Source organism: Daucus carota, chromosome 2, assembly GCF_001625215.2.
Source record: "Daucus carota subsp. sativus chromosome 2, DH1 v3.0, whole genome shotgun sequence".
NCBI classification, from domain to species: Eukaryota; Viridiplantae; Streptophyta; class Magnoliopsida; order Apiales; family Apiaceae; genus Daucus; species Daucus carota.
This window is the reverse complement of record NC_030382.2, coordinates 42118508-42253997: the sequence shown is the minus strand read 5'-3', so window position 1 is coordinate 42253997 and position 135490 is coordinate 42118508. Positions and strand designations below refer to the sequence as shown.

At 33.8% G+C, this 135490-nt stretch overlaps 16 protein-coding genes across 24 annotated transcripts; 7 read left to right on the top strand and 9 right to left on the bottom strand.

Annotated features, from left to right (window-relative positions):
* The first annotated feature begins 7903 nt into the window (after nt 1-7903).
* LOC108209737 (serine/threonine-protein kinase BLUS1) lies at nt 7904-18058 on the top strand. Of its 4 annotated transcripts, none has more exons than XM_017380811.2 (23): nt 7904-8094; nt 8195-8371; nt 9666-9920; nt 10019-10143; nt 10829-10873; nt 12067-12148; nt 12266-12334; nt 12510-12680; nt 12773-12838; nt 13383-13451; nt 13549-13620; nt 13720-13778; nt 14418-14681; nt 14928-15064; nt 15214-15302; nt 15426-15485; nt 15896-15997; nt 16106-16157; nt 16460-16515; nt 17216-17280; nt 17395-17446; nt 17544-17651; nt 17760-18058. In XM_017380811.2, exons 2-22 carry the CDS (start codon nt 8207-8209, stop codon nt 17601-17603), a joined length of 2115 nt encoding a protein of 704 aa, XP_017236300.1. In that variant the 5' UTR covers nt 7904-8094; nt 8195-8206; the 3' UTR covers nt 17604-17651; nt 17760-18058. The 4 variants fall into 4 exon arrangements, with proteins under 4 accessions (XP_017236300.1, XP_017236301.1, XP_017236303.1 ...); XM_017380812.2 differs by having other exon boundaries at nt 7934-8090; XM_017380813.2 differs by having other exon boundaries at nt 7960-8098.
* An 11797-nt stretch (nt 18059-29855) lies between these two features.
* LOC108206413 (uncharacterized) lies at nt 29856-32705 on the top strand. Its single transcript, XM_017376713.2, has 6 exons — nt 29856-30229; nt 30526-30744; nt 31177-31256; nt 31937-32012; nt 32124-32225; nt 32326-32705. The coding sequence occupies exons 1-6, from the start codon at nt 30101-30103 to the stop codon at nt 32464-32466; spliced, it is 747 nt and encodes a 248-aa protein (XP_017232202.1). The 5' UTR covers nt 29856-30100; the 3' UTR covers nt 32467-32705.
* Nucleotides 32706-33841: 1136 nt separating this feature from the next.
* Nucleotides 33842-38005, bottom strand: LOC108205997 (uncharacterized). The gene is made up of 7 exons (XM_017376149.2): nt 37586-38005; nt 37330-37476; nt 36962-37060; nt 36121-36312; nt 35873-35992; nt 34950-35021; nt 33842-34291 (listed from the first exon to the last, which is right to left on the bottom strand). The coding sequence occupies exons 1-7, from the start codon at nt 37883-37885 to the stop codon at nt 34067-34069; spliced, it is 1155 nt and encodes a 384-aa protein (XP_017231638.1). The 5' UTR covers nt 37886-38005; the 3' UTR covers nt 33842-34066.
* A 1776-nt stretch (nt 38006-39781) lies between these two features.
* On the top strand, nt 39782-42783 carry LOC108206422 (uncharacterized). Its single transcript, XM_017376724.2, has 3 exons — nt 39782-40235; nt 42103-42457; nt 42576-42783. The coding sequence occupies exons 1-3, from the start codon at nt 39831-39833 to the stop codon at nt 42758-42760; spliced, it is 945 nt and encodes a 314-aa protein (XP_017232213.1). The 5' UTR covers nt 39782-39830; the 3' UTR covers nt 42761-42783.
* A 671-nt stretch (nt 42784-43454) lies between these two features.
* LOC108206686 (ASI1-immunoprecipitated protein 1) lies at nt 43455-45340 on the bottom strand. Of its 2 annotated transcripts, none has more exons than XM_017377066.2 (3): nt 45271-45340; nt 43938-44399; nt 43455-43860 (listed from the first exon to the last, which is right to left on the bottom strand). In XM_017377066.2, exons 2-3 carry the CDS (start codon nt 44388-44390, stop codon nt 43708-43710), a joined length of 606 nt encoding a protein of 201 aa, XP_017232555.1. In that variant the 5' UTR covers nt 44391-44399; nt 45271-45340; the 3' UTR covers nt 43455-43707. The 2 variants fall into 2 exon arrangements, with proteins under 2 accessions (XP_017232555.1, XP_017232557.1); XM_017377068.2 differs by lacking the exon at nt 45271-45340 and adding an exon at nt 45025-45187.
* A 1600-nt stretch (nt 45341-46940) lies between these two features.
* LOC108209425 (early nodulin-like protein 8) lies at nt 46941-47863 on the top strand. Its single transcript, XM_017380325.2, has 2 exons — nt 46941-47250; nt 47339-47863. Exons 1-2 carry the CDS (start codon nt 47055-47057, stop codon nt 47698-47700), a joined length of 558 nt encoding a protein of 185 aa, XP_017235814.1. The 5' UTR covers nt 46941-47054; the 3' UTR covers nt 47701-47863.
* Nucleotides 47864-47948: 85 nt separating this feature from the next.
* LOC108209424 (N6-adenosine-methyltransferase MT-A70-like) lies at nt 47949-55874 on the bottom strand. The gene is made up of 7 exons (XM_017380324.2): nt 54587-55874; nt 53519-53617; nt 52931-53014; nt 52500-52843; nt 50489-50705; nt 49522-49601; nt 47949-48642 (listed from the first exon to the last, which is right to left on the bottom strand). Exons 1-7 carry the CDS (start codon nt 55745-55747, stop codon nt 48363-48365), a joined length of 2265 nt encoding a protein of 754 aa, XP_017235813.1. The 5' UTR covers nt 55748-55874; the 3' UTR covers nt 47949-48362.
* Nucleotides 55875-58669: 2795 nt separating this feature from the next.
* Nucleotides 58670-61747, top strand: LOC108208470 (MA3 DOMAIN-CONTAINING TRANSLATION REGULATORY FACTOR 2). The gene is made up of 4 exons (XM_017378998.2): nt 58670-58796; nt 58972-59251; nt 59520-59611; nt 59721-61747. Exons 2-4 carry the CDS (start codon nt 59002-59004, stop codon nt 61539-61541), a joined length of 2163 nt encoding a protein of 720 aa, XP_017234487.1. The 5' UTR covers nt 58670-58796; nt 58972-59001; the 3' UTR covers nt 61542-61747.
* Nucleotides 61748-62716: 969 nt separating this feature from the next.
* Nucleotides 62717-64858, bottom strand: LOC108207593 (uncharacterized). Its single transcript, XM_017378029.1, has one exon. The coding sequence runs from the start codon at nt 64856-64858 to the stop codon at nt 62717-62719; it is 2142 nt and encodes a 713-aa protein (XP_017233518.1).
* Nucleotides 64859-72135: 7277 nt separating this feature from the next.
* On the bottom strand, nt 72136-76762 carry LOC108209940 (oligopeptide transporter 7-like). 2 transcript variants are annotated; one of them, XM_017381158.2, is made up of 7 exons: nt 76449-76762; nt 75857-76338; nt 75627-75724; nt 73658-74227; nt 73321-73576; nt 72998-73180; nt 72136-72912 (listed from the first exon to the last, which is right to left on the bottom strand). In XM_017381158.2, exons 1-7 carry the CDS (start codon nt 76489-76491, stop codon nt 72295-72297), a joined length of 2250 nt encoding a protein of 749 aa, XP_017236647.1. In that variant the 5' UTR covers nt 76492-76762; the 3' UTR covers nt 72136-72294. The 2 variants fall into 2 exon arrangements, with proteins under 2 accessions (XP_017236647.1, XP_063943692.1); XM_064087622.1 differs by lacking the exon at nt 76449-76762 and having other exon boundaries at nt 75627-75702; nt 75857-75989.
* Nucleotides 76763-78173: 1411 nt separating this feature from the next.
* On the bottom strand, nt 78174-84117 carry LOC108205807 (oligopeptide transporter 7-like). Its single transcript, XM_017375888.2, has 7 exons — nt 83929-84117; nt 83366-83850; nt 83009-83106; nt 79714-80283; nt 79373-79628; nt 79040-79222; nt 78174-78934 (listed from the first exon to the last, which is right to left on the bottom strand). The coding sequence occupies exons 1-7, from the start codon at nt 83972-83974 to the stop codon at nt 78320-78322; spliced, it is 2253 nt and encodes a 750-aa protein (XP_017231377.1). The 5' UTR covers nt 83975-84117; the 3' UTR covers nt 78174-78319.
* A 1669-nt stretch (nt 84118-85786) lies between these two features.
* Nucleotides 85787-94888, bottom strand: LOC108209849 (plant UBX domain-containing protein 10). Its single transcript, XM_017381000.2, has 4 exons — nt 93933-94888; nt 87681-87851; nt 86569-86772; nt 85787-86241 (listed from the first exon to the last, which is right to left on the bottom strand). Exons 1-4 carry the CDS (start codon nt 94776-94778, stop codon nt 86011-86013), a joined length of 1452 nt encoding a protein of 483 aa, XP_017236489.1. The 5' UTR covers nt 94779-94888; the 3' UTR covers nt 85787-86010.
* Nucleotides 94889-96235: 1347 nt separating this feature from the next.
* On the bottom strand, nt 96236-98450 carry LOC108208485 (aluminum-activated malate transporter 10). Its single transcript, XM_017379020.2, has 5 exons — nt 97920-98450; nt 97693-97833; nt 97336-97608; nt 97107-97225; nt 96236-97013 (listed from the first exon to the last, which is right to left on the bottom strand). The coding sequence occupies exons 1-5, from the start codon at nt 98269-98271 to the stop codon at nt 96450-96452; spliced, it is 1449 nt and encodes a 482-aa protein (XP_017234509.1). The 5' UTR covers nt 98272-98450; the 3' UTR covers nt 96236-96449.
* A 2710-nt stretch (nt 98451-101160) lies between these two features.
* Nucleotides 101161-106481, bottom strand: LOC108206108 (transcription factor bHLH157). Its single transcript, XM_017376298.2, has 10 exons — nt 105870-106481; nt 105403-105492; nt 105236-105320; nt 104983-105024; nt 104763-104822; nt 103039-104475; nt 102491-102592; nt 102233-102370; nt 101981-102112; nt 101161-101838 (listed from the first exon to the last, which is right to left on the bottom strand). The coding sequence occupies exons 1-10, from the start codon at nt 105977-105979 to the stop codon at nt 101662-101664; spliced, it is 2373 nt and encodes a 790-aa protein (XP_017231787.1). The 5' UTR covers nt 105980-106481; the 3' UTR covers nt 101161-101661.
* Nucleotides 106482-113386: 6905 nt separating this feature from the next.
* On the top strand, nt 113387-122719 carry LOC108205992 (TMV resistance protein N). Of its 4 annotated transcripts, none has more exons than XM_017376140.2 (10): nt 113387-113636; nt 114459-114825; nt 114956-116054; nt 116241-116522; nt 116609-117697; nt 118321-119040; nt 119286-119573; nt 119664-120599; nt 121070-121552; nt 122456-122718. In XM_017376140.2, exons 1-9 carry the CDS (start codon nt 113558-113560, stop codon nt 121508-121510), a joined length of 5301 nt encoding a protein of 1766 aa, XP_017231629.1. In that variant the 5' UTR covers nt 113387-113557; the 3' UTR covers nt 121511-121552; nt 122456-122718. The 4 variants fall into 4 exon arrangements, with proteins under 4 accessions (XP_017231629.1, XP_063943687.1, XP_063943688.1 ...); XM_064087617.1 differs by having other exon boundaries at nt 113612-113636; nt 113733-114825; nt 122456-122719; XM_064087618.1 differs by having other exon boundaries at nt 113612-113636; nt 113733-114825; nt 116241-116360.
* A 2719-nt stretch (nt 122720-125438) lies between these two features.
* Nucleotides 125439-134338, top strand: LOC108208803 (disease resistance protein RLM3-like). Its single transcript, XM_064087620.1, has 3 exons — nt 125439-126163; nt 132620-132801; nt 133852-134338. The coding sequence occupies exons 1-3, from the start codon at nt 125697-125699 to the stop codon at nt 134166-134168; spliced, it is 966 nt and encodes a 321-aa protein (XP_063943690.1). The 5' UTR covers nt 125439-125696; the 3' UTR covers nt 134169-134338.
* The last annotated feature ends 1152 nt before the right edge of the window (nt 134339-135490 follow it).

Sequence of the window (135490 nt, the reverse complement as noted above, 5' to 3'; positions counted from 1 at the left end):
CCAATCAAATATATTAATTATTAAGCAACAGCCAATATGTTGTGTTGGTTATTAAATTATTTTAGGCGTTTATTCTTACAGCTGGTTTGGAGATAATTTCGGACAGTCTATGAGTTTGCTCCCAGCTTGCGTGACCATGAATAATTTATGAAAGTTAAAAATACTGCAACAATAGAGCTCGGAAGATATGAGATTAAGGCGTGGTACTTCTCCCCTTTCACACCAGAATACAATGACTCTTTGAAACTGTACTTATGTAAATTTCTCCCCTTTCACACCAGAATACAATGACTCTTTGAAACTGTACTTATGTAAATTTCTCCCCTTTCACACCAGAATACAATGACACTATAGTCTATGGCTTTGGCCTGGCACACCCCACCAAATCAACTTCTTAGATTTTACAATGCCCAGTTTAAAATTATTATCTTACTTTTTTACTGTTGCTCGCAAATACATACACCGGGAAATGTGCTTTAAAAGTACTGGTTTAATATAGATCTTTAATATGTAGGTCAGTTTATACCATTATACATTTTATGTAAACAAAAGATGAGTGAGTATCCATGGAGAGCCTTTATAATTTAAATTTACCGAATGATTTATTTTAATTCATTTGAAAGTATAATTATAATCTGTATATCCTTCTTATTCTTTTTTTCTCGGGAGGAAGCCATACAGCTGTATCAAACAAGCCTAGAGAATGTTATGCTATGTTCGAAGATGTATATCAGAAAAACCTCAACAAGCACTGAATACTTTCTGAGGATACAGGTTGCCTACAACCTATGTTGTGAACAAATATGCTCCAGTGACACAGGCCGTCCATTGTGTAAATAAGCATAAAAAAACTGACTTAGAAATTAGGACTTGTAAAACGTCTCAGACACTGCCCTGGCCCGAAAGTAAACAGAGTCCACAAATTACTGAATGATACTATAATTAATGTTTGAAGGGAGCTCTGAAACTAATCAGTGTCATATAATTTGCTGATTTGTCTAAGAGTAAATTATGAGTCTTCATAAGAAAAGCGGTCACCTCCATTAACATGAATCATTTTATAATGATTTACATCAATTGTTGAGTTCTATAACCACATGGGAGAACTGAAATCTTTAACATTTCTATGACGAAAGAAGCTAAATTTTTCAGACTGAAAATATACTATTTGGTATCTTCATAGTTGTTGACTCTTGATTTAATATAAGTTAGGGATCATATGGATTGAGCTGGTTCATACAGACAGACACAGTATTCAAAACAAGTAGATGCAGAAAAATAACAATCCTATAATTAGCATATAAACTTTAATCAGATTTCTCTGCATATTGAAAGAACTCATCATAAAGTTGAATTGCCTTTAGTCAGTATGCAGTTATGTTGTCTATCTGTAATTTTCCCATGAAGGAAGATACATTTGCAATTTTGGATGAATCGGATAACTGAAAAAATGGAATCAGTGCTTCTATCATTCCTTATGCTCCATATTAATTTGTTTGAATGCATTATTCTGCTAACTCATCTGTGTCCGTGACAATCTCATGCCATTTGATCCCTGCTGTCTGAATTACCAACAGTTTAACACGACCATTATTTATGCATGATAGGAACAATGGCTGTATGTGTGTGCGATGTTTATGTATATTTGCGAGTGAGAAAGGTATTTATTTATACTAGGTGATGCCTTTCTAAATACCGAACTTCTCCTGCAAGCTGACTAGATATTTCAGAATGCTTTTACATTATCAGAGGAGTTATACTGAAAAATCGTATCCAATGGCATTGTTATATTGTGTTCTAAAGCAATTAGCAACTATATAGTGCAGATGCATTGTGCGAGTGTCAACAGTTCCTCCTTAAAATCACACTAGCCCCTGACATAACTCTCTAGAACAGAACATACTTCGGGAAGTTTTGACAAATACACAACCAGCTTGTAACTTAACGTATCTTAGGACTATGCTCTATTTTGATGTCATCCTTAACATTGATTGACCAGAATTATGATCTGCTTTAGAAAAATAGTTTAGTTTCCAGCTTGATGTTATTTACATAATGCAATTGATCTAAATTTCAGGACAATTGGAGTTATGGTCAATGAGCAGGCGTTCAAATGGCTTAGAGAAGAGGCCGATGCAACTCTGCATGGTGCCCAAACCGATAACACCAATTTGATTAGCCATGTCATCAATCAAAATCCATCCCAAACTGTACATGCTTTTTCCAAAGCATACGACTTTATGGATGTAGATGATATCATACTGCAACTTCGACAAATAAAGGTAATAAGTTGGATTTTTACATTCTCTTTGTTTAATAAAAATAGGAGGTCGGGATTAGTTCTAGGAGGAACTGGTAAATACTCCATTCATCCCATAGATTACATATATGAGCCTTCTGTATAAAAATTACCCCAAACCAGTTGGTCCTCTCCTTTTTTAATACGTAATTATCAACAATATTCCAAAATTAGCCTTTCATATATGTCATTTTCAATGTACTCTTCCCATAAAATATGGGTAGATGTGGAAAAATTATACAAATTTAAAACTTTTTAATGTATAAAATTTATAAAATACTATCTAAATTGGGATGAAGAGAGTATTGATCTCCAGCAGGCAAGTCCATATTACTTGATATTATACAGGTGGAGCTCCTTAGAACAAAGCAATAGGAAAAATGTCATCACCTCCATTGGAGCATGGTGGTTCATTCCATCATGTGAAGCTTCTAGACCTGACTTGCAAAATTTCTTAGATTGGGAATACGGCTCGAGGATTGTGGATTGTTTAGGCAGTTTAAAATGACCGGTATTATATAGATCATAGAGTTTATTACCACATGCATCTTATGCATTTAACACTTGTCACCAGCTAAATCAGGGGACTGACATCACATATGAAATCAGAAGATCATGTGTTAAAACAGATAGAGCCAAGTTAGTATAGATTGTTCTTGTTTGGAATTTGCTTGAAATTTTGAATGATTTATTGCTTATCACGGGCTATGATCACTACTTGTATATGGTATAGGGAATTTGAGATCATCTCCTAGAAGATCTAATTGGTATTATTTGTTAAATTTTTCAATAAATACGCGGATGTGTATTCATTTAATTATGTATTGAAAGAGTGCTCATATTATTATGTCCTTTTATTTTCCTTCACTCTTGACAGCTTCAAATGAAAGTGATGGCTATTTGTGCTGAAATCGCTTATATAATTGTTCTATGTATGTTGTGCCCTGCAGCTAAACACAACCAACAAAGAAGCTATTACATTCACGAGACCGAGGAAATACTAAATGCATGAATGATTAATTTTTCTTCTTTGCTGCATAATGAACAAAGGATCTCGGAAAAAAAAGGCCTTTAATACTACTATTGCAGGCCTCTTCACTATTAAAAAACAAAATTATTGCATCCAGGTCGTTGCCCGTGCCTCGCACGGGCTTTAAAGCTAGTTACAGTGGCGGAGCCAGACAAAATATTCAAGGGGGACACTTTTAATTTTTCGATTATTCTCAAAATATGTTACTTAATTAGTTTTACAAATCCGAACAGCAACTACTACAAACTGGAACAAACAGACCTGGCTAAACATCCTAGCCTTCAAATCTTATTTAAAAACCAACCTACTACCACAACTGATTTAAACATACAAATCCTAGAGAAGCATGACCATGCTGAAACTACTGCTAGAACTGAAATAGACTGAAGTTGAGATGATTTCATGAAGAGATTTAGTAATTTATCCGAGACACAAATGACAAAACATACGAAAACATACGAGTATTACTAATATGTGGGGCCCACAAAAGGAAACCTGTGGGGGCACGTGTCCCCCCAGGCCCCAGTGTGGCACCGCCACTGGCTAGTTACATATGATCAGCCAACTCAACTATGCGCTTGACTACATGTTCTCCGGCAAACCTGGCTAAACACTCCTCCCCCGCTTTCCACTGGCATCTCAGCGGCTTTCTCGATCACTCATTACCCTCGTATCATTCTGGCCATAATTAGATTTGTGAGGTGAAAGGACAGAGGGGGGAGAAAGGGATTAAGTGTATAAATAATTTTGAGTTGCTTTTAATTAAGTTAGATTTTTAATTTGTTGTTTTAGTTGTATTTTAGGTTTCAATGTTTGATCGATATTCATTTTTCTGCCTTCTAACTAGTTGCAGCTTATTATACAAATAAATATAATTTTTAAAAGAATTTTTTTTAAGTTGTATTTGTAATTACATATATGATTAATACTAGGTACAATTATATATACAAAATGTAGCATATGATTTACATTATCTGTTAAAAGCCTTATAGGTAAAGTTATACATGTGATCTCTTCTTGTGATCTCTTTATATAATATATTTTATATGTATTTACTTGCTACACGATTTTGGTTATATTGCTTATTCTTGACGCAACCAAATTTGAATAAATTCAATATATTTATATTTATTAATATATGTATGCGATTTAAACTTATTTTGTTTACTAATTGATTTCTTATTAAAAAGTCACAAAAACCTTTAAAGGATGAAATAAAATGGGAAATAACGTAATTTCAATATATTTTTTTATCTATTTAATTTCCAAGTAAGATGTCACAACTAAAATTTATAATTTCAACATTTGAAAAGTAAATAACTAAAATTTATATTGACATTCACCTTTCATTATCAAAGATAATATTTTTAAGTTTATTATTAGATATCCATTCAAAGATGAAAAACATATTATTTACAAATAATTAATAAAAATAAAATTATCAATATAATATTTGTTTTTTTAAAATTTTCTTATAAAATGTCAGTAACTTAATTTTAAACATATAAACTCCTATATTTCTCAATTATTGAACTTAAACTTAATTAATAATTTGATCACATAATTAATTAAACATAATAAATTTGTCATTTCACATAAATATTTATATAATTTAATTACTATATTAGTTATAATGAACAACATTCTCAGAGCAAAAATTTAATTATATATACCGATAACAATACTTTTGACTCCTTACGACTCCGTAAACAATTGCAGCATAGTGGCATTTCTACCTAAAGTTTAAGTAAGAATGTGTATAAATTATTAAATAAGTTGATATCTTGATCGACTCTAATTTTTTTTTATTATAATTTATGTCTTGGTGAATAAGTGTTTTTTAGTATATGGTTAAAAAGTTTAAAATTTAAAAGTCTTACTTATATTAATTTTACTTTTTATACGTTTGACTAATTTTAATAATTTACTAATTATTGTAAAATCGGTTTCTAATCATAGTGAGTTATATATTAATATATGTATATACTTGTTTATGTTTATTTTATGTAATATATATTTTTAATTAATATAAAGTTATAAACCTAATTTTATATATTTAATAGACGTAAAATTTTAGTTCATCTTTATATTATAATATTTTCGGTGTTTGTCTTCGGATGAGACTTCCGAATTTCAATTTAAATTTTGTTATATAAAAAAGATTAAGGTAATATATTAAAATAAATTAGATAATTTAGTATGTGATTTGCTCTAGTAATTATATAATTAAAATATAATGATATATATATAGACACACACATATATATATATAACAACTATATTAGAATTAGTATTGCCATGTATTTATTTTTATATAAAAATTAAGCGAATATGGAACATCTTAGTCCTATTTTTGACAATAAATATATAATGTTTATTCAGTTATAATTAAGTTAGATTAATTAATTATCAAATATAAGCAATTTACAAATCATATCTTATTAACTTAACTATAATTCCTTATTATAATTAACATTTATAAGTTATAATTAAGAATTATCTTCGGACGAAAAGTAATTGTATGTTTACGTTACATTCTTTAGTGATTCAAGTTTTTATATGTAACACCTATTGATCGAAGTTTAAAGTCCTTAGTTTTATTTTATATATTTAGTATTTTATTTATAAATTTTTGTATTTTAAAATTTTATTTATATATATATATATTATTATTTAGCGTTATGTTATCATCTGAATGACTGAATCTTAAAGTGTTTTTTTTTACGTGATACAAGTCGTCATACCTTAAGTTTATTTTTCCTATATATATATATTCTTTGTTTGATCTTTATCTGTCTAAAGTTTAAAGATCTTCGTTTTAATCTTTATCCGCCTAAAATTTAAAGTCTTCATGTTTAGATAAACAAGTCATATTCTTACGTTATTTTCTTTATATATGTAATTCTTTTGTCTGTTTTGATTTTTAAGTCAAAATATTAAACGTCATGGTTGTTCTTATCTTCAGTCATATCTATCACCGAAATTATTTTTTTTTTTAATATTAGTATTTTAAATTCATACTTATCTTTAGAATGAAAATTTTACTGTACAACAATCTTCTCTCCCTAAAAAAACCTCCGTGTATTATAGAGGTATTAATTAAGACGTTAATTTCAATTATAGAAGATAGAAATACAAATTCACCTTGAAATACCTTTTAAATTAAAATGTAAAGAAATTACGAATAGCTTTTTATAGGGTCACAATTCATGTGTTAATATTAAAAATGTTTCTCTTAAATATAATATTGACTATCAGTTTATGTTTATAATCTAGCAACCTGTTAATATATAAAGTAATATAAATTCATTGTATGTTCTCTTTGAAGTACCTTCATTAGTTGAGTTTAAAGTTTAAACCAGTACTGAATCTAAATAACCCGGCTTATACATCAAAATTCATAATTATATGACCTGATATCACATTATCAATTAAATTAAACTAATTTCTAAATACAAAATTAAGATTACCTTTCAGTAAAAGTAAACAATAACAACAGAATTAGACTAACCGGCCATATCAAAATGCAAAAAGATGCCAGTGTCACTCTCCCTATCCTTATCAAAGAGTAGAAGTAATTTGCATTCTCGAGTATCTAACAAATATAGATCAGATTATGTAATACATAAAAAAGGCCCCACTAAATTAAAACGGTATAACATCTAACTTTTTTTCAAGAATAATCATAGATATCAAAGGAGTTTAATGCATATAAGTATCTTAAATTCTTAATTAGTACTACTCCCTCCGTCTCAATTTATAGGTCCATTTTGGAATAAACACATATATTAAGAAAAAAGTTGGTTAGAAGGAATCTTATCTCATGTATCATTAATTAGTGCATTGATAAGTGAGAATATTGTTGAGTTTCAAAAAAATCACAATAAATATAGGGATTTAGTGCATTGAGAAATGATAATAATGTTGAGTTTCATAAAAATCACAATTAATATGTAGATAAATTTGTATTGAAAGAAGTGAGGGACAAGTATTTTGGTACAATTTTTTTTTCCAAAGTGGACCTATAAATTGAGACGGAGGGAGTGGTATTTTTTTTGTCAGAATCTTAATTAGCTGTATTATATACTAATAACAGTGTTACAGAAATCGGGAATCGGACCTAATCGGTTGAGCTACCGGTTCAAGGATTAATCGGAAATCGGGGATTAATCGGAAGGATTAATCGGAGTTAAAATCGGGTTTATTTTAATATTAAAATATTATTTAATATTTAGTTATTATTATATTAGCTATTTAATAACTAATATATTTACTATATTCATAAACTATATAATTATTCATATTTAAAGTAATATAGTATTTTAATTTTAATAATTTATCACATATACTTCGATTATGAAATATATATAAGGATTAATCGGATTTCAAAAATCGGATCGGTGGCCGACCTTGTAGGGGATTAATCGGGGATTTATCGGTTAAATCGGGGATTTTTAGAACACTGACTAATAACCGTCTGATAGTATAATGAGAAAAAGGTAGAAATAGAAAGGTAGAAAAAAGAAGGGGCCCAATCGTCCCATATAGTGCGGCGCCCACGTGGCAAGGGGGTTAAGGCAGTTCTGTACCTCGTGTCTACTCCTAAGATAGATACATATAAGGTCCGCATAGAAAAAATCGCATACCTCCTTCTGTATCTATATTCAATCTATACATACAACAACATAAACACAAACTCAAACACATCGGTCGGAGCTCCAACTCAATCTCAAGTCCAACCTAGTCTTTCAACTCACTCCTGTCTGTAGGTTCACGCACATATACATATACATATTCATATACATATACATACATGGTTTTGTAAGTATAATTGTTGTGAAATGATTGTAAGAATTGTGTTGCAGGTGTGAGTAACGATGGGAGGAGACAAGAGAAGCTATTCTGCGACGCCGAATGATTATAAGCTGTTAGAAGAGATTGGATATGGAGCGAGTGCTACTGTTTATAGAGCGATCTATGTGCCTACTAATGAAACTATTGCTGTCAAGTGTTTGGATCTCGATCGCTGCAATAGCAATTTGGTTTGTGTCCCCTTCATTTCTCCTCGGTCTTGTGGTTTTGATTGATTTGACTTTGGATGTGCTTTCTTGGTTTTTCATGTTGTGTTTGTTTTCATGTTTGGTTTTCCGGAATGGTTTCATGTGTTTCGATTTGATTTGCTGCAGAAATTGGATGGTTTTAGGGTGTTTTTGGCTTCTATGATGCCATTTGGTTTTAACTTGTGAAATTGGATGACTTGATTAGTTGCTTCGGTTTAGTTGCTTCATGTTTGGTTTTCCGGAATGTTTTCATGTGTTTCGATTTGATTTGCTGCAGAAATTGGATGATTTTGGGGTGTTATTGGTTTCTATGATGCCATTTGGTTTTAACATTTGCTGCAGAAATTGGATGGTTTTGGGGTGTTATTGGTTTCTATGATGCCATTTGGTTTTAACTTGTGAAATTGGATGACTTGATTAGTTGCTTCGGTTTAGTTTTTGGGCTAGTTGTTGCAGATATGTGATTTGGTTGTTTTTGGAATTTTGGAGGAATAGTAATTGCAAAGCAATATGTGTGTATACTTGATTAGTTTATTTTGGTGGTTGTATCATTGTGTAATTTGATTTTAGTTTTAGATTTAGTTGTTGCGGGTATGTGCTTATGGAGTGTTTTAATCTTGCTTCAATTGTTTTGTAGTTGTATTTGATTAGTTTTGGGTGTAATGGGATTTTGTGTTGGTGTGGAGATAAATGAACTCGGTATATGGTTGGTTTTCGAAAAGTTTTTTTACTCTTAATTGTATCTTGTTTAGAGACTTCGTCACTGTAGGGTTTGTTGTTACTGAGAAATATACATATCAGTTTTTATCGTGTCATTTCTCTCTTTTAGTTGTTGCTGTTAACTGATGTACATAATGTTTTTATGTATTTGAATTGGTGTGTGGTTGTATTTGGATTTGTTAGTGAGCTTTTGTATCTGTATAGAGACAAATTAAGTGCCAAAATTGGATAGATTTAGGAAAGTTTTGTAACTTCTAAATGCTTTCTGTTTAGAGGGTTTGTTGCCGTAGGGTTTTGATCCGGTTACAAATGAATATATGTGGCTTCTATTGTGTAAAAAAATGGAGCGTATTGTTTCATAGAAAGTTAGCGGGCATTGATAATTGTTTAAAGTTTTGTTCTTTAAATTTCCTATGTGCTTTTGCAATTTTAACGGTCAAGTTTACTACTTCTATCTTATCTGAGTGTACCCTATTGTGTGCTCACCCTAATGTATTTATTGTTCACTAAATTTTTTGCCGTTTGCGTTGAAATTTGCGATTATTTTCTGTTGCAGGATGACATTCGCAGAGAAGCTCAAACAATGAGTCTGATAAATCATCCCAATGTTATAACGGCACACTGTTCATTTGTTGTCGACCGCAATCTTTGGGTAGTGATGCCTTTTATGGATGAAGGTTCCTGCCTTCATCTCATGAAGATAGCATACCCAGATGGATTTGAAGAGTCTGCCATTGCTTCTTTCTTGAAAGAAACTCTCAAGGCCTTGGTCTACTTACATCACCATGGGCATATCCATCGTGACGTCAAGGTTGTCGACTCTGACATTTGTTGCTATGACGAGAGAGTTTTTAATTTTCAGTTATCCTAATTTTCTTTTTGATATTTCATTTACACTATCTGTTGCAGGCTGGTAATATACTTCTAGATAGTCATGGGAAGGTGAAGCTTGCTGACTTTGGTGTTTCTGCTTGTATGTTTGACCAAGGCGACAGACAGAGGTCAAGAAATACATTTGTGGGAACTCCATGCTGGTAAAATTTTTTAATGGATAACTACGCTTTCCGATCCTTTCTCCTTTTGTTGCATTATAGTTCTGATTTCAAAGAGAAAACCATGATCTTGTGTAATTGAAAATTTTAAATAGGTAGTTCAAGTCAATGTCAAGGGTTTATAACAGTTGACAGTTAAATATTATAATAAACACTGGATAGATTGTGAAGAAATTCAATATTTGACTAATGTTCTTCTCTTTCATAAAGCTATAAAAACGAAGACATTTTTTTAATCATGAGCAAAATGAAGCTTTTGATGCAATTACACGTGTTATTACACGTGTTAGGTTATTCTCAGAAATTTACTCTTCTTGCGTCAGTTTAGGCAAAAAAGCTGGAAGCTGACAGTATAAATATTTAATACACTATCAACGATATGCATGGATGGGAAGAAAAAAGTTTCTATACATAAATTAAGATAACTTGAAAATGGGAAGAAAAATTTTCAAGTACATATTTCTAATTAAATTGTTTTCTCAAGAACGAAGAACTCGCCCGAACAATGTTTTTTCTTTAGAAAGTGTCTAATACTTATATACGTCTTGTGGTTTAAATTGAATTTCTTGAGCAAGAGCATATGTTTGAAGCAAAGTGGAACTCCCACTAAGCATCAAGCATCTGAACATACGGTAGATTAATCCAATTATGTTTTTTTGTTTAACAGGATGGCTCCAGAGGTTTTACAGCCTGGAAGCGGCTATGATTTCAAGTGAGTGTTTATTCACAACCGTTTTTTTAACATGTACATTAACTTTATATGTTTGTCAACATTTTTTTTTCAACACTTTACCATTTCTTTTCCATGATAGTGGGTGGCCTTAATAGCAGTATTTATATGGTCATATGGAAGTGAGAAGTACAGTGTAACAAGGAATAGTTAAAATCACATCTGTAATTTACTCATGATTGTGATTCCAGTGTTATTATCTCTTAAATTTGATTTCCCAAGGTATCACAGAATGGTTTATAAAGTCTCTTTTTGACGCAGTTTTGTCAGTTATACTTTTGGAGCTCTAGAACAGTATTCCAACAAGTGACAAGTGATAGGAATCTATGATTTTTTGTGTGCATGTCACAGTAGCTTTTGCTAAGTTTCATGGTGTAAACGGGTTCTATGGAATGTGCATGGGATGCAAGCAACATTTATAATGAGCTGCTGGTAGTTTTTGAAATTTGTACATGCAAACACAGAAGCGCACATATCTATATGTTTGTAAAGATTCGAATGAGGAGAAAGCATTATGATTACGTATCTATATTTATTTATATTTTGCTGCCAATAAAGTTAATTTTAAAGTGATGCTACAATCCGTGCAATTGCTTTATTAAATGAACAATTAATATTTACTTTCTGGTCTACTTTCGAAGAAGTATATAAACTTAAGTTTTGTTTTTTTCCTGCAAACACATATACGCTACCTGGTATCTTATGGTGCATGTCTTAGCTGTTCTCTATCACTTCTAAGACACGCTGCCTTTAGATTCAACCTTTCAGGTTTTACATAATTAGTAATGTGGAGTAGTTTCACAATTTTGTAAGTATAATTAAATTTAAGATCAATTCCTTTCTAATCATATTATAGCTCACATTATATGTTTCTCTCTCGCACGTGCACAGACTGTCAGGGAGAGACAATAATAGAATTGGAACTTCTAATGCTGATATTTTAAATATAAAGCTAGGAAGTTAATTGGTTATCTATATGCATAAATTTTAATTTATTCATATGAATATTCTTAAGCATTTGTCCTATATGGTATTTTTGTATGAATATCGCTTCTTCCTTGAAAACTCTGCATTAATGACAAGACATTATTATATTTGTATGAAGTTTGCTCTTTTCCCGAGTAATGGGATCCTAGAGATAATTCTCATTTGGTTTTTTTCCTTGTGTTTGATAGAGCTGATATTTGGTCTTTTGGAATTACTGCTTTGGAATTGGCACATGGTCATGCTCCTTTTTCAAAATATCCTCCGATGAAGGTACAGTGTATATGACTATGTTGACAGAATGAAGACAACGAAGCATCTGTAAAAGCCTGAAGGCAATCACTCAGTCTCCTGATTGAAAACTTTGTACTCTCTTCTGCTCATCTGCAGGTTCTCCTAATGACCATTCAAAATGCACCACCTGGGCTGGACTATGACCGTGATAAACGATTTTCTAAGGTGCTCTGTTTGTTTTGGCTATTGGTTTATGCTACATTAATATATTTTATGTCTCAATCTGTGCAGGAGTAAACATTAAAAAAAAAATATCGACTCATTGACGAAACCGTGCTTTTCTTTATTGTTATGTTTCATTTAATAGATTGATAATTACAAATATTCCAGTTGTCAACAGTCTTTCAAAGAAATGGTTGCAATGTGCTTGGTGAAAGATCAAACAAAAAGGCCAACTGCTGAGAAGCTGCTGAAACATTCTTTTTTCAAGCATGCGAAACCTCCTGAGATTTCTATAAGGAAACTTTTTGCTGATTTACCACCTCTATGGAATCGTGTGAAATCCCTTCAGGCATGCTGTCATATTTATGTAGCAAAAATTATTATTTTTTAGTTAGTTCTTATGAAAAATAAAAATATAACCAATCTATACTCATTCTGCAGCAAAAAGATGCTGCACAATTGGCTCTTAAAAAAATGCCTTCAGCAGAGCAAGAAGCAATTTCACAGGTAGAGCCATAGAGGCATTACGGGATAGGTTAAACAACAGCTTTCTTGTGTGATTGCCATACTTTATTTGCTTATATTCAAAGGGATGTTACAATTTCTGACAAACTTGTCCAGTTGTTTTCTTGTTGGGTAACTGCAAAATTTAGCTATATCGCTTGAGGACTACATGAAATGTATTATTGTTTGAATGCATAATGACTGTTGACCGAGCCTATAGTTAGCATTGTTCAGATGGTTAATCCTGTATGCATGTAATTACTTGGTTCTTTTTTTTTTTGCCAACTCGTACTTGGTTCTTTTGTTAAGCATATATTAAATTGATAAATATTAGTGATTGCTCTTTAATATACTTAGTCAGGTTACTTTGGCCCTGAATATTTGTCGTATAACAACATTTGACCAGAAACGAGCAAAACTGAGTGTTTATGATTCAAATAAATTTTGATTTGAGTTTGTCATTCATCTTTTGCTTCTCTCCATATGGTTTATTTATTTCCTTTCTCCTGACTGCTGTTTGTAGTAATATTTCACCAATTCTTTTCAGAGTGAGTACCAACGAGGTGTTAGTGCATGGAACTTTGATATTGAGGACTTGAAAGTGCAAGCATCACTGGTATCTACAATGCTACACTTTAATTTTTTTATTTTTTTTTTCTGTAAACAACTCTTCATCATGACTAACAATGTCCAACGCTGCAACTTATTGGTAGGTGCAAGATGACGACGAAACTCTAGAGAATAGGTTAGGAGATGAAAACATGAACTCTTATATGCATAGGAAGGTTGGTTTTTTTCCTTCTAAATATGGACAGTAGCGATATGATATATACGCATGTAATTCAAGTTTAGGTACTAATACTAAAACTGCTCTCTGTTCGCAGGATGCAGGTCCCAGTTCTAGTTTACAGAAGTCGATTTCCATTGGTGATTTTATCTGCAGGTACATATTCTGGCAAACCACAATTTCTTATTTACAGTCTCCTAAAGTCAATGTGAAAGCATTATTCTACAGTCAGTAAAATGTTGCTAATGACAGGTTGATAGAACTCGATCTGTTACCATCCCGACTAAAACCCTCTTTGGGAGGGTTTCTCCTTCTCTGATATTTCAAACTATTAAATGTTATTTTCACTTATATATGAATAAATGATAATTTGTACTACTGCTAAATGTGTATATCAGGAACTGTAGACTTTATTCTTCATTCTCTGACCTTATGTGTGTGTATGATTTTGAGATCACTTGGTATATTTTGAATCAATAAGATACACTCTTGTTTAATGTAAATAATGTTTTTTCATCCTTAAGGACCTTATATATAATATAATTAATATACTGATAAGCTTTACTATCCATAAGTGGAGTCTTACTCTTTATGGGTAATCTTTTTTGAATGTAGGAGAAACTAACTGAACTATCTGATTCGGAAATAGTTTATTCCCCTATAATCGTTGCTTTCTGTTAAGCATGGTGTCTGGTGTCCACCATTGGTAGTTATGTTTGTGATTGTGCCTATGTTTATTGTGCTTTGCCGTGTTGGATTAATTTATTCATAATTGTTACCCTCTATTTTTACCAGGGAACAAGAATCTGGGAATGAGGTGCCTATGACTGCAAGCTTGAACAAGACAGGAAAAAATCTTGAAAGTGAGGCCTTGATGCCTGCCAATGCAAGGATGACTGATATTATAAAAGACAGTTCAAAACCAGATTTACAACCTTCTGCATCAGAAATTAACGCTGCACAAGCAAAGACTAAAGCTTTAAGTGGGACAAATCGCCAAACCCATAGTGGACCTCTTGTGGCTGGTGCCATATCTGAACGCATGCGCATCTTAGAAAGGTTTTCTAGTACTTAAAGATTTAATGTCCTTTCTATTTTATGTTATATATATATATGCATACAACAGTTATATGACCATGCATATTTTCTCATGTTTATGACCTTGTTAAACATATTTTATTCCAGTAGGTGAATCTTGTTTTACATACAAGCAATGTCTCTGTGGTTCTAAATTGCCTCTTTTCATTTGTTTTCTTTTTAGTGCTATATTTGTGTTGTTTTAGTCTTATGGTTTGATCAATTTAGGTCTGAGACTGAAAACCAACTACCAGCTGAGAAAGCCTACCGTGAAGTACGGAGAGCACCCAGCTTTAGTGGTCCCTTGATGCTACCAAATCGAGCTTCAGCGAACAGTCTGTCAGCTCCGATAAAACCCTCAGCAGGTTATACTATTTCTTACCTGCATTCATATCACTAGTATGACATCCGTTATGACTAAATTATTATTTGCCAATTTAATAATAAGGTAAGCCACTGGGTAGGTTTTCATCTTATAATTACTTGTATTAAGGTTGTAAACTTTTTACAACAGGATACAGAGATGATGACAAGTCAAAGACAAATTTCGTGCAAATAAGGGGGCGGTTCTCAGTAACATCAGAAAATGTAGATCTTGTGAAGGTAAAGTCAGTTCCTTAAAATATTCTATTTAAATGAATGACTGAAACCATTCATCGCAGCAGTGCAGTGAAGTAAGTTCGTATGTAATTTGTGCACTTTAATATATATTATGCTATCTTCTAGGGTTCCCCAATAAAGAAGTCTGCTAGCGTTGGAGATTGGATGTTCGATTCTAAGCAAATGGTTTGTCTGCTGAACTTTTGAAATTTTAAGAAAATTAAATCTTGGATTACAGATTAAAAGTCTTTGCTTGGGAAGTCTAATAATTACAGGAGGGAAGCATATAACATGCATATCTTTCCCTGTAAATATAAGAGACCAAAAAGTTACATTTTACCTTTTCTGCTATAACTTAAATGTCAAAAGAATTAGTGAAAGAATTCCATTCCCTCCTTTTTCTCCAAATGGCATTATAAGAAATGTAAAAAAAAGTGTCAATCTTCCATCCTTTTGCCTTATCTCGTTCCTTTAAAATTCACAATCAATAGAAGATAGTATGTTATGAGATGCTAATGTATTCATGTATGTTACTTGTATGACATTTGTATTCATTTTTTGTCTTGTGTTTTCATATACTTTTATCATGTGCTCAGCCTGTTGGTCAATCACCTAAGGAGACTAGCAACAAAAATCTTCCTGCATCACTTCTCATGCCACACCTTCAAAACCTCTCTCAGCAGACATCAATTCAACAGGTAAAGTGGGACTTGCATGACTGTGATTGACTAACTGAAATTGTTATTGTCTGATGTTTGGCATGCAGACTTTGATATGGGACTGATGAACTTGTGTTGTAATGTCAGGATCTTATTATGAATTTGTTGAATAGCTTGCAAATGGCTGAGGCTGTAGACGGTGAGCAAATTTTTAAGATATCATTTACTTTATGCATTTGTAATACAGGATATCATTTCAGCTTTGTGTTTACCATATCTCTAAATTTTGGTATGCTATTAGTCAGATTCAAAAGTGCAAAAATGTCCTTTTGGAAATTGTATCATTAGTTAACATAGATAATACATTTGTGTTTTTGCTCATACTACATTAAAAGAATGGGACTCTTCTTTTAGAAGAGAGAGGGTTAATCTAACATGTCGGTTGAATATGATCATGTTTTTATGCGAACATGAAAGCTTAGCACTGTGATTTTGTTTCAGGTTCTCCAAATGGAAAGTTACCCCCTCTACCTCGTACTTCAGAAAATAATGGATCGGTATGTGTGTATATCCAACCTTTACGTTGATTGCTTTACTGTTGCTCTGTCCTCCTTTCTGTAGACCACTTATAGTCTCAGTAGTCAAGGATTTTGTACTTCATTCTCATAATCAATTGGATTTGTTACATGCAGACTATGTAAGGTTTGAACACTTGTTTCAATGTAAATTTGTTGGGAGTTCAATCACTTCTTCATGATTATGTTGAGTTTAAAGAAAATATAATTAACAATGAAAGAGAGTTCAGAATATCTAGAGAAGGTATAGGAGGTATAGGTTTTGAAGTGGAAGGCACTGTTTCATGGTAGTACCTTTTTATGTTAATCTGTCTAGTTTTAGTTATTCTTTTGTTCCAACTTCTGGCAAGGCCAACAGATCATGCTTTTAATAAGGCTCATCTTATTTGGGTGAATGAACAAAGTTATGGGTTAAAATTAAATTTGATAGCCGCACTAGGAAGGTTCTTTTGTTTGTAAAATAAGTAGTTGGTATAATTAAAATAAAGTGCTCCCTCTTTCAAATATTTTGTCTTGTAAAATAATAGATGTTTCCTTGATATTATAAAGGAATGTGTTACTTATTGACCCAACAGGCCTGAGCCTGTGGTAATTATTCTGTATACATGTCAATTATTACTTATGATTTAACTAATAGAACTAGTATTTCATTATTGCCTTTATTACTCTATGTGCTTCGCAGATTGAATCAGCAGCTTCTGAAAGGGAGCGTTTACTGCTATTCAAGATTTCAGAACTTCAAACTAGGTAGGCAGCAGAAGTTCTTGATGTATTGTTAGTAAATACACACACACACACACACACACACACACTAATACCTAGTGGTAAAGTTTAATCTCGTGGCTGGTATCTTTCTTACAGGATGGTAAGCTTAACTAACGAGTTGACTGCAGAAAAACTTAAATATATACAGGTAATTTGTACGTTGATTTTATTTCTAGGGAAGACAATAACTTTAGAAAAATTTCAGATGCGGTTTGATTACTTGCATCTTTTCTTGTGTTTTTCAGTTGCAACAGCAACTATATGCTACAAATGGTCGGGAAGAAGATAGGCAAAGAGATATGTAACTAGATGGTTCTCATAGAAGTGTATAGTGAACCATCTTGTATCTTCGGGTAAATTTCATGCTCGGAATATTTCAAATTGTTTACTAGTCCTTTGGCCACACACCAGTATCCTTTTCATTGTTTATTAAGTCGTGCTTTTTTGCTGTGAAATTACAGAAGTAGAGGTGGTGATAGGTCATACATCTGGAGTCTGGGTTTTGTCCAAGTCATCGAATAACTTCAAAGATTCCAGCCCTGAAGTGCACATAAGCAAAATAATCAGCTCGCGAGTTCAAATACATATTTTAAAAAAAAAGACTTTCCCCTAGGCAAGATGGTACTTTTGGTAATCTCATGATTCAGTGAGAGTGTAGAAAAGGGAGCCTTGGTTTGGATCGGATTGATCCTCTTCTATATGTACTTATCTTTGTATTATCGTAAATTTAAAAAATTAATAATACCCGAATTTTGTAGTAGTTGATTAGCATAACGTGGTTGGCCGGTTTTCTGGGTATTATTACCTATGTGAATAATCTACAAGTTTTTGTGGCAGCCGAGCAAAATCATAATGTAAAACAGAGGTGTTGGTATGTGACTCTGACTTGTTATCGATACAGGTCCTTGGCTGTAGCCTGTAGATGCGTGCATAGAAGCCATCTATGCATCTGTTCAAAATGTTTAACATGGGCTGCTTGTGCAGGAATCGTGTGTTCAAATTTCTCGCTTTAAATATGAGCAGAACCTGTGCTCTATATGTGGCAACATAAAAACTAGGGGTACCCAAACCGCATAAACTGTCCGCACCGCACCAAACCGCACCACAAAACGCGGTTTTTAATTTTCGTGGTGCGGTTGCGGTTTGAATTTTTCACAAACCGCGTGGTGCAGGTTGCGGTTTGACATATTAGCAGTGCGGTTCAAACCGCACCGCACCGCGATATTATATATATATATATATATATATATATATATATATATATATATATATATATAGGGTCCTACTCCAGTACAAACTCTTTATGGTACAAACATACAAACCAATGATTATGACAATAATATTTAGTGATTAGCAGTGCTTAGTGTCACTAAACTCTACCAATCCCATCTCCACTAACCCCACTTCCGCCTCCACCTCCTTGAGCTCCGCTTCCATCGTCATCTCCATCATCACCGCCTCCACCTCCATGCTGCTTCTCCGTAACCACCATCTCCATGTCCACTTATATGTTCTATCACCACCAAATTCATTCCATCGTCCCCTCCACCTCCATCACCGTCACCTCCAGCCTCACCTCCGTCGCTTGAAACCACATCTCCCATCCCATTGTCACTGTCACCAGGCTCTGTTCAGTACTCGCTGTTTCACTAATTTCTAAAGTGATAATCACTAATTGATACAATGCAAATCACTAATTGGCACAACGAAAATCACTAAAATATATATCAGAAAATCCTGAATTCTGTAGCAACTTTGTTCTCTGACGGAACTGAAGGGAATAGCACAGCCTCTGCCACTACCATTGCACCACCACCATTAACACCTCATCACCAACATCACCACTATCAAGACGTAGCATCATCAAACACCAAAAGCACCATAGCTTCATCACTAAATTATATCTATATGTGTCTATCTATCTCGATGGGAACAAAATCCAGTTGTAACAAGCTATATTGATTTACAGCGTGACAAGCTGAGAGAAATACGGAGGTGAGAGAGACGAGAAGAGAGAGAGAGAGAGAGAGAGAGAGAGTAGATCTGAGTAAAAAATGAGAGAATGAACTACCGTGTATGCACTGAGTTATGTTATTTTTATATATGGTTTGTAGTTTGTATTTTAAAATTGGTTTGTATTTGAGCACTCCCCTATATATATATATATATATATATATATATATATATATATATAGACAAAAGTTATTTGGAGTACACTAATTAGTTGGAGTATTGGAGTACACAAGATCTACCATCCATTCTATTTTAATCTAAGGGCTAGCATTTGTTTGACAGTTTTTTAATTTTAATATTCAATAAAATCATGTAATTCATTTATACGTATAGAATCATAATTAATATGCAGTTACACAACTACATGATTATAGGATTTCAGTTACTGATTAACTGCCACGATCCATGCATGTGCTTGATTTGTTCTGCACTCAATCTTCTGGACAGATTTTGAGCCGCCGATTTCTTTAATATTTTATCTTCTTCATTCGTGACAAACATTGACGGACAGATCTTTTTAGTGTTTCGGTTACATTGAAAAAGTTTCACAAGATATTGCTACATCAAATAATTGTATGCGGGACTTGTTCAAGGTTACTGATGTGTTTGTTTTTTGTTCTGCACAGACGACGTATCTTAAACAATGCAGCATGGCTTTTGTGTTTATCTCAAAGTTGTTGCATAAGATCTAAAACCGATATTAGCATCTTCTACTTCATTTTTTTCTGAAATAAAATGAAATCGTTACAGTTGCTGGTATACTGCAGGGTCATGTTATTGCTCAGCACTTCGATTTTTTGAATCGATTTATATTTTTCTTCTCAATTTTTCATACTTGTATCGATAAAACCAAACTAGAAACTAAACATGCCAGTGAGATGAAAAGCAAGAAGATGCATTCAAAAATGGGGTAAACAAAACAACAAAACTCCGCAACATAATCAATGTTAAAAAGCCAATACTCAATATGAAGTGACAACTCCTAGACAAATATTTTATTTATCTACAACACGTATTTGATAAATTCTTATTCGTATATGTTTCACTGATTGCAGAAAACTTAGGCTTCCAAAATATTGGCTTTGCCTAAGCACCTATGTCGATGACGCTGCGCTTTCCCCCTTATCATGTAGTCGAATGCTTTGTTGATATCCGACAAGTTCACTTTATGTGTGCTGAATTTCTCCACCACCATCTCCTGTATTATGAAAATATGGCATTCTTTTTAGTATAGTAGAAATCAGATTCACAACTTATGGATCAAGTGAATTTTGAATGAGAAAGAACATTGACAACCAACAAGCATCATATATAATCTGCAGGACTGCAGCAGTCAAATAATGCATATTGTACCTTGTTCATATATTTCTCCACTACACCCAGAATGTCATTGCGAGGCTTGTAGTTGCCGAAGAAAGTTCCCTTAAAAGTCATCTCGTTTAATAAGTTGATGGGGTTGGTCTTGAATGATCAACTTTATACCGCAATTATGCAGAACACACAAAACAACCTAATCTTTTCAATAATCATATTACCTCTGTTATATTATACGCCCCTGAACCTACACTTGGTTTGTCATGTTTATTAAGCGCCGCAATCCTCCATCTACCACTTGTGACCTGCAAGTTATATTTTGACAACACATCGAAAGACCATCCAGAACAACGTCCTCCACCGTTCAACATAATAGCTTGGTTGTGTACATATTAAGAGAAAGTAAATGACAATGCGTACTGCAATATAAATGACCTCTATTCCCAAATGTTTGCCACTAGACCCAGAGCCTCTAGAATTTCTCTCAGGTTGCTGTGCAGTTTTTTTTACCGGAGCTGTTGAAATGCTCTCGAGGAGTCTCAAATTCATCATCCTCTTCGAGAGAATCGCTCATCAGCATACTATCTGCGTCCATCATTTCCCTACGTATGTCCAATCTAGGCTTTGGTGTTGACCCCTCACCTGGATAATCGACAATCACTTTTCTTCTAACTTTTTTCTTAAGCAATGTACCACATACCAAAATCAAGATCATTATCACTGAATCTTCACATTCAATTACAAACCAAGTAAAAAGAAATGCAGGACATAATCACATACTACGATTACAACACGCTACAAAGCAAACACCGCATACCCAAATTTCAACAAAAAGTTCTGCATCGTCCTAATACAATACGCATACACTAATTAGAAATGGTAATTCTAAAAGACACAAAATTAGTGTATATCTTGCAAAGTCAAGTGCAGATCAAACACAGATTTCAATTGTTTACGAAGCCCCAAAAAATACTTCATTCTGCAGCTTCGTAACAAAAAGAATATATGCAGGACAAACATTGACCAATTAGCAAGTCTCATTTTCAAAGACCAAAATCAGTAAACATCCTTGCAATATCAAGTGTAGAACAAACACAAAGTTTCATTGTTTACGAAGCACAAAAAAATAATCCCGCCCTTATGAAACAAAAAATAACAATTGCAGGATAAGAATTCCCCAATTAGCATAAGACATTTTTAAAGACCCAAAAACAGTTGAATCATAGCAATGTCATGTGCAAAACAAACAAAGAGTTTCATTGTTTATGAAGCACAAAAAAAATTTCAAAGAGCCATAACGAAAACTAAAGAACCCATCGATCACAACCATAGGAAAACTCAAATTCCGTCAACCCACTGCTCAACTATACAACATACAGTTCAATTGAAGCACATAGTAACAAATTATTCGCCATATCGAGCTCATCGTCGCATTCGATTGCAGTTTCAAAATGTCAATTGAGATTCAAAAGTTCTGCACCGCTGGTTGTGCAAAGCAAAATTCCGGCATCTTTGTAACGACAATGGAGATTGCTTGAACGGAGGATGCGGGATATGTTATTCAACGATGTATGCGCACGAGACTTCTCACTATACGTGCACGGATTTGCAGTTTAAACATATTTAAAAAAAAGCTCAACTGTATTTTGGTTTAATGAATCTCAGCCGCAGGATATGATTACAATCCAACGGTAGTGCTTAGGGACTCCAATCCTTCAATTTAAAGAGTATCCCATAGATCTCAACTCTATATATATATATATATTAGTGATAATCAAATAAAATTATATTATATACATATATATTATTTATTATGTTATATATATTTGTTAAATCTCTTCAAATAATAGTTAAATATTATTCTATAAATCTCGCATTACTATAACACCAAATTTTTATGAAATGATTATATTATTATAATGTGTCTTTTTGTAGTTAGTACTCATATTTATTATCATATTTACACTTTTGTTTGTGTTTTTTCAGTAGTTTTTGTAGTTTTAAAATGATAAATATCATATAAATTCATTACAAGGAAAGATTTTAATTATTGTATATTTAAATTTTATTTTGAACTTCAACTAAAAATATTTATTATTAAGCATACAAACCGCACAAACCGCACCGCACCACACCGCATTTTTGTGGTGCGGTTTACGCGGTTTTTATGCTAACGTGGTGCGGTTGCGGTTTGAGTTTTCAACCAAACCGCATGCGCGGTTTGGTTCGCGGTTTTAGCGAAAAACCGCACCGCCCTCACCGCGATCACCCCTAATAAAAACCAATGATGGAAATATTGCACCACCCTACACACCGCCAAGCCGCCCACCACCCCCGCCCCCTCCCCCTCCCCCTCCCTTCGGGTTTTGGCCGTCACTGAGACATTTCTCAAAAAAAGATTTTCAAATACCACTGTCGGAAAAGATGGTCACGACTCACCATTTTACAATTCAAAACGCTAGATCGTGTAGTGTTTATCTTTTTTCCCTTAATACGGGATGATTTAGCGTTTTGAGACCTTGAATGCTATTTTATGTAGTGTTTTACTCTTAAAACGTCAAATCGTTTTATGTGTTACAGTGATTTTTAGATCCAAGTGTAATATAATTTAGCATTTTTTTTGGTAAAAATCATAACATTACATTATCCGGTGTTAATAAATGATATTTTGGGCACTTTATCCTAACTATATTATTTTCGACATTACTTGTAAAAATTGTGGCATATGGGGCACTCTCTGGTGCAAGACTGTACACATGCAGACATAAACTAGTGTGCACATAATCACATATAGACATAAACTGAAGTATATCGAGGAAAGATCACAGGTAAACTCGACAGAAATGAGAATCATGAAAATAGTAGACATGTAAAAAGTAGACATGAACTGAAGTACACCAAGAAATGCGTCCTTATCAGCGGTGTGAAAGATTGAAATGTAGATGGAAAGATCACGTCTAAACTACGTGCCATTGAAGCCTGCAAACAATAGCAATAGCAATGCACGTGAAAAGATCATGGATAAACTAACTTGACACTGAGAAGTGAGAATCATGAAAACAATAGACATGAACTGAAGTATACCAAGGAATACATCCTCACCAGGGGTGTGAAAGATTGAAATGTTGATGGAAAGATCACGATACTGAGAAGCCTGTAAACAATAACAATAGCAATGTAAGTGGAAGGATCATGGATAAACTTTACCGCGAGAAATGAGACTGATGAGAACTACAGTTATGAATCCTGGTCTGGCAGAAGAAGTCATGCCTACATCATTTCAAATATAAGATCAACTATAGCATATCTCACTTGTTTCATTAATTTTATAGGACATGATGTGATTAATGATGAATAATACCCTTCATTCGGGAGACGAACACGGTATATTCATGCTTCGACAAAGGAAAGTATAATAACTGGTCACTGATAGCATCTTTGGCCCAGTAAAATTCTAAAAATCATTCTTATATAACCAGATTAATTGTTAAAACATATCGATATATCTAAATTTTTATGTCTATTTTAATATGTTATCTCTCAAACAGAGTTAATGATCAAATATTATAAATCATAATCAATTAGTTGAGAAGCCGCGCGTTGCGGCGGCATATAAAAACTAGTTGAGAAGCCGCGCGCTGCGGCGGTCGATAAAAATTATATTAATGATTCAATATTAATATTTGTAGAATAAAATAATTTTATGACTATCTATAAAAAGTATATTAATGTTTCAAAGTTAATATTTGTAGGATAAAATAAATTTATATCATAAAAATCTTGATGTAGTGCCAATACTAATATATAAAATTGCAAAATTAGACTATAATTTATGGTGAAAAAATGAAAATAAATTTATACACGTAATTAACAATTTAAAACATGACGAATCTTAATTTTATTTGTTTTTTTAAAGTAATCATGTTCTTATATTGTCACCTTCCTCCAATTTTTTTGGATTGATTGTGCACAAAAACATCTAACTTAAATATAACTACCTTCTTAAAAGTTGCTTGAACGGAGCAAACAGATAATGCATGAATAATTTTTTCATATATACAAAGTAAATAATATAAAAAATTAACAACAACAAACATGTCCGATGAACAAAACAAATATTATAAAAGAATAACCAACAAACATACATCACTAATAGTTAATTTATTGACATCAACCATCAATATCATGTCAAGACTATATTCTTTTCCCATGTTTGGATTTGTCGACTCCAATATAACGGTTTATAACGACATTTGCTTGCAATAACCTTTACTGTATAAACAACCTTCACTTATCGTTGCAGAAGAACGACACCTCCGAGTTAGAAATCGAGCAAGAGAAAGGTATTTCTAAGTTTTGATATTTTTCATCCAAAAATTTCAGAAAAATAGAACGGAGTGAGAAGCGTAACCTGCACGCCCCTCGCTTCTACTTTAAAAATCGAGTAAGAGAAATATCAGGTAGGTTTGTGGTATTGAGAGAGGAGGTTGCGTTTAGATGATCCAAAACCCTACGATGTATACGGGTATTTATAGATGCAGAGAGACTTGTTTGCTACTCTTTCCCATAATTAAATAATCTGAACAAAATCAGATTAAAATTTTCAAGCTACTATATTCCATAAATAATTTGTCTTTTCCATAATTAAATAATCTGAAACAAAATCAGATTAAAACTTTCAAGCTACTATATTCCATAAATAATCTGAAACAAAATCATATTCTGAAACTTGCTTCTAATATACCCGAAACTAAAAAAGGTAGTTCTAATAACAAAATCAGATTAAAACTTTCAAGCTAATATATTCCATAAATAATCTGAAACAAAATCAGATTCTGAAATTTGCTTCTAATATACCTGAAACTAAAAAAGGTAGTTCTAATTTTTGATATTTTTCATCCAAAAATTTCAGAAAATTAGAAAAATAGAACGAAGCGATATGAGAGGCGCCACCTACACGATTTTTCATCCAAAAATTTCAGAAAATTAGAAAAATAGAACGAAGCGATATGAGAGGCGCCACCTACACGCCCCTCGCTTCTCCTTTATATAAGTATATAGTGAAAAAAGCCGCGCTTCGCGGCGGCGTTATAAATTTTGTATATATTTTAATACGAACTATTATTATAATTGGTAAAAAATTATTTTGAGTCATCTTCCTATCAAACATATCACTTATAAAAAAAATATTATAATTAGTATAAAAATTTGTTTAAGTGGTCATCCTCTTAAACACAATACTAATAATAAAATTAGTTTGAACCGCCCTCACGTCAAAGACAATATTAATCCATAATTATTATTTTTATGATAAAATTTAATATTATAATTTAGATCAAAATTAGTTTGATCCGTTCTCTTATCAAACACAATACTAATAACAAAATATTATAATTTAGATATTAGTTTGAGTCGCCTTAGTGTCAAACACAATACTACTAATAAAAATTATTCTAATTATGATAAAATTAAAGATTATAATTGGATAAAAATTATTTTGAACCGTGGTCCCGTTTTAACCAAAAAATATATAATAAAATAGATAAAAAATTATTTTAGTCACTTTCCCATCAAACATAATACTAATAGAATATTTATCATTATTTAGATAATAATTAGTTTGGGCCGCCCTCCCCTCAAATACAATACTAATCAAGAATCATTAATTATGATAAAATCATAATTATAATTGGAAAAATATATCTAATTTCATAGATTTTAGATATTATATTTTTCTTTAAGATTCATGTTTCTTAATTGTTTAGAATTATCTCTCTTTTCTTTTAAGAGTCCTATTTCATAACTACTTAGAATTTCATAGATTTTAGCTATTATATTTTTGTTAAAATTCCTATTTCTTAACTACTTAGAATTATATCTCTTTTACGATTACTATTTTTTAGCTACTTTACCTATTTTCTCTTAAAATATTAGAAAATTTAAACGGAAAGTTTCTAAAGACTCCACATAACCTCTCCCGCGTATCCTCTCAAGAATCAATTACATCATGATAAAATTATAATTATAATTGGATAAATATATTCAATTTCATAGATTTTATTTATTAATTGTTTAGCTATTATATTTTTGTTAAAATTCCTATTTCTTAACTACTTAAAATTATATCTCTTTTATGATTAGTATTTTCAAACTAATTTATCAATTTTCTCTAATGAAAGATTTCTAGAGGTCCCACCTAACTGCCCTGCATCCTCGGAGTGGAATCTTGAAAACTACTGTGTAGCCTGTTCTCACAAACTATTAATGGGAGTTCTAGATGAAGGTAAGAAGATGATATGCCACCAAATTCCATGTTTTGCTTCTCTCCACAATCATGTAGTTCAAGAATGAGATACGGGAGTTTTAAATTTATATAAATCAGATAGGCCGAATGTAAAATCTTTTTCTAACTAAATATGAAGAGATATTCTGGTAATTCTAAATTATCTTTTTCTAACTAAATATGAAAAGATATTCAGGTAATTCTAAATTATTTTAAAAAAATTTAGAGAACTCATTCTTAAAATAAAATCATGGAATAATTAAGATTTTGCAGCAGGATTCTAAATTTTAATAATTTCCATATTAATATGTAATTAAAAATTAAAATTTTATTACCTTTATGATTTCTAAATAAAGAAAAAGAATTGTATTACTTTTAGAATCTTTTTTTAGATTCTAGAATATTACTTTTAGAATCCAATAAGAAAAGAATTGTGTTATCTTTAGAATTCTTAAACTTGATTTTTTGAAATTAGAAGACTGTTATCATTAGAATTCTTAAACTTGGTTTTTTTGAATTATAATTATATTTAATTAGAAGACTGTTATCTTTAGAATTCTTAAACTTGATTTTTTTGAATTATAATTATATTTTACATCCGAAATTTAAGAAAAATCAGAAGACTGAATCGAACAATTCTAGAGACGCCCGCATCCTCCTTTATATATATATATAGCGAAAAAAGCCGCGCTTCGCGGCGGCGTTATGAATTTTTTTTAAATTTAGACAAAAAAATTGTTTTAGCTACTTTCCCGTCAAACATAATACTAATAAAAAAATATTATTATTTAAGTAAAAATTAATTTGGGCCGCCCTCCCCTTAAACACAATACTAATAAATAATCTTTTTTTATAAATTTTGATACGAAATAATATTATAATTCCATAAAAGTTATTTTCAGTCGTGTTCCCGTTAAACATATCTTCAATATATCTTATCGAAAATAAGAATTGTATATATTACTTTACATATCTTAAATATAAATTGTATTTTATCTATTATTATTAGTTTGAATAAATATAATCCTATTTCTTTTAGGATTACTAAATAAGCAAAAAATTGTATCATCTTTAGAATTCAATAAAAATACTATTGTATCATCTTTAGAATTTAATAAGAAATACCAAATAAGAAAAGAACTGTATCATCTTTAGAATTAAATAAGAAAAGAATTGTATTACTTTTAGAATTCTTGGACTTGATTTTTTAAATTATAATTATATTTTATCTCCGAAATTCAAGAAAATTTAGAAGAGTGAATCCAACAATCCTAGAGACGCTCGCATCCTCCTTTATATATATATATTGATTATATTGATGATTTAATGTTATTATTTGTAGAATAAAATAATTTTGTGGCTGTTTATAAAAAATATATTAATGTTTCAAAATTAATATTTGTAGGATAAAATAAATTTATATTATAAAATTTTTGATATAATACCAATAATAATATATAATATTGCAAAATTGGAGTATAATTCATGGTGAAAAAATGAAATACATGTATAATTTTTTCCAGTATACAAATTAATCATATAAAAATTAACAACAACAAACATGTCCGATGAACAAAACAAATATTATAAAAGAATAACCAACAAACATACATCACTTGCTTCAAAAAAAAAAAAACAAACATACATCACTAATAGTTAATTTATTGATATCAACCATCAATATCATGTCAAGACTATATATTTTTTTTCCCGTGTTTGGATTTGTCGACTCCATTATAGCGGTCTATAACTATCTTTGCTTGCAACAACCTTTAATTTTTTAATACTATATAAACAGCATTCACTTATCATTGCAGAAAAACAGCACGTCCGAGTTAGAAATTGAGCAAGAGAACTATCACCAGAGAGAGGTACGGTTGTGGTATTGAGAGAGAGGATGTTGTGTTTTGATGATCCAAAACCCTACAATCTATAGAGATATTTATGGGTGCAAAGAGACTTGTTTGCTACTCTTTCCCATAATTAAATAATCTGAAACAAAATCAGATTAAAACTTTCAAACTGCTATATTCCATAAATAATTTGAAACAAAATCAGATTTTGAAACTTGCTTCTAATATACCCCAAACTAAAAAAGTTAAAACTAATTTTTGATATTTTTCATCCAAAAATTCCAGTAAAATAGAACGGAGCGATGTGAGAGGCGCCACCTACACGCCCCTCGCTTCTTTAAAAATCGAGTAAGAGAACTATCACCAAAGAGCGATTGGTTTGTGGTATTGAGAGAGAGGAGGTTGATGATGCAAAACCCTACAATCTATAGGGGTGTTTATAGGTGCAGAGAGAATTGTATGCTACTCTTTCCCATAACTAAATAATCTGAAACAAAATGAAATTAAAACTTTTAAGCTATTACATTCCATAAATAATTTGTCTTTCCCATAAATAAATAATCTAAATAATTTGAAACAAAATCAGATTAAAACTTTCAAGCTACTATATTCCATAAATAATTTGAAACAAAATCAGATTCTGAAACTTGCTTCTAATATACCCGAAATTAAAAAAGGTAGTTCTAATTTTTAATATTTTTCATCCAAATATTCCAGAAAAATAGAAAAATAGAACGGAGCGATGTGAGAGCCACCTACACGCCCCTCGCTTCTCCTTTATATAAGTATATTGATGATTGATGATTGATTTTGTGCATAGAATTTAAGACTGTAAATTTGTTATTAGAAAATAAACAAATTTATTAAATAAAGAACAATGCTACTTATCTCAATTTTTTTTTAAAAATAATTGAACAAACAAATAACTAATGTTAATTGAATGATTTTGTGCATACCAGAAATCTCATTAACGTAATTGAAATCAATCAAATATTCAGAAAAAATTAAAATCAATCAAATATTCAAAAAAATTTGAAAACAATATTAAATACCTACCATTTTCCTTAAATAAAATATGTCAATCTTGAGGGGCCAAAGTGTATTTCACTTCTTGCCAACTTTTCTTGCACAAACAACTCTTTGGTTGTTTGATCTAAGTTTGGAAGTTAACATTTTTAAAGAACAAAGAGAAAGGGCCACAATCAAATTTATTGCACGAATCCCAACACGGCTCTGTTTATCATCGTACACAGTACTGTACATAGTAAACTAGGCTGTGTTGGTGTATATAGACCAACAACCAACATAAGAAATATAGATACACATATACATACAAATAATGTCTATGAATTTGGTCATCAATGGATTTCAACCATCTTCTTGTTGTTTCTTCAAGCCTTCTCTTCAATGGACTCCAAGAACTCATCACCAGCTTTTATTCTCCAAGCCCCCAAAATTGAATCTACAGGTTCATTATTTTTTGTTTTTGCATTTTTAGTGCTTAAAGTAAAAAAGATCCCAACTTTATTGATCTGTGAGTTTGTATTTTTACTGTATGGTCTTTATATTATTGTATTGTTAAGTATGATTGACTGATTATGACTTAAAAGTAGGAGAAGATCCTGACTTTATGATGTGTGTGTGTTTTGGTGTTGTATGAATTCTTTTTAATTGACTGATTATGACTTATAAGAAAAGATCCTGACTTTATGATATTTGTGTCATTGTGTGTGTTTGTTTTGGTGTTGTATGATTGGGTTATAGGTAATGAGGAGAAAAGGGTGGCGTTGCAAGGCAGTGTTATCTCAAGATGCCCCTTTTGCAGTTGCCATTGGTGCTTGCATCCTCAGTTCTTTAGTTTTTCAGACATCACCAACTAAAGAAGATGATGATCAAGATTCTGATGGAGCTGTAATTGACGCTGATGATACAAGGTTTGCTGTCATGGGGATCATTAGTTTTATCCCTTACTTCAATTGGCTGGTCAGTTGCTTTTCTTTCTCTAATGTGTGTGTGACAGTGTGTGTGATGCAAACTCATTTGGCCTAGAAAGTATGGGTTTTAGTACTATGACGGTGATTCGTAAGAGTTATAGTTTGACACATGTAATCTGTAGAATTGTGACGGTGATCATTTGTCCTACTATGGCTGGTAGTATGTAGATGGTTCATTGATTTTACAGGCTAATATGCTTTGTTGTATCATATGACCGTCCTTGTGTGTTTAAATCAATAAATGCATGTTACTCCCCCATTTTCAAATTCTATTTTATCTTGTATACTATGTGTTTGATATTTTTTTATTTATTTAATATTACCTATCTACTATAGCAATTACTAGTTGACTACTTTTTGGAGTAGTGATGATTGTATTTACAACTAATTGAGGTATGTTTTCATGGCTGTGTTTATGTAGAGTTGGGTTTTTGCATGGACTGATACTGCTAAGAGGCGTTATGCTGTCTATGCCCTAGTTTACTTAGCACCTTACTTCAGGTATGCTACTTATTCTGCTGCACAACTTTTTTATAATGTGAGGCTTAGCTCAATATATGTCAAACGTGAGGCTTTTATTTTGATCCTATCCCTTCGTAGTTCAAAATACTAGAAGAGTCTAGATATCAGCCCAGTGATGAACGTATGAATATCTATTGTAATTACACAAAATAAAACTGGGAGAAACATAGTTCTTTTAGATAGTGGCAGACCTATAGATTAGTTATTGTAACCATCTAATCCATCCTTCAGTTTTGAGATTCTATCTGCACGAAATGGAGCTAAATATACTTGGATGGAGCATAAAGTTGTTTTATTGGGAAAATATGTATAATGATGCATGTAAATTAAGTAGTGTAAGAATGATTTTTATTAAGACTAATCAGAGTTCCTTACTAGATTTTAAGTATTGAAAGTGAAAGGACTATTAGTCGTTGATTAGGATTGTAACATTGTTAGTGAAAACTATTAATAGTTTTCCTAAGAAAATAAGTTTGACATAAATCATCTCTGCTATTAACAATGTTAGATTGGCTCATTGGCATCATGTTGGTTTTAGTGGGCTGGGAATATATCAGCCAATTGTTGACAGCATTTGTTGCTTATGTGTTAATTTGGCTATAGCATTCAATTAATATAATTATTATTTTATGAAGGTAAATATCTATTTTGGGTTATAGGTCAAACATGTCACTATTACCTGAAGATAGCTGGTTGCCTATTGCCAGCATTATTTCCTGCATAATTCACGTTCAGGTAGGAATTCCTCGTGTTTTTCTGATAAACTTATAAAGCAGTGTTCTCTATAGGCTATTTTTTTCTTGGTATCCTTGAAGCAATTCTGTATATTTTTCCTCCCATCAAAAGCTGGAAGCAAGCATAGCAAATGGTGATCTTCAGAGTTTCCGATTATTTAGTGAGGGTGCCAAGGATTTACTAGGAATGAAAGATGACACAATCTCTAGTGAGGTACTGTGACCTCATACACATGACAATATTAGCAAATTGTGCGCTATAGGACTTTTAAGTTAGGTAAAATCGGTACTTACATCTCCAACTGTGTGATCAGGAGAGAAGAAAAGATTCCCAAAACCTACCTTCTGCCCAGGAACAATCTCGGAAGGTAGACGGATGGAGAGTTAATGCAAAGTCTTCTGAAGATTTTGAAAAATCGAGTCAGAGTGAACTTGATGATGAAGAGGTCCACTAGAAGGTTTCTTTGATTATGAATATGTTGGACATTATTCTTACAGAAGTTCAAGCAATGGAAGAATCAGCATTTTGTCTATGTGCAATAGTTTATCATAAATTTGCTTGTTCAAAATGTTTGGGGTTACAGAGGAAAATACACTAGGTTCGAGAAAGCTGATATACATATTTATCTGTGTATTAGGAGAAAAATAGTTTAGCTCCATTGATAGTCTAACTAAAGGGGCTTATTTTAAGATAGATTTATGAGCTAAATTTGCATCTCATGGTTATTCTTGGTGCTCCCAATTATCATAATGTTATATTTGCTTATTCTGCATTTTAGACCAGCTCTGCATTTGGCTTATACTGTTTAAATTAAATGATTTTGTGTAATAGCCTTTTTGGAAACTTGAATTTCATTTAAAATTCTGGATTTAGTTAAATGACATGTTTAAATATATAAAAAACAGTTGAATTTGGATACATATAAAATCCATATAGAAATGAGAATTTGAAATGACAATTCAAATCATATCATTTGAAATCCAAAATTTGAAATGATATATACGTTACCTAATGCTACCTAAGTTACACTAGTATTGATTTATCTCGGCGAACTTAGAGTTTTAAGAACTTAACCTGCTTGAACAATATAAAGCTATACAGTTCTTCATATTGTACCCTGTGGCACAAATATGAAATGCCTTGCTTGTGGGATTATGTCGCCTTTCTGTGCGCTGGTCGGAAAGAATAGAGCGGAAGCTGACGATAAAAAAGTAAAAGTAAAGGCGCATGTTATCCGGTTAAAACTTGTAAATACATAATAGTGAGATCGGAGAGAATGGAGCGGAAGCTGACGATCAACAAAATAAAAGTAAAAGTGCATATTATCCGGTTAAAACTTGTAAATATATAATACTGAGGGCAAACTCTTGAAGCTGATGTTCAACAAATATAAAAGTAAAGATGATCAACAAAAGTAAAACTAAAGATGCATGTTTTCCGGCTATAAATTAAAATTTGTAAATAAATACGAGTTCAAGCTCTCTAAACTAAAAGGCTGCACCCAAATAAATCATACTACCAAATAAATCATATGGAAATAAGTTAAAATTTAAGTATGAATAATTGGAAGTTCAAAAGGTATTCATGAATAATATTTAAACCATGTTTCAAGAAAAAAAATATAATGTACAATATATTTCTGTTAAGGTTATTCTTTCACATAAATATATATTTTATAGGTTACAACCACCTCATCAAACAGAATGCTAGTAAGATCTGAAGGTTATTTTATATTTCAGTATATAAAAAACACACAGAACACTACATTCAAATGATTTTGACATTGTTAAAGATTTTGAAAATTTCAATCTTCATATGTTGTCCTAAAATGAAGACAAACACAAAGCAATAAATTTTCAATATCAAGCAACATTCTTAAATTACAAAATTCGAACCACGGCATAATCAAATAGAAACTCAATTTGTTATAAATAACTTTCCTCAAGGTTTTTGGTTGAAATCAATTGTGATTGTGGTCTAGTTAAACAATATCCTAGTGCTGCTTCCAGTGTATCTCGATAATGACTAGCCAAAGAAATTGATGCTTTAGTAATTTAAAGTTTTAATGCTGCTCTAGCCATAGCCAGTGCTCCCTCGAAACTCTGATTTCCACCAATAAAGCCACTCATATGGATGAAAACACAGCCAGGAATTCCTGCCTCATTTGACAGCTCATGATCTCTCAAACCTCGCCATTGAGCTGGAAGGGCCTTTCTGCTCTCAAATCTGTCTGGAGCTAAAGCAACTGCTTGTACTCGCCATTGATTGGCTCTTTCATCCTATATATTGGATAAAGATAAAGGTATGTGATTTTATAGAGAAACATTTTGTTTTCAGGTATAATATACACAACGAGGAGGAATACTACGTGAAAGATGCAAAATACATACGAGGAAAAGGTGTGAGACTATAAAGAAATAAGTACTGTTCTGTTATAACACGTCTATACAGCATGCAGAAAATTAACAAGTCTGTAATACCTTCTAGAGACTAACAAGTCTTTAATACCTTCTAGAAAAGTGCTCAGACAAACTGATATAACATTGATGATAGAAACAAAATTTCACTACAATCACTACCAGCCGTGACTCTTCTATTTTTGTTTAAAAAGACTATAAGCAAGGTACTCTTTACTTTTAAATATTCTATTACTTTTCTCCTTCCAGACTGTCCTAGTGCCTGAATCTCTTAATGCTCTGCACTAAAAATTAATTCAGTTGTTTTCTTCAGAAAATAAATTTTTATTAATTGTCATAATGATAGATATTATGAGGAACTCTTAGTATATAATAAATCTAACAACCTATGACATATGCAGCAGAATATGACCCTCAAAACCACCCCCAAGCAAAATATTCACGAGGAAAACAATTTAAGTAGCTCACAGAAATGAATAAATTCATAGGTGCACAAAATATAGAAGTTCAACTTTCAGACCTGATAGAGGACATATTTAATGGATGGGTCTATCTTCATCTCTTGTTCAAGCTCAAACAAGTGAAGCTTCCACTGTTGAATACAAAATTCAAAAAGTCACTAACATAAACTCACTGTCAGTCAGTATTGATTTCTATTGATGATCACACATGTCTATTTAATGACCAAATCTAATCCTTGCAAAAATTTGACCAAATCTAATCTAACAAAAACATAAGTGCACAGAAATATGCAGAAGTATTTAGAAAATACTCTAGTAATGCCTGCACAGACATAACTCATAAGAACTTTAAGTAGGCAGATCCAGAGAACTGAACTTGCAGAAGATATTAACAAGCAACTCCAGAAAACATTGAATTTGAAGAGAAAAAATAACAATAATTCCTTCCAAACAGATACGAAGCAAGTACCCAGATCAGCCTAATCACTTGCAAACAATTTGATATCAGATATAAAAGCCTTTCAAAATCCTTGATTTGTTATACGATCAATTTTTTTGTAATAACATTGACATTTTAATTAACTAGTTCCAGGGAAGAAGTATATTATACTTTATTGATTGTCCATCTAAAAAGTTAAATTTTTATATTTATTGCAGAAACCGCGGCATAAGAATTAAGCTTTCGCTAAAAGTTACCATATGAGAAACATTTGTAATCAATTGAGCCGAATTTTAAGATTAATATTATAATTTGTTTGTTAATCCTAATTATAATTTGCAAAAGGGATAGATCACAAAGATTCTCTCTCTCTATATATATATATATAAACTTCAATACATTAGAAACGGCAATGCAAGAACCAATTGAGCTAAAGATTACTAACAGACCGGCGATTAAGACACCTCTGAGACTGACTTAAACGGATCATGACAATTAGGTTGGCATGGTTGCATGATCCAAGATTTTATAGTGACTACTTACAGGGCAGAATCTGTCCAAGACCATAATTTCTCCGCTTGGATCAACTGTTTGCCTTGCAGCAAGACATTCCATCACAATTGAGCGTGCTGGTAACCAAGATTTGGCATGAAATCGAACACTCTGAGAGCAAGAGGGAAAGAAAAAAAATACATATAATGTTATTCCAAGAAATGCATCCTCCTAATACCTTTAAATCTTAAATTGCAAAACCATAATTTAGATGTTCAGTCTCCTAAGAGAAATCTTACATCGAGAAATTCGCTACCAGCTAGAGCCATTGCACGATGGAAGGCCTCATTTTCCTTCTCAGAAGATTGATCTGGGTCAATCCAGTCCAAATTGAACTTTCCAACCCTCGAGGACAAATGTGTATTGTTTACATATTTTGGGGGCTGGTCAGTGTCATACTGATTGATTCCATTATCAATTGCATCAATTGCCTGTTATGGGGAAACTTACGTGTCATATAGTTATGCAAGTGATATTGAATCTTCAGTCTTACCAACTCCAATTCACAGAAACCAAAATTCAAAGAAGTCATAGTGAAAAGTGGGTAGAGAGAGCAAGGGAAGGAGGGTGAGCGAGGGAGGGAGGGGGGGGGGGGGGGGGGGGGGGGGGACTTGGGAGGGAGGGAGGGAGGGAGAGGGAAGGGGCGAAGGGATAGAGAAGTTATGCCATCTATGGAGATTGCTAAAACATGATATTACCTTTTCAGGCCTTGTGCCAATACAAAAACTGAATTATCAAAGAAGATGTAAGGATAATATATAAGAAAATCATGCAAAACAAAAATATGTTATTAATATGGTAATCATTGTGGTAACTTATAAAGTAAACAGATACTATTAAATGAGTAAACATTTTCAGTCCCAACTCCCAAGTACACAATGCCCTCATAATGAATAGGCACTTATCAGCCAACAGGGAACAATCTACACACTCTTTTTTCCTTTTTATTATGTCCCATAAAACCACTTTACAGTGCCTAACATGAAACTTAAGCACCATCCATGTCCAGTGCTAGTGTGTTACCGACCTAAAAATATGCAACATGCTAAATGATATATCAATAACTAAAATTTTTGGTACCTCCATGAAGCTTTTGTAAATTGCTAGATATAAGCGCATCACGTCAGGATGACTTTCATCAAGCTGAACCTCTTTTGCAATTATTTCCAACCCGAAATGCTACAAAGGTGAATTCAATATCAGTTTAATTGACAATAAATGGCATAAACCTTTACGAAATTCTTGTACAAAACCAAGCCATATTTACCCAAAAAGGAGTACAGTCCAGACACCACACATACTATACAGAACCAGTACAGACACCACACATACTATACAGAACCAAGAAATACTCCACTCTATGTACTGTGTACAGCAAAAAAAATTTCAAACTTTTGAAACAAGCAGGCAAGAAAACATAAAGGGCCAATCATTAAACAGCAACTTACCTTATAAACAAGCCCAGCACTACTAAGCTTAGTAGTAAACCCATGTCCAAAAACCTCTCCAAAACCTTTCTGATGATGATCATACCTATCCCTACTAGGATCATAAACCCCACCAACATCAAGCACAGCATCAAGCGTTTCCAACACCTACAAAAACCAAAAAAAAAAAAAAAACCAACTCCTCAAAAGCACACACCAACAAACCAAAAACACAAAAGACCCACTCGGACATTCATCAAACAGGTGGAGTGCACACCTTAGGATCTCTACTTCTAACAACTTCAGCCCCAAAGAACCGATTCGTAAGTCGAATCATGAAGCACCCAAGTGCTTCATCACAGTGGAAGCTCCCATTGTGAGTTCCAATGCGTTTTAAAGAAAGGGTATTTGGGGAATTAGTGGAGAAAGATGAAACCCTAATTGGGGATTGTGAAGGCGAGGGAGAGGCCATTGGAGAGAATGTGAAGATGGGTCTGTAAAAGTTGAAGCTTTTGTTGAGTTTTGTCAAGGGTGTTTGAAAGTGTGTGTTCAGTTGCGGCAATCTTGCAAAAAGCATTACTGTGAATGCGTGTTTGTGTTTATATATAGACAGGACCTTTGGGTCTTTCAGGAGTTAGGACTAGGGTCTAGTGATGAATGAACTTGTCGAAGTATGTCAATCGATTTTCAGTTTCTTGTCTTGCAGTAAATCGAATGATTGAAAATTATTCTGCACTAAATTTTGAAGGCCAGAATTTTCATGATTTAGTGTTATTTTCTAAATTGATGGAATTTATTTTCTTTTCCTAAATAACTAAACTTATACCGTCGTATATGTATTAAAAATGAATATCTATTCATTAGTAATTTCGGAGATAAACAAGAATAAGAATTGAAACCGAAATCTACAATTATTTAAAATGAGAATGATTGTGTAGGGTGTCGTTTAAGAGAGAACCGGTCCAAAATAGAACCAGAGAACCACAAAGGTTCTCAGAACCTTAAATTTTAAATAGATTTTTAGGATCTAAATCTAAATATACGTTTTTTTCATGTTTTTTCATCGTTGTGTATGTTCAAAAATAATTTTAAAATACAATATATAGATGTTAACATTTTTTGTATGTGAAGTCCTCCCGCTGAATCCTAGCTAATACTAAGGTATCTATGTGTTCTCTCGAACATGACCGGCGTTGTGTATGACTATATACAAATAAGATTTTTTTTATAAAAAAATTACAGATTGAGATACAAAAAATATCATTTTTATATATTTTGTTAAATTAATTATTGTCATAACTTTTCCTATATTCCTATCAAAACAACTTATATAATTTTATTTTTTCCACATATGTTGAGATGTTCTAAAGATAATTATATCAAAATATTTAGGGATCTTTTTAAAAATACCCATCTGTAAAATTATTTTTTTAAAAATACTACCATCTTTTTCATTGTTTTTAAAAATACCTTTTCATAAAATTTTTTTTTCAAAAATACGATTTGCAACCTCATTTGCAACCTTGGGCGGCGCAGCCGTAAAAGTTGCAAATGAGGTTGCAAAAGTTGCAAATAAAAATGGAAATGAGGTTGCAAAAGTTGCAAATGAGGTTGCAAAAATTGCAAATAAAAATGGAAAGTTGCAACAGTTGCAACTGCAATTGCAACTAGTTCAACTGAAAACTGTAAGTTGCAAAAGTTGCAAATGAGGTTGCAAAAGTTGCAACTGAGGTTGCAAATGAAGTTGCAAAAGTTGCAACTGCGGTTGCAAAAGTTGCAACTGAGGTTGCAACTGCAGTTGCAAAAGTTGCAACTGCAGTTGCAACTTTTGCAACTTCATTTGCAACCTCAGTTGCAACTAAATGCAACTGAAAACTGTAAGTAACAACAGATGTATGGTGTGCCCCTGGCGGGGCCGTTAGATTACAATAGAATCAACTGAATGCAACCATATGCAACTGAATACAACCATATGCAACCATATATGCAATTACAATTCCTGATTTCAAGTTCCAGTTTTCGAATGTCGTTTTCGACCTCATTTTCGGAATCGATATATATATATATATATATATATATATATATATATATATATATATTATATATATATATCGATTCCGAAAATGAGGTCGAAAACGACATTCGAAAACTGGAACTTGAAATCAGGAATTTGGTTGCATATGAAGTTGCAAAAGAGGTTGCAACACGGCTGGCGCCGCCTGGAGTTGCAGATGAGGTTGCAAAAGTTGCAAACAGTATTTTTGAAAAAAAAAATTTATGAAAAGGTATTTTTAAAAAGAATTCTGGAAGGTAGTATTTTTGTAAATAATTAAAGAAAAGGTAGGTAGTTTTGTAGATTTCCCAAATATTTATACATATATTTTGACAGAGTGATACGGAGTTAACTGAAAATACTATTGAATATTTAGGCAGGTCAAATACAGTTATTATTCTTAATATAAGTCTCCACATTCTCCCCTAAAAATAAGATAAAAAAAAACCCACACACATATCCATCTGAAATGACCTCCATCATCACTCCAAGCTTAAACCAATCACCACCCATGAAAACCATTCACCACCACCCAACACACTCACCATTCCAACCCATTCACACACTTCTTGGCTTACCTTCATCCCCATCTCTCAAATTCAAGTGCTTTAGCAGCAGCAATATCAATAATGATAATAATATTAGTAACAAAAAACAAGAAGGTGGGCTGAAAGAGGTAGTGTATGGAATGGTGGGTGAACAAGTAGAGAGCTTGTTGAAGAAAGAAGAGAACAAGGGGTTGCTTGATGGGCTGGAGAAAGCTGCTGAGAGAGTTGAGATTGCAAGAATGGAGCTTGCTGAGATTGAGAAACAAGAAGCTGAGGCCAAGAGAGTTCAAGAGTATGTTAAACAGCTTGAAGCTAGAGCTTCTGAGGTAGTACTATATACAGTAGAGTCTTGATAAATTAATACTATTTTTTTGGTCCCAGCATAACAAGATAGAGTATTATTACCTGATTATCAAGCCTATTGTACCAATGAAGGGGGCACCGGAGAAACTGAATATTTTGGGGGCGCGCGGTTTTTTTTTCATTATGAAGGAGAAAAATAATTAAAAATAAGATAAAGTTTAGGGGACATTTGATAAGAATCTACTCCCGGATGTCTATTATGAAAATTAAATGAATAAACTTGCTTGTAAAATTGTTAGGAGAGTAAGATTCCCGAAAAAAATTATATGTGCATTTGATTTTGAAATATTGGTGGGCGGCACCAAAATTTAAATTCTCCTGGGGCATTTGATTTCTCAGGGCCAGCCCTGGATAAATGAATAATTTATATCTGTTTTTTTGGTTGTATATTATGGAGTAGTGTATATATTATTAGGGAGCTGAGGCCAGGGAGCTGTTATATGGCTAGCTATTTCTCAGCGGTTGGACCGTTGATATTAAAAATTCTGCTTCCCTACCAGCACAAAAATATTCCTGGAATCTAAACCTCCTTCCATCATTAACTTTTCTTACTAGAAGCCAAAAATCCTTCCCACAAAAGTTGCTGGAAGGGGGGAGCAGAATACTAATGTTGATCAAACGGTTGAGAAGCTGATAAGAGCTCCCTGACCTTCAGTGGCCAGGGATCCAATCCCTTATTATAAGGATTCACTCTTTAGTAGAAGTGTAGAAGGGTCTCTGTACAGGAACCAATTTTTTTTTTTTTTTTTTTTTTTTTTTGGGGGGGGGGGGGGGGGGGGGGGAATTTTACTATGAACTGAAGTATGTTACAATGAAAATAAATATTTGTGGCATAATAATTGCGGATCTATAGCTTGATTCACCGGAAGTTAAGAACAATTGGAACTATGTTATGGAGTAGGATGCTATACATATAGTTAAAGCTTCAATCTTTTTGTCAATCTATACAGCATTTAGTACTAACCACAATATCAAGTGGAGTGATCAATTCTGTTTGTGTCGAAATGTACAACATGTTGGTACTACCATCAAACCAAGCAGGGAATGATGCATTTAATTTGCTCAATATTATAGCATTTAGTACTAACTATAGAATCAAGCAGGGGCTGCCCCCCTTCTGCTTCAAACTGCTGTCTTTTTTTTTACTTAAACTATTATGCTCGGGATGATAGGTGTTTTATGATGCTAAAGCAATGGTAGATTTGTGCACTAGTTATTATAGGAACAGCTCTGTGACGGCTACTTGTTATTGTTTTGTATATAGGATGATCAAGAAACTGCTTGGAGTTTGGTATCCATGAGTATGTTATGGATTGTTTGAATATTTCAGTGAACATAGTTACTTGCTAGAGTCGAACCTCTATAAGTAACTAGCCTTGGAACTGAAGAAAACTATTCATGTGATGAGATCATTCATTTATTGAGGATAAACATTCTTTGTCCCAATTATGTTCAGACATGTAGGGACGGAAGAAAATTAGGTTGTATGGTAAATCTACCTTAATGGTTGCTTTAGTAATGAGGCTTGGACCCCTAAATGTAATACTGTATGATAACTCGACCTCTATGGTTTCTTTAGTAATGAGGCCTAGACCCATGAATTTGTCAGAAATTAATACTAAGCATAGACGAAGCCACGAAGGAACACTCTTCAATCAAGTCGTAGTTACTGCTCTGCAGAAAATGATAGTACTTGTTTTTATGAATCTCGTCGCCAGTGATCTTGTACATTAGAAGTATATGTTTCCAATTGATACAAAATTACAAATAGCTTTCCTGCATATACCAGACGTTCCAAGTTGCTCATTATGAATTTTACCTGTTTTGAAGATTGAAGAATGTCAGAGAGAAATATTAGAAGCAAGTCAATTAGTGAAAGAGGCAGAGCGTTCTTTAGCTGTTGGCACAGATGCCCTCACGGAGGATGAAATTAAAGCAATCAGAAAAAATAAGGAGCGATTGGAGTCTATAAAAGCTGCTATTGTTGCAGCTGTAATTGGGACGTTAGCGGGGCTGCCTTTCTCCTTGGCTCAAGTGACCAACATTTCTGAGCTGATAATCCCTTTAGGAATCACCTTTGCCAGTTGTGCATTATATGGTATAACCTATAGATACGTAATAAGAAGGGATTTGGAAGATCTCCATCTGAAGACAGGGGCGGCTGCTGCATTTGGCATTGTTAAAGGTACATTGTAGTTGTCTTTCATTTAAAACATCAGCCTGAAGCATAGTTAATCTTTTTTCAACTGTTTGAGGACCTAATAGTTTGTCCAAGGCTAATGGAGAACTTAATTGCTATGCAGGCCTAGCTGCTCTTGAAGGCGGACCTCTTCTGGAGTTTAATGCTGAGAGTTTTCTGTCACATGCTTATGACGGTGGAATATCTGTGTCTGAGAATCTTTTGATATTTCTTTTTGCTACAGTTGGTCTGGATTTCTGTATGAAATTGCGGATTATAAGCCCATTTCCTATTGAAAGTTCAGAGTAAAAAATGGTCATCTTTTAAAGACAGTTGCAGACTCATCCTTTAAGTTATTACTCTTCATATAACATTACTGATCAAGAAACTAAAGCTCAACAGGGGGTGGGGGTTTGTTAATCCAACCTTCAGGAATCTAAAGACTGCAACTCTACAATCGCCTTCCCATTATCCTATGTCGTGGTTGTATAAACTCCAACCAAGAGCTTGTTTGATTTACATTAATATGATATACTATTCATATACACCAAGAGCTTGTTTGTTTACTTGCCAGTTCCCATATGATGTTCCCAGGGAGTGCAGGTCACCAATGAAAGTATAGATAAACAACTTCATACAGATATACACAACCTTATGTGGGGTATCAATGCCAAACCTAGTAAGCTCTAAATCATACTAACCTAACAAGTACTAAGAGCAATGATCAGAGAATTCTTGTTTTTTAGTTATAGTGCAGGAGATTCCAAAAAAAAAAAATTGTAGCAAAAAACAAAATTTACACTAATATGAAGCACAACTTTAGAAACTGGGTTTGATCACACTTTTACACCAAGACAATGTAAACATACTTGGGTTGAAGATAGCCTGACGAGGATCGACAATCAATATATAAGTTGACAATTAGCATATTTTAGTCTCAATCTTTTTCGAGATAAATTCGAGTTCATCACATGGAAACTGAGCAACATGCCAACAAAATACATCATACCCAAAAGTTTCATATTATGTTAAGTTTGTCAGCTAAATATCATTCAAGAAAGAACAGCAGCCCAAAAGCTTAGGCCCCGCGCTCATCTGTCCATCTGTCTGATTCCAATAGTTGGATAAATTGCGGATATGCAAGGAAAACCTCCAACAAGTCCTTGCATATTAGAACTTTAATGCGACTACTGCAACTGTACTTGACATAAAAACAAGATCGCATACTCGACATACATTTTAACATATACCCAGTCCTAATTATCTTGCAACTTTATGTTATAGCAGTTCCCTAACTTTCTAGCACTTCCATCAGCTAGAACTCTATCTATCAGCTCATACTTCTTGTGGTTTGCTTTTAGGGTTTCTCCATGCTTATTATGAAGTTTCTCTTCCTCTGCAAGTTGTTGCTACAAACAAGAAAAAACTAAGTTATATGACAATAGATTATAGATTAGTTTAATAATTAAGACGGATTTGAGTCTACCTTAAGCAAGTGAGAAGCCTCAGTAGCATGTTTCTTAACAAGATATTTGATCTCCTGTGCTACCTCAAAATCAGGATCCTTTTCTTCCAACCATTGACATTGTATTGTTCTACCTGGCCTCCTTGGGCGCTCATCAAACATCTCCATCTCAGCCGGCAATGCCCTTACAGGCCTTGGCATCCCAGATATCATGAATGGAAAGTCAGCGGTTTCCTCTATAATTTTCATAGCCTGCCTTTCATTCTCCATCTCCACTAAAGCAGCAGCTGGCATATTACTAGGTCCAATGTAGTTGGGAATGAATTGCACATTAAGAACATTTCCAAATTGACCCAGTGCAGTTTTCACAACAGCATCAGTTGCTAGAGGTGAAAGGTTGTCAATATAAACCGTCTTTTTCACCTTCTGTTTAAAGGCAGCATATTCAGCTTCAGCATCATCCGAGGCTTCCATAACAGTAAACTATATAACAAGAAGGTAAGAAACAATTACCACTTAATCTTTAGAAGATGAATCTAGGCACTGGTAAAACAGAAAGTTCCCATTTATCAAAATCTTGCTAAAGGCCGATCATTTACGGTCCGCACATATAACCAAGACCACTTTATTCGCCACAACACTTCATTTATGACTTCATTTATAACCACAAAGGTCATATATGGTTTGACCTACCTCCAAGCCAAGGAATCACAATTATTTCACACCACAAGTATATATCACTCAGTATCTCTTCATTTCCACGTAAAAAAAAACAACGGGGCCATAGTAAATACCTAAACTTCTTCTCAAACTCAAGGGGGGAGTGTCGCAATGTTGATGCAGAAATACAAACCTTTACTACTACTTACCAGGGAAGTACAATGATACTATAATTATCATAAATCACTGGCAGACTCATAAAATAGAGTGTAAAACCCTTACCACACGGCACAAACCACACAATTACAAGATACATCAACCCAATAATCACATCAAATCCATCCAACACAAAGTAAAATTCAAATTCAATTGTCTACAAAACTAACAAGAACTACATTAAACAAATAAAAATTACTACTAACAAATAAAAATAACGAAGCTCTAATACCGAGAAAGAAATTCGATCTGAACTACTCTGAGAGCACAATCAAGTGAGAAACAAAATTCAGGTTTCAAAGACAACCCATCACTCAATAATAATGTTCTGTGCTGTGATATTATATATTTAATTAATTCGAAAAACTAGGGTTTATGCATAAAGCCCAATTACAATATACCTAAGAACAAATAAACATATATGTAACATAACCGATACATATGAATAAGAATGGAGTTAGAGAGGTTAAGGTAGTACCGAACAGAGAACTCTAGACACGGTGAAACTTTCAAACTACTTCACCGCTTCACTTCACCTCCAATGTGTGTGTATATATTGGCTTATATGGGTTGCTTTTATATATTATTTATCTATTATATTTTAATGATTTATGATTGCTATGGTTTGCTACATTTTTTTATAATTTTAATATACAAAAAAATATAATATTAATTTTAATATTTTATATTTTTTATTTAGAATTTGTAATATCATGATTAATTTTTTTATTTTACGAGAATTGAGTCTCACACGTTTATGTAAAAGTTTTTCATAAAATATTTTTCTAATATACATTCTTTCTTATTATCCTAAGTTTAAAGGCTTAACATCTATTATTGATATAAATTCAAACATTGATGGTTAATTTCAATGATAATATTTTTCTACGGTTAAGATCTTAAATAACTACTATATACATTACAGATAAAAGTAATATTATTATATTTATATCAAGTAATAATTATTTAATTAATTATTAATACCCCTGTTTATTCAATTTATTAAAGCGATACATATACAGTAAAAACTCTTTAAATTAATACTCGGTAAATTAATAAACTCTCTAAAATAATAAATTTGTCCGGTTCAGACTTGGGTCAATGTAAAAAATTGGAAAACTCGATAAAATAATAAAAATAATAATTTTTCGGCAGATCTCTTTATAATTTTTGTTCCCATGAAAATCATAAATTCATAATTCATAAAAAATGTTCATTGAACATATTTAAATCTCTTGTTTTCATTTACTGTACAATACTTCAAAAATGATTATTAAACATAGGAGTAGTTACTAATTTACATTGAGTTGAGTCTTAAGGTTCACTCTAATGTAATTCTAATAGGCATAGACTAATTTGCCTTTTTGTTTGATATGTAAAGTATAATCGATTAAAATTCTTTAAATTAATAATTATTAATTTATTGTTAAATTAATAACTCTCTAAAATAATATTTTTTTTTGGTCCTGACATTATTAATTTATAAAGTTTTTACTTGTATTTCGAAGTTCAGCCCAAAAGATGAAATAATATCATATAATTTATGTTTTTTTATTTACTTTTATTTTTGACCATTTTAACTCGATGTCACAAATATTCACGTCACCGTGTTGGGTTTTTTTCTTTTTTTTTGAAACACACGTCACCGTGTTATTGTTCAGTTTTACTTCTTCATAATTTGATGGATCTGTAGTTTCTAATCTTTCAAATATATATATATAATATTGAGCGAATGCAATATATGCCACCGTCTTGCCCCCTCTCTTAGCTTTCATTTTCCATCTTTTATATGATGCAACATTTCATGTAATCTAATGTTACAACTGTCATCCCACATGCTATTGTTCTGCCTTCTGATGTTCATGTTGGCCTAATTATTCTGCTGGCTAATCATGCATTCAGATCCACATTATGTATCTTTACACAAATACTACTCAATACTTATATTCCAGAGGTAATTAAATCATCAAGTTGAAATTTATAACCTGGGATTATACTAATTTCACTAGTAAAAGTTACACAATAGTAGATCTTGGGATGTTGCAATTTTTGTGCTATTTTTGTCATCAATATGTAGGGTTGACTAATAAATAATTGTCCACAAATGCAGTAGCCTATCACACTACATGATCCTCATGAATTTAAAAATGTAGCTTTCCACTTGCCATTTCACACCCCAATAAGCTTAGATCTCTACCACTGATCTTGCCAACTATATATAATCTGTCCCTCATTACTTGTAGGCTACACCAGGAGCCAGAGATGGGGAGCCTTGGTATTCAGAAACAGCTGCTATGTTTTGCAACTCTCCTGTTTCTTGTGCTGATGCAAACTCAAGTCTTGTGCTACCAATACAAGGTTGGAGATTTGAGTGCTTGGGGTATTCCCACTTCCTCCAATAAAAATGTCTACTCCAAATGGTCGAAAAAATACAGCCTCAAGATTGGAGACTCTCTACGTAAGTTAACGTTTACTGTTTGATCTTTCTTTTGATTGCATTGTCAATCACGGGCTCAAAGTTAGTATTAATCTTGTTTACGTTGCAGTTTTTCTGTATCCGCCAAGTGAAGATTCAGTTGTGCAAGTAACCGAAGAAGCTTACAACAGCTGCAACATTACAGATCCAATCTTGTATATGAACAATGGCAACTCTCTGTTCAACATTACTTCTGTTGATAACTATTACTTCACCAGTGGACAGAAGGGTCACTGTGAAAAATATCAGAAGCTCAAGATTTCTATGCTTTCTGGTAGTGGACCTTCTTCAGCACCTCCTTATGGTCCAGCAGCATCACCCTCTTACGAAAATGTGTTTGGATCAATCCCAGCACCACCATCTTCATCTTCATCAATCAACATTCCAGTCTTCTTGTCAGTAGCCATAGGGTTCCTGAGTGCATTAGTCTAGGCCGGCATATGAAAGGACAAACTCATATTCAAACATTCATCGTACAAATAGTTCTTCATTATAGGTTTTCTGCTTTTTATTGATTCTTTAACATATGTATAAGATTCTTTGTACTTCTACCAGTGCTATAAAGCTGCATCTGTTACATCTTTATTGCTTATAATGTTTATTTGTTTAAGGAATATATTTAGTTCTTCAAAGTTTAATGCGATTACAAGCACAAAGGTGGATAACACCTTTGTTAAACATTAGGACAAAAAGGCACCACAAAAGTGACAATAATATCTATAAGGCATCAAAAGGCCAATAAGCAGAGCACCATTAGCAGTTCCTGTGTAATTTACAGAGATGATACAACAGCCTTTTAATTAATTGTGCTAAACAGAAAGCCTCTTGGTAGGTTCCAATTCCATCGGACGGACATAAGGTCGATCTATTGGCACAACAAATTTAATCTAACAACATAATTCACATTTAGCAGCCAAAACAGCGACTGGCAACCTTGTACATAGAATGATTATCAATTTCTGTTTAGGTCATCCTTGTTGTATAAAGGTCTGTTAACATCTTATGCAGGTTGCTGCTTGAAACTCCCAAAAGCCACGACCCACTATTTTGAAGGCCCAAAAGTCACGACCTACTATTGTGAAGGAAATCAGTCGTTAGCTTGTCATCTCCGCATCAACATTTACTGGTTTTTTGTCAGGGGCATAGGCTGCCTCTGGAGCTCTATCATCTGCAAACTGTGCTGATGTTGATGTTGATTCACCCCCTTTAAACATATTTCGTGGTTGAGGCGCACTAGAGTCCACTTCCATGGCAGAAGCCCTAGGAGGAGACTGAGGTTGGACCTCAACCTCTGGATATGCAGCTTTGAACCTTGCTCGAAGCCCTTCATCAACCAACCGGACTCCATTCAGCTGATTACCTAGTGACATCCACCTATTTATGTACAGAACTTATTAAATGAAAATCCCATACTCTGGCTGAATCTCACAAAATTACAAAAACTTTAGACCTACTGTTATTACAACTTGTCACCAACAGCAAACCAAAAAATTGTAGTGACGGTGATGAGTTTGAAACTAAAGTTCAGAATAGTAGAACATGCAGAAAATAAAACTTTATTAACATTAGGAGATGAGGCAGAAATCAAGACAGTGGTGGCTTCTTGATCCAGTTCTATGACTTGACTTTACTCTAGGGAGGTAGAGAAATTAATCTTTGTTGTTAGGAATTGCTAAATCTTTGTTGTCACGTGCTCAGATCTATCGGCCTATGTTTCTTGGATAAAAAAAATCTTTTTTACTGGCAATTGCTGGAGAGGTTTAGCCCCTTTAAATTGAAAGTTTTAAAACTTAGTACCTATATATATTAAAAAGAGGAAAATAGGTGTATTAGGCACAAGTGTTATGCTGAGAGAGCATTTACAAGGTACCCAATATTAGTACCTCCATCCGAAAATGAATTTACTAAGTACCTAATGCATTGCAGATATAGGGACCAAATTATATTTTTTGATTCAACTTTGGGTCTAGCACATACCGCAAGGCTTCAGCCAGCTAAACTGGTGAAACTATTTAGATAGATTGGCCAATGTAAGCAAGATAGTTAGATTTCATTCTATCATACTTCTACACCATATTTACAGTAAAATCATATAGTGACACAAAACAATAATGATCTTGGCAGCAGGAGATGGCAACCGTTTAATTCATTTATCAGGAAAAGTACAAAAGCACCGCAAGTGAAAAAAATGATGCTATAGAAGAAAACACTGTTAGTGTTAAAAAAGTGGTGCTTTGGCAAGAAAAAAAATACCCTGCATGTGTGTTATGCATTCGAGCAAACAGCTCTAGCTTTCTTGTCCTTGGGCTTATCCTCTCGAGCATCGGGTACATCTGCCAATTAATAGGTCAATATAGTGCTAACTTCACTTCTTAAAAGTTACTCAGAAAACAGTAATTAATTGAACAAAGCAGATGCAATAAATAATCGATGGAAGAAGCCAGATACATCAGAATAAATATTTAACTTATTCTTCGACCCCTTAAAAAAATGTAATAACCATATCAGACTCTGCTCTGATATTAACGTGACGTCCTAATTCTCTGTATGCTATGTGATGGTGTGACCTTCAGTCTTTAGGGAATAATAAAACATCAAACAGAGGGAAAAGGATAGCAAAACAAAGTATTTTCTTCTTATTTTTGCAGACCTACTATTTGTATTACTGATATTTAATGGAAGTGAAAGTAATTGCACTCAAAAAGTTTTACATCCAGGTATTGTCTGTGGACTTGGCTGCAATTTCTGGTCAACGTGTCAAATAAGATACATGCTTTCACAAATTTAATGCAAAAGAGAAAGTTTTATCCAAAAGAAAGATATGTAACTTGACTCAAAAAAATAATAATTGGGAAGGTCCAATAAATATTTGTTTATTCAAAAGTAATTATGGTGTATGCACTGAAATTTAAAGCATTAAAATGTTTCTCAGCCTAGCCTGAGTATGGGTTTCTTATTCATCCATGCCAATGATATAATGTATATAGTTCTGATATGTACCAAAATTTAACCATTGTGTGTGCACATCGCATCAGTTATATATTAGTTATCTACTGTTTTACCTCATAGATGCTTAACGACCAGCAAATCTGAATTTTTCTATATGTTACGGTCCTGTCTCCAATTTCTGTTTTAGTATTACATATTAATACAATATGCAATAAGCTTTGATAAGCATCTTACATGTATATCTAGAATGGAGGACATGCACTATTTTTACCTCGTCTGGCTTGCGGCTTGTTTCTCGAACCTCAGCAACAATTACATCAGTATCGATGTTCCTATTCACAATTGGATCTCCTTTTATTCCAACAAGGCAATGCTCCTTGCTATGATTGAGCCAATGGCCTGTGCGTCCTGTTCTGATTATTCGCTGAAGTTGATTAGTTTTCACCCAGATGATCTCTTCCACGCGCTTATACCCCCAAAGTTCTAGACTGAAAAAAGAGGAAAAGATGCCATATGAACAAACTTGGACAGAGAACTGAAGCGCCCAGCATAGCTAAAGGGTGCTGTAGCCTGTAGGTATTATACGCAAAAGTATACACAAAATGTTTGCTATAGCCTAAAGATCATTCTTAAGGACACAGCACGGAGCTTAAAACATTGTATTACGTAGGCTAACATACATAACATAAATTAAAAATATCAAGATAGAACAACTACATAGTTGCTTTAACTATTGTATTAAGCAGGCCAACATACACACACTAAATTTGATAATAAAAACCCATAGTTGCTCTATTGTAATCCCAGTCAATGTCTCGCAGTCATTTCAATGTCTATCCAAAGATGTTACCGTACACACTGGTTTGTATAACTTTTGTGCAATGACCAGAATTGGACTGCTAAATTCACATATATGTTAAAGGGATATGTGAAATCTGAATGATGATTTAGTAGAGTGGCTATACTAAAGTGACAGAATGAAATGGGCACATAAACAAGTGCAATAAATTTTTTAGTACATACACAAGTAAGCTTATTAAATATACAATAATCTACAAGTATACAATAATCAACATGTAAATTTGACATTAAACACCATTCAGATGGAATAAATTTCAAATTTCAGACTTGTTTATCCAATGGTGATAAGCATTCGATAGAGAGGGCAACTCACATACATGTATTCATCTTATGGTTGAACTCTTAAGTTAAACACCGGATATTACAAGATTGTTGTGAAGCGGTGAAAGGCACAAACTCGCAAAAAAATGTAAGAGTCAATATTCAAGTGTAACTTCTTAAGCGTGCATAAACAAACAACTATTTTGTTGGGTGGCAATATCAGACAAGACCCGAAACCTGACCCGATTCGCACCTGATTTACCGAGACAAAACCCAAAAGTGGCCCAAAAATGACCTGGTCAACCCGTGAGTGACCCAAAATGAGCCGAAATTAGAATTTCATTCCCTTAAACTCAGATTTTCAATTTCATGCAATTCTAGGGAATTTTAGCTTGACCTGAAATCCACCAATTTATAGACACGAACCCGAACTGTAAACTGAGATTGCCACCACTTTGTCCGATTTGAAACTTGCATCAAATCACATCGTTTTGAATTGCATGTACAGCGTGAGAGTGCTTTCCACACCATTGCCTTAATACATTATTTCTTTAATATAGCTTGCTAGTGTACACCCTACAGTTTGGCACAATGTTGACACTTGAACCTGTTCTCTTGAATATGATTGATTATCAACGTGCTGGATGGCACACTTATTTCCAGAAATTAGAACACACTTAACCGAAAAATGAGGACATGTTCTGCATATAAATTAGACGTAAAACGGTCATTTCAATTAAGAACGTTTTTCAATTGAAATGTAATCCAACTTGGCGTGCCATTTGCAATTAAATTGTCCTAATTTATGGCATTAAGGTTTATCTAAAAACAAACACCCTTCCAAGGTAAACTCAAACTATCAGCATTTGATAGTAAGACTTGAGGAAAGATTAGGGGTTAGATATGCATTTAAGACTTTACAGTAATATGGACGCACAAGTTAAATTTCACTCAGAGGGTACTATGACAGTATGACATACATTTCTATGCAAAAGGCATTAAAAAAAAGTAGACAACAGATAAGGAGAGAGATAATGAAATCATATTCAATCAATGAAAAATATAGGGCAGAAAGGACTGCATATGCATGACTTTACGATCATAAGCTTCTATACTTCCTACACTAGTCATTTTAACTCAAAACACATGCGGCAACATACCATTCTCGTCCAAGCTCCATTGCCCGTCCAGTTACCCAAAGAAATATCAAACCATCAGTCTGCAAAGCAGGAACATTAAGGGTACGCATTTCATCATCCGCCATAGTTCCATAAGGCAATTCCATATGAATGTCCCACGGTGGATCTGCCATTATAACTCCATATTGGCCTAAGATATCCATTCTGAAGTTACGAATGTCACAGTTTATCCACTGCGATTCACCAAGCTCAACTTCTGAACAATATTCGGCACGTTGAGGCTTGAGTGTCTTTTGAGGTATACCCATCATCACTTGTGATATATCTGGAGTTGAGTCCAGCTCGTAATGAACATACTTACAAGTCTATTATAAAATAAGAGTTGTTAGTTAAGTAAATAACAAGAATCTTTCACTTGCAGAAATACAAGCTTAAAAGAAAACAGAGTTCACCTTCATGTGTCGGCATGTATCCAGAAAGGAGCAGTCCCCGAGATTAACATCAGTATGAGGGGCAATTATGCGCCGAAAATGAACCTGAGAACAAAATAATTCTTTAATATGATATTAGATAACTGCAGTTGTTTCAAGCAAAGTGATTCCATAAATACAACTTTCTACTCATTACAGCCCATCACATGAAATATAAGTAAATGTGTGTGATGACAGCTTTTAAGATCAACATTTGTACTTCACCCGAGTACACAAAATAGCCACTGTTCAATTTGCCTACAGTATTAACTGTCTAATTAGAAATATATAAATCTTGCTGCAAGTTGTTAAACCCTAGAACGGGCCTCAACTCACCGAGAATAGAAAGCTGAATGAACTAATAAGCCTTTATTTAATGAAAGCTTTAAAAATTACCTACTAAAACAAACCTAGCTCAATGTAATGTATAGCTGACACTTGGAAGACTAAACATGAATAAATTCATTGACATTTCGGCAGGATAAAAATAAAAGATGACTTAGTTTACAACATTTACAACCAGAGTTCAAAAATTGTTTACTACAATGACACGACTGTAGCTATACTGACCTTCTCACACGCAAAAAAGGAACCAGATTGACGCCTACAATCTTCTTTGGTAAGAGCTGAGCAATACTCCTTTACTTGGGAACCGCCTTTGCTTTTAAACTGAAATCATTGCAGTATTAATTCAGTCATAATGGTAAAAGCACTAACAAATTGAGGGAAGCAAAGATAACTATCATTACAATATACATACAATATACAAATATGGATATTTCCACAAAAGTAGATTTATTAGCCAACTGTTTCTTTTATCAACTTAACAAAATAGATATAAGTCCGCGTGCAGACGAGAAAACGTATTATTGATTTATCTCCTAATTAGAGGCTGAGACTGTCATACTGATAGCCGAGATGAGACAACTGAACATGATGGCATACTTAGCCAACTGTTATTTACCAACTTAACAAAATAATTATAAGTGCAAATGTGTGCGCGCGAGCAGGCGCATCGCGCGTATATGTATTATTTCATAACTAGAGACCGTGAGTGATAACAGAGAAGGAACAAAACGGTGGAATACAACTAAATACATAATAAAGCTAAAGCATACAACCACCTTCAGCATGTTAGCGATCACCTTAAAATGTAGACTACTCTCATTCCCATGACTGATAAAGAATGCAAATACACACACACACACACACACACACTTCATGTACTCTTTTGTATCCTCAATTCCTCATTGTGTTATCAGTTATATACAAGTATCTAAAAAGGAGGCAATAGGAAAGTCTGTAACTTGAATCAATCAGATATCCACAGGTTCCATTATTTAGGGCAGTTCACATAACTTTCATATTTTATCATGAAAAGCAGAAATCAACATAAGCACCAAACATGTCCTCAACACCATGTTTACAGATAACTTTAACATTGTTCTAGGATGCAAGGTGTCTACCATGTGTGATTGATGATGACAAAGAATGCTTCCGCATATCAAATTGTAATTAGATAATCCAGATGCCATATGTCATTAACAAACAGCCCAAGTTTATTTAATTCATCAAGATGGAAATGATGTGTGTGTGTGTGTGTGTGTGTGTTCCCTATGAGTTCAGTAAATAACAAACCTTAGCCGCGACAGCAGTTTCCTTGGCAGTAGGTCGATGAATGAGGTCCAACAACTCCTCTCCAGTTTTCGATTTCTGCATTTCCTTAAAGGACTTCTTATTAAGTAATGCTTCAAGATCCTTCAAATCATCTTCTTCACTCCTGGGTTTTATGGAAGTCGGACTAGGTCCACCAAATTGTCCATTAGGACCCATTGGAGGCCTATGCATCATCATTCCCGCCATTCCTCTTGGTCCACCCCTTGGACCCATCATTGCACCTGGACCTCCACTCCCAGGAAACATCGGCGGCATTCCTGGAAAATGCGGATCCCCAGGTCCCATCCACACATCCGGAGCCCTACCCATCGGCCCCCCCATTCCAAACATCCCATTATTATTATTATTAAACTCACCCCCTCCCCCTCCTATTGTCGCTGCCTGCTGACCCTGACTCAAATTCCCCTCATTCTTAACAGCCTGTTGTTTACTCTCCGGCAACTCCTTAACCAACCTCACCCTATCAATCTCCACAACCATAACCCTGGACTTTCCACTCACAACAAACTCCTCCAACTCCACCCCACCATTCTCCTCTGCTATTGACCTCAACGCCTTTTCCACACCAACAATCCCCCCTGAATCCCCACCCAACTCCCTCAACGCAGCCTTCTCCTCATTACTCCCACTAACATTATTCTCCAATTTCATCAACACAGTCGATGAATCGATAGGCGTAAACGGAACCCTCTCCAACAAACAAACAGCCACCATATACCTAACAATTGACAGCGAACTCTTACCCCCACCCCCAATCCTATCGAGACTCAATCTTTCCCCATCCCCACCACCCGGAACCTCATTCGACTTACTCAAACCCTTAAAACTCTCTTGTTTCGCCCCAGAAGACTGCGAAACAACCTCATTCTTCAAATTCAGCACAGATTTGAACTGGGTTTTTGCTATCTTGGGGGGTTTAGTAGGAATTGGAAGTGGGGTTTTAGCTAAAGGTGTATAAGGCTTACCACCATAAGAAGATATGACTTTGAGTGAAAGATCAATTTCAGAAACGATATCAGGGACTTGAACTTGAAGAGAAGCAATAAGATCCATCTGGGCACTGTGTAATTTGCCTATTTTTGATTCTAGCTTCTCTTTCATCTCTGTTTCTCTGTCCTCCATGTTCAATTCGGATAGAGATTACAGACACAAGTTTGTGTAGATTTGGGTTCTATTTTATTAGGGTTTATGAAGGTTTTAAATTTAGGGAGCCAAAACTAAGAGGTGTTTGGCTATTTGCACTTTGCTAATTCAACTTGGAAATATTTTGACCCAAATATAGAATATTAAAATAGGGTCATGTTCTAAAGAGAACCACTAATTATAGAACCATAGAACCATAATTTTTTTAAATAAAAAAATATATAGTATATTTGGTACATAGCCAAGGGCAGTATAGACCCAAAATATTTAGGATAAAAATCAGCGCCCAATTTTGATTTGATTGACAACTTTCCTATATTCACCAACGCTACTACATCAGCAGCATCGAATCATCCTCGAATCATAAAATCTTCAGCGTCCTCGAATCAAGCTTCTCTGCAGAAGGTGAGAACAGATATATACATATATATACATACACTCGTCAATGTACTAACGAAACCCATCTACTACCAGACTCACTGATTACACTTGCAAGTTTGTTGTCGGAAAATGATTGTGCATAGTAATGATAAAATGAGTATAGGTATTGAGTTGGTGAATTGTGGCACACTAGATTTAGTTTTAACTGAAGTTCTATTATATAAACTAAATATATAATATGACACATCGAAGTTCATATACTGAACTTCTATTCATAAGAAGTCGTATCCAAAAAGATTACAAGTGTCTTATCTTAAATGACTAGTAACAGTTATGGTGGAATGAATACCGGTGTAGATTTGAAAAAAAAACACTGTATGGAGGAGGTTGTTTGATTGAAAGTCTTATCACAAAGCTAAAGTTACGAAAGGGGATATTGAGGTTCACATGTTGAACCTCTGTCTGGAGGAAGTCGTATCCACCATGTTTACAAGTGTTTTGTCGGAGGTGATTAAAAACAGTTATGGTGGAATGAATATTGGTGTTGATATGAAAAAGAATGCTATACAATAGAGGGCGTTCGAATTGAAATGTTATTACAAATCTAAAATTCCTCCATTACTGAAGCGGCACATAAAGCGGTACATAAAATTCCACCTTAACTGAATCGCTACATAAAGGTTCATATGCAGAACCTCTGTTTATGGGAAGTCAAATTCAACAAGATTACAATTTGGTTGTTTAAAATGACTGAGCATAGTTATGGTGGAAAGAGTATTTGTGTGAAGTGGGGAAAAGTAGCACAAACAGTAAAGTTCATAGTCTGAACCTTTGTCTATTGCAAGTCAAATCCAACAAGTTTTGGTGTTGATATGAAAAAGAATGTTGTAATGTAGAAGGTGTTCGATTTGAAGTGTTATTACAATTCTAAAATTCAGAAGAACTATATAAAGGATCATATGCTGAACCTCTGGATATAGGAAGTCAAATCCAACAAGATTACAATTTGGTTGTTTGAAATGACTGAGCATACCTATGGTGGGATGAGTATTTGTGTGGAATTGGAAAAAAAGTGGTACTAACATTGGAGTTCATATGCTGAACCTCTGCCTATAAGAAGTCAAATCCACCAAGTTTACAATTTGGTTGTTCAAAATGACTGAGCATAGTTTTGATGGATTGAGTATTTGTGTTCATTGGGAAAAAAGTGATACATTACAGATCATTTGATTGAAATATCATCACAAAAGCTAAATTTCCGATGCGAAACTTACAAGTTTATATTAGCGACCTTTATTGATTTATGCATTTTCAATCCTGTGAATCATAAATATAGTGGGTTGATTATGTTTGGAGATTTTTATTTTATTTCTCATTACTTAATCGTGGGACAAGAGGTCATGTTCCTCTTGGAACCCTTAGCCTAGGAACCCTTTAAATCTTCAAGTATTAACAAGAGTTCTGTAGCAGAACCTTTGTGTATATTCGCTTTCAAAAAGGGTTCTGTAGCAGAACCTTTGTGTATATTCCCTTTTAAAAAGGGTTCTGTAGCAGAACCTTTGTGTATATTCACTCTAAAAAAAAGGTCTGTAACAGAACCTTTGTGTATATTCACTTTAAAAAAGTGATACAAACATGTTAGATCATGAAAATCTATTTAATATGTAGGGTCCTACAGCAGAACCACGTAGATCATCAAAATACATAGAAACTGGTGTGCAGCAGCAGAACCTTAAATAAAGAGACGTGAGTATATATACTTGTTTTTTCATGAACGCCCTCCATTGAGTATTAAATGAAAGAAAACGGGATGTAGTGATGGAGAAATATGATAATTAATCTGATCAAAGTAATACATACAGCTTAGTTGTAACTATCGTTTATGATTGATCTTGATTGATAATTAATCTGATCAAAGTAATACATACAGCTTAGTTGTAACTATCGTTTATGATTGATCTTGATTGATTTTCAATAAATGGCAATATACGTAAAATTACACCACTATCCTTATAATTGATTATACATATTTTATGCTGATTGTCATAACATTTTAAAAGATTCCCTACGTTAATCTTGAGCCATTAAATCTTAGTGAATCTAACGGTTGAGAATTGGTTCTATGGTTCTATTTTAAGCGTTGGTTCTCTCTAGAGCGCGACCCTATTAAAATATTTATTCTTTTCGTCAGAGAAAAAGAAATACTTACTCCCAAAACGTTAATGTCTTGGTCTTACGACTTACAATATTTGAACCGATTTATTAGGGCTATCTGTTTTTCAAAAATTTATTTAATTAAAATTTAAATAATTTTTCAGTATTTGAATTTATAATACATAAATTTGGGCCGGGATTGTTCAATTGAGATAATAAATTACAGAGCTCGGAACCAAGATAATGAGTTTTGCGATCGAATCAAAAGTAAATGTAATATCAAGATTTTAAATTTGAGGTTACAGTTACAGATGTAAGAAGATAACGATACATTGTTGTATCCTTGGTCTGGTCTTGATGAATAGTCATCAGACCCTCTATTTTCTCCCATTTTTTTGTACTCAAAGACCTCTTCTTCCTCCGCTAAGTTCTATATATTTTTTTAGATCATGCAAATTTCATCTTGGCTTATCATCATTCTGTACATCAATTTGTAAGTGATTATGTTTTAAATTTGCATGATCCCTTGTAGGCATCATTCAACAATAACATGAATGTGATGTTTGCCTTGTATTAATTTTTCTCTTTCATTTATGAGATCATTACAATGTGCATAGTGGATTTCGGTTTTGATCAGCCTAATAAATGTGTTATGGACTGTGTTGCAGAAATGAAACCAAGGTGAAGCTGCTCTAAACATGGAGTACGGTGACAAATTTATGTCGAATGAGCATCAGGAACAACTTAGAGCTGCTTCAGAAAGTATAGACCCTTTATCGGTTTCCCCTTTACAAATCTCGACATCAAAATCTCCAAAGTCCCCGAGATCCCCAAAGTCTCCGAGGTCGCCTAATGCTCATCATGGGAAACATGGCACTGCCAAGCCTGGGAGTCCACTCAAGAATGACAGGCATTCGCATTCTGGAAGAGACGGTCGTCCTAAGAAAGGTAGCCAATTTATAACTTTAATTTATATCCAGTGAAAATGTTATTTTCGTATCTGCAAGCAATACATTTCCTGTGAAGATAGAGGCCTACTGTCTTTCAGTGATCACTATAGTACTATGCAGGGCTTTCATGTCGTGTTTTTGTCATTTGTGATTTGTGGATTTTATCTGTACATTAACTTTTTTAAAGAAAACAATGTTGGATGGATATTATAAAGATAATTTGGAAGTTTGAGTTGATGGTGATGAGTAATGTAATTGTTTTGCAGGTGGTTGTGGGGGGAAAGGAACCTGGGGCAGCATGCTTGATATGAATGATGAACACCTTGACCCTAATGACCCAAACTACAATAGTGCTGAGGTAATACAATAAGTATTATCACCCTTCTCGGGTTTTTAAGACAATTTCTGCTAAAACCTATATTCTTGCTTCTAGGAAACTCGACAATTTATTCTTATTGTTATTGCAGGATCATGATAAAAGAGGTGCAGCACAATCAGACTCACCACTTGCAGAGTACAAAAAGAAGGCAACGGTGATTGTGGATGAGTATTTTGCGACTGATGATGTTGTCTCAACTGCTAATGAATTGCGGGAACTTGGAATGCCTAATTATAATTATTATTTTGTTAAGAAGCTTGTGTCCATGGCCATGGATAGGCATGACAAAGAGAAAGAGATGACTGCGATTCTGTTATCCTCGCTCTATGCTGATGTGATTGATCCCCCACAGGTTTACAAGGGATTTAGTAAGCTAGTTGAAGCAGCAGATGACTTGATTGTAGATATTCCAGACACAGTTGATGTTCTTGCATTGTTTATTGCCCGAGCTGTGGTAGATGACATACTTCCTCCTGCATTTTTGAAGAAAAAATTGGAGTCCTTACCCAAGGACTCTAAAGGAATAGATGTGATTAAAAGAGCTGATAAAGGATATTTATCAGCCCCTCTTCATGCAGAAATCATAGAGCGGCGTTGGGGTGGGAGCAAGAACAAAACTGTCGAAGATGTGAAAGCTCAAATTAACAATCTCTTAGCAGAATATGTTGTTAGTGGTGACAAGAAAGAGGCATGCAGATGCATCAAAGAATTGAATGTTCCTTTTTTCTACCATGAAATCGTTAAACGAGCTATTATAATGGCAATGGAAAGGCCCCAAGCTGAGGGACGTCTTCTGGATCTATTGAATACTGCTGCTGATGAATGTTTAATCAATTCCAGTCAGATATCAAAAGGATTTACTCGGATTATTGACACTGTTGATGACTTGTCACTTGACATACCCGATGCAAGGGAGAAATTGCAGAGTATAATTTCAAAAGCGGCATCAGAAGGTTGGGTGTGTGCCTCATCTTTGAAGTCATTATCATCACCTTCTGCGAGGAATTCATTAGAAGATAGTGCAGCCAAGGCTTTCAAGATGAAGGCTCAGTCCATTATTCAGGAGTATTTCCTTTCAAGCGATATTCAAGAGGTAAGTCGGTGTCTAGATTCAAAGAATAGTTTTTGTGCAGCAGAACTGAATGCAATGTTTGTTAAGAGGCTAATAACGCTGGCAATGGATCGCAAGAACAGAGAAAAAGAGATGGCTTCTGTCCTCTTATCATCGTTGTGTTTTCCAGCTGATGATGTCGTAAATGGCTTTACTATGTTGATTGAATCTGCTGATGATACTGCTTTAGATAATCCAGTTGTGGTAGAGGACCTAGCAATGTTCTTAGCTAGGGCAGTGGTAGATGAAGTCCTTGCTCCATCACACTTAGAGGAGATTAAGAGCCAGTGCTCAGGGACTGACTCAGGTGGGAACAAAGTACTGCAGATGGCACAATCATTGCTCAAAGCCCGTCTCTCCGGAGAGCGGATATTGAGGTGTTGGGGTGGTGGTGGAAGGGCAATTGAAGATGTCAAAGACAAGATTGGTAAGCTGTTGGAGGAGTACGAGTCTGGAGGGGATATTAAAGAAGCTTGTCGCTGCATAAAGGAGTTGAATATGCCATTTTTCAACCATGAGGTTGTTAAGAAATCACTAGTGGCAATCATAGAAAAGAAAAATGACAGATTGTGGGGTTTACTCAGACAGTGTTTTAGCACCGGCCTCATAACAATGAATCAGATGACCAAAGGCTTTGGCAGATTAGCAGAATCACTTGACGACTTAGCTTTGGACGTTCCTGATGCTGAGAAAAAGTTTGCACAGTACGTTGAACGAGCCAAGGCTGAAGGCTGGTTGGATTCATCAGTGAGTTTCCAAAGATCTGGACATGTTGTAGAAAATGGAGCTTTTTCATAATTTGCAAGGCAGGCTTTTCCCCTAATGTGCGCTCTCCACAAATATTACCTTATGCACGCGTGTATCAGTTGTCATTCTTTACAACTACATTAGCTACATCTCGATCCATGATATGCGTAGATAGCTGTTGTTTTATAGTATGTTTTTTGTCAAGATTGTTTCATAACATTTTAGAACACTTAATGATACTTATTTATTGTTTTTCATACTTGTAGAAGTTTCGTTCCCGATTTCTTCATTCAAAATTAGAGAGACATTTCTGTAGTTTTAGACCAAAGCACGAAACTTGTTACACAGCAAACCTTGGTGGAAGGCCAGCCAAGGAAAATTTAAACAAAGCATACATAGAACATATCATTACATGCACAAATAAGAAACAACACATACTGTTGTTTGATATAAGAGAACCAACTTCTTCAACAATCAGCTATTCATTCTTTTGGAGATATGTCAGAATTTCATACTCATCTCCCAAGCCAAAATGAGCCATCAGTAACCAAACAACAGTAATTAGTTCTCTGCCTCTGTTTAGTCGCTGAGCATGAGCAGTAGGAACAATATGTCCCTGACTCGAGAAACAACGGACATCATATCAGGCTTCATGACCAAAAGATATAGCATGTAGTATGATAGCTGCTTGGCAGTCTGTTTTAAGCTGTGTGGATCTTGACTGTCGACGTTGTAGCAGAGTTCAGTAGCGACGTGCCATAAAAGAATGATATTATCGTAGTTAAAATTAGCAACAAAAGGACAGAGTTCTGCTGCAGTAGCCGAATTGGTAAGTTATCACTTTATCAAGCCCAAATGTAGTGTCAGTTATCACTTTATCAAGCCAAAGTGTTCCTTATTTACCGCAAAATGGAAGAGCGCAAATGAATTAACAATTGAAATGAAGTACAGAGTTGTGCTGCAGTAGCCGAATTTGTGGTGCAACACAGGTAATTTAGTGAAAAGAGTATCATGAATGTAATTCAACTCTACCTCAACTAGTCTGAAAGTGTCTTTGTATGATGTTAAAAAATTAATGGACTTGGCTAATCTATACCCTTTATTAAAAAATTAATGGTAGTTGCTTAACACAAGACATATATAGAACATATTATTACATTCACAAACAAGAAACCACACATGATATTATTTGATAGTATATAATTAAATAACTAACTTCTTCGGAATCAGATATCAACACAGCTGATCTCAAACTGATCTCCCAATCCGAAATGAGCCATCAGTAACCAAACAACAGTTATTAGCTCACCGCCTTTACTTAAGTTCTGAACATGAGCACTTGACCTGATATGAGTTGCCGCATATGATAGCAGTTCTACCCACAATTTGCTTATTGTTAACCATTTTTGCTCCAAAGGTAACAGTTTCAGCTCTTTGGCTAGAACTGATGCATCAAACAATAACAATTTATATCGATCCTCCTTTTGTAAGAGAACCGGCTTAACATCTCTATTGATGCAAAAAATTGTTTCACAGGCCTTAATGTGTAAAGCCTCCTTCTCTTTCTTGCTCTCTCTGCCAAAGAAACCGCTCATTCTCTTCTTTAGTTCGGGTAATTTGATGTCAAATAATTTGCCAACCTCAATGCAAGTATCTAGGAACATTTTATTCCCAGCACTAGAAACTGAGGACACCATATCAGGCTTCATAACCAACAGATATAGCATGTAGTCTGATAAGTTCTTTGCAATGTCGCGTTGTGCATAATAAGTGACTTGATCTTGGCTGCCGTTGCAACAGAGTTCAGTAGAAATGTGCCACAGAAGAACAGTTTCAGCGTAGTTATAATTACTGACAAAAGGAAGAAAAGCATCATGACCTTCAATTTCTTGTAGTACCCACTCTCCTTTGGATGAACATATTCGTTCAGCTGTTTCTAAACTGTTAGCTACCATTGATTTTACTTTCAGCTCGTCGAATATAAAACTAGTCATGTCATGGGTAAGTAGCCGTGGTTTTACATGCCAGATGCCATTCAGAAAATTGGCAAGGCCAAAATAATTATGAAACTGTCTTCTTCCTTTTGAACCTCTGTTTAAGCAAAAAGAAATCAGATTGATTGTTGACAAAGATTCAGCGCACCTGCTATTAGTAAATGTGTCACACTCTCTGCGTCTAAATATACCCAGCAACCAATCCAGGAAAGTATTCCTAGTCCTATTCACAAAGAGTATCCATTCACCGAACATAAGTTTCCATGGTTTGCTGTTGGCGTTTGCATTAGACAAAGGCAAGATCTTAACAACTGTGCAGTTACAGGTGAGTAGCATAAAAAACTGAATTACATCCAAGGCAATTGCACCAATAAGCAGAACGTAAGTTATCACTTGATCAAGCCCAAAAATCTTTTCCTTTTTTACCACAAAATGGAAGAGCGCAAAGGAAGCAACAACTGCAACGAAGGATAGAGTTCTGCTGCAGTAGCCGAATTTGTGATGCAACACAGGTAATTTGGTGAAAAGAACATCATAAATGTAATTCAACTCTACCTCAACTATCCTGAAAGCGTCTTTGTATGATGTAACAAGAAAGAACCCTCGGCTCAGGTTGCGATCATGGATTCCCAAAATGAGATCAGCAACAAGCCTTTTGAATGTATTGAAGTATACAAAAGCATACTGCAACACTTCTAAATGGGACAAAGAAGAATTCATATTCTCTAGATGCTGAAGTCTGGGACGAGCTGTGATATCTTTTTTTAAAAGATCGTAAGCATCCAAATCAGGTAATGAAAGTAGGGACCTGCGGAAGCTGTTTGCACTTGCATAGTACAGAGCACATATACGCTCAGAACACTTGATAAGTCCACACAAAAACATGAGCATCGCTGGGATCCTTAGTTGCTGGCTGAATTGGTGAGATTGATAGAAACAATAAGCTACAGTAATGCACTGTGAAGCCAGATAAAACAAATGTCTTCGCCACAGTGCATTGTCCTCGGGTGAAAAAGAAGTGATGAAGTCTGGACCGCCAAGGTGTACGAGTAAAAATGGAGCCCAGTAGACATGAACACAGTCCTGGTAACAAGCAGAACGTTGCTGAGCATAGTGTTGACCTTCGATGCAATATATGGCATACAAACTTTGCTTGCTTACAATGAGTCCAAGCCCAAAAACAGCAACAATATCTGCAAGCAAATAGGCTAACCACAGAAGAATGTCAATCCATCTTTGTGATGACCTTCTCAAGGTTCCAGTAACAATTAAGAAGATCTGAATTAAAAGGCTAAGTAAGACGGAAAACCGGAGTTCCCATTCTTTAAGAATATACTGGTTCAGTTCAGTTGAGAGGACATTGACACCTTTCATACTGGCAGCTCTGATTAAATTGCACTCTCTAGTCGAGGGCAGAAGCCTGTATCTTTATCAAGTTTTGTGGGGGCGTGTGTGATTCAAAGTTGACATATTGTCCAGGCTTCTGTGGTAGTACAGTCTCTGGAAGGAAACTTGACAGACAAGGTTGAAATCAAGCAATGACCGATTATTTGGACAGAAACAATAACAAGAAAAGAATACAAAGGACAGTACTAGCTAGCTATACAAAGTGAAGCCCCAATGAAAGAAATGCATCACATGATTCCTTTTGCTGGCTAATAATAACCACAGGGCAGCCATCGACCACAATCCCTTGAGCTGTCGGACAGGAAGCATAAGGACATCCATCAAGTTCATTACCCCACCAATTAAGACCGATATTTTCCAATCCTAAACATAGATACAGTAACACTCCCATAAAAGCCAGTCTAGCATCCAGTGCACCAGAAAGAACATAATTGTGCCGTTGCCACCAATCAGGTTTATATTTGCACACTACAAATCCAGATAAAAATCCAACCATAATCCATGCACTGTAGTTAATTGCGGTAGCTGCTGGCATCAGTCCTGCTGCGCCTATAAGTACTGGCATGTTAACGAGCCTAATCCAATCTTGGTTAGGAAATGCTTTTTGAGCCAACCAGACAGGAACTGGAGCAATTGCTCCTAGCAAAAAGTTCTTCGAGGTCCAATTAATCCCCAGACAACGGATGCACATGATAATAGTATTATATTTCCTTATGATAAAATTATATGTAGTGATATTTTTTAATATTAGCAATATTCATTGCATGGTTGTCACGTCGATGAGTCGAGGCGAGTCGATAGACCTCCCGCTAGTCGACTAGTCGACTAGTCATGGACTACTCGTAGACTAGTCGCTAAAAAATATATATATTTATTATAAATTAAAAATATATTATATACATATAAACACATACATATATTTGTATTATGTATCTTTTATAATATTTTATTTCAGATTCTAAGAATTAAGAACCGGACACTTACAGAGAATGATGGAAAATCGAAAATAGTTAACAAAGCAAAGTACTCATGATCACGTAAAATATGTATCAAGTTCAAGCTCAAAATTGATAAATATCAATTATGTGATAATGATGTGATGTATCAGTATAGTAAACAAATAACAAAACTTATGCAGAATTAATTATGCAGAATGCAAATTGCAGAAAAACAGTCGACTAGTCGGTGGCCCAAACTCGACTAGTCGACTAGTCGTTGACTAGTCGACCAAGCGACCGAGATATCGACATTCACCTAGTCGACATGTTGAGTCGACATCCATTCACCGCTTAGTCGACTAGTCGTCGACTAGTCGCGACTAGTCGACCGACATGACAACCATGATTCATTGACAGTGTCATACTTACAACAGTAAATCATTTATGGAATGTTTCACTGAGGTGTTTGATGAAATGCATTAATGATAAGGGTTTGCATTGGAATCTTCGCATCACTGCTTTTATTATTTTGGTAGAGTTGCACTGATCGTATGTCATCTTTTTATTCATTAAATTATATATTATTTAGATATTAATTTGTGAGTGTTAATATATAGAAGTCGAGGTATTGCCGAAAGCGATGTTGAGAAGATTTTGGAACTAATGTTATGTTTTCGTTCTAATAAAATTATATATTTTATTATTATTTCATGCAGGCGTGATTTTGATACAAAATTTATAAAATGTTTGATGGAATGCATCAATGAGATGACAAATGGTAATATGCTATTTAAGGTGATAATTCACCTAAAATTGTTACGGAGTTTGAAGTAAGTATTTGCACAGTTGTTACTAATGGAGCCACACGAAGTTAATGGAAATAAGTTCAAAGTGCATAAACAATATCAAATTCGTAGAATCATTTGTGTTTCACAACTTAGTTTGCAAGCAGTTATACTTATTAATTAATATTCCATTTTTTGAAATCACTATATTACGATTCTTCAATATTTATTGTAAATATTATTTTTAGTACATAATTTAAATTTAGAAAGGCCTTGCACCGCACGTATAAATACTATTATATAATAGTGAGATAACTCTCTTCTCATAGCTGTAAATACACACGACTATCAGGTGAAAATATCAAATAACAATATAACAAACGATTACACACACAACTGCAATCGCACACAATTTACACGAATAATATAAAGTTGATTAACAATATATTTACATATATAGTAACTCACTTGATAATTGATATATACATTAGCTCGCTGACTTATAAACATATTGGTGAATGGTGATAAAGAGATCATCAGAGAATATGGGGAATTTTTTTCGCTTCATAAACATCGAGCCAGTAGCTTATAGATGTGACAACATACATGAACAGGGGAAGATAGGCAGAAATGGAAGACCAGTCAAGGCCAATGGCACCAATTCCTAGGCCGTGGAGTCCAGAACCAAGTTGTTGTGCTAGAACAGATTTCGGGAAGACCCAGCAGATCCATGAAAAGGAAGTTAACACTTGAAGAGATAGCCAGGAAAGATGTAGAAAGCAAAGCTACTTAGCTACAAATGAAAGCTATGAGGAAGAACTGAGTACAAGTTAATCCGCGTTTGGAACCTTTTCTCTTTCTCATGAAGAGCCCTGCACAAAACATCCAAGTAGTAGAGTATCCTCGAATCTCGATACCATTTGTTAACAAGCCAAACCACCTCTTGGTGAAGCATCATTACCAAAATACCAAATTTTGATCATCTTATATTATATTTAATTATTATTATTTTCGGCAAAAAAAAATTATTATTATTAAAAGTATCAAAATTTGGTAATCTTATATTATATTTAATTATTATTATTATTATACACCTAAGTATTGTATGATCTTTAGAAGACTTATATTTGTGAGGATTTTATAATATTCATGAATTGATTATGATATTATAATTAAAGACGACTCCTATAATTATTAGGATTTTGTAATCATATAATTTTTTATTTAATAATAACAATAATCATTAAACTAATGTCAAAAGAAATTTGTATTGGTTAGGATTTTATAATTTTATTATATTATTATGAAAAGACTTTCATATTAATTAGGATTTTATAATTAAAAACTTCAATATCGATTAGGATTTTATAATTATTAGACTTTGATATTAATTAGGATTTTATAATTAAAGACTTCAATGTTATACTATTAAAAAAAGACTTCTATCGTAGTTAGGATTTCGTAAATCAACAACTATACCATCAATAAAATTATTTATTTTAATTTCTTTAAACTCAAATAATTTAATTTATGAAACAACTCTATAAAATTACTATCATGTTTAAGATTTCAAATAAATAAAGATTTATATTGATATTAATAGTCAAATCGATATTATTCACAGATATAAGCCGGTTTGGAAGTTAGAAGTTTGGAGCAAAATTAGAGGTTTCGGGTGTTTTAGAAGGTTGACCACTAAAATCCGCTAATATAGTGTTTGATAGTCAGCGGATCGAAATAGAGGTTTGGACCCAAAAAGTTAATTTTTTGTAAAAATCTAATCTAATAAAAAATAACATGTAATCTGAGTTTTTGAGGGGTGTCGGAGTCAGCTTCAACGTTTAAACAAAGTGTCTTTGTATCATGTTAAATGGTCTACAAATATGATTTCCCTCATCTTCAACGTTTAAACAAAGTGTCTTTGTAACATGTAGCGAACGAATCATATATATAGTTACCCAGCTTGTAGTTTCAATATGGATATCCCGATTTCAGTCAATCATTGTATTAAGACGGATTTGAATTGGTAATAAAACTTCAGCTTTCGTAAAAAAAAAAAAAAGACTCTTTTAATCAGAGTTAAATATATTATTTTTAGTTAATTATTAGTTTTATTTGAAAATTCAAAATTAATATGATGCCGACTAATGATATTTTTATATATTATTTTAATTTACGGTTAGGGATTTTCAATCAAAGTGAGCAATATGGAATGCTCGGATCTTTTTTTATTTTTATTGGAATGAAAATTTTAAGCAATGTTATAAAAAAAATTCGTTTATTTCTATGCAGATTAAATGGTAGTATGATCTGAAATTAATGAAAGCTTTGCATGGATTTTATAGTTATATCTTGATTATTTTATCTAAATTTATTTTTGGAAAATATTTTGTTTACTATAAATTTAATTCAGAAGATAGAATATATATTACCAACTTTTAATCATTTAAAATTTTATTGTTCAATCGCTTCTGATTTTTATGAACAATTGTGAAAAAATACCTATATATAAGTTGGTAGCTCTCCTTTACCCACTTTACTGTAGTTTCCTTAGCATATAATTTTTCACTATAATTATTTGAATATTTATCACTACTATTTTACCAAAATTTTTTAAGGCAATCAAGAGTCATACGAAAAAATAATTTGATATGTGGAAAATAAAATTTTTAATATTCAATTGAATTTATTCGGAAAACACTTTACAAATTAAGCACAGTCATCATTTTGAGATAAATTCAGGATACAAAAAAAGTTTGAATCATTTTACAGGTTGTGGGTTCTATTTATATATTGAAATTGTAAACATTTTTCTTGGAAGGTCATTTTATATTCTAAAGAAAGTTTGAAACCAATATAGTCTTTTACTTATAATATGAAGATAGGTTGATATATAAGTGTCTCAAAACCATCAACATAGTAATTAAGCTCCTAGATAAATTTTCCCGTCAAGTTAATCACTTATTCTTTTTAAGTCAAAAGATTCAAATCCTCTTAATTCTCTATATTTTTTGTATTTTTGTTAACAATCAAATAAAGAAGAATCAAATATGGCTAAGCAATGGCGGATCCGGCTCCAAAAATAAGAGAGGTCATATATAATATTTTGTAACGATGACTAATCGGAATGAACATAAAAGAAATTTAATATTCATATTATGTAATTCTTTGCCGTTGCACAGCATAAATAAGTCATCTTCTGGTGGATACCGAAATGATAACATAGAAAACAAAATTTTAATATTCGAATTATGTAATTTTTTACCATTGCACGACATTATGTAATTATATAAAATTAGGGATAAAAATTTAAGGGGTAAACCGAGGCCCCAAACAGGATCCGCCCTGTAGCTGACCAACTAACCAGCATTTACAGAAAAGAAAAGGAGAAAAGAGGTCGTTGGATACTTACACTAGATAAATATATAGGCAAAGAGCATGTATTAAAATTTTAAAGTAATGTCAATTCACAAATGATATTATATATTTTTTATACATGAGAGCAGAGTAAAGTTACGTGGAAATAGAGAGCATATTAGAGAATGATTATATGAGTATAAATGTGAAAGTTTACATGATAGTAGAAGTAAACACAAGATATTCAGAGCTCCTATGAGCCAAGTTCGCAAACCAGTTGCCACATCCACACATGATGTTATGATGAACAATGCGATAATGTGAGCTCAAACTCTTTCTTGTTGTAAAATTGAATAGGACAATGGACACATTCCACCTTATTATCAAGCCTTGCTTTTTTCTCCTGCCATTGCCAACATTTCTAATTATCAATTCACAAAAACAATTCATCAGTATCACAAACACACACACACTCGCATGCATTATCTCACAGCATATACATGATCTAGAAAGTGATAAACAATACATTTAAAGCATATGTATAGATTTTGTCAAAAAAAAAAGCATATGTATAGATACATACATAAATAGTGCAATCACTCCATTGACGTACACAAACAGTAAATATAATAAACAAATCCACACAATCGCAAATACACTCGTAAGTCACAACTACACAATTAAGCAGTCATGCACAAATTACAATAATTATACACTCATTGGAACATATATAATAGTGCGATCACTCTATTCTCGTAACTATAAATACACACGACTATCAGGTGAAGAAATCAAATAACAATATAACAAATGATTACACACACAACTGCAATCGCACACAAATTAATTATACGAATAATATAAAGTTGATTAACAATACATTTACATTATCTTTAAAAAAAAACAATACATTTACATATATAAACACATACATATATAGTACAATAACTCACTTGATAATTGATATATACATTAGCTCATAATATAATGATAACTGACTAAGAACATATTGGTAGGAAGAGGAACACACCTTGTGTAATTTAAGAAAAGGCGTGTGTCAAAAGCGGATGCGAGAGTATATATAATGTATATAGTATCGAAGACGGAGAGGGGAGAGAGGGGTGAAATGTGTGTTTGTGTGGGGCAGAGTAAGGCGAGTGGTGAATTACATGGGTTGTTGCAGTAATATGTACTCCTCTTTCTCAAAAAGGATGACACTTGATTTTTTCAAGTATTTCAATTTGATCGATAGGCATACTTATATATAATATTTTTGAAATTTTTTTGTTTTGTATAAAAGTATATGATCCTTATTTTTAGACAAAACAAAAAAATTTGAAACATAATATTTTAAATAAAAATCTGTCCAAGTTTAGAAGTTATAACTGTCCGGGCTAAAATACTTCAGACTCAGCAGTAGCTAAATATTAGTAAAATTTTTCAACAAAAATTCATAGTGGCCTGGGCTGCGTAGCCCATACTAGGGTCCGCCATTTTTCGTAAAGGAGTTGAATATGCCCATTTTTCAACCATGAGGTTGTTAAGAAATTAGAAATCACTAGTGGCAATCATAGAAAAGAAAAATGATAGATTGTGGGATTTACTCAGACCGTGTTTTAGCACCGGGCTCATAACGATGAATCAGATGACCAAAGGCTTTGGCAGATTAGCAGAATCACTTGACGACTTAGCTTTGGACGTTCCTGATGCTGAGAAAAAGTTTGCACAGTACGTTGAACGAGCCAAGGCTGAAGGCTGGTTGGATTCATCAGTGAGTTTCCAAAGATCTGGACATGTTGTAGAAAATGGAGCTTTTTCATAATTTGCAAGGCAGGCTTTTCCCCTGATGCCCACAAATATTACCTTATGCACGCGTGTATCAGTTGTCATTCTTTACAACTACATTAGCTACTTCTGGATCCATGATATGCATAGATATCTGTTGTTTTATAACATGTTTTTTGTCAAGATTGTTTCATGACATTTTAGAACACTTAATGATACTTATTTATTATTTTCCATACTTGTAGATTTTTCATCCCCGATTTCTTAATTCAAAATTAGAGAGACATTTCTGTAGTTAAAGATCAAAGCACGAATTCTATGATCCAAGGTCCCTTTCTAGCTGTATTGGCGTAAGCTATTCCTGCACTTAAGACCGATATAACGGTATAAATGTAACTATACTCATTAAGCAGTAATACCATAACTTGTGCAAGAATTGACTGCCAGCATTTTGCATAATTCTTTCAAAAGCAACAGAAGCAATTACAAGAACTAAAGCCACAGTGAAAAAAATGCATGACTTGATTCCTCTTTATGGCTACATAGTTACCACAGGGCAGCCATCGACCACAATCCCTTGAGCTGTCGGACAGGAAGCATAAGGACATCCATCAAGTTCATTACCCCACCAATTAAGACCAATATCTTCCAATCCTAAACACAGATACAATAACACTCCCATAAAAGCCAGTCCAGCATCCAGTGCACCAGAAAGAACATAATTGTGCCGTTGCCACCAATCCGGTTTATATCTGTACACTACAAATCCAGATAAAAATCCAACCATAATCCATGCACTGTAGTTAATTGCGGTAGCTGCTGGCATCAATCCTACTGCGCCTATAAGTACTGGCATGTTTATGAGCCTAATCCAATCTTGGTTAGGAAATGCTTTTTGAGCCAACCAGACGGGAACTGGAGCAATTGCTCCTAGCAAAAAGGACCAATTCACCATCGCATAAGTGCCTAAATCTCCAAAAGTTCTTCGAGGTCCAATTAATCCCCAGACAACGGATGCATCATAAAACACATGATCTATCGGGCAAGTCCACACAGTGAAACTGGAGGATGCAGTTTCACAAATTTCAGGAATAGTTTCCATTAAATACCAGGCTGTTATCAAGTACACTGTACTTGCCATAAGCGTACCCACTATCTGTAAAAAAAAACCTGATCAGACAGTCAAATAGGCTGCACATAATGTTGGAAGATGAATCTAGATCTGTGAATATAAAACTGACCTGTGCCATAAACATTGTTCGAGGGGGAATTTTCATATAATGACCGAGTTTAAAGTCTTGAAGGAAGGTAATTGCTTGAGACATACTGACCCAACCAATTATCTTAAAGCACATATTAGCAACCGGATACCCTGGATAGATGTACCCTATTACGTATTCTGTGATGATGTTCAAGCCTGGTGCCTACAGAAGTATGGAAATAAATCCGACAGACTCTTTGATTATAATTATATGTTAATATACTCGTTTATAAAGTATATGAACCGATACAGCACAGATGTAACTCAATTTTGTGAAAATCAAGCACAGGGAATGCATGAAACCTGGTTTGTAATGGCAGTGATGATCCCAATTGGAAGAGTGAAAAAGAAGGCCATGGTGCAAGCTAGTAGTACTCCCCACCAAGGAAGTTGCAGTTGATCATTGTAATACTCGCAGGCAAATATTGTAAGTGCTACGTTGGCCACGAGGATGCACAAAAACCACCACTCCGGGACTTGTTTATATTTCCTCATAAGTCTTGTATGCACGTCCATTTTCTTTTCATTAAAGCTTGATTTGCTTTGCTCCCATAATTCCCTGCACATATTACCAGGATGCACATTCATTTCGATGCCAACCAAGTTTGCGAGTGTCTATAATTGAATTAAAAAATGTTACCTTCCATGGAATAGAAAAACATGTACAACAGTGGCAGAGAGAGCTGCAAATCCAACACCATAGGTCATAACAAAAAGTGTACTAAGATAAAGGGGTCCCTGGCGTTCATAATCCGCAGAGTCCAGGTGAAAATTAGAGTCAATGATGGCTGTAACATTGTAAATTTGGCCAGAGGAGGTAAAGAGATCATCAGAGAATATGGGGAATTTTTTCGCTTCATAAACATTGAGCCAGTAGCTTATAGGTGTGACAACATACATGAACAGCGAAAAACCCACGGCAACATTGGCAGTAGCAAACCACGGGCTTGCCAGCGGGCTTCCAAGATAGGCAGAAATGGAAGACCAGTCAAGGCCAATGGCACCAATTCCTAGGCCGTGGAGTCCAGAACCAAGTTGTTGTGCTAGAACTGATTTCGGGAAGACCCAGCAGATCCATGAAAAGGAAGTTAACAGTTGAAAGAGGTAACCAGGGAAGATGTAGAAAGCAAAGCTGCAAATGAAAGCGATGAGGAAGAACTGAGTACGAGTTAATCCGCCTTTGGACCTTTTCTCTTTCTCATGAAGAGCCCTGCAGGAAACATCATCAAGTACTGGAGTATCATTTACATAAATAGCTCAGGTAGAGTAAGATGATCCATTGCAGTACCTTTTTTTAACCGATTTGCACAATCTCACTCCTAAAGTCATATCAGTTACTTGATTTTTGTTGAGCAACTTTGTCATTTACATCCTTGTGAAAGTATATCACCCTCACGGGATATTAGAGGGTCTAATGGCCGTAATTACATACCTAAAACTATTCTACCAGTGTCTATCTCAGAGTATAAAATAATAGATCAACTAGGCAAAATACTGTTGATTGTGGAATTAAAAAGTAGTATATAGATGAAACATGGAGAACCGGGCACTCTCTAATTGGAACAATCAAACGTTAAGTGCACAATAATCAACACACATACACCGACCAGGCGACCATCATTCTTCCTAAGAAGTAGTAAAACTAGTGACTCACAAGACGAACTAGTCAGCACAACAACTCCATACTCCAGAAGTTCCCAAACTTGTTTCTTTACCTCATCAAATTCTAGTAGAGTGTTAGGATACACCCCGAGATTAGGCAACACTTCTGCAGCCACATGGCGTTACCCTTTAGCACATTTTCAAATAATAATGCTTTAAATATCACATCTAGAAGCCTCAAATATCACTTTATAACATTACGTGTTTAACATTTATATATACTTTTTAAAAAGATAGTAACACTACATCATGTGGTGTTTACCATTTTTTTAAGCCTAATCCCATAAAAAAAAAAAACCGCTGCATTGTGTTGCATGTTATTATTATAAAACCTAACGCTATATGATGTAGTGTTTTAATATGATATCTAGGGCCATATTTTCGCGTGATATTTAGGGTAATCAGTCAAGGTCCTCCAGAAAATCCCCAAACTAATATCTTCAACTTCTCAAGATCACTATCCCGTTGAGTTGACAAAGAAGCTAAGCTTGTTTACATGCTAGTTCCTCACACGGGTGTATGACCAACAAGACAATCCTCCCACGGAAATTCACTAATCTCCTGTCATTAGGGCACATCTATCCCCCAAATATGGACTCCTGAAAATTACCTGACATACATCAATGGGAACCACTGAACCAATAATCTCATTATTACATGACTCGTGAACAGCAAACTTAAACGTTCATTGTTGTGTCACACTTCAGCTTCTGGTTATCTATCCCAACATGTCCACTTGCTTTACAATGACTACTAATAAAGCCTTGTTTCCCCATTAGACTCACAATTTCCCCTTTTTAAGCACCATTCTTCTTAGCATTAGATTTACCCCCAGATTGCGTTAAATATTCTCAGTTTATATATTTAATTTTTTTTAACTCATAGTAACTTACTTGAAACAATAACTGAAGCTCAAAATGGTAAAAGCAGAGATGTAACAAATTTACCTGAACAAGGAGACTTGAACAAGATTAGCAGGCCACCACATAGCTGCCGGCTCCACCAGATATCTTCTAAATATTCCTGCCCATCCAAACCCCATTATCTGCCATTCAACCACCATTTCAAATACTTTATTGCTTAAAAATCAAATTTCAAATATCCCCACTAGGCCACTATGATTAATCTATCTGCACCACAATAATGTATAAAGCGATAAATAGTACTAATCTGATACCTGAGTTGTTATGACAACCAGCAAAGAGACGAAGAAGGTGATGTGACGCGCATAGAAAATCTTCACGCCAGTGACAACATAGATAGCGAAAACAGAACCAGCACCAGAGTTGGCAAAAATGGTGATCAGGACATGTTCTTTAACGTTAAATGGACCGGGATTCAATGTGAATTGCCATCTCGTTCCCTGGAAAAATATTCTGTCAGTTATTTTGGCTGCCATGAGTTGGCCTAGTGGAACCACGGCGATCTGAGCTGAGATCGCCGTGATGGCCAATGGTTCGGTTCTGTACCAAAAGAACATGTTGAGGAACGACAAGACCACGCAGGAGAAAATCCCCAAAACCCACATTCGGAATGTGAGTACCGGGAGGGTCTCGTCGTCTGTGGTAGGAACAGTGAGGGCCACCTGCCTGATCGGAGACTCTTCACAAAGCTTTTCATTTTCTTGTTTTTCCGGTAGCCTTGACTGAGAATTGGATACTAGCCAATAAAACATAAAATTGAAGTTAATCTCACACACACACACACACACTTTTCATATGTAACTTACTAACTTGTAAGTGAGAACTATAAGATGAGGATGTACTTACACAAGGGAGCTTGTATGTCATGTGAGATTGATTCTTCCTCCATGTTTTTCTTGCTCAAAATCAGACGACAGCCAGCTAGCTTTTTAGCCTGTCTTCATCTTAGACTCTTTAGTACTAGGTACAGTGAATTATTATGCAGGATATTGGGTGAAAACATGACCCTTGTGAACTTGTGAATTCATTGCAGCTTTTAATCATGACAGTAGTCAGTACATTTGTAAATATGTTTGTGAATTCAAAATTCAATAAACATAGTCTCATCTTTTTCTGGAATTAAAGAAGAAAAAAGAATCTTGTAGGTTTTGGATTTCCTGGAAAAGGATTATTCTCTTCTTTATATTATTAGAGCATGTGGCTAAATTGAATCTGTAAGATATTATGTAAAATTTGCTAAACTTATAAGACATTGTACTTCAATGATATTGGCTATAATTTAAAAATAGAATGTTATTAATATTTTAGTTTGTTAAAATAGAATATATTAGTTTAATATGGTAATTAATGATGTGCAATCATCCTACAGATTTTTTACAGACCTGTAGAGGTTCGACAAATATAGTCATCCATAGGAGGTTGGCTAAAATTATAGACAACGGGTTCACGTGGTTGGAGTATGATTTTTTCAACATGTTGGCTAAATTTTTTATATTTGGAATGCCAACTCACTTTTTAGCTAAGGGGTTTGTATGATTGGAGATGCTCTTAGCCTATCAGAGCATCTCCAACCATTTAAATCCCTTAACTAAAAGGTGAGTTGCCATACTTAAAATAAAAAAATTTAGCCAACAGCTCCAAAAACACAACTCCAACCATGCTCAGCTGTTGTCTATAAATTTAGCCAACCTCCTATGGATGACTAAATTTGTCGAACCTCTACAGGTCTGTAAGAAAATCTGTAAGAAAATCGTACATCATTTATTACCATATTGAACTGATATATTCTATTTTAACAATTTAAAATATTAATAACATACTATTTTTAAATTATAGTCAACCAATATAGCCAGTACCATTGAAGCAAAAATATCTTATAGTTTCAACAAATTTTACATAATATCTTACAGTCCAATTTAGCCAACGATTATAGCCAACACCGTTGGAGATTCTCTTACTCTTAGCCAACGATTATAGCCAACACCGTTGGAGATTCTCTTACTCGACTATTAGGGTATGTATTTTGTTAATACCAGATTTTTTGCTTTTATTTACAAACATACCCTTTTATGTTTTAAATTACCAGATTCACAATTCCTTCTCTACAGAAACGTACATGCAGTTTCTGTACTACTTGATAGATCTTTCCTGTACTGTACAGCTTCAGTTTTGACATGATATTGGAGTTCAGATATTGAAATCGAAGCATGCATGGATGTCGGACATCGTAAAGCTAGATTAAATTTTCAAAATTAAAAAACATTTTTGGTTGTAAGAAGAAATCTGGAATCTTAAAAGTATGCATATGTAAAAAAGTTTCTGTGATATTGAGACATCAATATCAAGTTAGATACAATCAAATTTAGTTCAAATTCGGTGATAATGGCAGTTGACTCGAGCAATGTGGAAGTGTATCTACAACTATTGATACATTTTATTCATATTATTGTTACCCTTCTCCTTCAGATACTCTTGGTATGATTTCAATAATATATTCTCCATGGAGCAGAAATGCAGAATCATGATGCTCTGTTAGGTGATGCTACGGTTATTGAATGAATCATGGGAGACTTTGTTCAAGAATCAACTGATAGTAATTTACACAATTCTTTTACTGGAAACAATTACAAGAAAAAAAAAGAGTACAAATGACAGTACTATTTATACAAAGAGAAGCCACAATGAAAAACACGCGTGACTTTGAGTCTTATACGGGGCTACATAACCACGGGGCAGCCATCGACTACGATCCCTTGAGCTGTCGGACAGGAAGCATAAGGACATCCATCAAGTTCATTACCCCACCAATTAAGACCAATATCTTCCAATCCTAAACATAGATACAATAGCACTCCCATGAAAGCCAGTCCAGCATCAAGCGCACCAGAAAGAACATAATTATGTCGTTGCCACCACTCTGGTTTATATCTGTAGACTACAAATCCTGATAAAAATCCCACCATAATCCATGCAGCGTAGTTGACTGCAGTAGCCGGTGGCATCTGCCCTGTGGCGCCTATTAAAACGGGCATGTTTATGAGCCTAATCCACTCCTGATCGGGGAATGCCCTGTGAGCTAACCAGACAAAAACAGGAGCAATTGCTCCAAGCAAAAAGAACCAATTCACCATTGCATAAGTGCCTAAATCTCCAAAAATTCTACGAGGCCCGATTAGCCCCCATATAACAGATGCATCATAGAATACATGATCTCCTGGACAAGTCCACACAGTGCCACCAGAAGATGCAGTTGCACAAATGTCAGGGATAGTTTCCATTAACCACCAGGCTGTTACCAAGTACACTAAACTTGCTATAAGCGTCCCAACTATCTGAACATTTTGAGAAAATAGATTTTGATTAATCAGTGGCTGAAAAGTGATATTCTGCTACATAATGCTAAAAGGCAGATCTTGATCTATGAACAAAGAACTGACCTGTGCCATGAACATAGTCCGAGGTGGAATTTTCATGTAGTGACCGAGTTTAAAGTCTTGAAGGAAGGTGATTGCTTGCGACATGCTTATGTAACCATACACTTTAAAGCACATATTAGCAACCGGATACCCTGGATAGATGTATCCAATGATATATTCTGTGATGATGTTCAAGCCTGGAGCCTGAAGTGAAAAAAGACATACCAGGTAAATCTATAAATCTTTTAGATTTCAAATTTACGTTCTTTACTCACATATAAGGGACATGAACGCATACATTATAAAATAGAAAACTTAATTTTGAAAATTACGCTATGTAGGAAATGCATGAACCTGGTTAGTAATGGCAGTGATGATTCCTATAGGCAGAGTGAAAAAGAAGGCAATCGCGCAAGCTAGCAGTACACCCCACCAAGGCAGTTGAAGTTGTTCATTGTAATACTCACAGGCGAAAATTGTAAGTGTAATGTTGGCAATCAGGATGGACCAGAACCACCACTCCGGGACTTGTTTATATTTGCTCATAAGTCTCGTGTGTATGTCCATTTTCTTTTCTTTAAAACTCGATCTGCTCTGCTCCCATATCTCCCTGCACATATTAATCCACAAAATTACCGACATTTATTTCACTACCAAGCAGGCGTGAGTGTGGTTTCGAGATCAAGAAATGGTACCTTCCATGAAATAGAAACACGTGCATAACAGTCGCAGACAGAGCTGCAAATCCAACGCCATAAGTCATAGCGAAAAATGTACTCAGATAGAGAGGCCCCTCACGTTCATAAGCCGCGGAATCCAGGTGGAAATTATCATCAATGATGGTTGTAATATTGTAAATTTGGCCAGTGACAGTGAAGAGTTCATCAGAAAATATTGGGAAATTTTTGGCCTTATAAAAATTGAACCAGTAGCTTATAGGTGTCACAACATACATGACTAGAAAAAATCCCACAGCTACATTGGCAGTGGCGAACCACGGGCTGGCTAAGGGGCTCCCAAGGTAGGCCGAGATGGAAGACCAGTCGAGGCCAATGGCTCCTATTCCAAGCCCGTGGAGACCGGAGCCAAGTTGCTGTGCTAGAACTGATTTGGGGAAGATCCAGCAGACCCAAGAAAGGGAGGTTAGCATTTGAAAGAGGTAGCCAGGGAAGACGTAGTAAGCGAAGCTACAAATGAAGGCGATCAGGAAAAATTGAGTTCGAGTTAATCCGCCTTTAGGCCTTTCTTCTTTCTCATGGAGAGCCCTGTAAAACAATGCTTTAAAACTCAAACAACTTTCCAGACATTTTATCATGCAGAAAGAAAAAATGTTGCCAATATTTTTCCTTCTGATCAACGTTAAGTGAATCCAAGAACGCTCAACCTCTTGGAGGGAAGAAAGATGTTCAAAAATATTTAGAAAAATATCTATAGAATCGGGTACAAGATCTTTTCAAAAAGATTAGAGTATATGTTAAGTTTTAATTGAAATGAACCCGATATCCGGATCAATAGCAACAACTAAAATATTTTATCACAATTATCATAATTTTTTTACTCAATTTTATACATGTAGTAGAAACCTTTTGTCTGTTTATTTGAGATTTTATACTCTTCATTTTTTTATATATATGTTTCTCTTACGTAAATATTTTTTCTAATTTTAATTTTTGGCACAAAACATTCTGGCCTCCAAAACAAATATTTCTTTATCATTTTTTATGACTTTCGTATAATAGCAAAATAATCCAAAATGCTTCTGCTGCATTCATTTACTGGATATGTAATTTCTGGATATTTTTGAGCAAAATAGTTTTCTGAAATAAATTTCAATATCAAAAAGTTTATTACGGTTTAAACATTTTGCAACCAAAACAGAGTTGGTCTGGCTACAAGTGAATAGTGATGATGTGCTGCCCCGAATAAACACACACACATAAATTTCTAACCCAAAAAGAAAAATCTAACCAACAATTGCAGATATTTTTGCCTTTCCATGTCGGGAAAAGGGACCACGTCAATACGTCACTGTGCCCATGTAAAACGACACACTCGGGGCTCCATTGCATTTTACTCATTCTCAAGTGGGTCCGTGCCAGGTAAAAGCCAGCCTAAAGTGGGACATCCTAGTCGTTACTTATTATTTACGGATTAGTGTTTTAAAAATCAGCGATTAATATGATTTTCGGACGGGCTGCATCTCTATTGAGTGTTAATCGATTGAAAAGTCATTTTTTTTAAAATCGGTCAAAAAAAGATTAATAAGTTAAATACAAATAATTCACCCTTAACAAATTTAATAAAAATATTGTTTATATTCATATTTACTTATGGGTCCAGGTCCCTAGCATATATATGCCAGGGACATGTTAAAAAGCATACAGGTTCGTGGCTATTGGATGAATATCCAGCCGTCAAGATTAAGAGCATCTCCAACGGCGCTGGTTATAATCGTTGGCTAAATTGGACCTGTAAGAGCATCTCCAACCATCTAAAGCCCTTGGCTAAAAGGTGAGGTGGCATACCTAAAATAAAAAAATTTAGCCAACAGCTCCAAAACCTCAACTCCAACCATGCTCAGCTGTTGTCTATAAATTTAGCCAACCTCCTATGGATGGCTAAATTTGTCGAACCTCTACAGGTCTGTAAGAAAATCTGTAAGAAGATTGTACATCATTTATTACTATATTGAACTGATATATTCTATTTTAACAATTTAAAATATTAATAACATACTATTTTTAAATTATAGCCAACCAATATAGCCGGTACCATTGAAGCAAAATGTCTTACAGGTTCAGCAAATTTTACATAATGTCTTACAGGTCCAATTTAGCCAACGATTATAGCCAACGCCGTTGGAGATGCTCTAAGACATGTAAAATTTGCTGAACCTGTAAAACATTTACTTCAATGGTACTGGCTATATTCGTTGGCTATAATTTAAAAATATTATGTTATTAATATTTTAAATTGTTAAAATAGAATATATCAGTTCAATATGGTAATAAATGATGTACAATATTTCTACAGATTTCTTACAGACCTGTAGAGGTTCGACAAATTTAGACATCCATAGGAGTTTGGCTAAATTTATAGACAACAGCTGAGCATGGTTGGAGTTGAGTTTTTGAAGCTGTTGGCTAAATTTTTTTATTTTAAGTATACCAACTCACCTTTTGGCCAAGGGTTTTAGATGGTTGGAGATGCTCTAAAACAAAACTTAAGTATGTCCAGCGCTAAAAAAGCGCCGGGGGAAACCCATTTTTCCACGTACAGCGCTTTTTAGCGCTGGACAGGTTTCCCCGTCTAGCGCTAAAAAAGCGATGGACATACTAAAACTTTGTTTTAATCATGTCCGCTGGATATTTATCCAACAGCCAAGAACCAGTATGTCTTTTAGCATGTCCCCAGCACATATATGTATGCTAGGGACCTGAACCTTTCTTTATTTATGATATTGATCCAATAACTACACTGAACTGTACTTAATCTTGAATTAGTAGTCTGAAAAACAATAGAAATACCAGAGTATATCTTTTAAAAATCCAAAAAAAAAAAAAGAACGTTCCATATCTGACTACCCCGCCACAAAATGACAGCCAGCAGCATTGCCATACAAGCATATACATCCAGTTCAGTTACATCGACAACATGTCATTAGCCGACAATTTCAATATTTTATATTTTTCAACTAGTGATTATTATAGTAATAATTTCACTTTGAGTGATTAACAAAAATTGTTTGTTTACGTAGTGACGTATAACTTAATTAAGCTTCACAAATTTTCTTCCCATTAGCGTCTCCGCATGTTGTATAGAAATTATTGTAATAACCCTGGCAGTCGAGATTCCTTTTCTCATCGACACAATCCATATATATTTACTATTCTTTTTCAGCTTCCTTAAGTTTCGATAGAGTTAAACATCCAAACGAATATGTAAATTTCTAAAACCAAAATAAAATTACGGTTACGTAGCTAAAAATACCTGAACAACGAGACCTGAACAAGATTAGCAGGCCACCACATAGCCGCTGGCTCCACCAGATACCTTCTGAATATACCAGCCCATCCGAACCCCAGTATCTACCATTCAACACAACCATTTCATTTTCACTCCACATCTACCACACTAAAAAACACAAAACTAAAAACATATATAGCCAATAATTTCACACCAAATTACTCCCTCTGTCTCAGCCAATAATATATATTGGAAGACGGGAGCACGGCAAAGATTTTAAAAATTTTAAAAATAAATTATAAAAATTCTAAAATACGTGTCGAGCAATGAAAAAAATATATACAATTCGTTGAGACTGGTACCGGGACCGAGTAATATTACCTGAGTCGTTAGGACAACGAGCAACGACACAAAGAACGTGATGTGACGCGCATAAAAAATCTTCACACCGGTCACAACATGAATCGCGTAAACCGAACCGGCCCCGGAGTTCGCAAAAATCGTGATGAGTACGTGTTCTTTCACGTTAAATGGCCCTGGATTCATGGTGAACTCGAATCTCGTTCCGCGGAAAAATACTCTTTCGGTTATTTTAGCTGCCATGAGTTGACCTAGCGGCACCACGGCGATCTGCGCCGAGATCGCCGTGATGGTCAACGGTTCGGTTCGGTACCAGAAGAATTGGTTGAGGAATGAGAGTACCACGCAGGAGAGTGTTCCTAGGACCCACATTCGGAACGTGAGTACCGGGAGGGTTTCGTCGTCGGTTGTCGGGACGGTGAGCGCCACCTGTCTGATCGGAGATTGTTCTTCCAACTCTTCGGCATTTTCGTGGTGGACTGATGAACTTAACGGAAGATTTGGTACTGGAAGGTGTAATAAATATGCAACGAGTTAATAATAATTTCAAGAATAAATATTAATGAAAATGATTTTGTACTTACATAGAGGAGCTTGAATTTCGTGGGAATATGATGATGCTTCCTCCATGGATGTTTGCTCGAAATGTGATGATAGTAAGCTAGCTGTGTACGGAGTTATTTTGTATTCATCTTATTATTCTTTTTTATTTTCTTTTATTTATGTAGGAATTTTGAAATTTAGAGATTGAAATTATGGAGAGCACGCAATATTTTATGGCAGCATGTTCTGGTACAGAGATGGGTACAAAGATGAGTAGGTGAATATGTGAATCTTCTAAACGTGGGAAGTCATTGTAACATTTATTTGTGAACCAAGAGGAGTCATAAATCTGAAATATACTCCGTCCGTATCCCTGAGTTTTGTACATGAGACGACGTGGATGATGATGTAAAATATAATTTTATAATTTATTTTTAAATAAAAATTTAAATATTAAATTTTTATTTATATAGAAAAATAAAATTTTGCTTATATTTTAGAGATGTATTATAAAAATAATTGAGTCGGAAGGAATAGATAATTAAGAAATAAATGACGGGCGAGTAGATAGGTTGAATCCACAGTACCACGATATCTGGTCCTAGCTCGTCCTAACCAACAAGTTAGGTAACTTTTCAGCTGCTCTTTAACGTGCATGTTGCATAACTGATAAGAGAGGATTTTTTATTTTATTTTTAAGGCTGTGAAAGAGAAGATTAAAGTGGACGCAATTTTTACTCATCTTATGCATGAACGATCTATACTGATTCGAGTGGATTTCAGCCCATCCCAATTTTCGAATTTGAGTTCGGTTAAAAAATTATTATTCGAATAGATAAATAAAAAGTCACTATAAACTATGAAACCAAGCAAACATATTCCATGTATAACTCAATTGACCTCGACAGACCAAAGCCATTTACGTATTTTTACCCATATCGAATTGCTTAACGTGTACAAAATAGCCTCACACGCAAGTGAATAGTCCTCATCAACAGAGGCCATTCAAATTAAAAGAAAAAAACACAAAATATATTAGTATACACGCTACTCCAAATTTCTTAATTTCTCATTGGTCTTTATGAGTTTTTCCTATCATTTGTCTTTGTCTTGTTTGACCATATATCGGACAGAATATTCTAAGCTTGTATATATGGAAGTCTCATTTATGAAGCACTTAAAATTGCATTTGAATATTTGGTGAATAATTTTGTGAATTGAATATCACTAAATTCTAAAAAATAATCTTCAAGAGAGTCTTAGGTTCTGATTCAATATACTAACGAATCCAAAATAAAAAATAATTTGTAATAATCCAAATTAACATTTTTTTTAAGGATTTTAAAGGTTTGTGATTCAAATTCGTAATTGGATAGTTTTACTAATAGTGCCTTTTTTAATACACTCTACCTCGAGCATTTCTTCTACGATCAGTATACAAGTCATTCAGTTTTACATCTTCCTTTTCATATATTTTGGTGTTTTCATTGGCACTTTCAGAACAAAGTTAAACTAGTATCCATAAAATGGAGTAACCTCGTTACAATTGTCCTGGTCACTGGTCTCGACTTGAAGAACTTCAAAACTTCTTCAGATGATTACTTCTCAAATCTTATAAGCAGGAGACTCCCTGCCAGGGACATTGACAAGAAAAAATGCTGAAGCAAATAATCTGCTTGCCAAACTGGTATTCAAACCCCGCTACTCAGCTAAGTGACACAAACTGCACAAAAATATCATGCCAAAGAGGTGCTTGGTTGTACACATGAAAATAGACCGCACAATCTCTCATACAGAGCTTAAAAGTAATCAGTAAGGGTCACTGTAAGTCTGTAATGTTAACTTACTGTTGCAGCCCTCCATAATCAGATTTATGAGATTTGAACAGCTCTGCAGACATGATCAAATAACCACATAACACAAATTTATATCATCAAGATGTACATGCATGTAATTGATTATAATTATTTGAACCCACATTACACTATCACCCATTTCTAATTTTATCAGCACTAAAGTACATATACTATCGAGATAACATGGTCTATTGCATCATTGCTAATTCAGGCTGAATCAGAGTGTCTAATATTCATACTTGACTATGAACCGGTCACAATTTGCTCTTATGAGTTGATCTCCACAAAAAGACTGGCCTGAGGATGCAATCCTGCTTCTTCAAGGGACAAAGACAGCTTATCTTGGCCATATACAACACGCGGAAAATTGGAAAAAAGGGTGTAATCCTCAGCTTCTAAGCAACCCAATGAATCAACATAATCATATAGAGACTGTAGCTTTGTGGTACGAAGAAATCTTCTTCCCTTCCGTTCCCCACTTGGAAAACGAACTAAGATCTAGTTGAATCAAGAAATCCAAAATAAAATGTTAAGATGAAGGATTGATCTTAAATAAAAGTGAAAAGGAAAAAAAATAAATAATAAATTCATTATGTAAATGATTTATGTTGGTTCACTTTGTAAACTATCATTATAATTTATAGGGCCTTCAGTTCAAAGCTACGCCTCAAAATTTTACATATACGAGTTAAAGCGCCAAATTTATAATTGGCGAATTTGTAGGTTCAATTCCTACCCGAACGTGTGGTGCATATCAATATTTATAATCCTCATGCAACACAGATTAGTTTATTGACTAAAGTCGGCAGAAAAATGAGATACTACCTGAGTAACATCCGGTCCTTTTTCAGGTTCAGCACCTAATGCCAAGGCTTTCTCCTCCCGCAATCTATCTAATGCTGCTTTTTTCTCAGCAGCTTCATGAGCTGCTCTTTCACGAGCCTCCTCTTCTTCCTTCAATTTCCTCTCTGCTTCAGCAGCTTCGTTTGCCAGCCTTTCCTGCTCCTCCTTCCTCTGGCGTTCCCGGGCCTGATTCAGCAAACACAATTGACGCCTTTTTATATTAAGCTTTTGTTTTTTGATCATACAGTTGGCGAAGATTAATGAAAGTATAATACACAAACTAATTTACACTAGCCTAACAAAATATAAGCTAAAATGTCTCCTTCGCCTCTACCGAGGCCACCTGATTCTAATGTCGTCTAATAAACCATACCCATACCCAACATATCCTGCTCAATCCATTGTCATCTATTCAGTAAGTAAATTAGCAACCATTTCATTGTGTTAGCAAGCCTGGGTATCAAACCCCTACGACCTACGTTGACCAACACCACAAAGCAATTATACAGAAAGTACTTCAAAATTTTGTAACTTCTTACACCCTCACAGGATTCACAGGTTTACTAGTAAAAAATAAATAAATCGTTTTGATTAATATTAAGTCCTCGAAATTCAATTGACTGATCTGACTTCGTGATCACCACTTTAACAGCTTTAATGTCTCCACTCACCAACCTTTATAAACAAAATTTCTCAATCTTCCAAGAAAATTTGACCCTTCCATAATGACATATAGAGCATAAATTTTCCAAAAAAACGGCAAAACGTATAGCAACATTGCCTCCAAGTCATTATCAGCAGCTAAATGTTACCATAGATAGTAAGAATAAGAAATTCCACAAATAAACATGTCATTTAGCATTACAAATGTCGAACAAAATGGCATATAGAGCATAAATTTTCCAAAAAAATGGCAAAACGTATGGCAACATTGCCTCCAAGTCATTATCAGCAGCTAAATGTTACCATAGATAGTAAGAATAAGAAATTCCACAAATAAACATGTCATTTAGAATTACAAATGTCGAACAAAAGGTTATGAAAAAAGAAAAGTGATGGGCAGGAATAGGGAGAGGGAAGGAGAGAACACAAACTTGATCAGCTTCTAGTGCAGCTCGATAAGCAGCATCTTGCTCCTCCCTCAAGCGAATATTGCTTCTTCGTTCTTCTGCTTCAAGCCTTGCTGAAACAAGAACAGGTGAGCTTTCTTCAAGCACTCTCTGCAACACGGCAAGCATTTCTTCAGGAGACTTTGGTCCTTCGATCTGCAATAAGGTTAATAATTAGATAAATATACAGATCAGATGTAAGTTTTACATCCCATGAGAAAACTCAAGTTAAAAAGTAAAATATAATAAAATACAAAGTAGTGCCTAATGGTACCATCAGTGTTTCTCGATATGAAATTTTCAGGAAATAAAAACCTTATTGGCCCTGTTTGGAATTTAGAAGTTTGGAAAAAAAAAGGGGGGGTTTGTCGGAGGTTTCACCATATAAATAAGCTAATATCAGTGCTTGATAGTTATAGTAAATTGAAAATAGCTTTTTGGACTCAAAAAGCTAATTTTCAAACAGCTAATGGAGGAGCGTTTTGAATTAGAGGATTGACATGCTTCTAGTTAATATACAAAAAACAAACAGCTATTTACCAAAAAGTTTTACACGAAACAGCTAATTCAATCAGCTAGTCTAAACAACTACTTCAATCAGCTAGTCAAAACAGCTAATTTAAGCTAATTCAATCCGCTAACCGCTAATTGCCAAACAGGGCCATTATTTTCCTAGAATATTCGGAAGCACAAAACGACTTTATAATATATGCGTTCACAAATTCAAATAGATGGATTAATGGAGTCAGGAGGAAGAGGTGAGAAGGTAATTATACAAGCAGACAAAAAGGGTCATCATGGAAAATCCTTCAAAGCAAACCCCAAAAAAGAGATATGAACATTTTCTTATTTATTATAAGGGCAAATATAGTAATTCGCTGCATTTATATATAACTCCCAAATTCCAAGTCAAATTAAGATTCTCAAGTACAATAGGGATATCTATTATTCATATATGGGAAAGTAACCGGAAAATATGTTTAAAACACTTTGCATTACAAAATAACATCCCTAAATCCGTATGAAATAGCAGTTCAAAATTCCAAAGAAACAATATGGGAAACATAAAAGGCTTTGGAAGCCAATTAATTAATATTTAATTTGCTATTTATTATTTTGGAACATATTACTATACTTAAGATTATAATTTGGATTAGAAGAAATTAGTTTAGCTTTCTATTCTATGTAAAAGTATGTATAATCTGTAACTAGTCAGTTCACACTTTAACAATTGTATTTGTTGAGTATAGAATTTCCCTTGTTGAGTATAGAATTTCCCTTGCCAGGGATTTCCGCAATCATCCAAAACACCCTACCTTCGCCCCTGCTATCCCCTGTCTAGTGGCATCAGATTCCATTTACGGATTTTATTAGTTTCTTATCAACTAAGCTTGGAAAATTTATCAGATACTTGCCCTTTAAGTGGAGATGGCAGCACGATCATACATCATCGTCAAAGTAATTGATTACTATGGTCAAACTAATTTAGGAATTCATCAAAAACACATGAAAGTTATACTGAAATACGCGCACACACACGCACAAGAAACTACTTAATGATAGAAACAGCTATAAGTGCAGAGAAAAATGGGTCTGAGACTGACCTCCACATGAATGCCCGGAGGTTATAAGATTTTCAATACTAATACTGAGTGGCAATTTTGTAATGATGATGCCCACCCCATGCATACAAAAAATAACCCTCGTATAACACTCTCATTCATCTCAACCCTCGAGTTCTTATCTGAGACCAGCAAGTCGTAAATTGTGTAACTTATATTACATACATTTATACATAACATATAGTTATATACATATAACAAAACATATATACTTCAAAAACTATAGGCATACAATATATATATATATATATATATATATATATATATATATATTACAGAAAATTATATAAAGATGTATATATACACATAGGAAAATGATCAAATAGAAACCACTTACATAATGACTAAATGAAAACCAAAAGAAACCCCTATAAGACATTACCCACCCCCTAGATGACATCACGCACCCAGGGCCCACCTTCGACCCTGCTCAACTTATCCCAGACCCACCAGAGGCTCACCAAGGCTCCTAACACAAATAGGAACAGATAGGCCCAAGAGCCCCTACTAGGCCCCACAACCCTTCCCATTGTATTGGTTTCTATTTGGGTTTTTTTATATATGTAGTCAGGTTCAAATTAGAACTAAATTTAAAATAAGAATTTAGACGACACAGATATCCATTAGATTAAAATAATATTAATGGTCAAGATTTAATAAACATTTAAATATAGTAACATGTTATCCTTCTGTCATCATTATGAGTAATAAATGCATAAGTTCATTATATAAGGTAATATAATCATATATTCTCTTCCATATTTAACTAAATACTCATTTTCAAATATATTTTACTACTAAGCTACATTCGTCTTTTGCATCATCATTTTTATAAAAGTTTTGCATCAGTATCTGTATCACTAGATAAGACTAAAATATATATATATATATGTATGTATGTATGTATGTATGTATGTATGTAAATAAACACTAAAAACGATAAGACTAATGTAATTTAACCGTGGAAGAATCACTACCCCTAAGTTTTCTAACTCCAAAAGGGGAAGAAATTAATGATCATAACCCAGAACAATGAAAATCAAATCAAAGTGATAATAGTCAAGCCTTCTTCCATGAAATCTAAGATATCAGTTATTTGGAAAAAAAACGTTAACAACATAGCCTAGTGGATAAAGGCCCCAAACATTATGTCTTATCATAAAAATCTAATTATTTAATGGAATCCTAGCCCACATGTTAAACATATAACTAGAATAAGTTTCCGATAATAAGCATAATCAAATCATATACATATATTTATAATAATTCCCTTTTGTTACGTTCTCCATAAATATGCACCCACCCACACCCATGCCCGCATATTGAACCTATAAATACACCAAATTTTCAAGACTAAACACTATTACACTACATACAAATTTAAATAGTATTCTCTTTTATTTTCATTCCCCATCAATATGCACGCCCGCATAACATTGATTAGAAGTGATGAACTTACAATGGTAATAATAATACTTGGCCGAACTTGTATATAAATCTATAGGGCGGATGACGTAGACCACATGAGAATGGATGAAATGTAGTTTAGGGTTCTTCTACTCTTATGCTATCACGTAAAATTAACTTGATTTGATTATAGACATCTGGGGTGGTGGCTTTTTGGGCTTTGATTTGGTGTGCCGCAACCTGAGCACCCAACATCACCTCATCTGCATAGAGCCCCTAGCCCTCTACCTTCACAAGCTGAGTGACTGAAAAGAGCGTGCCTTTCCAAACCAATAAACTAAAACCTTGCAACACCTCGCCCTCTAGACAATTTTGACAACTTTAATCTAATTATTAGCTGGATTATAACACTTTCTGACAAACAAAAAAATAAGAATACAATTTTCAACTCATAAATGAATCCCTATATACCTCTTCAAGATCTTTTAAACATTAAATTGCTTAGCCCACATCTGATTTAAAATTAAAAGACTAAAGTTTGACATTCAAAATTTTTACAAAATACATACACAATGTTTTCAACACGTATTCACCAAGAAGAGATGTCTAGCACTAACAACCTTAATCAAATGGCGAGAGTTTAGTGTACTAAATGGCCATAAAGAGTTGATGTAACACAGGTATGAGAAGATTCTTAACTTTTATGTACTCAGATACAAAATCAATAAAATTTATACTATGTAGGTTCAGTTGGATTCTAGTCCTGCATCACTATTCCTATGGAACATCATATAAGTGAATATCTAAACCCCTAAATAAAATTTGCATTCTCATTGACCGGAGGGAAACTATATCCAGTTCTATTCTTAATATATTTTTTACGATATTAACACATGTAACTTTTTCTATCTATAAAAACTCGACCTGTAATTTTATGCCAAAAACAAGTTATTGTTGAAGCAAATTAAAATATCAGCAAATTACTCTGGCACGCATATTTCTTAGTGTATCCATAACAGCCAGGAATTAATTGCTCGTATAAAGTATATCACAATTGTTTTTGTTGGTGGAATTGGTGTAAGCATAGTGAGCACCCTGACCCACAATACAGAGTAAGGAGGAAAAGGTTTCATATTTAATAGTTTTCTATTGTTATTACAAATTAAATTTAGACTTAAGTTCTCATCAAATAGCAATTATGGAGTATCTAGATTTATCATATTGATGTCTGCACTTCTTTCCCAATCTAATTATAGTTTTAATGTATTAACTTCAACATATCAATTAAAATATATCTCATCAAACACAATGCACAAACTTGCACCAAGCATCTGTTCCTTGCAAAGAGATCCTAAGTAAATTTTGTCAAACAAGGCACGCCACTATTTCATGAGGTCAGCCATGGAGATAATTAGTTTAGGAACTTAAAGTTATAAATGCCTAGCCTCTCACAAAAGTTTAAAATTGGAGAAGGTAATACAAGCTTGGTACCTATTTCACAAATCGGAAAATGCAACTATCTTTTCCTTATTCTTAGATCATCATCTGTGAAAATCTCTTCCTCAATTTTTATATGTATACTGATTAGGAATAGGCTACCTCAATGACAGAAATGATCCTTGTAATTAGCATGAGAACAGGAAAAACAAAAAAAGACGTGGATTAAAAGACCAAACAAAAAGTACAAAACCAAGATAACCACTCCATTAAGAAAATGTTTTTTTGAGTTCCATCACAGATCAAACACCATCACCACCACTTTAAAATCCACATCGAAATAAAAATGAAGTACTCATAAACAAGGAGTAACTACTACTCCCTCTGTCCCAATATTTTTATACATTTTCCTTTTTTAAATATCCCTCTCAATTCTTTACATTTCAAGATTTTATAAAAATAACAAACCATTGTGATATAAAAGTTACTCACACCCACTTCTCCAAATCTATCAATTTAAATTGATGAGTCTCACCGCTTTACCTACTTATTTTACTTTTCTAACTACTTTATACATTCCTTAAACTCCGTGTTCCACACAAATGTTTATACATGGATGGGACAGAGGGAGTTTAAGGAGAACCTAAGAGCGGAAACGCGCCCGACTGCTACTATTACTACTACTAAAATACTATTTCATCAAAATTAACATTTAAAGAAATAGGAAAAACTATAATACAAGTATTGGAAGCCATGATCTAACTTTTGTGAGGTGTGAACATTATATCAATATTCCATCATGTACCATGTACAGAATTGCATGTTCAAGATATAGAAATTTACTAACTTTATAATCAAAAGTAATCTTGTTGATACTTGATTAATATTTTAGTAACTACGTATAAAAATTAAAGCATAAATTATATATGAAAAACTACAACGTGGTCGTGCTTACCTATTTGATATAATAATTATGAAATATAATTGTAGGACCATATTTATATTAAGCCATAATACCATGTTCGAAATCTAGTGCATTTAATATATTGATCATAGTTCAAAAGACAACTACCTAACATATAACACTCTTTATTTCTGAAACAAGTCATTTCATATACATACAATTCTACACTCAGTACAGGAATAACTTAAATGCAAAACTCAGTTGGTTCTATTTCTATACGTCATCATATCCCTAAAACAAGTCATTTCATGTAACACTCTTTATTCCTGAAACAAGTCATTTCATATACATACAATTCTACACTCAGTACAGGAATAACTAATATGCAAAACTCAGTCGGTTCTATTTCTATACGTCATCATATCCCTAAAGGCTTAAATTTATAATTTCTAAGACTGGATGCCAGCATACTTCCTTACAAATGCTCACATATTAAACCTTATAAAGGGATCACAGATATCCTCTCGTCTTTGGCTTTCTAAATCAGTTTACCGCATCTTCCACTCTCACCAACTCTTTTCTAACAAATTGTATCCACATGTTACTAATTCGGATTAAAAACCTTACATAAACAAGTTTGCAATCTAGCACATTGATAATAATACTAATCATGGTTCAAAGACAACTACCTAGCACGTCATAAAATCCCATCACTACAACAACATTGCAAAAATCATATATTACCCCAAATAGCATGAAACATGCTTAACTCTATTCCTAATACCAGTCCCTATTATTTACAACCCTTTTAATAACTCTGTACAGTAATGGATTAACAGATACCAAAATTAAAAGTCATATCATTACCTGCTGAAGCAACGCAACTCGATTATTAGTTGCAGCCATAACAACCGCGCAAAACGGAAACCTTGATGCCTTCAAACTATTACTCATCTTAAATCCCTCACTCATCCTAATACTCCCGCCCCACGCCACAAAATTCTCATTAACAAACGCCGCAAATGCCTCATCACACAACGTCCTCTCACAAAAACCCTGTGTATCCAAATGCTCCGGCGAATGCAAGTACACAAACAACAACTTATACTCCCTCCTCGACCTCTGCAACGCGTCCATAAACCCTTCCACCACAAACCCCGGCCTAATCACCCCATACTCCCTCTCAAAAACCGCCACAAACGCTGCCGCCTCAGAAACCGCAGCCGACACCGGAGCCTCACCACTCCCACTTCCCCCTCTCCCCCCAACCAACCCAAACGTATACGAAAGCACTCCACCAGCAGCCCAGAAGCCGAGCCCAATCGCGCCTGAGACGAGCCCCAAACTGGCAGAAACTATCGAAAACGGAAGCGTAACTAACTTCCACACTAATCCAGGAGGCGGTTGAGTTTGCTCGTTAACAACCAATCCAGACCGTGGATTAGTCTGGTTAGTTGTAACAAACTCATCCCTAACTAACTGATCTGTAACAAACTCATCAAAGTCGTTATGCCTCGGTAATAATGACTGATTGTTGGTATCATTAATATTATCATCGAGATTTAATCCTGAGCGTTGATCGGGGGAGGTGAAAGAGGAGATAGCGAGTTCGAGATCCCAGTTGTGAGCGGAGAGAATTTCGGCGACTAAATCGGTGTCTTCGACGCCGGTGATGGCTTGGAAGTAAGCTACTTTGTCAGCCACATCAACCATGTTAATGCAATTGTATGTATAGGTGTGATTGGGAGTTAGGGTTTGGTTTGGGGGGTAGAGAGGGTGGGTTTTGTGATTGCAATTGATTGTTTGTTTGATTATGATGACGATGATGATCAGGTTGTTTGGTTTTAATGGACAGGTCTGTCCCTTCGGTTATCACATATTTACGAGATTGCCCTTGCTGCACTATCTTGACTTGTTTTTAGCATTATTCAAACTTAAATGGCCTTATTAGAAAAGATCATCAATTATATTCGTAAATAATCAAAATTGATCTCTTAAACTATTTTTTCAAGTGACTAATTTTTTTTAACTTTTTTTGATAAAAATTACTCCTGAGTCATAAATTATTCATAAATCACTTTTATTATTATTTTATTATATTTATAATAACTCATAAGTCATTAATAAATCAAAACTATCGAAACAGTCATTTTGCTTTTGCATGCCGACAGCTGATATGCATGACTGAGGGGAGAATCGGTAACATCCTATGAGTATTTCAGACGTTTGGATCGACCTGTACCGGGTTGTTGGTCTCGGGGCTTGGGATGTTATAAATTGAAAAGAACAACACTAAAAAACCAACAAAAACATGAAACAACAAAATAAACAGCAGTAGCATCCCAGGTGGCCAGCTAGCAATTGCAAGAAATGGTGAATTATACATGTAACAATCAATTTAACCTCCACATCCACCGGTACCCCCAACATTGTCACTACCACTGGATGCTGTAGCTCCTAGCACCATCATATTCCCATCCTTAGCAGTACCAGAAGTTTTGGCATTACGAACAACCTGAGGAGTCCTGGGTGGCACTGCCACGCTACCCTTATTCGTCGTTTTTTTCTTCTTGCCACCGCTATTGCAGAGGCAACTCAGTAGAAATACAGCCATGAATTATACAGAGTATATTTAAAATTTTGTGAGTGCCAAGACATATGCTTTCGAAACTAACCTCTTGCATTGTCTCCTTTATATTGAAATTGCGTGGAACAAGTCTACTTCAATATGTACTAACTAGTATTTGGGTATGCACAGAAGTTTCATGAAAGTCTTCGATTATGTATTAAGACATTGTTAGAAATTTGGCTGAAATTTTCGATTAGCTGACTTCTTGTGCCTGTAATTATATAACGGCAAAATAAATATAGAAGACCTTCTGTAACTTATCTACCAAGCTAAGCAATGGTATACCGTGTAGAAATGGGGAAAATCAGTTTGTTTCTTCGAAATGTCATGTAATGACTTTTTTCTCGGTTAGAATAGCAAATTGAGGGCGGAACCAGGATTTTACTATAGAGGAACGAAAAAATATTAAGGAGGCTGATTCGAATAATTTTAAAAAACAATTTATTGAAATTTCTTTGACAGTCTGGAGGGGACTCGGGCTCACTCTAGTCCCCCTAGTTCCGGGACAAAATTTCAGGGCTGTCTTAATAGTTGGAAAGTCGGAATAGATTGTAAAATTGCTCAAATATCATGGATATTTATCTGATCTGTACATAACTGTGTTTTGGTCCTATGAATGGAACAACTTGGAGGGCAAGTGTAATTATTATAGTTACAAATATGAACACAAATCCAGGTTAGAGGTTGCTTAGTGGTGACTTAAGTCATGATTTATGCCTCTATTACCCTAAGTAATTCATGAGCACATTCATGTCCTAATTAACTGACTTGAGCCCCGGTTTTTCTTCCGCTGCAGGCTTGAAATCCGCCAATTTAGCAAGACCTTCAACTGCTTGGACAAGGCCTTCGACCCTCCCAGCAATGTCTATCAGCAACGACGCAAAACTTACTAAAGGGATGACTTCAATTAGAGAAACAGTTAAAACGGGTTCTTTATGCTCATTTTCATCTGTTGTATTTTGTGGCCCCTCTTCCGGTATCAGCAAAGTAGACAGGGACTTTAAGTTTTCATGGAGAAGTTGGACTGAATCATTCAATTTTATAACTGACATGTCGATTGTAGATGATCTTGTCATGGTTTTAATAGTCAGTGCTAGCTCTTTGATAATGTCGCAAGAATTGGAGCTAACAATAGAGCATGTATCAGCAAGATGGCTCTTCACAAAGTCAGGGGACTTATTTTCTGCATAGAGGCAACTGTTTAGTGCTTCAATGCAGTAGGCACAGTTGCGAAGTGCTGAACTGACTTTGAGGTACTGTTTCCATGGATGGTTAAAACTGAAGAGGCCATGAGCAGGTTCCCATCTAGCAAAATTAGCCTGCAAACACATACAATAAATATCTGTGGTTAGTGAAGGTATTTTTAGAGACAATAATCCGCTTGGATAATGTCAGAAAGAGTTGTCACGCACCATTGCATCTTCTGAACCTTTTGAGTTTAGAGCACTTTTGTAAGCTTCAAGGTTCTTAGAGCATGCTTCATCACTGTTGGGGTTCGCCTCATCAGCCTTGAAATAAACAGCCACACAACCTGCAACGCGTGAAGCAAAAATAATAAGAACTATGGACTGAAAGTTGTAATCTTTACAACTTTTTTTTATGTACTATCACTTTAATTTATGAAAGAAGATATGTACTCACAATCTAAAGAATCTGATACTTTGTCCATGTTGCGGATTATGAGAAAATGAAGCTCCTCGCCAGCCCAAATGGGATATACAACCATGGCTACGACCATGCATAGGGCAGTTCCTATGATGATAGTTGCTAATCTCTGATGAGCCATATCTATCAGTTTCTCCACTCGATAGCCCGATACAGATACTAAACTGAATGTGAGGATGAAGATAGTAACACCATAATCAAATCGTGCTTTCACCACTGGAATGAATTTAGAAAAAGTTGCTGCAGAAGCTGAATTCAAAAGTACAAACACGTCAGTCTCTGAATATAAAGGGCTCATGTATATGTAAAATTTATACTAGAAGTATAGTATACCTAGCAAGAAAACTGAAGCTCCTAAAATAAAAGGCTCAATTTTTGTTCCCGACTGACTGGCGACCCAATGGATCCCAATTGCCAGAAATCCAGCAAGACCAGTTGCACAGATTCTGTTCAAGCTTTTATAAAGAGTGGCACCTGCAGCAACATTTATCTGACATTAGTTTTGTTCAATACTAGACAATGATGAGCTTAAAGTTTTAAAAGGATTTTGGAGAACGTACCAACAGTGTACTCGAAGACTACAACAACTGTCATAACTGCCCAAATAGCATTCCCACCAACACCTTCATATAAAGGTCTCATATAGTAAAAGAGCGAGACGACACAGAGAGCCACCCCCACTCTTAGACAATGAGCAACTTTTCTGGGGTCATCTACACCTATTTTCCACGCCTTCTTGAAGAAATTACAGATTTTTAACGTAAAATTCACAATCAATCCTTTCAATGCTGCTAAAAATCTCTGAAAACCATTCTTTGATTCAGGTACCAAAATCTCCTTTGAGCCATCATCAACCTGAATCCTCCACTCAACAGAGGATGACATTCCAATAGCTTCTTTAGTGTTACCCATTTGTAAGTGTAACGAGCAGAACTGAATGGTTATACTGAATATTTCCTTAAGAACTAGAGACACTGTAAATGCTAGCTCGTTACTTGCAGCTTAATAATGCACAACTAGCAGTTCTTCTTGTCTTGATAGAGAAGAACTAAATGAAGTTAACTGTGTTTATTAAATCTGACTGGTTAAGCTTCTTTTATAGGGGTGCATATTTGCAAATCACATGATCACATCATTTTATTGGTAGCTAAAGTAACAACTTTACTTTTAATTATTAATGAAATAGTGAGAAGAGGCTGAAAATTATAATATTCAGATTTCATAGCTGTTGAACATCATTCAAACATTGGAGTGCTTGTGCTCTCTATAATATTTTACTTGCATCAATTCATTCAACTATCAATTTAATTAAACAGTTACCATTAGTAATGAAAGTAAATTTTACTTTAACAGATCAAGGAGTTATGTTGGTTCAGCTAGGCTTGTATGACATGTAATTAACCAATCTGATGTCTAGCTAGTAATTATTTGTAGAATAATTCGTAGATTCAGGTACTAGCATTCTCTGAAGTTGTGAACCAATGACACTTAACAATCCCATTAAAGCGCCCAATCTCATCAAAAAACAAATTAACATAAAAACCAAGGTGTTCATGGTTTGAGAATATTAAGGGTAGGATTGTATGAACTAGAGGCTCTCTTGTAGATCTGAGTCCTGAAACCATGTTAGACAACCAATTCCTCCAACACTAAAAGGTATTTAAATACCGTGAAAGGATCACATATCATATAGAAAATCAAATGCATTCTGCATGCAAGAAGTTAAATTTCTGCTTCCAATTCTTATTTTGTTAGCTGACTTATGTTGAAAACTAGGAGTTACATCTTAATGCTGTGAGACATAAACAATTCCAGTATAAATTAGACACTTGCTTTTAACAGCAAACCAGCATATGAACTAAAACACACTCAGCATTCGACAACTGGGACTATTGTAAGAAACAAGAAAAAAAAATGACTAATGAGCAATGTTTAGGTCGATCATGCTGTCAACAAAATCTGCGATCTTTTATTATTCTTAGTGGATGTTACCTCAGATTCCTCTCCCATGCACAGTCAAGGATAAGAAAATTAGGAAAATAGCACCAAAATGCAGATAAAGATTTAAATTCATATCTGATACTGTTTTCGATTTTTCTGATAATTAAATAAATAATAGTATTGTCTCATTCAGCCACTGATATTGTATATATCTCTTATACCAGTCTTTTATTAGCCTTCACAGACATGCATGTCAAAAACACACAAAAGTTATATATGGAGAGGGAATTTTATTATATTGATTTTGTGGCCAAAATCACAAATATAGGATAAGTGGGTTTCCAACTAAATTGAAAAAGCAATGCAGTACAACAAATCTTATAAAACCTTGTAAACAAATATGAGGAAAGGACAAGTGCAGTACTGGTCATACCTTTCTTGAAAAGCTGCACTAAGGCCAAGCTAGCATATCATATCACATTTCTAATAAATAAACTGGCTATCATCTTTTGTTTTATTTTATATTATTATTTTCTTCAGAACAAGTTTAGGTCATGACTGGAACCATTGAAGGTGAAATTAACTTTACAAGTTTGGTTGGTTGTCAAAATGTTTCACTTGAATGGAGAGAGCACTTATCTATCTTTCTTACAGGAACTCTACAGCTAATGCCGTGGTTTCTGAAACGCAACATAAACTATCAACAGTCATTTTCTGCTTTACCTACCGATCTTTGTTCTTATTAAATTTATCATATTTAGAAATTTCGCGTAAACAAGCTATGTGACTCGGGCAAGGATGTACATCTCATCATCTTCAACATGCTCCCTTTGTCTCAACTGTATAAGTTACTTTTTGACACGCTTTTTAAGGCTCCTTTAAAGTATAGTTTCACAAATTTTTTAAATTTTTTTTTTTCAGAATAAAAATTTGATGTTTAAACCTTTATTAAAAAAAGAAAATTTTAAAAAACATTGTAGAACCATACTTTATACAAGGCTCGAAATGCGTGCAAACAGTAAATGTATACTACTCACATGGACGAAGGGAGTGGTATTTTAGTGCTACAATCCCAAGATAATGACTAGGGACTAGGAGTAAGGACGGTAAACAGTGAATATATACTACTCACAAGGACGGAGAGAGCAGTATTTTAGTGCTACAATCCCAAGATAATGACTAGGGACTAGGAGTAAGGACGGCAAACAGTGAATGTATACTACTCACATGGACGGAGGGAGTAGTATTTTAGTGCTACAATCCCAAGATAATGACTAGGGACTAGGAGTAAGGACGGCTAAGTGGCTTAAGATCTGCATGCATCTCATTCTCCCGGACCTTCTTTCCGAGTGGGACATATCACCATGGTCCATGATCATCTTGCTTCTGAGCAGGGCATACCATGTATGTCTGGTTTGGTTATGTTGTCCTTTGTTAAAATTCTTAATATGCACTTAGAATAGCTCTCATTTGCTTTCCGCTAAAAGATATCTTTAAGCTTTTTTATAATTACCACCACAGTGTTGATTTTGACTTTGCATGCATAGATGGTAGGTATCGTGGCAGCTTCTTGTTATGATACCTAAATTAGGTAATAGATTTCTTTGGTAAACAGCATATTGTTGCTTGATAGAGATGTATCTTATATGATTCAGGTAGATCAAATTACCTCAATTTTGCTTGTGCATCTATTCTGCCATCAAAGGTTTTCTTTCAAGGGAACAATTTTCAACTAGATCTCTCCTAGATAAGACAAACTATATGGGAATATTATTTCTGGACTAAACAGTGTAACATCTATAATCTGTTTTGTGTTACTAATTCTGATTTATATATAGGAATCAAGAAATGTCACATGAGTTTAGGAAAAGAGCTCCATGGATTAGAATACATAATAATATCAAAAGAATCAAATCAACACTCATCAGTTAGTCTTGTAACTGACTGGTTTTTGTCAGCATGCAGTTATGAACATGTTACAAACAGAGAAAATATGGGAAATCAGTTCAAATGGAAAAAACAACCTAAACTAATATATCTACCCTCATGTCAATTCCGCAAAATAAAATTCCCCGTCTTCTCCCCCTCTTGAGATTGGAACTTTTGTCTCCCTGTGTTTCTGCTTTTGACAGACATTCCCAATCTTTCGAGTATTTAATGTACATACTAAGGAAATGACATCCTTCAGAATCTGTATTCTTCCAGATGTGTGTTCAGTCTGTATGCGTAGGGGAGTTGCTCCATTCTGTTACTTTTAGCTCCTAGGTCTCAAAATTCAGCACCAACCATAGCAGTCAACTTATTGTAAAATCCTCATGAATTTTTTTTGATCCATGCTATACGGTTTGGCCTTGCAGTGTCTTACCTAAGCGGGACTGACACCCCACAGTGTGGGTAATTGTTGAATAGATTAGTCCCTCCATCAATAATGTTACCAACTTGCTTGTTAGCTTTGACACCACTTGGAGCTGTCAGTTGTAGAAGCTGAATGAGGGTAGAAAATATCTCATGCCTTGATACGCGTCTGTTTCCATTTCCCTGAGAGACATTTATGATTAAAAGTAAGAATAATGAAACAGTGAAAGTCACAAACAAGATATTTTAATAGAAGTGCAAGAGGCAATACAAAAAAGCACAATGTTTCATTTTTAAGAAATCATTTTGACTATTTTGTATTCACCTCAGGCTCAACAATAAAACGTGCCCATATTTTGTTTTCTTGAACTTCCATCAGGCCCTTCAGGATAGTCAATCCAAGACCTCGAATTATATCCACTATCTCCAGAAAGAAACCCTGATCTTCACATAGCATCTGCAGCCAAAAATGTTAATAAGTTCATTTTTGCAAATTCATAATTTTAGACAATGAATTTTTTCATTGTAGTAGATAACTCCTGGTGCAGACATTGTACAATTGTTTTAGAACAGATACCTCTATAAGCATATGTCCAGGAGTGGAAAGGTCCTCAACTAACAGCGGACACATCGTTGACTGATCTCCATATTCACATGCCCATGTAACACCGCCCCCTCTCCTACTGAAGTTGTCTTTATTAAATATTTCATTATCCTGATCAGTCACACATCAATAAATTCTAAAATCAATACCTTTGTTATTTGTAATACCAGATCATGCCAGTGAATGTTTAACATAAATGTCAGATTCAGGTAAGAAAGACGAACACATTACCTTAAATTTAGCAGCTTCCTTAAGTGTGTCTGCGTGCTTTGTCACACTTTGCAAAAAAAGCATGTACTTGATGGTTCGATCCAACAAACAGTCAATGCTCATCTATACATCATTCAATGAAAGTAGGAGTCAATTAGGTTCTCTGTGATGCAATCATTCTCTAAAAACATAATCTACATTTCCCTGATATTTATCCTCCATCAACTGCTTTCAAACTAAGGGGCTATCTGATTTACCTCAGAAACGTTACTCGTTAAATTTCATTTTTCTAACCCGTAAGTAAAAGTAATATTCTACTTATAAGATATTATTTGTTTGGATAGTTTAAATTGATATTGCATAACTTATGATTTATCGAAGAAGAGAAAGAGATAATCATTAGATATGCGATGGTAACATTAATTTTTATCAAGTCGGACCACAAATTTAAAATAATTCAGCAAGATAACTAACGGAATATGAGGGATCTAGAGGAGTCATTTCCACTTAGCATGCATAATTTTTTGCTTATTATTCACTTTTGTAGTTAATGTTTGTAACTTGTATACCTTCTCTCCATTAGGAGTTAGTTCTCTCAACTCTAAGAGTCGGTCTTGGATCAGCTGACGGTCTTTGGGCCTTGGTCGAGCTCCAGGTTTTGCCTTTTTCTTCACGGTTTTTGCAGTAGAGACATGTTTCTTCTCCTGTAAATCAGTGTGTCCGACGAGCGTTCTATAGCTATCGCTTACCCATGAGCAGGAGCCCTGTGTTGTGATGTCCTCTTTCTGCTGAAATAGAGAACCTGCTAAGTTTACTTGATCGCTTGTCCCCAAGGAGATTCCAGTTCTTTTTCTTTTGGCTGTGGAAGATAGCTGATCCTCTGAAAGAGGTTTGGCAAAACTGCTTGAAGTACCGGAAGAAATACCTTCAACAATTTGTTCAATCCCTAATTTAGAGAAAAGGCCTTTCCGCTGAACTAATGTGGAACCAACATGTTGCTGTGAGGTGCTTTGCAAAGCATTTTTGAAGTCCATCTGCCCACCATCTATTGCAGGCATTAAGATGTCATTAGTGTTTCCTGCCTGTCCATACCCTAGATCTGCTTCAACACTATCAAAAAGATCATGCTCAACTTTGAATACATCTGGGCACTTCTCTTTCCCAGTAGAAGTAGATGTGTTTGTGATAGAACTGTGTACAGAACTAGCTGTATGACTGATTGCATTCGTAGCACTGCTCACATGACTTGGTTGAGAAACAAATCTCATAGCCTCAGACAACAAATCATCGTCCATTGTAGTAAAGTCTGTCTTATTCTTCTGGTCTAATGAAGAATCAAACCACTGGTAAAAGCTATCCATTGAACATGCTTTTACATGATTGGTATTGTAATCAGGTGACTCGAAAAATTCATTCAGAGTGGGTAGGATATTTTTCCCTAGAAGCTCACTATCAATTTCATAAAGGGGCGGGGTTGAATGCTGCAGCTTTATTAAACTTCCAGAGCTGCATTCTGAATTGTTTAAAGAAGCAAACGCTGAGCTCTGAAAATTCTGTACAGTATTTCCACAAGTTACAGCTGTCTCTGGCTTAACATTAAACACGTTCTGGGAAGGCTGGGACCTCAATGCAGAATCCTGATGCTTGAGTGAAGTCAGAGTTGATAGTCCACCACTCCATGCGCCACCACAAATTGTCTGGTGGACCTGAGATTCTGCACCACCGTTCCGCCAATGGTCACCAAAATTCTCCATCTTTGTGATGAAGGAATCAACTGGAAAGCATGTTGATGCCATTAAACCTTGAAATCCATCACTCTCATGGAATTTGTTATTCTCTACATTGGTACTTCCTGATGGTGCCAGGGAAGGAAACACTCCACTCGAACCATAACTTTCGTAATTTAAAGATGTGGGAATAAATTCTGATATATTAAGGCCGTGACAGCTTGCCATCTCTCTGAATATCCTCTTTGTTTGATTCACAAACTCCTCATTTTCTGGAATCTGCATAAGTAGCTGATTCATTATGATGTACATAAACAGCCAGGTAGCTATTATTTACAAAATTAAATTGTAACTCATAATTTTAAGAAGACGAATCTAGCTTATACGATTAACTAACATAAAATTAGCGCAGGCCTGTGGCGTTGGCGGAAATCAGACAATCTAAAGTCCAGATAATAAACCAGATTCTAAGTTATAATTTCAAAAAGACTACACATATGGGGAACAATATATCTTGCTGTTAGTGTTAATAGAAGAAAAGATTGCTTGCATAGCTTCATGCTGACCTCTTGTGTAGATCCAAATTGTAAGACCCCTTGAGGTTCAACAGGAATCACTGCAATTGTCTGCATAGAAGAAAGTGCTTGTCAGAAAGATACAGAAGGTTCTTGGATCGAACAGAAACAATTAGAGCAAGAGCTGTAACTACATAAGCAGTAAACAAAACTGTGCAGCTAGTCTTGTTTTATAAGATTTTACTTTAACTGCAAGAACGGAAATCGGTACCTTAATTCCAGATGCAAATTGGTATTGAAATTCGGAATCATCCTGCAGAATTGAAAACAGAGGTAAATATATAACATGTATGAATTTCAAAAAAAGTGTATCCTTATAATTTAAAAAGAGATCTAAACAGTCGAATTGGAGTCAAAGCAGAAATTATCACAGGCTATCAACTTCCATTATCTTATGCATCTGGTAGATCCTTTGTTTTATCAATTCAGGTTATATATTATGACACAAGTTTTTCTTACAGTACCTGAAAGAAATCGCATTTGCCGACTGATTTAGCGTGAGAGAACATCCACAGATGTTTCTTAGAGAAAGCCACTTGACCAATTATTCTATTCACAGAAAAGCACACTTGTTAGCCTGGGAAACTTTAGCACAATAATCTATTTCACAAATGGAAAGCAATGGACATACCCTCCACCGAGCATCTGTACTTGTAGACACATATCATCTATTACAGCTCCCATTTGCTCACCAAAGTATGTTTCTTGAATAGTCAACAATCTGAATTGGCAAAAAGAAAATCACAAATCTGATCTTCAGTCTTAACCACGAAACAATTTCAAGGCAACAAGTCTATTAAATACAAGATTAATGGAATCCAACCACATTATGTTGCAATATTACTGATTCTCTTATGATGCTCAATCATATTAAGAAACTATTGCACACTTAGCAGGCAAACAGAAATCGAAGTCTTGAAACTATTAGCACACAGTAGAAAAGATTAGACAGAACATGAAAACAAGGCCTACAGACAATAAGGTCCGGAAACTTATCATAAAAATTAGACAGAATTTGAAATTGTACAACAAATGACATGCAGGCAAAAAAATCACCAAGAATCACCAAGAAATACAAAGAAAGAAGAAGAAACTTACAAAGAATTTTTGTGGTCAAAACTCCAAAACACACCATAAGACCATCCATTCTCACAACACAGACTCTTGAGAACCTTTTTAGCAATTGAATCACTCTGTTCTGAACACATTTTCACAGATCAAGCCCAAGAATGCAACACCTTCTTCAAATCCCAGCACCAACCTTAAAAATAAACACAAGACTTGCCAATTTGTGCTGTGCAGGTAAAAAAACAGTTGCAAGAGGAAACAAACTAAAAGGCTTTTTGGGCTTATGTTAATAAAGAGCTGGATTCAAGAAAAGCTAAGAATAAAGCAGACAAGAAAAGATGGAATTTTTTGGAGTTTTTCCAAAAAGAAACAAGAGGGTACTACAAAGGAATAATGTTTAGGATGTCTGAACCTCTACAAGTCCAAAAACAACACACACTGGAGCATTAGTGCGTGTTTATATACACACAACACGTACTAGTATTAATTTAGCAGAAAAAGATGGTCATAATCTTTAGAAATAGACATACAAGATTTATAGGCTTACTAGTGTTTGTATGTAATTGTAGTATATAGTGAAATTCTAGGTGGTGGGGAGGGTAAGCAAGATGGGTTTTGTTTGTTTGTTTATGTAAGAAAAGACCAAAACAAAAATACTTCAAAGTCCGAGCTTCAAGGGAACAGAGATCTTCTCCATTAATATGTCCATTTATATATGTCTTCTTCATTCCATGTAAAGCAGAATATTTTATTACTTAATAATTGACTAACTAATAAAAATATTCAATTCAATAAATTAATAATTTCGACAAATTAATATTTTATCCTGATATAAGCGAACATGTCTTTACATATCTATTTATTGTATTGTTTATTAGTCTTTTTCTAAAAATTTTACATTTTAATACTAAGTTTAGACATATTTGGGCTGCTCAAGCAGGGAGGCTAGAGCTATAAGTATATCTTTGCATTTCCATGGAATTATGTTTGACAACAAAAATAGTTGTAACTTTTTTATGGCACTCATTTATTCTGTAGAGTGACAATGACTTTACTACCACATATATGCAATTAAGTGAAAGATACCGGCAACTTAAGTGTTCTTAACTTTAAATTCTATGAAGATATTCTCCATCATTTGTGTTTAATTATTTTCAATTCCTTTCCCAATTTATCATTCATACAGTACCCTGACCAATATTGCAAGAAACTCTGAGCGAAAAATTAAAATGTTAAAATCTTTTTCTGTAAATATTATATTTCAAAAATATAGTTGTTGATCCTTGTAATAAGCGAAAATACGATTCTTCTACTCCCTCCCTTTCAAAATACATGTCCACTTAGGGAAAAAAAATTGCTTCAAAATATTTGTCTACTTCAACATTCAATGTAAATTCATATAACGGTTTTTCTGTGGTGTGCACATTAAGCACAAAAATTGATGAATTTGGATGGTTTCTATTGGCTTAACCTTCTTTAATAATGATGCACCCCCAGCATTTACACCAACCACACCAATCAAAACCCTCCAATTCTATAAATTTTAGTGCTTAACATGTGCCCATGGGCACACACTAGACAAACCCATTCTCAAAATCAACTCTCCTTCACATATTTCAAATTTATATTTTCAAAATCAACCATATACCACATATTAGGTTCAATTAATTATTTATGTACTATATCTATTTTTTCTCAAGATCCACTTCTTTTAAATAAGTGATTTTTTGAAAGTGGATATGTAATTTGAAACGGACGAGTACTTTTCATGTTATTACACAAAAACCGCTAACTTGTCAACGTTCAATATGTTACTGCAGAGGAGTCCAGGAAACAGAAGGGGATGGTGGAGGAGTCACTGCCGGAGGATATTCCGGTGGGTATAAAACCGAGAATGTCAGGGAGTACAGCCCATCTCGCATCATCTCGGGAAGTGAGAGCATTACAGTGGTAGTAGCAGCAGGAGTAGAGTACTCTATTACACTTATTATTAGGAGTAGAAACTAACTAGCCTGCCACAGAAAACAAAACATTTGCGCTAGTGGTGGGGTCTCGTGTAAGGGTTAGTAGGGGTCATTTTCTGATCCATCTTTCTACTCATTGCCTCCCCGAGTCACATATATGTGATCATTTGTGTGTGTAAGAACCCTATGCTTTTTTATTCTTTACCTCATTTTCTTTAAGCTTCATGATAACAGAAATTCTTACAAGGCAAGAACGATTAAAATCGTTAATTAAAATAATTTTTATATAATTTTATTTGAAAAGAATCACTATATTTTATTAAAATTATATATAATTATATATACACATAATATATTTGCGGGAGAGGTGAGGTAAAAGACACTTTCACAATTTGCATGATGAGTTAATTTTAGTTGACATATGATTGGTTCCACTCGTACTAATATTTTATATGATTAAACCATCTCATTAAAATGAGTCATCGCGTTATTTGTAAGAAAAACAATTGGAACATATTTGGGGATATCTAACACTAGTTTATTTATAACAAGGATAATGAATGATTGGAGTGAACTAACTTTATATAATATATATTTTTAATTTATGATATTTGCAGACATTCAACCATATTTACAATTCATGCGGGGTCAATTACTAAAGTTGCATCTGGTTGCACATCGTATTATTGCAAATATTTTCTAAAAAGTTAGTATTTTTGTAATTTTTTTCAAAAGATAGCAAAATCGCAAAAAAAATTTTAAAAAAATGATGTTTTTGATAAATTTCCTATAATTTATTTAATTTTAGGTGAAAATTTTGGAAGAATGGCGGGAGATATTCTTACAACAAAAGCGGAAAATATATAGCTCACTTTAAATTGTCAAACTAATAATAATATCAACTTGCCGCTCTGTTTGGCTATGAATAGAATGCAATGAGGATTAATGTCGCTTGCAGACTCCAAAGTTCCAAGTTGGACAGTGGTCCTGTACTCCTGTTGGTACTTTAATAAATTGAAGCTACAACTTACAAGTCGCATATAGTTCAAGGTTCTACAAGACTACAACTTAATTAGGAAACCCTAGTAAATAAAATAAATTTAAAATACGGGAATATCATCATGCAGCACGCTTATCTGAGGTTGGTAAGAGCTTGCAACACTGTGACGACTCGGATTTCAATTCTTAATCTGACTATGGCACTAAAAACTCACACGTACATGATACCAGTCTTATACGTACGTATATATCTGAGCATGCGTATAATTAAGTATACCAAGTCACAATGAAATACAAAAGATGGACTAGCTAAGATGAGTTTAATTATTTTAATTTTAGTGACTTGGAAAGATGATGCCAGATGATTTTCAACTTGATACGTGTTATAAATATTGAACGTAAAAGCATTACCTCCATACATTTATAATTTATTTAATCAAGGGAAATCAGGAAAAGAAGAAGAAATACTTAAGGGTTGTTTGGGTAAGTTTAAAAAAATGTTTTTCTATTTAAAGTAAAGAAGTGAAGAAGTAAACTGAGATTAATAAGTGATTAAATTATTTGAAAAAGAAGTAGAAGTGTTTTTGACATTTTAACACAAACGAGTTAAGAAAAGTAGAAGTCGATTTTTTGACAAAAAAGTCCAGAAGCCTTGTTTGCCAAGCTGGCACTTAACTAACTGATAGCTTGTTGAACTAACTGCTTGTATAAATTTACTTTTTTGATAAATAATAAGATTGTATCGGGATGAAATTAGGTATATTTGAAATTATTTTTGAATTATATAAATTGAAAAATAGGCATGCATATACGAAATATTGACATAAGTGAAATTAAATATATTAAAATTCTTGAATCTAACACTTAATTACGTGTTCAAATAAATTTATTATTAATAATGTGTCTAGTTTAATTGAGGTGTATTTAGGTTGATGAGCAAGATTTAATATTTAAGTTAAATTGCATTCCCTTTTGCTAATAGTATGCGCTTATGATTGAAAAGAGAGGAGATAAAGGGGTTTGATGAGGACTTCACATAGAACAAGTCAATGATTTGACAACACAGTTCAAATGAGTCTTTACATTTTCGTAATGGTGAAAATATAATTAACACATTTGACCTTGGAGAATCCTATAAAGAAGCTGCTTGATAGCATATATATCCTGCCTTTATTTTTTAATTTTGACAATATAAAGATTATCAACACTCTTGATCATTAGTATTTTACTAATTACGATTAAATTAACCCATCATTGTGATCATGCTTTGCAGCTAGCATACTGATGGCAGCTGCACCACCATTCCAATTCTGATGATATACCAGATATCTTTGCTAATACAAATGCTCGAAAAACTTCTTAAAAGATAAAAATAAAATGGAATTAGTCAACCAATTAAACTGCCCCAGAATATACTTCATCCATCTTATATAAATCAAAATTTTCGGCTAAACTCTGATAAAAATTTGAGATGAGCAGAGTAAATTATAGTTTATTTCAGAAATTCATCGAAATTGAAATATGTTAATCTGACAGAACTTAATTAATTAAAAGAAGAGTAAATCACAAAATTGTACGTGGCTGAACTTTATTGGTTTTTATGTTTTGGTGTTGAAATTTCAAACTTACATTATAGTGGCCTCGCATTATTTTTATATTTTAAAATATTGACTGAGGATCGCTTTCTTGAGAAAAAAATATTATTTTTTTAAAAAGTAGCTCTTAGCTACTTTTTCGAAGAGTTAAAATAATATTTGATCATCATATTGTAGGTCCGAAATTTCGACTACTAAAATGAAAAACACGTAAATTTCAGTCATCACATTGCAAGTTATTCTCAAAACAATATTCTCCCCTACAAATTATAGTTTAACCTCGTAATTAATATTAACCGGAAATTCTGGTTCAGCTGCCTAAACATTGTGCAACGATAGACCACACACATTAACCCCCAGCAACTCTAAAATGCAAGTATACAGGGGGCATCCAAGGTCCAACCTCTAGGATACTTAGCAAGGAACATCAATTATTTGTCATAATAGGTGTGGAATTTTGTGACACAGCCAATGAGCCTCTCTTCATTCTCTCCCTTCACTTAATATTTTTTGGTCCCGCTAAAGATCATCTCAATCTACATATCTAGTCTGAGAATCTTGACTTGTGTTATGTTACATCTTTAACCTTTGTCACTCTTCCATCTTTAATCACTTTTTGGCTATAATTTAGTATTCATGTATGTGCACAGTGTGCTTATTCTAAAGTATGAAATCTGATTGTGATTCTTACCCAACAAAAGGGATTAAAACTAGATTGAATGGTATTAGCGGCGGACATGCATGAATTAAATGGTCCACTGGTTTGGTTTGTTAGTTTACAATGCAGAATGTGTGTAATAATTTTGTGTTAGTAAATGATTGATTATAATTTGGAATATCATACTTTATATTACGAACTTGAAATTTCTTAGACAACTTTGATTGAGATGTTTGTGTACTTGATCCATGTTGGCTGCACCGTGACTTTTGGGTTCGTTGCAGCTTGGCCACAATGCAGCGTTCTCATAGTGGTGGTTGCTAGTGTGGAATAGAGCAGAAAGCTTGTAAAGTGATATTTTTGGATCATCAAAAATTATCATTTTAAAAAGTTTTTAACCTTACAGGGTTTATATATTAATAACGATGATCATATGGGATCTAATTTTTATCGCTAAGTTATTGCCGGATAGAATTAATTTATACCATCCTTGCTATAAAATATTACTCCTTCAATTTCACAACATACTTTAAAGTCCAAAAAAATATCTGCTTAGTATATTATATATTTAGCATTTTCTTTTTTAATATAAAAATTAAAGATCCCAAATTATATATAAAAAATTCGAAAGTTTAGTATTCAAGTATTATTACTTTTAAATATTGAAGATATATGCAAAATTAAATGGGAAACAAATTAGGGGTCGGAGGGGAGTATAATTTCTGACCTGTCACGTTGATCCTGACTCAAAATTAAAATTTATTTTTGTATCGTGTGATAAATTTAAATTTTAAGATAGATCAAGATGTTATAATTTTTGCACTTATAATATATATTTTAAATAAAAAATGATATTATATGATGCGATAAAGCCAGGTATGACTGATATCTTGAATGAAAAGGTATGATTCAAAATCCCAAGTCGCGGGCGATTATAACGTGGGTGCAATTTCAAATAATTAAACACACAAAAATTAGTACTCCCTCTAATTTTTTTTTTACACTTTCCTATTTAAAATTTCGGAACTGTTTATAACATGATACAAATTATTAATTTACGCATAATCTATATGACCAAATATTGTCAAGAATAATCTTGTTGAATTCGTATTTATGAATACTTTAATACGATGAAATTTTTATATTTAATACTAACACAAAATTAAAGATATTATTAATTAAAAGTGCATGTTGACAAACTTGATAATGATAAACGAGAAAAATATTAAGAGACGGTGTGGAGTATCACAGGACTAGGATTTGTTATATAAATTCTGACATGACCGCAAACCAAAATTCTGCAGTCCTACAGTACTAGTAACGTTAAAATAGTTTGATAGGACTGTTTAGACATATGTAATGTGATTTATATACGGAGGGTGTTGAGGCCCGAAAGAGAGATGGACCACAAGATAAGGTCCTTTCCAGGAAAAAAGCTGAAAAAGTTCTGGGAATAGTTGCCTCCAACACAATTACTGACACAGCAAAAAGAATGTTTACTCTCCCCCATACATCTTCTGACATTGTCAACTTTAATAGACTAAATTCTACAGTAATACCATCATCATTTTATATGATCTCTTGATTTATTTTTATTATTATTTTATATATATACTATTAAAATACTGTAAGTAATAAAAGTTCTATAGAATTTTAGTCGCAAGTATATATGTTATCGTTTTTAATAAAAATAACTTCTTAATTGAGTCTAAAATTAATATATCTTCAAATAAAATATCCAAATTGAAAAAAATACATGTATTTTCTAAGCTATCAACAAAAACCTTATTGTCACTGTAGTAAGATAGAGGTCCTGTTTAGGCAAGCTTTTGAGGGTTATTTTCTTTTTTAATACATAATTTTATAACTTTATTAGATATAAATGTTCACGAGATTGTATATTCTTTATTTAGTAGAAAAAATAAAAATATATTTCACAAAAAAATAGAACTTTACATACTTTTCTCCGGAAATAAGAGTCGAACGCCACAAAGTACAATCAAAAGCTTTTTTTTTTAATTCTACAAATAATTCTGATTGTAAAATAGAAAATAAAGTGCTACTAATAATTTGCATAGGAAAGTGTACAACCGATTTATATTTCTGGTCAAATAAACTACTACGCTAGAAAAACAGTTTAGATTCAGTTTGGGCTGTACAGTCTACACCCATGTTAATGTCGATGGGCTTTCATGTATAGAAACGATTGGGCAGGCTCCCACAAACTTTACAAGCTCATTTGCGTTTTCTTGTCAGCCTCATTTGTCTTTATCAGTACGAAACACTAATATAAGAAAAATTAACGTTAGTTATCTTGAATCCCACTGTAAAATAATGATGTACTTAATATATTTGGTTAAAATGATTGGAAAATTTAATATTTTCTAAAATAATTTTTGAGCCAGAATCTATTTTTAAATTTATTAAATAATTTTATATACTTTTCCGCAAAAATCTGCTTGTCGGTAACAACAATACCAAACGTATCTTTAATTTTGATGTATGACTACACATGTTAAAAATGGTTCAGGCTTGCAAGGGAGGCCAAGGGGAATCGCATACAATAAAGAAATATGCTCAGGTGCTCACTTCACTAAATTCATACAGATTCTTTATATATTTCAAATTATACCCCTGCATGAATAGTTAACTTGCTTTCCCAGTTCCCTATTGATAGGTTAAACTCTCATGCACTTCAGCTGTTCGACTTATTACATGACTGAGCCAGTGAGATTCATATACTCATCTTTAAGTCCTACTCTCGGGAACTTGTTCATGCACCTCTTATGTTCTTGCATTCATGTTTCTGCTGACTCCTTAGCAAGTCTTCTGTATGCCTCCGCAATCTAGCTGGCATATTCGAAATTACTATAGACTATAGTAATGTAGAACAAAGTCAGACGTCGAATTTTCTAAAGCCACTAGCTCACACCAAACATATAAACAATTTTCTCAATATGCAGTTTACTTGTTTTCTGCAATTTATGTGTCCATCCCCTCATTTTTATGTAGCATTGACTAATTACATGTTATGTGTAACATCAACATCAATCAGATAAAGAGTATCGAGTATCTTTATAAGCACAAGCAAACAATTAATTTATACCAATTTGCTAGCACTTCTGGGCTAATGTGTGGTGGTTGGGTCTGATATACATGTCAGTTGTGACTTCGGATATTACAGATATTACATTATGTTCCAGATATAATCATCTTTCATAAATTACGATTTTCGTTTTGAAGGTCTTGAGTGTTTTGTCTGAATTCATGGCTTCTTCGAGTTATAATCAAAGTCCGTCATCCTCTTCTGTTTTAACTTCACCTCCTGCTTATGATGTTTTCTTAAGCTTCAGAGGTGTAGATACACGGTATACATTTATTGATTATCTGTATGATGCCTTAGGTCGCTATGGTATCCGAACTTTTAAGGATGATCGTGAGCTATGCACTGGAGATGTAATCTCAGATTCACTGCTTAAGGCTATTCAGGGTTCCAAGACTTATGTTGTCGTCTTCTCTGAAAACTATGCTTCCTCCACATGGTGCCTTGACGAGCTTGTAGAGATCATGGGTTGTTACAAATCAATGGGAAGATCAATTTTTCCTGTCTATTACAACATTGAACCATCTGCAGTGCGGCACCAAACTGGGAGTTTTGATGAAGCTTTCAGAGAACATGGAACACAGTTTCATATGGATAGATTGAGTAAGTGGCGAATCACACTGACCAGCATGGCGGGCCTCACTGGATACAATGTTCATGAAAATATGTAAGTATGATATTCTTGCTGGTTATTCAGATGAGATGAACTTAGTCCATATTAAATTATGCATATGTATTCTAGATTTTCAGCATAATCGAAAAAAATTTAAACTAAACTTAATTTTGGGAAATTGCAGGTCTCAAACTGATATTATAAATAAGATTGTTGATAGGATTTTACTCGAAATTAATCCATTGACTCTGGACGTTGCCAAATATCCTGTTGGTTTGGATCCTCGTGTTAAAGCCCTAACAACATTGTTGAGCAGTGGCACAGAAGGTGTCATTAGGATAGGTATACATGGTATGGGCGGAGTTGGAAAAACAACTCTTGCGAAAGCCGTGTATAACCAAAACATTCAAGGCTTTCAGGGTAGCTGCTTCTTAGCAAATGTTAGGGAGGTTTTAAAACGAGAAAACGGCCTAGTATGTTTACAACAGAAACTTATGGACACTATTCTTAAACGTAAGAGCGATAAGATTGACAATGTTGATCAAGGAATTGAGTTGATAAGAGCTAGAATATGTTCAAAAAAAGTTCTCATAGTTATTGATGATTTGGACAGCAAAAGACCCCTGGAATTTTTAGAAGGACCATTTGCTTTGGGTAGTATAATCATTATAACAACAAGAAATGAGGATCTACTTGATTCAATTAAAGTAGAAGCTAAGTACAAAGTAAATGAATTAGGTGATGCTGAATCATGTCTACTTTTTGCCCAACATGCATTCGGTGATATCAAAATACCCGACACATTTATGGAGTTGTCTCGAGAAATTCTAGGACATGCTGGAGGGCTTCCCTTGGCTCTTAAAGTTTTTGGCTCGAACTTGCTTAACCAACCTGTGGAAGAATGGAGTTGGTTCATCGATAAATTGAAGCGCGTCTCTATTGAAGATGTTGAGAATAAACTTGCGGTCAGCTTTGAAGCATTGAACTTGGTTGATCCTATGCTGCAAAACTTTTACCTAGACATTGCTTGTTTTTTCATTGGATACAAGAAAGAGATAGTTGCGAAGATAATGGAAACTTGTTACACATTTGTTGATCATAATTTTGACATTCTAAGGAAAAGGTGTTTACTAACGACCAATGGTGAAGATGAGCTGCAGATGCATGATCTGCTTCGGGATATGGGAAAGAAAATTGCACGCAACAACTCTTTTGGTGAGCCTGGAAAACATAGTAGATTATGGGCATCGAAAGATATATGTGATGTGTTGAAGAATAATAAGGTATTCATGTGACTTCGAATCATAAAAACATCACATATCAACTTTTGTCCTTGTTATGTATTTAGAATTGCTCATAAGATGATATTATGTATTAAAAGAGCACAGTGTGATTCTCATACTCTTTCTATCTCTCAAATATATATAACATTATGCATCCACTTTTCTTCTTCTCTTTATATGTTTTAGGGAGCAGAATCATTAGAATGTATCATCCCACGGGACAACCAGGATGCATTTGATGGAGTATCATTCACAACGGAAACATTTAAGAGTATGAATAAATTAAGATTTCTGTGCCTCGAAAAGGTAAACCTCAATGGAAGCTTTGAGAGTATTTTTGAAGATTTGAGGTGGTTGTGTTGGGACTTTTGCCCTCTGAAATGTTTGCCTTCTGAATTTAACCCGCAAAAACTTGTTATCCTTGAATTGCCCCATAGCAAAATGAGAACAATGTGGGAGCTAAACACAGTGAGTGCTCCGAGTATGTTTATTTTACATATATGATGAGTTGAATATTGATGCCTTAAAAATTCCAATTGCACTTCTTTTTACAGGTTTTACATGATTTTGAAAAGCTAAAGACTCTGAACATGTCATATTCTCTAGATTTAAGTACAACTCCAGACTTCAGTAATTTACCGTGTCTTGAGAATTTAAATTTTGAGTATTGTGCATGCTTGGAGGAGGTCCACGTATCAATTGGAAGTTTGGAGAGGCTTGTTTCCTTAAATTTGCATGGCTGTGTGAACCTAAGAAGTCTTCAGGACAGTATTTGCAACTTAAGAGGATTGCAATGTTTAAATATTGGTGGTTGCAGTAGACTGGAAGCATTGCCTTTTGAGCTTGGAAACATTGAATCCCTAACAGAGCTCAAGGCATGGGGACTAAGTGTTTCTGAAATACCAGAATCAATCGGACGTCTCAGTAAACTTGTTGAGCTGGAATTGAACAATAACAAGAGCCTTGAATATCTTCCAGATACCATCTGCAACCTTAGATCATTGGAAATTCTTGATGTTAATGATTGCAGTAGTCTGGAAGCATTACCAGATTGGATAGGACTTCTTGGTAAGCTTGTTGAGCTGAGATTAAGCTGTAACAAGAACCTTGAAACTCGTCCAAACACCATATGCAACCTGAGGTCATTGGAAATTCTTGATATTTCTGAATGTGAAAAACTTGAAATATTACCAGATCAACTGTGGAAGCTTACAAGCCTATGGGAGCTAGATGCAAGAGGTGTTCCTCTGTTAAAAGAACTTCCTGATATAGAATTAAGCCAGATCCCATTAGCATTGCAAAGGTTAGATTTAACTGGCAGTGCTCTCACTGCACTACCGTACGGTACTAGCCAGCTCACAAACCTAGAAGATCTTGTTCTTAAAGGTTGTGATCATCTGTTGTCCATCACAGAACTTCCTCCTAATCTAAAACGCATAATGGCAGATGATTGTTCATCTTTGGAAAGATTACCAAATCTATCGGAGTTAAAACAGTTGAGGAATTTGCATCTTGCATATTGTGTTGGTTTGCCAGAGATTGTAGGCTTAGATGAACTCCCATCTCTAAGAGAACTTGATCTGGGACGTCGCTCCTCCGCCAGCGCATCTCTTGGAAACACTTTCACTAAACGTTTGTTTCAGGTTTGGTTGATCTCAAACTCTTATAATTATATTAGCGCCTTTGTTTCCATTGTTTGAGGATTGTCACAACTTCTCATTTTACTTATTATATAGCATGTCATAATCTTGTTAATGCCATTTCCTTTACAATTCTTGCAATGAACCCAAACATCTAGATGATAATTAATCGCTCTACTAAAAACAAAAGTAAACCAGATAACGAATTGGTCAATTATAAACAAAAGTAAATCACATAACATATCGTTATGTGACGATTAAAGCTAAAAACTATTTGGAGACAGGAATCTAAAAACTATCTAATTAATTGTAATCCGTTTATGTATTCGAATTAAGCACCAATAATACAATCAGATAAAATCAAAAAATTTCATTATATTTGATCTGATAAATTTACTAATTATTACTGAATATTAATTTGAACTTATTATAATATTAATGTTTTTATTTTGTTGTAAAGTTAATTATAAATTATACATGAGTTAATAAGTAATTAAAATTTTACATTTAGAGAAGGAAACAAGGGAGATGGCAGCTTTGTTTATAAGCCCCTGTATTAGAACTTTATATACATGCCACATATATTTGTTGGTTAAGATTCTTTCTTTGGTTATATTTTGCAACAGATATATTGTGGATTTGGGCATCTAATACATATTTGCGTTTCGGAGCTTCCATATTGGATTAGTCAGTCGAGTACTTTAGGGTCAACATTCTCTTTAGATGTTCCTCCAAACGTACTAGGGATGATTCTCTGCTTTAAGCACTTGGGTGACTGGGATAATTTACATAATTCTGATCCAATTGAGTATTCTGTTAAGAATACCACAAGTGGCTTTACATTGCAAGGCAGTTTTGACAACTTCAGGTTTGATTCATTTATGGTGATATTGCCAAGATCATTAATTTCCAACAGTGATGATGGTGATAGAATTCAGTTAAGAACGACAAATGCCGATATTCTTGGAATACATCTACTGTACAAACATGAGATTCCAATGATTGACCATGTTTTGGGAAAACACATGACTAGCTTTGATGAGTTGAAATTGGTTACTCCTGTACTGCAGGATATTTTCCTAGATCTTGCTTGTTTTTTCGTAGGACGGAAGAAAGATGAGGTTGTTCAGATACTGGAAACTTACTATTGCAATGTAGAACGCAATATTGATATTCTGAAGGAAAAATGGTTACTGGTGATCAATGATAGAGATGAGTTGAGGATGGATGATCTGCTACAACATATGGGAAGAAATATTGCTCATAAAAACACTCATAAAGAGCATGGACAGCAAAGTAGATTATGGTTATCATTAGATATATATGACGTGTTGAAGAAGCAAAAGGTAATTTCATTATCAATTCATCATCATCATTATCATAATTAACAATCATCTCAGAAGGTTTTTATATGACTACGACTTCAAAACTGCTCATAAGTTATTTAGCAAAAAACAAAAAACTACTCATAAGTTAATTTTTATGTTCAAGAAGCACTAGGGAACTATGTCCGCCTCTTTTCTCTCTCATTGAGTTAACATATAAAACATTGGCCATCGACTTTTCTTATTGATTTATGTCTGTGTGTTAGGGAGCAGAAGCTATTGAAGGTATCATTCCTCGCAAAGCTTACTATAGGGATGCACTTATGGGTGAATCATTCACTACAGAAGCATTTAAAAACATGTGCAATTTAAGATTTCTTTACCTCAAGAAGGTAAATCTCACTGGAAGCTTTGAACAGACATTTGAAAATTTGAGGTGGCTCTATTGGGAGTTTTGTACTTTAAACTGCTTACCTTCCGACTTTGACCCGCAAAAACTTGTTATTCTAGAGTTGCCTCATAGCAATATGAGAAGCCTGTGGGAACTAAACAAGGTAAGTGCTCAGAGTATGTTTCTTGCATATATGATACATTACACTTTGGATTCCGGCTTAATTTTTTCGAATTGTTACTCATTTTTTCAGGTTTCACGTGTTTTTGAAAAGTTAAAAACTCTAAACATGTCTTTTTCTCAAAATTTATCTTCGACTCCGGACTTCACTAAGTTACCATGTCTTGAAATCTTAAATTTTGAGAGTTGTAAAAGCTTGGAGGAGCTCCACATATCTATCGGAAGTTTGGTGAGTCTTGTTTGCTTAAACCTGAATAGTTGTGTGAAGCTAAGAAGTCTTCCAGACACCATTTGTGACTTAACAGCATTGAAAGTTCTAAATATTAGTCAATGCAGTAGTCTAGGAGCATTGCCTACAGAGTTGGGGAACATTGAATCCCTAGAAAAGCTTTTTGCCTGGGGAGTACCTGTTTCAGTTTTATCGGATTCGATCGGACGTCTTAGTAAGCTTGTAGAGCTTATTATTCGTTATAACAAGAACATTGAAACTCTTCCTGACACCATTTGCAACCTGAGATCGTTGGAAATTCTTGATATTTCTGGATGTGAAACATTAGATATATTGCCAGATCAACTATGGAAGCTTACAAGGTTAAAGAAACTATATGCATGTGGTATTCTATTAGAAGAACTCCCTGATATAGATTCAAACCAGATTGCATTATCATTGCAAAACTTAGATCTATCTAATAGTTGTATCACTGCCATGCCGTCCGGTATTAGTCAGCTCTTGGAACTGCATAAACTTGATCTTATTGGATGTTGTGAACTCATGTCCATCGAAGAACTTCCTCCTAATCTAAGACGGATAATAGCATGTGGCTGCATTTCTCTTGAAAGATTACCAAATCTATCCAATTTGAAGCAGTTAGAGATTTTGGACCTTACAAATTGTAGTGGTTTAACAGAGATTCTTAGCTTGGAGGTACTCACTTCTCTACGGGAACTTTATTTGGGAGGTTGCAGCCCATCTCTTCTGGCATACACTTTCACAAAAAGTTTATTTCAGGTTTGGTAAATCTCAAACTGTAGTTACAAATTATCAAATGAGTTCATGTTTTAGAACCAGGTGTTCTTAGTTACAACCCCCCCCCCCCCCCCCCCCCCCCCCCCCACACACACACACACACAAACCCCTCTTCTTGTTAGGATTTTATACAGGTCCTATATTTAAAAAAACTAGAAGCTACCTTATTTTTTACTTAATAATGAAAGAACAATGAGAGCTAAATAATAAATTATAACATTTCATAATTTGGGTTAAGCAGTAGTAATTAAAAAAAATCAATGTTCATTTATTACATTCAATTGATTTGTAAATATTAATTAATCAAATATACCAAAATTAAGAGAAAAAGTAGTTTCACTTTAGTGGAAATTTTCAATGGTAATATTTGCAGTTTTTCATTTAATGAACTGATATAATAATGTAAAGTTTTGGTTGACTTATTGCTTTGTGTTTGTTATAATTTGCAATAGATATACTCTGAATTTGGGCATCAAATCATTATCTGCATTTGGTCAGAAGAGTTTCCAAAATGGATTAGTCAAGGTGAATATGGGACAACAATGTCTTTGGATTTGGCACCTAATATGGCACACAATTACCTGGGGATGATTCTCTGCTTCAAATGCCAAGCAGGTGGCGGGTCTTTTTTAATTGATTATTCTCTTAAGACTTCGGCAAGTAATTTTATAAAGAGCGACACTGAGATGGAGGTATATGGCGCATGTATGATAATAGTACCAAGATCAATCTTCTCGGTCAGAGATGGTGACAACAGAATTGAGTTAACAGCAGGTGGATATGCAGAAATTTCAGGGCTGCATTTATTATACAAAACAGAGAACTGTAGAAGAAGAAAAAGAGGAACAAATATGCTGAACAGTAGAAAAACTTGGAAAGTGAATGAGAATTGATTGCTCCCTCACTGGTTATATATTTCGCAACTCCAGATACAGGTAACTAAAACATAATTATATTCCGAAGATATGGTTATTGTCACTGCTTCTACTTCCACTTCCACCTATGTAACATATGGTGACAAAACTAAAAGGTATCTCACTCTTAATCATTTTTTTGCTAATGAAGATTAATCTTTGGCAATTTTTATACAAAGTAGCATAAAATTCTGTCCTGCATGTTACTTTTGATTCAATATAAAACAATAGCAATATTTGTTTTATTTAATTTGAAGTCTAGAATAAGATTGGGTATGTATTAAAATTATGAAAGAGTTTAAAGTTAAAAATTTAGTAGTGTGATAAAAAAAATAATGAAATTCAAGATATATGAGAGAAATTTATTCTATTGAGTACATGATCGAACCCAAAAATATTATTAAAATTATTTACACTTGGACAATTTCTCATCAGTGAAGGTTCAGTTTCATCATAGTTTATTTAGCAGTATTCTGCAGATTACATGTTTGCAACATTGTTTCGGAGGTCAATATAGGCCCCATCTCTCTGATATTTGTGTATTGCAATCCACTGCTTCTTATTCATCTACCATTCTACAACAGCAATGGACACAAATCCTTTATGTGATCAAATCTGAAATTGTCACTACACAGTTTGCAGTGTCCAGTCACTAACTAGATTAACTCCATATAAAGGATTTTAGACTCTGGGGCTAAATACTACATAACTCCATATCATCATTTTCTGACAAATCTGATTCCTATATGCATTTTGGGAGTGGAATTGCATCCATTTTTCATGGTTCTGCAGTGATATACTCAGAACAAACATAGCACCATGTCCTACGTGTCCCTATATTAGTTATAAGTTATTGTCTACTTGCAAAAAAGAATTTGTGACCGGATAGTTTATATGTTATATTCTGGTATTTTCACTCTTCAGGTCCCTACCTTGAAGAGGACTTGAGAGATCAACTGCGAAGCCCATTGGAGGTTTATACATCTTGGATCAGTACCAGTTTAAAGTTTGGTTATGGACCCGTTTTAACCTGTTTTACATTATTCTGTCATGTATTTTTTTTCCACAAATATTTCAAACATAAAATTTGTTTTGCATCTTGAAAACAATTCTATATAATTTTTATGACATTCAACAAAAATATGTAAAATTTTATTAAAAATTATTTTAATTCTTTTAACACATATTTAAAAGTATTTATTTGATATTTATTTTGATTTTAATAATTCAAAATGATACTTGTTAAGATCACGGATCAAACTGATATATGAACTAAGTGATCATATTTAATTCTTTTAATAATACTCCCTCCGTCCCACAATACATGTCTCTTTTGGAAAAATTACGCATATTAAGAAAGCATTGATTAGATAAAATTTTCTCACCTCTACCCCTAATAAATGCATGAATGTAGACTCTTATTCAACCTCCATTAATTGTTATACAACTTTCAAGAAGGGTAATTTTGGAATATTTGCAATATATTTGCATTGGAAACTAAAAGTAGACATGTATTGTGGGACAAAAATTTCTTCCAAAAGAGACATGTATTGTGGGACGGAGGGAGTATATTTTTAATAACGTCACGCTGGCATCAAAAATTGGATCTCTTGGTTTTTTTTTTCCTTCCCCTTCGCCAGATGTACCCTACAATTGGGCACCGTGTCAGCGTTTACGCTCCCCAATTCGTAGACCGGTATGGTCGCCCACAATACAGAGACAGCCACTTAAGATGTTTTGAAATAACATGTTATTCACATTGACCTGTCGAAATCAATCGATCCTGTGCTACAAGATATACTCGTAGATATTGCTTGTTTTTTCGTCAGACGGAGGAAAAAAAGGTTATTCAAATACTGGAAACTTATTATTTCAACACAAATCGTGCTATTCATATTCTCCGGAAAATTCATTGGATATATACCATGGGTTAAAGAAGCACCAGGTTTTTTCTTTCTTGCTAAGATTTTACTAGGTAATTTTTTTAGGATCAGCATGCTGTGATGTTTGTTATTTAAGCTTTATTTAACCAATGGTCCTAGATGTGTTGAATTTGAAAATAAACGGTCTGAATTTTAAAGGAGCCACCAAAAAAAAAATCTCTGGAAAGAGCTAAGCCAAGCTTAATTCGAATTCTATAAAGGGATATAGCTGCCTACATGCCTGGAGGGGGCCAGGATCAAGCTTATGTTATCCAGTTCTGTCCAAGATAGTGGGAATGCAGGCGGCTGTATACAGTATAGATCAACGATTACAGATAGCTTGCCTGCCCAAGTCTATCTAGTAAAAACATGAAGAACAGCGGAAACTAGAAATTTTTTCTGTTTTATAACTCTAGAGGGGGTTGGACTTGGGTAGGCTGAAAAAAGACATACGGATATAGGCAAGAACGGCGCTCTGCAGAATATGACTCATGCTCTTTCAGGTTCGTTAAATTCCGTGGGTGGTGTAGCTACCGGGATCAATGCAGTCGATTATGCAAGTCGTGCATTTTTCTTGTGGCCCTGGAGTGAATCTTGAACTCATCGGAAATGGACTTTAATCAGACGCCTAACTTTGATTTGCTTTACAAACTATTTGAACTTGGTTGCTGCATATTGAAATGAAACTATGTAGGGGATATGCATATGCTCTGGAGTCTGGGGTCCTCCATGGCATAGCTTGCAGGAAGAAAAGGGCATTACTTGAGACTTACTTCTGGTCTTGTTTCTCTTCACCTCTTGGAAGGTACTCCTTCTGTTTTCAAATATTTGATGTATGATTTTTTGATATACATTTTTAAGTGAATAATCGTATAGTTAGAACCATTATTTTTCAAATTTCCATTTTGTGAATTAAAATATAAGTTTAATATTTTTATTCAGAAAGAGAAAATTTAAAAAAATAATTTCCACCCTCCATGACTCTTACGTTTTCCTCAATCACGTGTTCAAAACTTCACCTTCATTCACCCCTGATCGTTCCACTAACCACATCCTCCACTCTCCTCCCTCCCCTCCATATGCAAGTCTTTCAAATACTCTCTGCAGCTGCCTTATCTTCTTTTTTCGTTCAACTAATTATTACCCATTATCATCATTCTCCATCACTGTCATGGATCACCTTCCTTTTTTTGTCTTTGTAATCGAAGAAATCAAATTAAAAAATCGAGAAAGAAAATCGAATATGTTTATGTATATTGTCGCGTATCGGGGTATGTTCATTGGGTTGTGGAATTGATGGCACGGAGTAATTGGTTGAGTTTGTTATTACTTTAGTTGATTTTAATTGATTTTATTATTGTTTTTAGTTGATTTTGTGTTATTACTACCGGTCTAGTAGAGGTACTCAATTTTCTCCATGTACAACCACTTGCAACTTATTTTGTAATTAAATATAATTTTTAACAAATTTTTTCAAAACTGCATTTGTGATTGCATATATAATTGCTAGCAGTTGTATATATAGTTGCAAATGCAACCTCTGTAATTTTGTAATTTTTTCTTCAAAAAATAGCATTTTTGTAATTTTTATTTGGAAGACCAGCATTCTTGCAAAAAAAATATAAAAAATTACAATATTTTTACAAAAAATTTCTAGATTTGACTATTTATGAAAAATCTCTTAAAAAATTGTAACATATACTTTATTATTATTTATTATTAATACATTGTTTTTTAGAAAGTGCATAAATTCATATTTTATTTATAAAAAATGTATAAGTTTAAGGGCATAAATTTGTGTGAATAACAATAGTCACCAATATCAAATAATTTGTTAATAATTATCAAAAAAAATTTAAATTCCTTAATAAAAAATTTTATATAGTACATTTTGAATAGCCATTTGACCTTTAATTAATTATAAAGTGATATAAATTAATGGCTTCTTCAAGTTTTTAGCAAAACTCATTCCTGTTACTCACAAAATAAATTTATAAATAGAATCTCTTAATATTTATTTTACAAATCCAAAAAGACAAAGGAAAAGCAAAGGTTTGCGTCCATTCATTTATGCTCCCGTTGAATTCGTACTCAAGTCATTCATCTATTCATCTTTCCTCAATCATTTTAGAAAACCTGGATTCCGGCCGGTTTTTTCGAAATCCTGGTTTTCTAATTACAAAGTCTGTTACGTATATAATCATCTTCCACTAGATTCGCTCTTCAATCTGTTGTCCAAATTAATGGCTTCTACAAGTCATCGAGCTCGCTGGGACGTTTTTATAAGCTTCAGAGGCAGTGATACGCGACATTCATTTACTGATCATCTCTATGGAGCCTTACAAAGCAACGGTGTTCGAACATTTATGGATGATCCTGAGCTACGCAGCGGAGAGGTAATTGCAGACGCTTTGCTTCAAGCGATTGAGGAATCCAAGACTTACATTGTTGTCCTCTCCAAAAATTATGCTTCTTCACGTTGGTGCCTTGACGAGCTAGTAGCGATCCTCAGTTGCTACAAAAGAATGAATAGATGTGTAATTCCTGTGTTCTACAAAATTGATCCATCTGTTGTGCGACACCAAACTGGGCGTTTTAAAGAAGCTTTTGAAAGACATGAGAATCGTGTTGACATGGATAGATTGGGCAAGTGGCGCAGTACACTGACCACCGTGGCCGATCTTTCAGGATACTCGGTGCCTAAAAATATGTGAGTTTATCTTTACTTTTAGGCAAAATTAAATTCATTGTTGTATCAATTTAAGTAACGGATTTTCTAGTACATGGGAACACACTACCAACCACTTTTTAGTTAGGCGGTGGATTTCTATTGATTCAAGTCTTATTAATAATTATGGACCCTGACATTGACAAAATCTCCACTAATAAAAATCCTTCGCCCAAGTAAAAAGTAGTTAAGTAGTTGGGCACACTTTAGAATGGTCATAGCAACTTCAATAAATTAGTTATTTATGTTCCTAAATTATAATCTAAGAATTGAGAACACAATAATTATACTTTGATTCAAGAAATCACTATGACACCCTATTTTTTCCTTAAAGTCTAACCTTATAAAATGTTGCAAACCCTTCATTTTCTATCTCCACTGTTCATTGCTAAAGTTATGCTAGAGTTACTTTTAAATACAAAATATATTAAGAGTCCAGATCCCTGGCATACGTATGCCAGGGACCAGTTACATATAAATACATAATATATTAAGGGTCCAGGTCCTTGACATACGTATGCCATGGACCGGTTACATAGCACACACTTTGCTGGCCGTTGGATGAATATTCGACGACCAGGATTATAACCTATGTCCAGCGGTTAAAAAGCGTCGGATGTACTAAACTTTTGTTATAATCCTGGTCCAACGGTTAGAAAACTATATGTTGTTTAACCGGTCCCTGACATACGTATGCCAGGGACTTAAAACCATATATTAAATACGAAATAAGAATAAGGGACCTGTTAGAGGTGAAACTATATTAATTTCCTAGATTAGATGAAACTATATCAATTTCCCAAATTACTAAGATATTTTATCTTAAATATATTTAAGAAATGAGTACTTGCGTCAGTAAGGTAAGATGTGAATTTTTTTATAAAATGATAGATTAAAGTTAAACTTAAGGGGCCTTGTATAAACCTGAGATTTATATGTTAATTTTTGTGTTTGTGCTTGATCTCCATAAATTCATGTGCTTATACTAATTAATTAATTATTAGTAGTAACAAACACTGTCAAGTAGAACCAGAGCTTTGAAGCTTAGATAAAGCAACACTATCGCTCAATTAGAGAATTCATACCGGGTTTCCCATTTTTTCTCCATCCCCGTATATTGAGGAAATTAAATAATGAACTAAAACTAAATATATAATTATGAACTTAAGCTAAAAAACAAGTTTACATTTGGTACCTTGATTTATGGATGACTAGAAAACAAGTCCCCAAATATAGAGGAGTGATCATTGATAAAATAATAGTTAGTAGTTGAAGTTGTAAAGAGAAGTGAGAGAAATAAATAATAATAATAAATATGGAAACTGAAATGGAGAATGGGATATAGTAAATTTTTAGATGATAAATATATTATTGAGAAAAATATAAGAAAGTACTAGTTTTGGTAAGAATACGAAGATGAGAATGGGGCAGCGGATGACTATGCTCTTATAGTTCTAGCTCACAACAAATGCGAAGCACAAATACTTTTTAATAAAATATAATTTTAAATTACTAAATAGTACTGGTTAATCTTTATATAAATGTGGTTATATATTTATAACTTCAAAATAGGTGTACTTACATATATAAAGTATTAAAGTTTTTATTATATCTCTAATATATATAGATTGAAAAGGTTTTAGTATGTCTTACTCGACTATGATTGTTGTTGTAGGGGTATTATGCGGTTTGATTTGTTCCGGTTTTTTACACTAAGATTTAAGCAATTAAAAAACCGTCAATAGGTGTAATAGAAAATTCGAGTTTGATAATAAAAATTTAATAAATGTAACCATGAAAAATATGTATACAAAAAAAGGTGAAAGTTTATGACCATAACAATAAGCAATACTATCTTATTAAAACTTAACATACAAAAGTTTAGTTTGTTAATGTGTAGTTTGATATCATCGTTTTTGTGGTTAGATCTCATATATCAAATTTATTAGAACCGTTAGGTCTAATATTACATAGAGATATGCTAGAGGTCCCAAAAAAACATCCCAATTTATAAATGGGTCCCCCCCTTGTGCACATTCATTTCACTAAATAAAACATGTCATGTGTTTTTGGGAGTTATTTTGGGACCCTAGCATTTCTCTATTACATAATATTTAATATTTTAATATTTGAAATGCTTCGAAAGATTTAGGCTTTGAATCTAATCGATAACATATTGAAATTAATTATTAAATTAAACGTATATAAGAAAATTATTAATAATTAATACAATCCCGTGCATCGCGAGGGTTGTAAACTAGTATGTATAATAAGTAAACATGGGAAAAAAATGAAAATAGAATTATATTTTCTTTAAATAGAATTTAAATAATTTATAAAAACGGTCGTATAAAATTGTAGGTATAGTAAGAGTTTTCAAGTTTAATATTAAAAAGAATATATTGGAAACATATATAATATTACATGATTAAGAGGTATTTTAAATAAAACATATATGATGCTAAAAAAAGGGGTATCTAAATAAAACAATTAATAAATATGTAAGAATATATGATATTAACAAACTCTTGGTTGAATAATATCTGCTTTGCTTCGTCGAGGATGTGTACGTTTGTTTGATTATAAAATAAAATAGGATAGAATTAAATTCGTATAGGATTCGCATGTGTAATAGAAGTCTCGGGTAAATAACAAATAAAATATGTTAAAAGTAAATATGAAAGACAATATTTAAAAAATTATTATTAATAGGAAACAAAGGGTTTTCACCTATTAGTAGTACTAACTTATATCCCGTGTGACGGAAGAGTAAATTTCACTATTTGTTCATATTTTTAACGTAAAAATCCGTGCAAGCTGTAAATGTATCATAATTGTTTCTCACACGGATGTTGAAATTAGTAATAATGTAACTTGTCATTGGTAAAAAAATTGTGTGATTTTATAATATTCATTATCTGAAAAATATCTTATTTTCATCTAACATTACATATTATTCACTTTTTTCTATTCAACATTAATCTAAAGTTTACATCTTCTTAATTAAATCATTATTTTTTTTTGAAAATCAGTTACATATTCATATTACTTAAAGTCTAAATGGTCAGTGGCACAACAATTTTTGACTTGACTAACATACATAAATCCTCCCAATAACTTTTATAAGCTTGATTTTTTTTAATTCCTCTTCAGATTGATCGTGTGCTTTAGTTTAAAGTAGGGGTGTGCATCGGTCGGTTCGGCTCGGTTTTGACCTAAAATCGTTACCGAACCGTGTATGTAGGTACAATTCGGTTTTTATATAATAACCGTAACCGAACTGTTTAAAACGGTTTTTTCCGGTTTGGTTAACCTTCCATCGATTGTTTTTTTTTTAATTCTTAACTATTATAATATATAAATAATCATAATATTAATTTATAAAAGCATTAGAAGTAATTTTGTAAACTACAATAATATGAAGTTTATGTATCTTAAGTTTATACAATTTCATAAAAATATAAGATATATGTAATATTAAAAAATATATATTTAAACGGTTCAGTTTAAGGGGTAAAATCAAATCTGTTACCAAACCGTTTATTCGGTTCGATTATGGTTTTTATCGGTTTCGATATTTTATGATTTTTTTTTCTTCAGTTTTTTGATTTTTCGATTTTCCTTGCTCACTCCTAATTTAAACTATATGGTTGAATGTTTTGAAAACTGAAGACGATCAATATTAATTTTGTATAAATTCTTTGAGAAAATCACGCACCTTAAAGATTATTTGTGTTGTTAAGAAATATTAAATCAAATTTACATACATTTCGAAGTTCTAATATTAATCTTTTTGAAGTCCGGCTTCCATATTTATATATAAATTTCACAGGTAACACCTAAAACTTAAAACTTAAACTAATTTAATAGAGATGAATTATTTCATTACCAAACTAAATATATTGCACATTGTACATCTCATTTATATATTTTCAAACCAACGAATCAAAATCACATTTCTTAATTTGCATCAATATGAAATATATAGCTTTATATATACATACATACATACATATATATATGGGGTCGAGTTCCAGGGAGACTCTCCGTATTGAGAGACGCAAGAGACTCCATCTAGACCATCCGTTAGTAGTATTTTTATACAATCTTGAATACATTTGACAATGGCAATACAGTAATTATTCCTATTAATGGAGGAAATTTTTATATTCTCAAATCTCTATAATCTGTGTATTCATGGAAGATATTAATATGTCTTTTATGTAGAGATTTAATGATCTTTTCAGATTCGGAAAGGATATATTATGCATTTATGTAGAGATTGAATAATCTTTTTATATTTGGAAATGAGATATTGTGCTCTTATTTTTGAGATTGAATTATATTTTCAGATTTGGAAAGAATATATTTACGCAATACTATATGTATCAAACATGATAATGATTAAATTATGTTGATCTCTGATTAAATCACTAAAATTAGTAGAACACTTACCAGAATAATATTAAAACCATGGCACATTGAAATTTTTGTTAGGTCATTTAAAATGTACATTATAACACTTAATAGAATAATATTTTTTAGAGAACTCACATCAATTTTTTTGTTGAACTATTAATTACATATCTTTGCGGAATTTTTTGTATTCTCATATTTTAACCAAATCTATTTTAGTAAATATCGTAATATGTAATAGAGCACTTTTATAAACACTTAGTAGAATATTTAGTTGACTAAAAAATTATAGTAAATTTTTGTAGAATAGTTGTTAAAACAAAAATAAATATATTAAATTTTAATAAAACACCTTGCGAATCTCTGTAACAAAATATGTTAGCGATCTTAATAAATTTTATTATATGATCTTTTTAATTCGAATTGAGATTCTTTAAAAATATTATATACAATAAATTATATTCGACACTTTGTAAAGAAAAGAGTAAACTAAATTCACTAAAAAAACTTAGCAGAACATTTAGTATATAAAAATTTCTCATTGAAATTTTTATTAGGTGTTTCGTTAGCCAGTCATATATATATATTATGATTTTATTATATGTTATTTTTAAATAAAGTAAAATATATTCGATATAATTTATTTAAGTCATGTATTTATTAAGATTCTTCTAATTGATGCATTAAGTGTTTCATATAATGATAATTAAAAAATAATAATTTGAACTAATAAACACTTAAGAGAATATCAAAATTATATTAAGGTTCTTTTAATTGCTACATTAAGTGTTTCATACAATAATAATTTTATTTAATTTTTTTAAAGCGAATAATAATAATAAATTTATTTGATATAATCTATTTAAGTCATATATTTATTAAGATTCTTCTAATTGATGCATTAGTGCAAAATATAAATCAAAAAATTTAGTATAAATTGTAATCTTAAGTGTTTTTTTGCTAATAAACACTTAAGAGAATCTTAATAAAACATTCGCTACTACATAGTTGGCAAAACATGATTAAATATGTTGGGCCATGTTTAATAGAATTTATTTATGATGAGATTAAACATATGAGAACACTTAAAAAATGATTGATATATAATATTAAGATTCACGATATTAAAGAATCCGATATGTATATTTTAATAATATCACGATCATCTTAAAGAATCTTGTAAAAATTATCCGATATGTACATTTTAATAATACCACGATCATCTTAAAGAATCTTTTTCATTATCTTTACTTTGATCTTTTAAATAATTTTTAATACGATCTTTAAAATAATCTTTATTACGATCTTTATAAAGATTCTCTTAAGTAATCTTTTTAAATGATTTTGTAAGATTTCATAAAATATTTACTAGAATCTGTTAATTTTTGTAAAAATATCGATAACATATTCCAACGAAACTGTGATAAATTGCATAATGTAATTTATAGTAATATATTAATTGTAAATTTTTTAATTTATGTTAATAGTGCACCCAAATCTTCATACAATCTATTTAAAAAAGGTATGATTAATGAAATATGTATCATTAATGGTAGTTATTCTAAGATCTTTACATACATGAAAACAATTTAAATAGTATATTATAAAGAACTGTAACTGTGATTTTGATGGTAATTAATCCACATAATTATGAAAGTACAATTAACAAAATCGTATGATTAATGTATGCATAATGCGTATTTTTAAAATATAATATACTACCCCTAGAGTTTAAATAAGGAAGAATACCAGTATGTATGTATAACATATAGACCATAAGATCAAAAGAGAATTAATGGTAGAGATCATGGTCTCTCAGGTTTCCCGCTACTCCCCGGTCTCTTTTGAACCTCTCCCTAACATACATATATATATTATGTTATAGAGTGGAGATCTGTGGGATACTATTATTTATGAGAAATTGGAGTCCCTAAGATCTACCGTTGGATTCTAAACAGATCATGTGGCTAAGATTTAATGAGAAAAAAAGGCTGATCATTTTAAAACAATTTTAAAATCCAGATCTGGTCATGTTTCTTCAAATCCATATCCCGCATTCTCCGTCGAAGCACACAACTACCATCGTTACCAGGAGTGCTTGATTTTCGCTGTGATCAACCCTAGGTGCGGAACTTTAGAGACTGAAGTCATCGACTGGGGAGGGATTTGCAGGACGCCTCAACTTTGTACGAATATGAGTTTAGGTATTCCCACGAACTCCTTATTATGTTCTTCATTTTTATTGAATGTCGTTTTTTTGACGACTAAATTACCCGAATTTATGAACGCCGGCAGCCTGGTTCAATGGGTTGTCCTTCATTTGTCGTCTCTAATTTGTGGTTGCCCTCTGGGTTCTTTTTGGGGCTTTGTTTAGAAACTGAACTGGGTGTGTGTTTTCACTTAACATTGCAAGCTATTTGGATAACGAATGTTGTGTTTAAACACTTTAGATCGTTTTGGTGATATTTGGGGGTTTTGTTTTGTATTAGATTCTTCAAATTCTAAATGTATTTTGTATTTAAGTTCTGCAATTTATTGCTGTTTTGATCCTGAAGTTGCATATTATGTGATACTGCATTTGGTTTGTTGATTTGAAAACAGAGTTTGGTATTTGTAATGTGTCCTGCAAGTTTGTAATAAGCTTGACCGACTAATATGCCAGTGCTGCAATTTTGCTGCATATCGATGCACTAAGCACTATAATATGTGAGTTTGTAAATCCTGGTAGTCGTATTTAATAGGTTGTCCTACATATGTTGTTTGTGCTTCGGGGAGGACTTCCATTTTTTTTTTTGTGGCCTTTGTAGATTATGGAACTCTCTGTGTGTTCTTCACTTGACAACAAGCATATATATTAAATTAAACACTAAAGTCGTAACTGATGCTATTTGGATAATGAGTGTTGCATTAAGACACCGCAGAATATTTTGTTGATAGTTTGGTATATCGTATTTTTATTAGATTATTCGTGTTCTTCACTCGCTGATAGCCATGTTCTGCGTTTTTTTATATGTTTTTATGTTGAAGTTGCAGATTATGTGATAATTATTAGATTTTGGTGTTATGCATTTTAAGTTTTAAAGTTGGTGTGTGCTAGACTTGTGCATGACCTTCCACTGTCATTATTTGGTTATAATATTGGTGTTTGTAACACATTTACTGAGGCTACTATCTTGTTCTTTTGGAAACGAAGTTTGTTCTTTTTAATGTGTCTTGCAAAATGTGTAATAAGCTTTACTGTCTAATGTGTATAGGGCGAAGGAGAAGAAGTAGACTGATCGATAACTCATGGGTATACAATTGGACAAAAAAGAAGCCTGAATGCATAACTATTAACGATGACGGGCATAGTTGCAAGTCTGCCCACGTTGTTTCAAAGGGTACTTTGCTTAAGAAAAAAGTACGTGGAAGCGTGATTGGCATGCTATTAAGGTCCAAAAACAAAAAAGAGGCATTTGGCGTTGCAGAAGATGGTCAATTTCAGCAAAATAAAATTGTTGGGAGATTAACGATTTTAGCACTAGAAAATATATTCCTAACGTGTTCCACGATTGTAAGACTTTATGTTTAGTTGCTACATTAGATTATTTGGAAATATATTTTGTTATGAAATTACAATTTTGGTTGTGGGAATTTAGAACATGGGGATACACATTTCTAGCGGGTTGTTTATATGAATTTAAAACTTTGTGTTTGCTAATGAAAGTGCCCAGAGTTGTGGTACTGCACTTAGTTCATGTCGACATTATCTAGCTGCGTCATTTGGTAATGTTTAGCCTTGCATGTTATTAGTATCCATTTGTCAAGTCTAATGCACTTTCAGATTTTGCTTTTTGTTTTAGTCTCTGTTAAACTACATCCCTGATTTACATAACATGGAGTAACTTCACAGTACCAAAGTGTTGGTGTATATCTAGTAAATATTTAACACTTTATTGCGAACCAATATACAGAGACAAACTCTAACTCAAATTTTCAAGGCATCCCAAATGCACAGCATTGTTTAGAAATTGACTAGTAGAACCAATCATATGGATACAACAACTAAAATCATTTTTTTTTAAATAAAGCATCTTGCACCCGAATCAACGTCAACACCATTATTGATCTCCTCTTCAACATCCTCGTCACTTTCACAAGTTTCAGAATCAGAAAATCTGTATGAATGTTCCGAATCTGAACTTTCAGCGTGGAGACATCTTGAACACCTATACATCAAAAACAATACTGAAGCACATAACCACAGGTGCAAAACATAAAAAAGGAAAGAAACCTTATTCTAATGAAACACATAAGCACATTGGCAGAACAAAATTACATGGTGAACAATGCAACTATCAAAAACAATACTGCAGAACACATTAACTACTAGAGTACATAACCACATGTGCAGAACACAAAAAAAAAGAGAAATAAACCTTATTTTAATGAAACACATATGCAAATGTGCGGAACAAAAAAACAACAAACACTTTGTAATGATACCACGAAGGGAGCAAAATACATTAACCTTAGACAAGTCCTGCACACAATTATTATATAAAGGACATCTTGCGAAACATTACAAGACTAAAAATGAACAAAAGATGCAATAACAAATCTGCAGAACTTACTTGATTCGCCATTCTTATTAGACATTAGACACTTGTTGTGGAGAAAAACACAGAATGCTCCAAGAGGTATATCTATTTTCTCCAAAGAATCAAAGGTTGAAAAGGAGAAAAAGGAAAAAAAATGGCAGAGCGAGTGCAGGACACTTCTCCTGGCATTCTCCTGAAAATGGTCACAAGCAGTTGAAACTGCCCCGTGACTTAAGCAGCATGCAACTTTGACTCAAAGAAAGCACAGATTTGTGTCTAAAAAAAAATTAAAACATACAAATAAAAAAGTATA

What these genes read in the sequence shown, in the direction of transcription:
- LOC108209737 (XM_017380811.2), top strand. Translation starts at nt 8,207, where the DNA reads ATGGGAGGAGACAAGAGAAGCTATTCTGCGACGCCGAATGATTATAAG. An exon ending in TGTTCGATTCTAAGCAAATG is followed by an intron (nt 15,486 to 15,895) that starts GTTTGTCTGCTG and finishes TCATGTGCTCAG; the next exon opens with CCTGTTGGTCAATCACCTAA. An exon ending in AGCAGACATCAATTCAACAG is followed by an intron (nt 15,998 to 16,105) that starts GTAAAGTGGGAC and finishes TTGTAATGTCAG; the next exon opens with GATCTTATTATGAATTTGTT.
- LOC108206413 (XM_017376713.2), top strand. Translation starts at nt 30,101, where the DNA reads ATGTCTATGAATTTGGTCATCAATGGATTTCAACCATCTTCTTGTTGT. An exon ending in CCCCAAAATTGAATCTACAG is followed by an intron (nt 30,230 to 30,525) that starts GTTCATTATTTT and finishes ATTGGGTTATAG; the next exon opens with GTAATGAGGAGAAAAGGGTG. An exon ending in TCCCTTACTTCAATTGGCTG is followed by an intron (nt 30,745 to 31,176) that starts GTCAGTTGCTTT and finishes GTGTTTATGTAG; the next exon opens with AGTTGGGTTTTTGCATGGAC.
- LOC108205997 (XM_017376149.2), bottom strand. Translation starts at nt 37,885, where the DNA reads ATGCTTTTTGCAAGATTGCCGCAACTGAACACACACTTTCAAACACCC. An exon ending in GTGCTGGGCTTGTTTATAAG is followed by an intron (nt 37,061 to 37,329) that starts GTAAGTTGCTGT and finishes TCACCTTTGTAG; the next exon opens with CATTTCGGGTTGGAAATAAT. An exon ending in TCTTGGACAGATTCTGCCCT is followed by an intron (nt 35,022 to 35,872) that starts GTAAGTAGTCAC and finishes TGTATTCAACAG; the next exon opens with TGGAAGCTTCACTTGTTTGA.
- LOC108206422 (XM_017376724.2), top strand. Translation starts at nt 39,831, where the DNA reads ATGACCTCCATCATCACTCCAAGCTTAAACCAATCACCACCCATGAAA. An exon ending in TTGAAGCTAGAGCTTCTGAG is followed by an intron (nt 40,236 to 42,102) that starts GTAGTACTATAT and finishes CCTGTTTTGAAG; the next exon opens with ATTGAAGAATGTCAGAGAGA. An exon ending in TGCATTTGGCATTGTTAAAG is followed by an intron (nt 42,458 to 42,575) that starts GTACATTGTAGT and finishes ATTGCTATGCAG; the next exon opens with GCCTAGCTGCTCTTGAAGGC.
- LOC108206686 (XM_017377066.2), bottom strand. Translation starts at nt 44,390, where the DNA reads ATGGAAGCCTCGGATGATGCTGAAGCTGAATATGCTGCCTTTAAACAG. An exon ending in AGGCTTCTCACTTGCTTAAG is followed by an intron (nt 43,861 to 43,937) that starts GTAGACTCAAAT and finishes TCTTGTTTGTAG; the next exon opens with CAACAACTTGCAGAGGAAGA.
- LOC108209425 (XM_017380325.2), top strand. Translation starts at nt 47,055, where the DNA reads ATGGGGAGCCTTGGTATTCAGAAACAGCTGCTATGTTTTGCAACTCTC. An exon ending in CAAGATTGGAGACTCTCTAC is followed by an intron (nt 47,251 to 47,338) that starts GTAAGTTAACGT and finishes TTTACGTTGCAG; the next exon opens with TTTTTCTGTATCCGCCAAGT.
- LOC108209424 (XM_017380324.2), bottom strand. Translation starts at nt 55,747, where the DNA reads ATGGAGGACAGAGAAACAGAGATGAAAGAGAAGCTAGAATCAAAAATA. An exon ending in CCTTTTTTGCGTGTGAGAAG is followed by an intron (nt 53,015 to 53,518) that starts GTCAGTATAGCT and finishes TTTTGTTCTCAG; the next exon opens with GTTCATTTTCGGCGCATAAT. An exon ending in ATGCATAACACACATGCAGG is followed by an intron (nt 48,643 to 49,521) that starts GTATTTTTTTTC and finishes GTACATAAATAG; the next exon opens with GTGGATGTCACTAGGTAATC.
- LOC108208470 (XM_017378998.2), top strand. Translation starts at nt 59,002, where the DNA reads ATGGAGTACGGTGACAAATTTATGTCGAATGAGCATCAGGAACAACTT. An exon ending in AGACGGTCGTCCTAAGAAAG is followed by an intron (nt 59,252 to 59,519) that starts GTAGCCAATTTA and finishes ATTGTTTTGCAG; the next exon opens with GTGGTTGTGGGGGGAAAGGA. An exon ending in CAAACTACAATAGTGCTGAG is followed by an intron (nt 59,612 to 59,720) that starts GTAATACAATAA and finishes TTGTTATTGCAG; the next exon opens with GATCATGATAAAAGAGGTGC.
- LOC108207593 (XM_017378029.1), bottom strand. Translation starts at nt 64,858, where the DNA reads ATGAAAGGTGTCAATGTCCTCTCAACTGAACTGAACCAGTATATTCTT.
- LOC108209940 (XM_017381158.2), bottom strand. Translation starts at nt 76,491, where the DNA reads ATGGAGGAAGAATCAATCTCACATGACATACAAGCTCCCTTGT. An exon ending in GTTCAAGTCTCCTTGTTCAG is followed by an intron (nt 74,228 to 75,626) that starts GTAAATTTGTTA and finishes TGTTTCCTGCAG; the next exon opens with GGCTCTTCATGAGAAAGAGA. An exon ending in TCACTGCCATTACAAACCAG is followed by an intron (nt 73,181 to 73,320) that starts GTTTCATGCATT and finishes ATACTTCTGTAG; the next exon opens with GCACCAGGCTTGAACATCAT.
- LOC108205807 (XM_017375888.2), bottom strand. Translation starts at nt 83,974, where the DNA reads ATGGAGGAAGCATCATCATATTCCCACGAAATTCAAGCTCCTCTAT. An exon ending in GTGTTTCTATTTCATGGAAG is followed by an intron (nt 79,629 to 79,713) that starts GTACCATTTCTT and finishes TAATATGTGCAG; the next exon opens with GGAGATATGGGAGCAGAGCA. An exon ending in TCACTGCCATTACTAACCAG is followed by an intron (nt 79,223 to 79,372) that starts GTTCATGCATTT and finishes TTTTCACTTCAG; the next exon opens with GCTCCAGGCTTGAACATCAT.
- LOC108209849 (XM_017381000.2), bottom strand. Translation starts at nt 94,778, where the DNA reads ATGGTTGATGTGGCTGACAAAGTAGCTTACTTCCAAGCCATCACCGGC. An exon ending in GAGTTGCGTTGCTTCAGCAG is followed by an intron (nt 87,852 to 93,932) that starts GTAATGATATGA and finishes ACCTTATTGCAG; the next exon opens with ATCGAAGGACCAAAGTCTCC. An exon ending in CTGCACTAGAAGCTGATCAA is followed by an intron (nt 86,773 to 87,680) that starts GTTTGTGTTCTC and finishes TTGCTGAATCAG; the next exon opens with GCCCGGGAACGCCAGAGGAA.
- LOC108208485 (XM_017379020.2), bottom strand. Translation starts at nt 98,271, where the DNA reads ATGGGTAACACTAAAGAAGCTATTGGAATGTCATCCTCTGTTGAGTGG. An exon ending in AGCTTCAGTTTTCTTGCTAG is followed by an intron (nt 97,609 to 97,692) that starts GTATACTATACT and finishes TTTTGAATTCAG; the next exon opens with CTTCTGCAGCAACTTTTTCT. An exon ending in AGTATCAGATTCTTTAGATT is followed by an intron (nt 97,226 to 97,335) that starts GTGAGTACATAT and finishes CACGCGTTGCAG; the next exon opens with GTTGTGTGGCTGTTTATTTC.
- LOC108206108 (XM_017376298.2), bottom strand. Translation starts at nt 105,979, where the DNA reads ATGTGTTCAGAACAGAGTGATTCAATTGCTAAAAAGGTTCTCAAGAGT. An exon ending in TTTGACCACAAAAATTCTTT is followed by an intron (nt 105,493 to 105,869) that starts GTAAGTTTCTTC and finishes TTGCCAATTCAG; the next exon opens with ATTGTTGACTATTCAAGAAA. An exon ending in AATTTGCATCTGGAATTAAG is followed by an intron (nt 104,823 to 104,982) that starts GTACCGATTTCC and finishes TCTTCTATGCAG; the next exon opens with ACAATTGCAGTGATTCCTGT.
- LOC108205992 (XM_064087617.1), top strand. Translation starts at nt 114,323, where the DNA reads ATGGCTTCTTCGAGTTATAATCAAAGTCCGTCATCCTCTTCTGTTTTA. An exon ending in CAATGTGGGAGCTAAACACA is followed by an intron (nt 116,523 to 116,608) that starts GTGAGTGCTCCG and finishes TTCTTTTTACAG; the next exon opens with GTTTTACATGATTTTGAAAA. An exon ending in TCACAAAAAGTTTATTTCAG is followed by an intron (nt 120,600 to 121,069) that starts GTTTGGTAAATC and finishes AATTTGCAATAG; the next exon opens with ATATACTCTGAATTTGGGCA.
- LOC108208803 (XM_064087620.1), top strand. Translation starts at nt 125,697, where the DNA reads ATGGCTTCTACAAGTCATCGAGCTCGCTGGGACGTTTTTATAAGCTTC. An exon ending in TACTCGGTGCCTAAAAATAT is followed by an intron (nt 126,164 to 132,619) that starts GTGAGTTTATCT and finishes TTTAAAATCCAG; the next exon opens with ATCTGGTCATGTTTCTTCAA. An exon ending in TTGTACGAATATGAGTTTAG is followed by an intron (nt 132,802 to 133,851) that starts GTATTCCCACGA and finishes TAATGTGTATAG; the next exon opens with GGCGAAGGAGAAGAAGTAGA.